Genomic DNA, 144,179 nt, shown 5'->3' on the forward strand with positions numbered 1-144,179 from the left:
CCTTCTGTCCGGAAACCTGTAACTTCAAGTTTCCCCTGATGCTGAAGAGTTTTGACTCCGCAGCATGCGTAGTTTTGCTTTGACAGGTTCCCCGCCCAGAATTCAGCCTGATTGAGAGGCTTGGCTTCCAGTCGGGTGGGGAGCACTCTGGAGCAGGCTGCAGTAGCAGGAAAGTCGCTTTAAGAGGCTGCCAGGCACATTAAAATATTTAAGTGGCCAGCCCGCTTCAGGGAGCAGGTTGGCTGCCCGCCCCGTCCCGCCTCCGTTAAACCCAGAGAAGTGGGGGGGCGAGGGGGTGTGGGGGGTGGGTTTGAAGTTTTAACATCTGACCCGACCTCCACCCACCAATTTTAGGGGTTAAGATTCAGCCCTATGATTCTATATTTTTGTACCTAAACTGAACATTTTCATCATGGGCAAATGTTGTTTCCCCTTCTTTAAGCTTGAACCTTTCTTGCTTGTGCAGCTGTAAAATGGAGCTGTGTTGCAGATTAAAAGAAGTAAACACTTTGCGAGTGAATTTCCTCCGGGCCTCTCCCACTTTGCCGCCGCAACTTCGGTGAAAGCCCCATTAATGCAGGTAGACTGGGTTTCTGCCAAAGTTACGGCAGCAAAGTGGGAGAAGACACCAGGGAACTCATCCGGAAATTATCCACTCAGGAAAATAGGAACAGAAGTAGGTCATTCAGCCTCTTGAGCTGGTTCCATTATTCAATTACAACCTGACTGATCTGCATCTTAACTCCATTTACCCACATTTTACTTCATATCCCTTGATACCCTTGCCTAATAAAAATCTGTCAATCTCAGCCTTGAAAATTTCAATTGTCTCAGCAGCCACAGCCTTTTGGGCCAAGTTCCAGATTTCCACTACCCTTTGTGTGAAAAACTGCTTCCTGATTTCGCTCCTGAATGATCAAGCTCTCATTTTATTATTGCACCCCCCTTGCTTTGGATTTCCCCTCAACAGGAAATAGCTCATCTGTGTTTACCCTATCGAATCCTTTTATCGTTTTAAACACCTCAATTAGATCACCCCTCAACCTTCTAAACTCAAGGGAATACCAGGCAAGTTTAAGCAACCTGTCCTCATAATTGATCCCTTTAAGCCTTAGGGGGAAAAATTCAGTATTGCCCCGTTTGGGGCGCCATTATCGGCCGTGCGCAAAGTTTAGCGCCTGGCGCTAATTATTGCCTCCGACGGCAAACTTGGCTTTTATCGCCCCTGGAGGTGATTGGAGCGCTAAATCAGGCGCTTCACAACTGTCTTAAGGCGCAAAGGCCGAGGAGCGAGGCGCTACCTCAGAGCGCTGGCGAAGCAAGGAAGGGCAAATCAAAATAAACCTGTAAAGTGCTGCTCAGTACCCAAAACTCCTTCACACAGTGTTGAATCTTTCCAGCAGTCTCTCTCTCTCTCTGAATGCGTGGTGCAAAAATGTCACCAACAAAAAAAGGCAGGAAGCGGTCCTCTTTAAATAGCGCTCCCCCAGTCCCTTCCCGACTGCAAAACCCTCCCCTCAACCTGTCGTTGCTAGCGGCAGGCAGTAAGGCAGGGGGCGCCACTCAATATCCGGTCCGGGGCGCTACCGGGGCATTGCGCACTCGACTGACGTCACGATCTGCCGGTGCAGGAGATCGTGGCGGTAGTGTTTAACGCCGCCACAAAATATCTAGTTAATTTCGCGAGCGGCACAGACATCGCCGTGCCCGGGCGCTAGTTGCTTTGCACCCCATTAGCACCCTCTTAAGGCGCTAACGGGAGGCGCAAACAACTGAATTTTTCCCCCTTAGTGTTCCCTGGCCTTAGTTGGAGAGGTTTGCAAATGTTTGGATGATCTCAACACCTGCCCCAGTAAATGAATCAAATTGCTGCAATGACAAGATTGATTCTAACGGGTAGATTTTCCAAGTTCTCACCTGTGGTGAAATACCTCACATGCAGTGAGGGCGCATTAGAGAATCTCGATTGGCGGGCCCGTGATTTTCCAATGTGCGCCCTTAGCGGGCGAGTACCTTGTCATTGGCAAGGGCTCCGAAAATGTACCCTTGACGGCCAAATTCTATGTGGACACAGATTTCTGTGCAACACTTGTTATTGCATTCGCTAAAATAGGTGAGAATTAGCTCGATGCGTACAATACGTGAAGACTTTTGTCGTGAGCTTTGTCGCTACTTTTCTTATATCATGCATCAAAAAAGAAAGCAAATAAGCTAACAATCCACTTTGTACAGTATGAAACGGTGACTGATGAAAGAAAGCTCCTGCGTAGCCTAGTGCAGTTGAGTGCAGACACTGACTCATTCCACAAGGCAAGGTGGCCCTGTCATTTTGTAAGCCCCTCACCCCATGCCTCCTTAGTAAAACTGGATGCTATCAAATGCAATGGCATTCCAGATTCCCAACAGATTATAGGGTAAAATGCAATCTTATGTATTTCCCCTCTGATGTATTTTTCATCATTAAACTTAGTAAATGTGCTGGATGACAATTTTTTGTCATTACCCTGTAATTTGCATTCACCCACCCAAATATGGGCAAGTCTCATTCAAAGTTTGCAGTTACAGCCAGTGGAAATCTCGGATGTGGCAGCAGGTGTTGGCCAGCCTGCGGAATTATTCTGTACCACACCTCCTACTCCAGTCTCCCCCCATGCCCCAAAAACAGATGTAAAGAGGGAAGAGAATCTCAATCCAAGTAATCATTAAGAGGACAGTTGAAACTGCGCATAGATTTCTGGTTCCACATTAGAAACCCCGTCATGAAATGATTGCATTTCTTTCTGTATTTTTTTAAGATTGTTCTGCATTTGTAACAAAGGGCAACACTTTAAAGTGTGACACGTGGAGTGTGGCATATGTGTCCTAGGCACAAGTGTCAGTAATTTTTGTGGGGGTTCCTCTAATCTCCCACCATAACTTCGACGAAAGATCAGTGGAAACAACAATTTAACCGTTTCTCCGGGGTTTACGCCCACCTTCTGCCGAAGCTATGGCAGGTGATCGGGAGGACCACTGCGGAAATCCTACCACATGACTTTTATACATGCAAGTCGTTCTCCCATGACTCTGCACATGTGGGCTGGAATTTTCTTTACCTGGGTGGGTCCGGTGCGGGAGGTCGCCGTGACAGGTCGCGACCCCGATGTTGCTTCCATCCTGCTGCAGAAATCGACTTTGCGCTAATGGGGCTATTAAGTCCACCCTGTGCGTTACCCAGCCCTATTAAATGGTGCGTTTTCAGCCGGGATATTTAAAGGGTCCATGGCCACATCCCATTTGAAGGTTCATTTAGGAGTGTGCAGTCACTGCACTGGAGGCTTTGATTGCTCCAAACACTTGAAGACATGACTGCACAGAGGCAGAAGGCTGCACCCAGGTTCTCCGATGACTCCCTCCATGTGCTTGTGGAGGGAGTCAGAGCATGCAGGGAGGTCCTCTTCCCTTCCGATGGGTGGAAGGGACCCCCAGGGGACAAAAAGAGCCTGGCTCCAAATTGCAGAGGAAGTCTGCTCCTATCTTCTATGTTTCTATAGCAGGGACAGGGTACTGAATTTGGATGATCAGCCATGATCTCATTAATTGGCAGGGCAGGCTCGAGGGGCCGAATGGCCTACTCCTGCTCCTATCTTCTATGTTTCTAAGTCAACAGCAGGGATGTGGTCAGGAGGACCTGGGTGCAGTGCCAGAAGCTTTTCAATTATCTCATTAGATCAGGAAAGGTGAGTACAAAGCCACACTCAACTTCATCCTGCTGTGCCTCTCATCACATCCCCATCACTCTGCCTTCCCAACCTTACTCCTGCACATCCTTACTCACCCCAACATACCTTGCATGTCCACCCACCTCTCTCTCTCTATCTACATACTCACATCCCCATCTTACTAGCCACCCCTCACACTCACACTCATCCTAATGCAATCATACCAACTACCGCCACACAAGGAGTTCACTTGGCATTGCTACCCTACCCCATCCTAGTCTCCCTCTAAAGACGTAACCCATCCATTCCTTACACTCATTCCATTAGTCTCACTCAACCTTCTCTTCTTTCCCTCCTTGCAGGAAAAAAGAGCCCACAATAAGAGGGAGAGGGAGAGAACTTGAGGTGGGCCTCCATCATTTGCCACCCTCACAAGAGCAACGGAGGTTGTCTTGAAAGTATCAGGAGTGGCCGAGCAGCTGGTGACAGAATTACATATCATACAGCTACATGGCATACATCAGTCACTCATATGTGCATAATGATATCTGTACCCATTCTTCATATGGCATATCTAACTCATCTCTTTACTCTTTCACAGGCCCATCAAGTGCAACCTCCCACTGTCCAGGCGGAAGAGGAAGATGACGCCTCAGAGGAGCCTCCAGCCTCTGAGGGTGCACTGTCACCAGACATGAGTGCACCCAGCACCAGCGTAGAGACACACACACCCCAGTGGGTCCCACATGAGATAGAGTAGTGTTGTCACCTGGTCTGCCACAAGTCACAAGTGAGCAAGAGCAGGTGGTGGAGATGTGAAGGAATAGCCATGATTCAGTGAAATACACAATACCATGAACAAATTTCTAATATTATTAATAAAAGACATATTGGGGGAGAAATTGGGTGAGTAGCGCCACCTGTTTGCGCCTAAAGAGGCAGTCAGTGGCTGTAGCGCCACTGGCTGCGTCTCCCGCGATATTCAGTAGGGGCGCTAATGGTGGCGTTAGGCTTTTGCGCTGCACCGCCACCGATGACGTCATCGGTGTGCGCAGCACCCCATTCGTGCCCCGTTCGCGACATTTGGTAGCGAACGGCGCAGTTGCGCCGCTCGCTACCCGCGCCCGGTTCACGGGGCCTTACTGTGCCGGCAGCAGTGCAAGTTAAGGTGGAGGTGCGGGGCGGCCGCTTTTTCGGCGGCCGCCTGCCAGCACCTCCGTCCCCGGCCTCCTAACCACCCCCCCCCACCCCCGCGGCATTGCCGGCTGTTTCCCGAGAGCCCGGCACTTCTCCTTGGTGCCGGGCTCATTTGCCGGCACTCGCGATCGGGGATCGCGCTGTTGCAGGCACCTCCCCCTTAACAGCGGGAGGAAGGCCTGCAGTACCGCAGCGTGCCGTGCCGCAGCATGTGGCGCTGCGGCACATTGCGCTGCGATAATCAGTTTCAGCGCCCTAAGAGGGACGCGGAGCACCTCGAGCCTCGCCCCGTGTCCCTCGAGCGGCACTGAAACTGAATTTTTGGCAATCGGAATTATTCCGATCGCTGCGCTAAATCCTGCGCTCAGGCGACTTTTGCGCCACTTTGGCGCCCCAACCCAATTTCTAGGCCATTGGGTTTAAAAGACACAAGTCTCAGCAGACAAGGCTGTGAACAGAATACAGGCTTCTGAGAAAAGATCAGTTGATAACAAAGTTGTAAACAAGCTTTGAAATGGGAGTTAGTTAAATATTCTAAAACAATGAAAGATTGAAGCAAATCCGAAAAGTCTATGGTTTGCAACGAACACAATGAGAGACCCAGTTTAAGGTGTTATAAGTTAACACGTAAAACAGAAATACAAACATTAAAGGAGGCATGTGCATTTGAAACATGACATCAAGTAAAGAAACCCGCTAGTCAAATAGTTTTATGTTAAACTTGGAAAACAGGAACCACAAGATTAAATATGCAACCAATTGAGATAGCTAGAAAACAAGTAACCACACAGTTAAAGTGGTTCTGATTTATATATTGTAAATATAATACCAACAAGAAGGCTTTGAAAATATGACTTCAATAGAGACACCAAGCATTGTGTTTGTATTAAACTTGGAGCAGAACGGGGTCACAATGCCTGCAAAAAAACAGTAAAGCCAATATTAAGAATTGAATGAAAAATCTTCGATAAGAATGACATCAATCATTGTTTTTATGAAGGTTTTTGAAACACCTAAAGGTAGAGAAATAATTATGCATGCAATAGTTGAATTGACAGTGTTAAGTCTGTGTGTTCTAGTTGTATTTAAAATTAATTACTGACACAGACTACAAGAATAACGTTTCAACAGGCCTTTACTAGTTGGAGGTCAGGGCTATACTAACAGCAATATCACTACACAGTATTTATATACCGCTGGTCACCACCGGTATTACGTATACAGCAGCCAGAGAAAGTAGTACATCTCTTAAGGTGGAACAGGCTTAAGTTCTCTTAAGGTGGAACAGGTTACATACACCACAATCCTCCCTTTTTAGTTTAACAGTCATATCCCCATTTAACATAACATAATAACATATATAACTTCAGGTATAAACAGTTCAAAGGTTCAGTCTCTCAGGAGGCCTTCTGATTCGGGTTGGATAACGCCTTTCAGTGGTCTCTGATTCTTGTTGCTGAGGTGACTCCTCTAGTTGGTTTCCTATGTATTGGACGTCATCATCAGGTACATTCCCTGCCGAGGTAGATGCTTCAGGTTCATTAACGTCTTCCACAGTTGTCTCTGTCGCAACCATGGGTTCAACCCCTGCTCTCGATTCTACCAGTTGATCCGCATGACGCCTTATCACATTGTTACCAATATCTACTGTGTACATCAGAGGTCCTTGTCTGGCCCGAATTGTTCCGGACTGCCATATTTCGTTTCCATAGTCCCTTGCCAACACTGGTTGTCCTACGTCGAAACTTCGAGTGGTCTTGTTATTAATATGCCGGAACTGTTTGTTTTCCACTTCCCTCCGCACATTTGGTTTTAACAAGTCCAACCTGGACCGCAACCTCCTGTTATAAAACATCATGGCAGGACTTTGGTTAGTTACTGCATGAGCGGCGTTTCGATATGCCATTAGGAAATTGTCCACCTTGTGTTGTAGCGGAATCTGATCATCGTTCATGGCCTTTATTGCCTTTTTGAATGTTTGGACAAATCTCTCGGCCAACCCGTTTGTCGCCGGATGATATGGGGCAGAGGTATAATGTTTCACCCCATTCTTCTTTAAGAATTTTTGGAATTCTTCCGACACGAACTGTGGTCCGTTGCCCGAACATATCTGTTCTGGCAATCCGTTCCTTGCGAATATTGTTCTTAACACCGCAATTGTCTTTTCTGAAGTAGTGGTATTCATCTTGATCACTTCTGGCCATTTGGAATGTGCGTCCACCGCAATTAGGAACATGGAGTCCATGAATGGACCAGCAAAGTCAATATGTACGCGTTGCCATGGGGCTGAAGGCCATTCCCATGGGTGTAGTGGTGCGATCGGAGGTGCATTTTGCACTTTTTGGCACCCAGCGGAGCTCTTCGTCAACTCCTCTATCTGTTGGTCAATACCCGGCCACCATACATAAGCCCTAGCAAGACTTTTCATCTTAACTCCCCCCAGATGACCTTCATGCAGTTCCTTTAGAACTCTTTCCCTTAACTTGGGAGGAATAATCACTCTTGTCCCGTACATCAAAGTACCATGGCAGACGGACAGCTGGTCTCGCCTTGCCGAGAATGCCGGTAACAGAGGATCACCATGTGTTGGCCATCCCTTCACTGTCACCTCGTAGACTCGGGACAGTGTCGGGTCGTTCCTGGTTTCTCTTTCAATACTTGCATTGGTGACTGGTAATCACTCGATGATGGTCGAATGAAATAACTCAACAGGGTCAACTTTCGTCGTCTCTTCTTCTTCAGGTAGTGGCAGGCGCGACAGCCCATCAGCATTGCCATGCTGCTTTGTACCTTTGAATTCTATTTGATATTGATGTGCCCCTAGGAAAAGGGACCATCTCTGGAGTCTCTGTGCTGTCATCACCGAAACACCCTTCTTAGGGTTAAAAATGGATACCAACGGCTGATGGTCTGTCAGAAGTGTGAATTTTTGGCCCTGCAGGTAATGATTAAACTTCTTCACTCCCCATACAAGGCTGAGAGCCTCCCTATCGATCTGCGCATAGTTGCGCTCAGCGGAGGTCAATGATCTGGATGCAAACGCGACTGGCCTTTCCGTGCCATTTGGCAACTTGTGTGAGAGTACTGCCCCAATACCATATGGAGAAGCATCACAAGCCAACCGAATAGGCAGTGTCGGGTGGAAGTGAGCCAACACTTCCTCTGAGGTGATCAATTCTTTGCTTTTGCGAAATGCTTTCTTACAGTTTTCGCTCCATTCCCATGGTACCCCCTTCTGTAAAAGAGCATTCAGCGGGTGCAGTACCGTGGATAGATTCGGTAGAAACTTATGGTAATAGTTAATCAATCCTAGAAACGACCTCAACTGAGAGACATTATCCGGAGCGGGAGCCTTTACAACTGCCTCTATCTTGTCAGGAGACTTATGAAGCCCCTCCCGGTCAATGACATGACCAGAGTACGAGATCCGCTTCTGAAAGAACTCACATTTCTGCCGATTAACTCGAAGTCCATACTCTTTCAGTCTGTTGAGCACCAGTTCCAAGTTTGCGAGGTGTTCTTCATCACCATCTCCTGTAATCAGAATATCGTCCAGGTAACATTGTGTGCCTGGAATTCCCTGTAATACCTGCTCCATGGCCCTCTGCCAAATTGCTGGAGCCGATGCCACTCCAAAAACCAGCCTATTATACGGGTACAAACCTCTATGCGTGTTGATCGTGAGGTACTGGCGTGACTCTTCTTCAACCTCCATCTGCAAGTACGCCTGCGCCAGGTCTATCTTGGTGAAATGTTTCCTGCCAGACAACGAAGCAAAAATATCCTCAATCCGCGGAAGCGAATACTGCACCATGTGAAGCACCGGATTAACGGTGATCTTGAAGTCTCCACAGATGCGAACCTTCCCTGGTTCTCCTGGCTTGTTGCTCGAAGGACGTTTCATAACGGGAACAATGGGCATAGCCCACTCACTCCAACCTACCTTAGACAGTACACCTGAACGTTCTAGCGCTTCCAGTTCCACTTCTACAGCAGGTCGTATTGCATAGGGCACCGGTCTGGCTTTGAAAAATTTTGGGTGTGCATGTTCATCAATCTTGATGTTTGCCGTAATTCCTCTCAGTGTTCCCAGTCCCTGCTGGAACACCTCTTTAGCATCATCCAATATTCTGGACAATCGTTTAGGTTTGACATCTGTTTCCCCGGAATCTACCATTAGTGCCTTTAAGGAGTGCCAGTCCATATTCATTTTCCTAATCCACTCCCATCCCAGTAGTGGTGGACCTCCTTCAGGTAGCACATATAAGTCCATTACTTGGCTTTCTTTGCCCTTGTGGACCACTTTTACCTCTATCTTTCCGATGGGGTACACTCTTTGCCCCGTGTATGTTTTCAATATAATCTCCGTATCCCGTAGGGGAATATGTTGGAATAACCTTTTGTAATCTTTCTTATTCATGACCGTCAATGCCGATCCAGTGTCCAATTCCATCTTTACTTGGACTCCTGCTATCTGAAGAGTGACCCAAATTGTCTGGAGATCTGCATCCTTACCAACGTTGTGTACTCTTAAGCTACCCAGTTCATTACTGCTGGCGTCTGAATCTGACTTCTGTTCGTTCGAACTGTTCTTTGTCACCTTGTGTACCTTTATGTATTTTCCTTGCGGTGACTTTTTGTTGCTGGTCTTCTTTCCTGACCGGCATACTTTAGCTATGTGGCCAAGCCTGCCACACGTTCTGCATTCTTGGTTTTTAAACCAACACTGGTTCTGATCGTGCGTTGTCTTTCCACAACGATAACATTTTACAGTACTCAGAACCAATTGATTTGTACTGAGTTCCGGTGACCGTAGCTGCATTACTGCCATGCCTCTCGCTGCGGCTTCATGTGATGCTGCCATAGTGACCGCTTTCTCAAGCGTCAGCTCATTCTCCTCGAGCAGTCGCTTTTGTGTATCTTCTTTTAATAATCCACAAACAAATTTATCTCTTAGCGCATCTGTTAGTCCCGTTCCAAACTGACAGTACTTTGCTAGCTTACGCAATTCCATTAAATATTCAGCATTGCTTTCATCTTTCAGCTGCTTTCTGCTGTAAAATTTAAATCATTCCGCTAGCATCAGCGGCGTGGGGTTTAGATGATTTCTCAGGACAGTAACAATCTCCTCGAACGTCTTCTCCGCCGGTTCATCTGGTGATAAAAGGTGTTTCAGTTGCCCGTATGTCTTCGCACCCATTAAGTTTAATAAAGTTAGTGCTTTCTCATCATCTGGGATTTTATTTGCTTTACAATAATTTTGTATGCGTTCTACATACGTGGCCCAATCTTTGATGTTGCTATCAAAGGTATTAATGTTCCCATGTTTAGGCATCGTTGCAATTTTTTTTTTTTAGTGATTTCCCTTTTTCCAAGATGGCGGCTTCCCGCTCTTGTCTTCGTCCTCCGCCTACAAAATGGCGGTTTCCCACGCTTGGCGGTCTTTCCCGCGCTCGCCTTCTTCACCCGCTGGCTGCAATGGCGTTTGGCGTGCCGCTGCTGCTCCCCTTTCCCAGCGGTTAGTAACTCCCCCGACGCTGTCTCCGCTTCACCGCGGCTCCCTCGGGCATTCGCGCTTCCCCGATGTCGCGCCTCGCAGCCCTTCTTGCAGCCCGGTTATTAGCACCGGCTGCGTTTGCCTTCACCGCAGCTCTCGCGCCTTCAGTCGCCCCAGATGCTGCGCCTTTTTGGCCCGAATGCGGCCCGGCCCTTATCACCAGCCGCGATCGATGTCCCTGCGCTGCGCCTTTCGGCCCGAATGCGGCCCGGCCCTTATCTCCGGTCGCGATCGATCTCACTGCCCTTATTCCTCCGTCTTCCCTCCCCGTCTGTACAGCCAACGCGGCCGACTTTCTGCTCGCGTCGCTGACCGGCTTACCCACCACCGAGGTAGAAGGAAGATAGCTGACTGCCGCTGATGGAGGCTTCGAGTTCAGGATATCTTCTGCACTCCGGGTTCTCGATGCCTGTCACGCGACGTGTCTTCCAGCAGGGTGATGAGGGTGGATGCCTCTCTTCGACGCCCGTTCTGTGGACGAAGCCGCAGTGGATATAAACTGCCGCAGGGTAAGAATCGGACTCGTCGCCACTGTTAAGTCTGTGTGTTCTAGTTGTATTTAAGATTAATTACTGACACAGACTACAAGAATAACGTTTCAACAGGTCTTTACTAGTTGGAGGTCAGGGCTATACTAACAGCAATATCACTACACAGTACTTATATACCAGTGGTCACCACCGGTATTACGTATACAGCAGCCAGAGAAAGTAGTACATCTCTTAAGGTGGAACAGGCTTAAGTTCTCTTAAGGTGGAACAGGTTACATACACCACAGATAGTATGACAGAAAGTATTCCAAAGAGGTATGAATAAAAACAATTAGCTGACATCAGCAGAGAACATCAAAGAAGAAACCACTGCCAAAAGGATATAAAAATAAGACCTTTTTAACAGAAATGTCAGAACTCGCGGAATGGGCAAAGCGTTTCTCAACTCTTCAGAGGCATCTCTGTAAGTCTTTAACTATGAGTTTCGGGAAGTCAAAGTGATTGATTTTGGTGGATGTTCTGGATTTAGAAATAAGTAAGAAATAAGAAATGTAACGAAGTAAAGATTTGAGAATAAGGATCTCTGAGAAATAAGAAATGTAAGCTAATTGTATTTTGAATTGTTAATGTTGCGACTGATTCAGCAGCTTTTAACTGAATGTCGGCTCTTAAATAAAACTATATATTTTTAGAATTGTCTCAAAGAGTAATTCTGTATAGACTCGCGAACCCACATTTCTGTACACTCTTTTGTAAGGAGTTGCAGAATTCTGGGGAGTATTTTGGACCCTCATAATATCTGGAAGGTTACAGTCGAGCTCAACTTATTAAAAGTACTATCTGGAGGATGGTAACATTTTCAGTCGTTCCGTTCCTTTAGGGAGAGATAGCCTGAACCTTTCGACCCATTTAAGCGTTGTAATGAAACCTGTTTGTCTTGCCTGTATTTGTTCTTGCCTGTATTCGTTTTACACTCATGTATATTACCCTCCCCCACACGGTGTATAGTTTCACTTCCTCTTTCCTGACTCATTCCTGCGAGCCAGTCAGTGTGTTGAGATGTTAGCTCTGATCTTAGTGATTAAAAGCCAACTTGTTAAAGTTTATAACTTCTAGTTTTGTGGTTATTGAAGGCACATCAATTTTAATCACGAAAGAATACTAGGATGGATCGACTCCTAAAACCAGAGCGTCTGGACTTGGATCCACATTCTGCTGAAGCATCAAATCAATTTGGACACTGACTCAAATGCTTCGAACTTTTCGCGAGGGCCTCATCCGCTAGCGAGGTAGATAAACTGAGTCTACTGACTACTCGCGTTAATCATCGGATTTATTCGTTCATCCGGGACGCCACCTCTTACACGGAGGCCATCACTATCCTGAAGGCCCAATGCCGGAGGCCAGTAAACGAAGTGTACGCCAGACATCTGCTGGCTACACGCAGGCAGTGACCTGAGGAATCAATGGACGATTTCTTACAGGGCCTAACGGACTTGGTCCGGGACTGTAACTGCAAGGCCGTGACGGCCAACGTGTACTCTGACGAATTGGTCCGCGATTCCTTCATCACGGGCCTCAAATCGAATTATATCCGGCAGAGACTGCTGGAGAAGGAGGTCCTGGACTTAAAAAAGGCAGTGGCCACTGCGCGATCGCTGGACGTGGCCCAGAAAAACTCTAACTCTTATTCTTCCGGCCATGCGGCCCTCACCGCCTCGTGCGTGCCGAGGGGGCCGCCATCTTGGAATCAGCCATCTTCCCCATCCAGGTCTCAGACCAGCTCTACACCGCCGGAGTCCCCACACAGAAGTTCACCCAGGAGTCCTACTACAGCGGCAATGTCTCGAGGCCCGAAATGCTACTTCTGCGGCCAAGCCAAGCACCCCAGACAACGATGCCCAGCGAAGGACGCTACATGCTTCAAATGTAAGAAAAAGGGGCATTTTAGCAAAGTCTGCAAGGGGAATCCGATTTCCAACTCCGTCACCGCCTCGTGCGTGCCGTGCGGGCCACCATCCTGGGATCCGCCATCTTTTCCCGACTCAACGGCCGCCCAGGGCCCAACAGTGGCTTCGATCACGGTGGATCAATCCAGGCCACACCCGTTGACAAAATCCATGATGGACATACAGGTAAACGGGAATTTAACGAAATGTTTAATTGACTGTGGGAGTACCGAGAGTTTTACCCACCCTAGCCTGGTACGGCAGCACTCATTAACGGTAACCCCTACACGGAGCAGAATTGCTATGGCTGCTAAGCCCCACACTTCGGACATTTTGGGCTACTGTGTGGTAACACTGACTGTAAAAGGCACGGACTACAAGGATTTTAAACTCCTCGTGATGCCAGAACTCTGTGTTAATGTAATCTTGGGCCTGGACTTCCAGTGCCACCACGAAAGTGTCACGCTAGCATATGGTGGGTCCCAGCCGCCACTCACAGTCTGTGGCCTATCAACCTTAAAAATCAGCCCGCCCTCTTTATTCACTAATCTCGCTCCGAACTGTAGGCCCATAGCGACCAAAAGTAAACGGTACAGTCTGGAAGACAGACACTTTATCAAGGCGGAAGTGGACAGACTCCTGCGGGAAGGCATTATTGAATGCAGTACCAGTCCGTGGCATGCCCAAGTAGTCATAGTTAAAAATAGCGAAAAGAAACGGATGGTAATTGACTACAGCCAGACTGTTAATATTTATACCCAGCTGGACGCCTACCCTTTACCCCGCATATCAGAAATGGTCAACCAGATCGCGCAATACCGAGTCTTCTCGACTATCGACTTCAAATCCGCGTATCACCAGCTCCCCATTAGAACGGAGGACCGCCCATACACCGCCTTTGAGGCGAACGGACGCCTCTACCATTTTCTCAGAGTGCCCTTCGGGGTAACAAATGGGGTCTCGGTCTTCCAATGTGAGATGGACTGCATGGCTGACGAGAATAAACTACAAGCTACCTACCCCTATCTGGACAATGTCACTATCTGCGGGCACAACCAGCAAGACCACGATCTAAATCTTGCGAGATTTTTAAAAACTGCCCTAAAGCTGAATCTAACCTACAACAAAGACAAATGTGTCTTCAACACAACCCGTCTCTGTATCGTCGGCTGTGTGGTGGAAGATGGGGTAATTGGACCGGACCCTGACCGATTACACCCACTAAAGGAACTGCCCCTGCCACACAATCCCAAAGCTTTAAAAAGGTGCCTGGGATTTTTTTCGTATTTTGCCCAATGGGTGCCCAATTACTCTGATAAGGCCCGACCCCTCATTAAATCGACGTCCTTCCCACTATCAGCTGAAGCTTGGGAGGCTTTCACCAGTATCAAACAGGACATTGAAAGGGCTGCACTGTGTGCAGTGGACGAAAGCATTCCCTTTCAAGTCGAAAGCGATGCGTCAGACTTTGCTTTAGCTGCGACCCTCAATCAGGCTGGGAGACCTGTGGCCTTCTTCTCCCGACCCCTTCAGGGGCCTGAAATCAGGCACTCTTCTGTCGAGAAGGAGGCACAGGCTATAGTGGAGGCAGTGCGGCACTGGAGACGCTACCTAGCCGGCAAACGTTTCACCCTGCTCACCGACCAGCGGTCGGTGGCTTTCATGTTTAATAACAAACAAAGGGGGAAAATCAAGAATGACAAAATATTCAGGTGGAGGATCGAACTATCCACGTTCGACTATGATATTATGTACAGGCCGGGAGCCCTTAATGAACCCCCAGACGCCCTATCGCGGGGAATGTGTGCCAGCATTCATACGGACAAATTACAGGGTCTCCACAACGACCTCTGTCACCCAGGGGTCACCCGACTATACCATTTTATAAAGTCCCGCAATCTGCCCCACTCCATCGAGGAGGTCAGGGCAATGACCAGAGCCTGCCGCATCTGTGCGGAATGCAAGCCTCGTTTCTACAGGCCTGACCGTGCACACCTTATCAAAGCCACACGGCCATTCGAGCGCCTAAGTCTGGACTTCAAGGGACCCCTTCCCTCTGCCGACTGTAACGTATACTTCCTCAATATCATCGATGAATATTCCCGCTTCCCCTTCGCCATTCCCTGCCCAGACATGACCAGTGCCACGGTCATCAAGTGTCTTGGTAATCTATTCTGCATGTTTGGCATGCCGAACTACATACACAGCGATAGGGGGACGTCATTTATGAGTGACGAACTGCGCCAGTTCTTGCTCTCAAAGGGGATAGCCACTAGCAGAACCACTAGCTACAACCCCTGGGGTAATGGGCAAGTGGAAAGGGAGAATGCTACTGTTTGGAAGGCTGTCACGTTAGCCTTAAAGTCAAAAGGCCTTCCGACCTCCCGCTGGCAGGAAGTCCTCCCAGACGTGCTCCACTCCATAAGGTCTCTGTTATGTACAGCCACTAACGCTACCCCTCATGAAAAGATGTTCGTTTTCCCCTGGAAATCGACCTCGGGCATATCTCTACCCGCGTGGCTGACGTCTCCGGGGACAGTACTATTGTGGAAGCACGTGAGAGGCCATAAAACGGACCCCCTTGTGGAAAAGGTACAGCTCCTCCATGCAAACCCTCAGTACGCCTATATCAAATACTCTGACAGGCGAGAGGACACTGTTTCCATAAAAGACCTCGCTCCCTCGGGGAGCGGAGAGAACGATGAGAGACTACCCGAGGAAGACCTACACCAAAAAGAGACAGGACGCCCAGAGGTATCAATACCCAACTTTAACCTGGAGGACACTGCAGATAACCTGGAAGACACTGCGGAGGCCCGGACAGCGGAGGAACCAGAATCCACTCCCCTAGAGGCACCCCAACCGGCTTTGCGCCGATCACTGAGAACCGCAAAACCTCCTGACAGACTCACTTATACCAACTTTTAAGAAACATCACCCCGATGGACTAAATCTAAAGAAGGGGTGAATGTAATGAAACCTGTTTGTCTTGCCTGTATTTGTTCTTGCCTGTATTCGTTTTGCACTCATGTATATTACCCTCCCCCACACGGTGTATAGTTTCACTTCCTCTTTCCTGACTCATTCCTGCGAGCCAGTCAGTGTGTTGAGATGTTAGCTCTGATCTTAGTGATTAAAAGCCAACTTGTTAAAGTTTATAACTTCTAGTTTTGTGGTTATTGAAGGCACATCAAACGTCTTATGGAATTCGGCTATCTCTAACTTAAGTTGAAGGTGAACGTCTGGGGAATACGCTTGATCTGGGATAGCCCAAAAGGGCTAGGACTGTAATTATCCCTTCAGAGACAGGGACAGCAGTGGAGACTCTTCGCTGGAGGGGGCAGGACACTCCCAGCTCTTTTCAGCTGCATGCAGATGCTAAGCCTCGGGGGCCATCCAGAAAGAGGGCGATCCTGGAGGTACAGCAAGAAGTGCAGGAGGCTCTGATAGGTTTTGCGACCATGATGTCTCCAAATGTGCAGAGAATAGAGGAGTCCATCTCCAATATGAGCACCACCGTATCGCAGGTGATGGTGACTGTAGGCTCTTCCATGGAAAGATGGTAGAGGCTCATAGACCTCCTGTCTAGGAGGGATGCCAGCATAGCCGTGGGTCCTCATGGCCTCACTGCAGTGCAGCAAGGTGCTTTCTAGCTTCTTGCTAGCAGGGAAGTGCAGGTGGCCCATGAGAGGGATGATGGTGAGAGACGAATTGTGGGCTTCTCTCAAAGCGTTTACACTTCTCCCCCATTGCCACCCCTTCAGTCAGAGCTCCAGATGCCTCCTCGGACAGTGATGGCCGAATCTGCCCCTGCACAGTCGCAGGAGGAGCAGACGTTGGCGGGGCCCTCAGAGGCTCCAAACTCTGGAGGACGTCCGCCTAGGGTGTCTAAGTAGTCGCAACAAGGAAGTGAGCAAGCTGCCTCTACCTCTGATGAAGCCACAGGGGTAGCACCTCATAGAAGCACACGTAAGAAATAGATGACACACAAGTAGATTCACAAGGGTAGCCATTTGGGTGTTTTATTCAATGTTAATGTCAAGTTTCCGTTAATGTGATGTCAAACATAAAAATCTTTATTTTCACCAGTTTCCAGTCTTGGTCAAATTTGTGTGCACCTTTGGAAGTGGCTAAGTGAGTTGCAGTGAATGGTGAGACATAATGTTACCTCCAGCAATGGGGGTCAGTGTGCAGGGAATGGCTTGGTCATTGTAGGGATACTTTATGGTGTTGCTATGGGGTGGTGCCAACCTGGTGCAGCATGTGCTAGCCATATGGGTGTAATTCGTAAAGTTAAGTAAATCTGGCCATGATGAGGCCATCCATGGCCTCTAGGGCACCAATGTGCTTGGGTGCTGGTGGGATCTGGGCTGCAGGTTCCTCCTGCTCCTCTTTGTCTTCCAGCTGATGGTCCTCCTGCTCCTCCTCCTTTGAAGAGGCTGTGCGCTCAGTGCCTTGCTCGTCATGCAGCACTAATCCTCGCTGCTACGCTATATTGTGCAGGACACAGCAAACCACAATGATTCTGGAGCTCCTGGCTGGTGCATACTGAAGGGCTCCTCCAGATCTGTCAAGGCATCTGAAGCTCATTTTGAGCATTGCTATTGTCTGCTCTATGACACATCTAGTAGAAATGTGGCTTTCATTATATCTCTCGTGGGCCTCAGTACTTGGCCTCCTCAAGGGTGCCATGAGCCACGTCTTCAGGGGATAGCCATTGTCTCCAAGCAGCCAGCCAGAAAGTCTGTTTGTAGGAGTGAAGAGCTGAGGGAGGGTGGACTGGCAAAGGATGAAAGAGTCATGGCAGCTCCCAGGAAACTTGGCAGACACATGCATGCTGATCTTCCTATGGTTGCAGACCAGCTGCACATTGAGGGAGTGGAAGCCCTTGCTGTGATGATGGCCACATGTGTGCTGACAATGACGCCCTGCACCCATGCGAAGCCAGCCAGAGCAGCAAAGCCAAGCGTCCGCTCAGTAACACTGGCTTCATCAGTGGCAAAGTTGATATAATTGGCTGACTTGTCAAAGTGGGCATCGGTGACTTGTGTGATGCATCTGCAGGCGGCCGACTGTGAGATGCCGCAAATATCTGCTGCAGATCACTGGAAGGAGCCTGAGGTGAAGAAGTTGAGTGTGCTGGTGACTTTGACAGCCACTGGTAAGACATGTCCACCCGCTCCTCTGGGTTGCAGGTCTTGCTCCAGCAATCTGCAAATGTCTGCGATGACCTGGCACTATAACCTGAGCCTCCTTTGGCACTGCTGCTCATGTTGAGGAAGCTCATCCTCTGCCTGTATACCCTGTGTTGGGGGTATCGCCTCCGGCGTGGTGCAGCCTTGCACTGATGCCCTCTATCCTGTGGAGCATCAGTTGGTTGAGGAGAATGTTGCTGGTGTTGTTGTTGGTGCTGCTGGTGTGCCTGGTGCTGCTGGTGTTGGGGCTCATTGTGGTCCGATTCTGAGGATCAAGGTGAGACAGTGTAAATGGCACCCATGCTGATAGAATAGATGACAGGTCAAGTAGAGGTGAGAGAATCTGTCACTGGTTGTGCCAATAAGGTGTGACTGGATGGCGACTTTTCTGCAAACACTTGCAGCCTGTAGAATGCTGGGAATGCATTCAGCAACAGCTTCTGCCTGAGGAAAGTGATCAGCTGTGAGGTGGAAGCTTTTATAGTACATTTCATGCTAATCAGCTGGAGCAATGGCCACTCAACCCCCGCCTCAGGCTAACAGACGTTGTTCCCAAGTTGCATGAATCCCGTGGGCAGCCAGGGAAATTTGAAAGGTAGGCTGAAAAAGGCTCTTAAGGGTCTGACAACACGGTGATAATGATTTGAATTAGGTTGCCCGCCTCTGCCGTTCGGATCGCTGCCGCACCAGCAAACGCGCCCGAGGGAAAGGCCCATGGGGGTGAGATGACAGCAAGTTCCTGACCCGCTCCAACTTATTTCAAATTTCCCAACTGACCCGCCTCCGATCGCGCCCGCACGGACCCCTGAAAATTCCGGCCGTGGAATCGAGAGCTGCACGGGCTAAAATTGCGGTGCTCTGCTCAAGCACGCAATGCGGCCAAACCCATGGTTGAATAAACAATGGAATCTTATCTCATTATTTAGATTACAGTGCTGCATCACATTCACAAAACTCACCGTCATCCCAAAGCAAGAATACTTGTACACATCGATCAGTAGGAGAACCAAAAGACTTCATTGAACCTGAAACCAAAAGGAAATGATAGTCAACCACTATGAAAAGACAGAAATAAAGCAACAAAAAGAAAAAGTGGAAAGTGCCCATAAAAATAAAATTGTGGGCAGCCACAAACGCAGATATCCCTGAGGGCTACAAATCTAAAATGTTGGAAGATTTAATACAGCTTCTCATGGTCCTAAAGAAAACTCAGTGAAAGTAAAACTAATATACAAATTTCAAATTGTGGGGAATTTGTCAGACACCCACGGGAGAGCAAGTGGGTATGTGCGATACAGCCACAAATAGAAAATCTTTCACATATCAGCAGAATTCTCTTTATCCATGCACGACCTGGTGAGCTAAAAAAAACTGTTGAAGGGAGGTATAAAAAAATTGTGGTGATGGATTCTCAACAAAAAAAAATGCACCAAAAATAAAAAATAATAATCAAATAGAGTAGTTACAAAATTGGATGCGAAAATGGACGGGGACCTGGTGGAATGGGTCCCCTTCCAATTTTTCACTTCCGCCTGCCCCAGTCCTGCCAGAAAACCAGCAGTAAAAATAGACGAACATCCTAACCAACATTTTCAGCTCTATATACGTCAGTCACTCAGAAAACAAAGACATTGGCTGAATGGATTAAAAAAAATACTTGGAGCAATTAGGTTGGCCCCACGTGTCCAGACTTTTATTGTTAATTGATGCTGACTGTTCACGCTTGATTAATTGCTTTTATACATCCTCAGTTGTACCTCGTTGATAGTTTTGCTGCTCATTTTGCTTGTGTTCGCTATCTCTGGTTCTGATTTGTTTCTGTTTCATGATTATGAAATTTGTTCCCAACATGTGGTTACCAAGGTGTGACGCCAAAGTGTGACACTGAAGTGTGACATGGCACACAGAAAATGAACATAATCATACAGTTTAAGTTTATTACTAGTGGACCTCCTGTGGTGTTGCTCGCCCCGCTACCCCTCTTTCTCATTGGTCTGTTTTCCTTTGAATCAGAGTAACAGAAGTAAAAAACAGCACTGTATAATAGTTTGATTCTGTAACTTTACCTCAAAAAAGATTAACTTTCCTGTTTGTTTTCAAATTATTTAGAGAGGCAGTTACATTAACAGTGCTACAGGCTGGGAAATTCCTCAAAGTAGCTCCCACTTCACTCCACCGCTGTAACTTTGCCGGAACTGCAGCGGCATCCCCACTTATGCCCGTAGAGAGTGCTTACATCGGACTTCCGGCGAAGTTATGGCCATGATGTGTGTGTGACTTTAAACTGGATAAGGACACAGCCCCTTGAGATTGGTCTTTTTTGCTTTCGTTTTTTGCTAGGAAATAGGGGGGCAACTAGATTCAATTTCTATCTTGATATCCCTCAAGTTGTGGCCAGTCACCCAGCAGCACATGCTACTGGCAAGTGACAAGAGAAGTAATCCCAAACACTCACAAAAAAACTCAAGGCCTTAGAGAGGGTGCAGAGGAGATTTATTGAATGGTACCAGGAATGGAGGACTTCAGTTACATGCAGAGACTGGAGAAACTGGGGCTGTTCTCCTCAGAGCAGAGAAGGTTAAAGGGAGATTTAATAGAGGCGTTCACAATCATGAAGGGTTTTGATAGAATAAATAAGGATAAACTGTTTCCACTGGCAGAATGGTCGGTAACCAGAGGACACAGATTTAAGGTAATTGGCAAAAGATGAGGAGAATTCTTTTTACTCTGTGAGCTGTCATCTGGAATGCACTGCCTGAAAGGGTGGTGGAAGCAGCAATAATAACTTTCAACATGGAATTGGATAAATACTTGAAGGGGAAAATTTTGCAGGGCTATAGGGAAAGAGAAGGGGAGTGGGACTAAAATAGACAGCTCTTTCAAAGAGCCGGCACAGGCACGCTGGGCCGAATGGCCACTTCCTGAGCTGTATTCTTTTAAGATTCTATGGCCGTGAAATTCCCTCTCTTAACGCCAGCATTTAAGGCTGGTTTCGGCAGAAAAATGACGGCCGCCTCACTTCTGGCAACTTCCAGCATGAGCCGCGACAGTTGCCATTTTGGGCAGGTTGGTAGCGCGGCCATTGCCTGTGTTGGACAGGAGAATGCTAAAGAGGCAGATCGCGACGTCAATCAGCGTGCAACTGCTATTTTGGATGTCACCGCTGTACTGCACGCCCTCTCTAAAGCATGCACAGCTGCACGAGGGATCCCCCCACCAGCGATATTTAAAGGGATCATCAACAACGTGCAAGTAACTTGCTTTTTGATTTCAACTGGCTCTGTAAGTTTATGGAGCTTTCTACAGTTATTTAAAGTTGGTGAGGTGACAGGGAGTGGTGCCTCAAGTGGAGAAGGCCTTGCTCCTGAATTCAAGGGTGCTGCTCAGAGCACTTGCTCCCCTTCATGGGGGCTCTACTTGCAGTCCCCCTCGCATTGCAGCATGACAGGGAGATGGAGCATAGGCATCAAAGAAGAGGACAAGCAGGGAGGAGGAGGAGGGGCAGGAGGGCTCTCAGAGAGAGGCTTTATCCATCTAGCGTCTTCCGAGAGCACTTTTTCTACCTGCACTTAAGCCAGGAGCAGTGTATTCGAGGCTCTGCTTCACCAAGGAGGTGGTTTCAGAACTCTACCACCTCTTGGAACCAGACCTGCGGCCTCAGAGCAGGGCGATGACAGCGCTGCCAGTGGCTCTCAAGGTGACTGTAGCCCTCAAACTTTTTGCCACCGGATCCTTCCAGTCTGGAACAGGTGACATAGCTAACATCTCCCAGTTCGCCCTCCATCGCTGCACTGGGAGGTCACAGAGGCTCTGTACTCTGTACTCTAGGAGAAGGGACTTCATTGTCCTCCCTCTGAACAGAGAGAAGCAGGAGGAGCACACATGTGGCTTTGCCAGGATACTGGGCTTCCCCATGGTGCAGGGCTCGTAAACTCAGCCACAATGGCAGCAGTCTGAGCTCCCACTGCAGGACTCACATGTTGGGTCACTTCTGCTTGTGCTGCAATGGAAGCTGCGATATTGTTCATCACACCCAACATCATGGTTGGGTCCACAAGTGCTCTAATAGAGTGCCCATCACTTCCACCCTGGTAATCATGGGCTCCAAGCTCCGCGCAAAGCCCTGTGCAATGTTGGAGATGGACTCCTCCATGCTCCTTGATACTAATGGGAAGCTCTCTGGCAGGCCTGCCATTGCACCAAGCTTTTCTGTATGCATGCCCAGCACCCTTCTTCTGAAGGCTGCTCCATTGAAGTCCTCATCTGAGTCCTGTGCAGCAGAACTCATGTGCAAACTCGTCCTCCAGGGAGCTGGCACCTGAGCTACCCTTTCCCCCTGACCTGACTGTAGCCCACTCGTGCCCGGTGACACACCATGTTCAGATCCCACCTCTATAATACCTTCTAAAGTTTGCGCAGTGCCATTTTCTGAGCTGGTGCCTGAGAGTGTCAGATCCAGTGACGTTGCCTCTTCTTCTCCGTCGCTCTCCTCCTCTAGTTGGTTGGAGACTGGCTGGGCTGCTGGCAGTTCTTGGGTATCTGAAAGCAGAAAGGCACAAGGATTGGGTTGTGGTGAGGGGTGAGGGAGAGCAAGATGTGCATGCTTACACCATCAGCGGCTCGTAAATGAGAAAAGATTGTGGGATGAGGGAGAAGTTGGACATGAGAAGAAGGATTAGGAATGAGTATACCATCATCGTCAATGCGTTCAACCTCGCAGCTCACCATGGCCTCAGTGATGGCCGCTCCAATTATCTGCAGCACAGTCTCCTCCAGTGCAGTAAGGCTCTACAGACAAGATTCACCCCTGCCTGTCTGCTACTGCTCATGGCGGTTGTGAGTCACCTTGGCCTGCAAGAGAAAGGGAAGTGCGTCAGTGAGTGTGGGGTGATTGGGTGATGTGCCTGTCATGGTTGAGTAGCTGACATTGTGTGCAAGGCGTGAGCTGTGGGTGTGAGACTTACAGCAGTGGTAACTGTGTGAGGATGAATTGAAACTCTGGCCGTGATTTTGCTCACCTCGGCGGGTCGGTGACGGGCGACGTAGGTGGCGGGTCCCGACTCTGCTGCTGGCTCCATCCCACTGACTGAAATGAATTTCCCTCAATTGGGCTTGTTAAGCCCGCCCAGCACGTATCCTGGCCAATTAGAGGAAGCGGGTCTGGTGATGTCATTTGATGACACGTCATCAGCCGCTTTCCTTAAAGGGACCATGTCCAAATTGATTTTGACATTTGTGCTGTCAGTGTTCTACAGCATTGAGGTGCTGCAAACACTGACAATGACTGCACAAAGGCACAGGGCTACACCCAGGCTCTCCCATAACTCCCTCCATATGCTTATGGAGGGAGTCACAGCACGCAGGGAGGTTCTCTTCCCTTCTCATGGGTGGAATAGACCTCCCCAGGAGATCAACACAGCCTGGTTGCACATTGCACAGGAGGGCACAAACAGGGATGTGGTCAGGAGGACCTGGGTGCAGTGCCCCAAACATTTCAATGATCTCAGTAGATCACAAAACGTTAGTACAAAGCCACATTCAACCTCATCCTGCTGTGCCTCTCATCACATCCCCATCACTCTGCCTTTCCTACCCTACTCCTGCACATCCTTACTCACACCAACTTACAGACTAGATGCAGGAAGGATGTTCCCGATGGCGGCGGAGTCCAGAACCAGGGGTCACAGTCTAGAGATAAGGGGTAAGCCATTTAGGACAGAGATGCGGAGGAATTTCTTCACCCAAAGAGTGGTGAACCTGTGGAATTCTCTACCACAAAAGGCAGTTGAGGCCAATTCATTAAATATATTCAAGAAGGAGATAGATATATTTCTTAAGGCTAAAGGGATCAAGGGATATGGGGAGAAGGCAGGGACAGGGTACTGAGTTTGGATGATCAGCCATGATCTCATTGAATGGTGGATCAGGCTCAAGGGGCTGAATGGCCTACTCCTGCTCCTATCTTTTTTGTTTCTATGTTTACCTTGCACCTCCACCCATCCCTCTCTATCTATATTATCACATCCCCATCTCACTAGCCACCCTTCATACTCACCCTCATCCTAGTGCAATCATACCAGCTAACAACATACAAGGTTAGGCAGGTGGGTGTTTTATGCAATGTCCATGTAAAGTTTCTGTTAATGTGGTGTTAAACATTGAAACCTTTATTTTTAACATTTTGCATTCTTGGACAGATTTGTGTGCACCTTTGGAAGTGGCTTAGTGAGTTGCAGTGAATGGTGAGACCTAACGGTAACCCCCGCAATGGTGATGAGTGTGAAAGGAATGGCTTGGGTATTGTAGGGATGCTTTATAGTGTTGGTATGTGGTGGTGCCAACCTGGCGCATCATGTGGCAGCCAGGGTGTACAGTATCAAGTGAAGTAAATCTGGTCATGGTGAGGCCATCCCTGGCCTTCCGAGCAGCAATGTGGTCAGGTGCTGATGCCCTCTGTTCTAGAGTCATGGAGTTATACAGCACGGATAGAGGCCCTTCGGCCCATCGTGTCCGCGCCGGCCATCAAGCCCTGTCTAATCTAATCCCATATTCCAGCATTTGGTCCGTAGCCTTGTATGCTGTGGCATTTCAAGTGCTCATCCAAATGCTTCTTAAATGTTGTGAGGGTTCCTGTCTCCACAACCCTTTCAGGTAGTGAGTTCCAGACTCCAACCACCATCTGGGTGAAAAAGTTCTTTCTCAAATCCCCTCTAAACCTCCCGCCCTTTACCTTGAATCTATGCCCCCTAGTTATTGACCCCTCTACTAAGGGAAAAAGCTCCTCAGCATCCATCCTATCTATGCCCCTCATAATTTTGTACACCTCAATCATGTCCCCCCTCAGCCTCCTCTGCTCCAAGGAAAACAAACCCAATCTGCCCAGTCTCTCTTCATAGCTGAAGCGCTCCAGCCCTGGTAACATCCTGGTGAACCTCCTCTGCACCCTCTCCAACGCGATCACATCCTTCCTGTAGTGTGGCGACCAGAACTGCACACAGTATTCCAGCTGTGGCCTAACCAGTGTTTTATACAGCTCCATCATAACCTCCTTGCTCTTATATTCAATGCCTCGGCTAATGAAGGCAAGTATCCCATATGCCTTTTTTACCGCCTTATCCACCTGTTCCGCCGCCTTCAGGGATCTGTGTACTTGCACACCCAGATCCCTCTGACCCTCCGTCTTGCCTAGGGTCTTACCCTTCATTGTGTATTCCCTTGCCTTGTTAGTCCCCCCAAAGTGCATCACCTCGCACTTTTCCGGGTTAAATTCCATTTGCCACTGTTCCGCCCATCTGACCAACCCATCTATATCGTCCTGCAGACTGAGGCTACCCTCCTCGCTATTTACCACCCTACCAATTTTTGTATCATCCGCGAACTTACTGATCATACCTTTTACATTCATATCCAAGTCATTAATATAGACCACAAACAGCAAGGGACCCAGCACCGATCCCTGTGGTACCCCACTGGCCACAGGCTTCCAGTCACAAAAACAACCTTCGACCATCACCCGCTGCCTTCTGCCACTAAGCCAGTTTTGTATCCAATGTGCCAAGGCACCCTGGATTCCATGGGCTCTTACCTTCTTGACCAGTCTCCTGTGCGGGACTTTATCGAAGGCCTTACTGAAATCCATGTATACCACATCCACTGCGTTACCCTCATCCACACACCTAGTCACCCCCTCAAAAAATTCAATCAAATTAGTCAGACATGATCTTCCCTTGACAAAGCCATGTTAACTATCCCTGATTAATCCTTGCCTCTCCAAGTGGAGACAAATTTTGTCCCTCAGAATTTTTTCCAATAATTTTCCTACCACTGATGTTAGGCTCACTGGCCTGTAGTTCCCCGGTTTTTCCCTACTTCCCTTCTTGAATAATGGTACTACATTAGCGGTTCTCCAGTCCTCTGGCACATCCCCTGTGGCCAGAGAGGTCCTGAATATATGTGATAGAGCCCCCGCAATCTCTTCCTTTGCCTCACACAGCAGCCTGGGATACATTTCATCCGGGCCTGGGGATTTATCCATTTTTAGGCCAGCTAAAACCGCCAATACCTCCTCCCTCTCGATGTTAATATATTCGAGCATATCACAGTCCCCCCGCCCTATTTCTATGTCTACATCGTCCTTCTCCATAGTGAAAACAGATGCAAAAAATTCATTTAGAACCCCTCCTACATCTTCCGGCTCCACACACAGATTGCCACTTTTGTCCCTAATGGGCCCTATTTTTTCCCTAGTTATCCTTTTACCCTTAATATACTTATAAAACATCTTAGGATTTTCCTTTATTTTGCTCACCAGTGTTATTTCATGGCCCCTCCTTGATCTCCTAATTTCTTTTTTAAGTATCCCCCTGCACTTTTTGTACTCCTCTAGGGCTTCCTCCGTCTTTAGCCTTTTGTATCTGCCAAAAGCCCTCCTTTTTTTCCTAATCCATTCTCGTATATCCCCTGACATCCAAGGTTCCCTGTGGTTTTTGGAACCACCCTTGACCTTTACGGGAACATGTTGCCATTGTATGATCTCAATCTCCCTTCTGAAAGCCTCCCATTGCTCCGATGCGGATTTTCCTACAAGTAGCTGATCCCAGTCCATTTTGGCCAGATCCTGCCTTATCCTATTAAAATCGGCCTTCCCCCAATTTAGAACCTTTATTTCCGGCCCATCCATGTCCTTTTCCATGACCACCTTAAATCTTACCATATTATGGTCACTGTCACCAAAGTGCTCACCTACTAGCACTTTTTCCACTTGGCCAGCCACATTCCCTAGAATTAGGTCCAGTACCGCCCCCTCTCTTGTAGGACTTTCTACATGCTGGCTCAAAAAGCTCTCCTGGATGCACTTTAAGAATTCTACACCCTCTGAGCCTTTCACACTCTGACTATCCCAGTTAATATTGGGGAAGTTGAAATCCCCCATTATTATTACCCTATTATTTGCACATTTCTCTGAGATTTGCCTGCATATCTGTTCCTCTATCTCCCCCTGACTGTTTGGAGGCCTATAGTACACTCCCAGCAAAGTGCTTGCCCCCTTTTTGTTTTTAAGCTCCACCCATATGGCCTCATTAGAGGAACCTGCTAATATATCATCCCTCCTTACTGCAGTAATTGACTCCTTAATTAATATTGCGACACCCCCTCCTCTTATACCTCCCCCTCTGTCTCGCCTGAAGATTCTGTACCCCGGAATATTGAGCTGCCAGTCTTGCCCCTCCCTCAACCATGTCTCCGTGATAGCAACAATATCATACTCCCATGTGTTTATCAACATCTTCAGTTCATCCACCTTATTTGCAAGACTCCTTGCATTCAAATAGATGCCATCCAGCCTTGCCCTTATATGTTTGCCCTGTCTACCAAGCTGACTTGTTTTTTTCTCTATAATTGGCAGCACATCACCCCCTATTTCAGCTCCCCTCTGTATCCCATCCCCCTGCCAAGTTAGTTTAAACCCCCCCCCAACAGTGCTAGCAAACCTCCCCGCAAGGATATTTGTCCCGCTCTGGTTCAGGTGCAACCTGTCCGACTTGTACAAGTCCCACCTTTCCCAGAAGCAGGTCCAGTGATCCAGGAAAGTAAAACCCTCCCCCCTACACCAACTCCTTAGCCACGCATTCATCTGCTCTATCCTCCCATTCCTATACTCACTAGCACGTGGCACTGGGAGTAATCCAGAGATTACAACCTTTGAGGTCCTGCTCTTTAATCTGTTACCTAGCTCCCTAAATTCTTGATGCAGGACCTCATCTCCCTTCCTTCCTATATCGTTGGTCCCAATGTGGACCACGACCTCTGCCTGCTCCCCCTCCCCCTTAAGAATGCTCTGCAGCCGCTCAGTGACATCCCTGACCCTGGCCCCAGGGAGGCAACAAACCATCCTGGAGTCACGTTTGCGGCCACAGAAACGCCTATCTGTTCCCCTTATGATAGAATCCCCTACCACTATTGCTCTCCCACTCTTTTTCCTCCCTTCCTGAGCAGCAGAAGCTTCCCTGGTGCCAGGAAGCTGGCTGCTGCTGCCTTCCCCTGGTAAGTCATCCCCCTCAACAGTATCTAACTTGGTATACTTGTTTGAAAGGGGGATGTCCGCAGGGGTTCCCTGCACTACCTGCCTGCCTTTGTTGCTCCGCCTGATGGTCACCCCCTGTGCAGCCCTACCCTGAGGCGTGAACAACTCACTAAACGTGCTATCCACGAGCCTCTCAGCATCGCACATGCTCCAAAATTCATCCACCCGCAGCTCGAGCGCCATAATGCGGTCTACAAGTAGCTGCAGCTGGATGCATTTCCCGCACACATGGTCGTCAGGGACACTGGCAGCGTCCCTGACTTCCCACATGGAGCAAGAGGAGCAGAACACGGGTCTGAACTCTCCTGTCATGACTTACTCCTTTAATTAATTAAAAAATTTATTCAATACCCCAGTTACAGGTATACTCTAGGGCGCTTTATTTACCAACTGTCCCCACTACACCAGAGACCCTAGAAATTTAACACCACAGAAGTCAAGCTTGTGTTGAAAAGAGAGAAATACTCACCAACCAATCACTTACCTGCTCCCTGGTGACGTCACACTCTGATTACTTTTTACCTCTCTCCCCGCTGCTGAGTTGGTGTGCCTCGCTGCTCTCCGGTTTTTATACCGGGCTCCGACTCACTGCTCCCGCTGGTCCCGACTGGTCTCGGGCCTCGCTGCTCTCCGGTTTTTATACCGGGCTCTGACTCACTGCTCCCGCTGGTCCCGACTGGTCTCGGGCCTCGCTGCTCTCCGGTTTTTATACCGGGCTCCGACTCACTGCTCCCGCTGGTCCCGACTGGTCTCGGGCCTCGCTGCTCTCCGGTTTTTATACCGGGCTCCGACTCACTGCTCCCGCTGGTCCCGACTGGTCTCGGGCCTCGCTGCTCCCCGGTTTTTATACCGGGCTCCGACTCACTGCTCCCGCTGGTCCCGACTGGTCTCGGGCCTCGCTGCTCTCCGGTTTTTATACCGGGCTCCGACTCACTGCTCCCGCTGGTCCCGACTGTTGATGGTGGTGTTGGTGGTGGTGTTTGTTAAGTCTGTGTGTTCTAGTTGTATTTAAGATTAATTACTGACACAGACTACAAGAATAACGTTTCAACAGGTCTTTACTAGTTGGAGGTCAGGGCTATACTAACAGCAATATCACTACACAGTACTTATATACCGGTGGTCACCACCGGTATTACGTATACAGCAGCCAGAGAAAGTAGTACATCTCTTAAGGTGGAACAGGCTTAAGTTCTCTTAAGGTGGAACAGGTTACATACACCACAATCCTCCCTTTTTAGCTTAACAGTCATATCCCCATTTAACATAACATAATAACATATATACATATATAACTTCAGGTATAAACAGTTCAAAGGTTCAGTCTCTCAGGAGGCCTTCTGATTCGGGTTGGATAACGCCTTTCAGTGGTCTCTGATTCTTGTTGCTGAGGTGACTCCTCTAGTTGGTTTCCTATGTATTGGACGTCATCATCAGGTACATTCCCTGCCGAGGTAGATGCTTCAGGTTCATTAACGTCTTCCACAGTTGTCTCTGTCGCAACCATGGGTTCGACCCTTGCTCTCGATTCTACCAGTTGATCCGCATGACACCTTATCACATTGTTACCAATATCTACTGTGTACATCAGAGGTCCTTGTCTGGCCCGAATTGTTCCGGACTGCCATATTTCGTTTCCATAGTCCCTTGCCAACACTGGTTGTCCTACGTCGAAACTTCGAGTGGTCTTGTTATTAATATGCCGGAACTGTTTGTTTTCCACTTCCCTCCGCACATTTAGTTTTAACAAGTCCAACCTGGACCGCAACCTCCTGTTATAAAACATCATGGCAGGACTTTGGTTAGTTACTGCATGAGCGGCGTTTCGATATGCCATTAGGAAATTGTCCACCTTGTGTTGTAGCGGAATCTGATCATCGTTCATGGCCTTTATTGCCTTTTTGAATGTTTGGACAAATCTCTCGGCCAACCCGTTTGTCGCCGGATGATATGGGGCAGAGGTATAATGTTTCACCCCATTCTTCTTTAAGAATTTTTGGAATTCTTCCGACACGAACTGTGGTCCGTTGTCCGAACATATCTGTTCTGGCAATCCGTTCCTTGCGAATATTGTTCTTAACACCGCAATTGTCTTTTCTGAAGTAGTGGTGTTCATCTTGATCACTTCTGGCCATTTGGAATGTGCGTCCACCGCAATTAGGAACATGGAGTCCATGAATGGACCAGCAAAGTCAATATGTACGCGTTGCCATGGGGCTGAAGGCCATTCCCATGGGTGTAGCGGTGCGGTCGGAGGTGCATTTTGCACTTTTTGGCACCCAGCGCAGCTTTTCGTCAACTCCTCTATCTGTTGGTCAATACCCGGCCACCATACATAAGCCCTAGCAAGACTTTTCATCTTAACTCCCCCCAGATGACCTTCATGCAGTTCCTTTAGAACTCTTTCCCTTAACTTGGGAGGAATAATCACTCTTGTCCCGTACATCAAAGTACCATGGCAGACGGACAGCTGGTCTCGCCTTGCCGAGAATGCCAGTAACAGAGGATCACCATGTGTTGGCCATCCCTTCACTGTCACCTCGTAGACTCGGGACAGTGTCGGGTCGTTCCTGGTTTCTCTTTCAATACTTGCATTGGTGACTGGTAAACACTCGATGATGGTCGAATGAAATAACTCAACAGGGTCAACTTTCGTCGTCTCTTCTTCTTCAGGTAGTGGCAGGCATGACAGCCCATCAGCATTGCCATGCTGCTTTGTACCTTTGAATTCTATTTGATATTGATGTGCCCCTAGGAAAAGGGACCATCTCTGGAGTCTCTGTGCTGTCATCACCAAAACACCCTTCTTAGGGTTAAAAATGGATACCAACGGCTGATGGTCTGTCAGAAGTGTGAATTTTTGGCCCTGCAGGTAATGATTAAACTTCTTCACTCCCCATACAAGGCTGAGAGCCTCCCTATCGATCTGCGCATAGTTGCGCTCGGCGGAGGTCAATGATCTGGATGCAAACGCGACTGGCCTTTCCGTGCCATTTGGCAACTTGTGTGAGAGTACTGCCCCAATACCATATGGAGAAGCATCACAAGCCAACCGAATAGGCAGTGTCGGGTTGAAGTGCCAACACTTCCTCTGAGGTGATCAATTCTTTGCTTTTGCGAAATGCCTTCTCACAGTTTTCGCTCCATTCCCATGGTACCCCCTTCTGTAAAAGAGCGTTCAGCGGGTGCAGTACCGTGGATAGATTCGGTAGAAACTTATGGTAAAGTTAATCAATCCTAGAAACGACCTCAACTGAGAGACATTATCCGGAGCGGGAGCCTTTACAACTGCCTCTATCTTGTCAGGAGACTTATGAAGCCCCTCCCGGTCAATGACATGACCAGAGTACGAGATCCGCTTCTGAAAGAACTCACATTTCTGCCGATTAACTCGAAGTCCATACTCTTTCAGTCTGTTGAGCACCAGTTCCAAGTTTGCGAGGTGTTCTTCATCACCATCTCCTGTAATCAGAATATCGTCCAGGTAACATTGTGTGCCTGGAATTCCCTGTAATACCTGCTCCATGGCCCTCTGCCAAATTGCTGGAGCCGATGCCACTCCAAAAACCAGCCTATTATACCGGTACAAACCTCTATGCGTGTTGATCGTGAGGTACTGGCGTGACTCTTCTTCAACCTCCATCTGCAAGTACGCCTGCGCCAGGTCTATCTTGGTGAAGTGTTTCCCGCCAGACAACGAAGCAAAAATATCCTCAATCCGCGGAAGTGGATACTGCACCGTGTGAAGCACCGGATTAACGGTGATCTTGAAGTCTCCACAGATGCGAACCTTCCCTGGTTCTCCTGGCTTGTTGCTCGAAGGACGTTTCATAACGGGAACAATGGGCGTAGCCCACTCACTCCAATCTACCTTAGACAGTACACCTGAACGTTCTAGCGCTTCCAGTTCCGCTTCTACAGCAGGTCGTATTGCATAGGGCACCGGTCTGGCTTTGAAAAATTTTGGGTGTGCATGTTCATCCATCTTGATGTTTGCCGTAATTCCTCTCAGTGTTCCCAGTCCCTGCTGGAACACCTCTTTAGCATCATCCAATATTCTGGACAATCGTTTAGGTTTGACATCTGTTTCCCCAGAATCTACCGTTAGTGCCTTTAAGGAGTGCCAGTCCATATTCATTTTCCTAATCCACTCCCGTCCCAGTAGTGGTGGACCTCCTTCAGGTAGCACATATAAGTCCATTACTTGGCTTTCTTTGCCCTTGTGGACCACTTTTACCTCTATCTTTCCGATGGGGTACACTCTTTGCCCCGTCTATGTTTTCAATATAATCTCCGTATCCCGTAGGGGAATATGTTGGACTAACCTTTTGTAATCTTTCTTATTCATGACCGTCAATGCCGATCCAGTGTCCAATTCCATCTTTACTTGCACTCCTGCTATCTGAAGAGTGACCCAAATTGTCTGGAGATCTGCATCCTTACCAACGTTGTGTACTCTTAAGCTACCCAGTTCATTACTGCTGGCGTCTGAATCTGACTTCTGTTCGTTCGAACTGTTCTTTGTCACCTTGTGTACCTTTATGTATTTTCCTTGCGGTGACTTTTTGTTGCTGGTCTTCTTTCCTGACCGGCATACTTTAGCTATGTGGCCAAGCCTGCCACACGTTCTGCATTCTTGGTTTTTAAACCAACACTGGTTCTGATTGTGCATTGTCTTTCCACAACGATAACATTTTACAGTACTCAAAACCAATTGATTTGTACTGAGTTCCGGTGACCGTAGCTGCATTACTGCCGTGCCTCTCGCTGCGGCTTCGTGTGATGCTGCCATAGTGACCGCTTTCTCAAGCGTCAGCTCATTCTCCTCGAGCAGTCACTTTTGTGTATCTTCTTTTAATAATCCACAAACAAATTTATCTCTTAGCGCATCTGTTAGTCCCGTTCCAAACTGACAGTACTTTGCTAGCTTACGCAATTCCATTAAATATTCAGCATTGCTTTCATCTTTCAGCTGCTTTCTGCTGTAAAATTTAAATCGTTCCGCTAGCATCAGCGGCGTGGGGTTTAGATGATTCCTCAGGACAGTAACAATCTCCTCGAACGTCTTCTCCGCCGGTTCATCTGGTGATAAAAGGTGTTTCAATTGCCCGTATGTCTTCGCATCCATTAAGTTTAATAAAGTTAGTGCTTTCTCATCATCTGGGATTTTATTTGCTTTACAATAATTTTGTATGCGTTCTACATACGTGGCCCAATCTTCGATGTCGCTATCAAAGGTATTAATGTTCCCATGTTTAGGGATCGTTGCAATTTTTTTTAGTGATTTCCCTTTTTCCAAGATGGTGGCTTCCCACTCTTGTCTTCGTCCTCCGCCTACAAAATGGCGGTTTCCCGCGCTTGGCGGTCTTTCCCGCGCTCGCCTTCTTCACCCGCTGGCTGCAATGGCGTTTGGCGTGCCGCTGCTGCTCCCCTTTCCCAGCGGTTAGTAACTCCCCCGACGCTGTCTCCGCTTCACCGCGGCTCCCTCGGGCATTCGCGCTTCCCCGATGTCGCGCCTCGCAGCCCTTCTTGCAGCTCGGTTATTAGCACCGGCTGCGTTCGCCTTCACCGCGGCTCTCGCGCCTTCAGTCGCCCCAGACGCTGCGCCTTTTTGGCTTGAATGCGGCCCGGCCCTTATCACCAGCTGCGATCGATGTCCCCGCGCTGCGCCTTTTTTGGCCCGAATGCGGCCCGGCCCTTATCTCCGGTCGCGATCGATCTCACCGCCCTTATTCCTCCGTCTTCCCTCCCCGTCTGTACAGCCAACGCGACCGACTTTCTGCTCGCGTCGCTGACCGGCTTACCCACCACCGAGGTAGAAGGAAGATAGCTGACTGCCGCTGATGGAGGCTTCGAGTTCAGGATATTTTCTGCACTCCGGGTTCTCGATGCCTGCCGCGCGACGTGTCTTCCAGCAGGGTGATGAGGATGGATGCCTCTCTTCGATGCCCGTTCTGTGGACGAAGCCGCCGTGGATATAAACTGCCACAGGGTAAGAATCGGACTCGTCGCCACTGTTAAGTCTGTGTGTTCTAGTTGTATTTAAGATTAATTACTGACACAGACTACAAGAATAACGTTTCAACAGGTCTTTACTAGTTGGAGGTCAGGGCTATACTAACAGCAATATCACTACACAGTACTTATATACCGGTGGTCACCACCGGTATTACGTATACAGCAGCCAGAGAAAGTAGTACATCTCTTAAGGTGGAACAGGCTTAAGTTCTCTTAAGGTGGAACAGGTTACATACACCACAGTGTTGTTGGTGCTGCTGGTGTGCCTGGTGCTGCTGGTTTTGGGGCTGATCGTGGTCCGATTCTTAGGAGAAAGGTGACAGAGTATAAAGGGCACCCATGCTGCTGGAATAGATGGCAGGCGAAGTAGGGATGACAGAAGTGATCTGTCAATGGTGAGAGAGGTAATGAGGTCAGACTGGATGGAGACTTGTGTAAAGACTTGCAGCATGGTGAATCTGTTGTGGAAATGCGGTGAGGAAAAGCTTGTGGCTGAGGGAAGACACCTCTGTAAGGTGGGAGCTTTTACTTGACATTTGAAGCTTTCAACTCAACCGCTGATTCAATGGCCACTGACCTCCTGCCTCAGCTTCACAGATGTGGTTCACGACCAGCGTGGACCTTGTGGGTGAACTGTCAAATTCAAAAGGTCAGTTTAAAACCATTGTTAAGTGGCTGTAAACACACTACTAATCATTTAAATTAGCTCCCCTGCCGCTGCCTGTCAGGTCTGCTCAGTGCTGGCAGACCCAACATCGGGAAAGGTAAGTGTGCGCAATTTGACAGTGGGTTCTCAACCCGCTGTCAATCAATTCACAATTAACCGCTGACCAGCCAACAATCCCGTCCGCTGAGCACCAGTAAAATTATGGCATATGATTGTGAGATATGAGTCGTGATTGTTAGAGATTGTTGGTAGGTGAGTGATGGGGGTGTGGTGCATTGAGCAGTGTGTGAGGCTAGTGGTGCAGTTGGTGGGATATGTTATTTGAAGATACATTTACTGACCTTGACCACTTGTGTGAGGCCATTAAACTTCTTGCGGCCCTGGATCCAGATCCTGGGGGCAACGCCAGTAGCACTGACGGCATGGGCTATCTTCTCCCACTGCCTTCTGACGGTGTGTCTCAAAGGCCTCCTGCGGGTAGAGAACCTGTCTTCTTCTGTGTACCCCAGGGCCACGGCCTCCAGTGCTGCCTCTGAGAAGTGCCGTGCCCTTTCTCTTCCCTGTTGCGACACAGCGACATCAACAGTGACAATGAGGTGCTTCTGCAACAAAGCACCTCCCCTGTAAGAAGTCCAGTGAGCTGAAGCATCATTTTATTGGCCAGTAGACTGCATCTGATATTGACCCCCCTCTTCAGTGCTGAGCCAACCAGCAGCACATTTAGCGCTGAGCTCAGCACTCCTTTCATTATAATGAGCAGGCAGCACCACTTTGAATGGGCGTGAGCAGATCGCGCTTTGCATTTCCTGCACCCATTTTCAGGCCTAATTGAATTTCACCCCCTGTGATTCTAACTGAACCAGGGCAGGCTATTCTTGAAACCCAGTGAGGACCGTCTGGATTTGCCATCGTTAGCAGTGGATTCACAAGCAGTGCCTCAAGGGGAACTCTCAGGAAGCCTCCACTCCTACGACTGGAATTTCCATGGGTGTTCTCTGGCAGGAAACGTGTGAGTTCCCGGAAAAATGGCGTAAATGACTAAAAAGTCCATATAAACATTCTAAGTATATTACGGCAGGAGATTGAGAGAACCCCACAGAAATTCAGGGCGCTAGTCTTTTCAATACCACAACACTTAGGTTTTAGACAGCAGTGTACCTTCAGTACCTTCAACATATTGTAGACAAGCTTTTTTATATATTAATAAAAGCAAAGGCTCAACAAAGTTTGCAGTGCTTAAAAAAGCGAGAACAGCCAGGCAACTTTAGCTTAAATGCACTTCTGTTTGCAGAAAGAACAGTTTGCAGGATTCATGCAAAAAGTTGTTGCTGAGTGCTAATCATATGTGTGTCACTTTGATGAGCTACAGTGAATTCATGTCCTCCCTTATCCTCGTCATGGGCCTGGCTTGTTGCAGCTCTTCTTCAGCAAGCATAACTCAGCAGCAAACCTCTTTGAATAACAATATTGTGCAGCATCCAAATAGCATATATGGCCCCCAATTAGCATAGGCAAAGGACATAACACCTGTTTCAGGCATGGGTCCTGGCCGCCTTTTTTTCTGCCTTTACCAATATGGTGGGCGACGCACTTCCAGCGTGTAAGGAACGCATGTGCCCCACGTGCCTTATTGGATGCTTAGGTGCTGTCTTGCTCCTGAAAAACAGGTGTGTGGCACCCTCAAATATCTAGGCCTTTTTGAAACATGGGGAATGTTCCGTTTAAGTAATGCACTTGAGGAATCTGCTGTTGCTCAGTTCTGTCACATACCCAGGCTTATTTCAATAATAATAGACATTTTCTCTCTGTAAATGTGCACATATTAAATGCATTATACAGATGGGTCCAGTCAATGGTAGTTCACAGACATGATTGTGGTTTTATATTCTTTGTGGTTGTCAGTCACGTCAGCAGATGCATCAAGGGGAGTTTCATCACTGAAAGTAATAATTACCACATTACTGCCTGAAACTCCATTGTGACATAATTATATACTGATTTAAGCACTATCCTTTTCCTTTTGATGAGGAAACAACAGCCATTCCACACAGATACCACTTAGCATTTTTACTTTCCTGCATAATTTCTAGAAAACCGTATGACAGCTGTAAGACTTATTATATTGTACTTTTTAGTTTAAAATCTAATAATTTGCAATGTTACAGATGGCACAACACCATAGCCACAGGGAGGACAATCAGGATGCTAAAGATCTTATCTTCCTATACCTACTACAGGAAACTTTCGTTTATCCGGAGGTTAACTGTCCGGAATGCTCGATCCACCGGCAAAATTCAGGAGTCGGTTCAATAAGTTTTTTTTCTTTTCGTTGCTTTTTTTTCACCAGTCAGGCTCTGCAAGGTCTAGCTAAAGCTGTTGCTTAGAGTCATAGAGTCATAGAGTAATACAGCACGGATAGAGGCCCTTCGGCCCATCGTGTCCGCGCCGGCCATCAAGCCCTGTCTAACCTAATCCCATATTCCAGCATTTGGCCCGTAGCCTTGTATGCTATGGCATTTCAAGTGCACATCCAAATGCTTCTTAAATGTTGTGAGGGTTTCTGCCTCCACAACCCTTTCAGGCAGTGAGTTCCAGACTCCAACCACCCTCTGGGTGAAAAAGTTCTTTCTCAAATCCCCTCTAAACCTCCCGCCCTTTACCTTGAATCTATGCCCCCTAGTTATTGACCCCTCTACTAAGGGAAAAAGCTCCTCAGCATCCATCCTATCTATGCCCCTCATAATTTTGTACACCTCAATCATGTCCCCCCTCAGCCTCCTCTGCTCCAAGGAAAACAAACCCAACCTGCCCAGTCTCTCTTCATAGCTGAAGCGCTCCAGCCCTGGTAACATCCTGGTGAACCTCCTCTGCACCCTTTCTAACGCGATCACATCCTTCCTGTAGTGTGGCGACCAGAACTGCACACAGTATTCCAGCTGTGGCCTAACCAGTGTTTTATACAGCTCCATCATAACCTCCTTGCTCTTATATTCAATGCCTCGGCTAATGAAGGCAAGTATCCCATATGCCTTTTTTACCACCTTATCCACCTGTTCCGCCGCCTTCAGGGATCTGTGTACTTGCACACCCAGATCCCTCTGACCCTCCGTCTTGCCTAGGGTCTTTCCATTCATTGTGTATTCCTTTGCCTTGTTAGTCCCCCCAAAGTGCATCACCTCGCACTTTTCCGGGTTAAATTCCATTTGCCACTGTTCCGCCCATCTGACCAACCCATCTATATCGTCCTGCAGACTGAGGCTACCCTCCTCGCTATTTACCACCCTACCAATTTTTGTATCATCCGCGAACTTACTGATCATACCCTTTACATTCATATCCAAGTCATTAATGTAGACCACAAACAGCAAGGGACCCAGCACCAATCCCTGTGGTACCCCACTGGCCACAGGCTTCCAGTCACAAAAACAACCTTCGACCATCGCCCTCTGCCTTCTGCCACTAAGCCAGTTTTGTATCCAATGTGCCAAGGCACCCTGGATTCCATGGGCTCTCACCTTCTTGACCAGTCTCCTGTGCGGGACTTTATCGAAGGCCTTACTGAAATCCATGTATACCACATCCACTGCGTTACCCTCATCCACACACCTAGTCACCCCCTCAAAAAATTCAATCAAATTAGTCAGACATGATCTTCCCTTGACAAAGCCATGTTGACTATCCCTGATTAATCCTTGCCTCTCCAAGTGGAGACAAATTTTGTCCCTCAGGATTTTTTCCAATAACTTTCCTACCACTGATGTTAGGCTCACTGGCCTGTAGTTCCCCGGTTTTTCCCTACTACCCTTCTTGAATAATGGTACTACATTAGCGGTTCTCCAGTCCTCTGGCACATCCCCTGTGGCCAGAGAGGTCCTGAATATATGTGTTAGAGCCCCCGCAATCTCCTCCTTTGCCTCACACAGCAGCCTGGGATACATTTCATCCGGGCCTGGGGATTTATCCATTTTTAGGCCAGCTAAAACCGCCAATACCTCCTCCCTCTCGATGTTAATATGTTCGAGCATATCACAGTCCCCCCGCCCTATTTCTATGTCTACATCGTCCTTCTCCATAGTGAAAACAGATGCAAAAAATTCATTTAGAACCCCTCCTACATCTTCCGGCTCCACACACAGATTGCCACTTTTGTCCCTAATGGGCCCTATTTTTTCCCTAGTTATCCTCTTACCCTTAATATACTTATAAAACATCTTCGGATTTTCCTTTATTTTGCTTGCCAGTGTTATTTCATGGCCCCTCCTTGATCTCCTAATTTCTTTTTTAAGTATCCCCCTGCACTTTTTGTACTCCTCTAGGGCTTCCTCCGTCTTTAGCCTTTTGTATCTACCAAAAGCCCTCCTTTTTTTCCTAATCCATTCTCGTATATCCCCTGACATCCAAGGTTCCCTGTGGTTTTTGGAACCACCCTTGACCTTTACGGGAACATGTTGCCATTGTATGATCTCAATCTCCCTTCTGAAAGCCTCCCATTGCTCCGATGCGGATTTTCCTACAAGTAGCTGATCCCAGTCCATTTTGGCCAGATCCTACCTTATCCTATTAAAATCGGCCTTCCCCCAATTTAGAACCTTTATTTCCGGTCCATCCCTGTCCTTTTCCATGACCACCTTAAATCTTACCATATTATGGTCACTATCACCAAAGTGCTCACCTACTAGCATTTTTTCCACTTGGCCGGCCACATTCCCTAGAATTAGGTCCACTACCGCCCCCTCTCTTGTAGGACTTTCTACATGCTGGCTCAAAAAGCTCTCCTGGATGCACTTTAAGAATTCTACACCCTCTGATCCTTTCACACTCTGACTATCCCAGTTAATATTGGGGAAGTTGAAATCCCCCATTATTATTACCCTATTATTTGAACATTTCTCTGAGATTTGCCTGCATATCTGTTCCTCTATCTCCCCCTGACTGTTTGGAGGCCTATAGTACACTCCCAGCAAAGTGCTTGCCCCCTTTTTGTTTTTAAGCTCCACCCATATGGCCTCATTAGAGGACCCTGCTAATATATCATCCCTCCTTACTGCAGTAATTGACTCCTTAATTAATATTGCGACACCCCCTCCTCTTATACCTCCCCCTCTGTCTCGCCTGAAGATTCTGTACCCCGGAATATTGAGCTGCCAGTCTTGCCCTTCCCTCAACCATGTCTCCGTGATAGCAACAATATCATACTCCCATGTGTTTATCAACACCTTCAGTTCATCCACCTTATTTGCAAGACTCCTTGCATTAAAATAGATGCCATCCAGCCTTGCCCTTATATATTTGCCCTGTCTACCAAGCTGACTTGTTTTTTTCTCTATAATTGGCAGCACATCCCCCCCTATTTCAGCTCCCCTCTGTATCCCATCCCCCTGCCAAGTTAGTTTAAACCCCCCCCAACAGTGCTAGCAAACCTCCCCGCAAGGATATTTGTCCCGCTCTGGTTCAGGTGCAACCTGTCCGACTTGTACAAGTCCCACCTTTCCCAGAAGCAGGCCCAGTGATCCAGGAAAGTAAAACCCTCCCCCCTACACCAACTCTTTAGCCACGCATTCATCTGCTCTATCCTCCCATTCCTATACTTACTAGCACGTGGCACTGGGAGTAATCCAGAGATTACAACCTTTGAGGTCCTGCTCTTTAATCTGTTACCTAGCTCCCTAAATTCTTGATGCAGGACCTCATCCCTCTTTTTACCTATGTCGTTGGTACCAATGTGGACCACGACCATTGGCTGTTCACCCTCCCCCTCCAGAATGCCCTGCAGCCGCTCAGAGACGCTTGCAAGCTACGGCCAACTGTTTAGAAGCTGTCAACAGGGTTTGTTGCTAGATACGGCGCTCAAGCTCCGTATGTTTTAACATTAGCGCTGGTTTGTCCGGCAGTTTTGATGGGATGGCAACAGCTCGGTCCCGTCGGTGCCGGATATCACAAAGTTTCCTGTATTTATATTTCTGTGACTTTGAGTGAAGCCTTGTGAGAGCTCTCCCCAGTAACTGCTCTCTCCCTCTCTCTTTTGAATCCATAATTTTTCTAAGTTACATATACCATTTCCCAGCTGAAAGGGCACATAGGTAGACCACCTGCTCCCAGCCCTCTGCCAATACTGTCTTGTAACTGGCTGTCAGCAGCCCAGGAAGACCTACCTGCCAATAGGGTGCAGTGAAGTAGGGTGAGAGGAGGCTCGTGTGGAGCATAAACACTGGCATGAACTAGTTGGGCCGAGTGGCCTGTTTCTGAGCTGTAATTTCTATGTAGGTCTAGACAATTCCCTGCCTAAACCTGTCCGTCTCTCTACCTCTCTTTCCTCCATTAAGATGCTCCTTAAAACCTACCTCTTTGACCAAGCTTTTGGTCAGCTGCCCTGATATCTCCTCCTGTGGCTCGGTGTCACATTTTTGATTGATAACAGTCTTGTGATGCACCTTGGGACATTTGCTATGTTAAAGGTGCTCTATAAATGCAAGTTATTGTTGTTGTTGAAAAGACACGGACAAATCCCATGTTACTCTCCTGCCAGAAACAACCCTTTTAATCCATAATAAATGGCCTGTGTTTTTCTCCCTGCTCATTTGAATATGCCCTCTCTCCCCCAACCTTTCAATTTATTTGATAATAAGGAAAAGTAAGGTATTGGTCAATAAAGCAGGATTAAGATGGCCTGTCACTAGCACAAACCTGCTTGAACAAATTACATTTCAGACAGGTTTGACCTCTATTTCCTCTCTTGCTCTCTCCTCTCTTTGAACAAACATGTGGTGGTCTGTGAAGGAAATTAAATTCAATAAGAATTTTAAAATTATATTAAAAAAATCAGTAAATCAACAGGCAAAGGTAAATAGTCCAAAATAACTTTTCAAGAACCAGCAAACACTTTCCATCAGCAGTGAAGCAAGCGTCAGAAATCAGGCATTGATGCCACCGCCTCCCTGCCACACTGCTATGTTGTCCTGTCTGGTGTTTCAGTTGGGAGAAAGTGACAACTCTAACATTGTGTCCCTCCAAAATAAACCTTGACAGAACATTTCCTGGAAACCCAATTATACACTTAGGCCATCTGAATTTTGTGTCATTCTCTTCATTACAAGTACTAGTCTTCTAAAAGAGGACTAAGACAAGCTTATTCATCCCCGCCCCCGCCCCACCCCATCCTATTTGTTGTCTTCACCAGTAATGTGCTGCACGGCATCAAAAGGGAGAGTACTGGAGTATCTATTCATGGTACGTCTGGAAGAGTAGATTGAGAAAGTTGTTCAACATCACTTCAGTGGCAGTCAAGTGGAACACCTGTCAAGTTATAATGCTGAGTATGCAGGATGAATATATTCCCCAAACCAACAAGCTTTGGAATAAATAAATGTGATCCTACATAGATTAGCAAACTAATTAAAAGTGAAATGAAGACAAAAAAGTAACCCGTATAAATCCTACAGGGAGAAAGGAGATGGGTGCACTGGGATGAATAGAAGAAAATTCAGAAACACATTAAAAAGGTGATCAGAGGATCAAAGGGTGGCCGAGAAAAAAGCATAGTAACTGAAGCTAATAGTGTATATTTGTACATATCTTGGAATTCCTCCTTTGTGTCAGCCAATGGCTCAGTGGGTAGCGCTCTCACCTCTGAGTTAGAAGGTTGTGGGTTCAAAGTCCCACTCCAGAGACTTGAGCACAAAAATCTAGGCTGACACTCCAGTGCAGTACTGAGGGAGTGTTGCATTGTCGGAGGTGCCGTCTTTTGGCTGAGACGTTAAATTGAGGCCCCGTCTACTCTCTCAGGTGACCGTAAAAGATCCCATGGCAATATTTGAAAGAAGAGCAGCGGAGTTATCCCCGGTGTCCTGGATCACTAAAACAGATTATCACATTGTTGCTTGCTGTGTGCAATTTGGCTGCCGTGTTTCCTACATTACAACAGTGACTATACTTACAAAAAAGTTCTTTGTTGGCTGTGAAGCGTTTTGGGATGGCCGGCAGGCATGATCGATGCTGCATCAATGCAAGTCTTTCTTTCTTTCTTTAGTTCTTATTATAGTAAATAATTCTTACAGTACCACAACAGGGCAATCAGAGAAAAGGTGAAAACTATAAAAGATGCAAATGGTCACAAAACTGTGGAAAATATTAAGTAGCACAAAATAGTAATTATTCTGAATGACTACTTCTTCTAAGTATTCACACAGGAAGACTTGAGTAACATGACCCCACCCCATCCCACCATGAAAGTTAATCCAAGTAAAATCAATGACAGTTATTAATGAGATGGAAATACTAGAAAGGCTAAAAGGGCTCAAAACAAGTAAGTCCCTAAGGATAATTCAATTATTTTAATTTCTTTTTGGGATATGGGAATCACTGACAAGGCTGGCATTTATTGTCCATTCCCAGTTGCCTCGACTGAGTGACTTGCTCAGCCACTTCAGAGGGAAGTTAAAAGTCAACCATGTTGGTGTGGGATTGGAGTCACATATAGACCAGAGTGGGTAAAGTCAGCAAGTTTCCTTCCCTAAGGGACATTAATTAGTGAACCAGTTGAGTATTTCCAACAGCTTCATGATCACTTTTACTAATACCAGCTGATTTTCTTATTGCTATGGTGGGATTTGAACACAATTCGCTGCAATATTACTCTAGGCCTGAGGTTTACTAGCCCAGTAGTATAACCACTAAACTACCGCACCCCAAGATGACATTGAGCCCAGAGTATAGAGAGGACATTTGTGATGCACTGACAATCATTAGGGGGGAGACGATAGACACGTAGATTGGAAACACAGGGCTGGATTTTGCCAATGGGGAGCTTTTGGAGATGGGACTCCCACTTGTCGGGTTCTGGTCCCGCCTCCATCAACTTGTGGCCAACCCACGTAATTTTCCCTTGATTGACCTTGTTAAGCCCGCCCAGTGGGCTTAGCAGGCCAATTAAGGGGAAGCTGGTTACAGAGAACGTTAGCATATGACATTTCATCTGTCAACAATGATGAATTGCCATCATTTGACAGCTCTGTGAAGCTGTCAAACACTGACATTCTATGTTGTTTGATGAGTTCTTTGATTCAAGACTCATCAAACCCTTTTTGTGAGCAGAAATTAGATGGTTGTTGCATCGGAGAATGCAGCAGCCATCTGTCATCTCTGCCGATGAGGTGCGAGACTCTCCGCATCACCAACGTTGGAAGCCTGCAGTAAAAAACAAAGGTAAGTAAATATTTTCTATCACTTTCCACTCACCTCACATACTTACCTCTCCACATTTGCACCCATCACTTACCTTCACAGCGCACTTTTGCACCCCTTCGACACCCGCAGACCCACTGCTCGCCTCGCTGACCCTGGTGGGGTTCTCAGCCTTCGGGAAGCCCGCACTTGTGTGGGCAAAATGGGGATAATCCTCTTACCTGCCTGTTAACTACCTGTTAACAGGCAGTTAAGTGGCTGTAATCCCCTTCCCGCCTCCAAGGAGACGGGACCCAGCGCGGGTCGGCTACCCGCCTCTTGGCAAGATGGCACGGAGGAAGGTTGGAGGCGGGATGGGCACCCGCCCCCAGATTCTGCCATTTTTCCGGCAGTCCCGCCTCCATACCCGCCTCCTCAGGGCTGGCAAGATTGCACCCATGGGGCTGGATTTTGCCAGTGTGGGCGGACTGGGGCGTGTCAGGTGGAAAACGTGTCAAGACCCCGACTCCTAAGTGAAGTGTTGAAAAAGTGCGATTTTCTCCAAATTGGCCATTTGATTTCCTGCATGTGGGAACCACTGGCCCAATTAGTCTTTTCATACAGAAAGTTGCCTCTGACGACGTCATCAATGCTGTTGGATTTTAAGGCCTGCAAGCAGCCTTGATTCTTCTGGAGACTGCAAAGGCTCTGCATTTTACATGAAGGAGTTGAATTGTGGAAAATGTCAAAGATCAAGCAAAAGTGTGCTCCTCGGTTTGATGAGCCCTCCCTCCAAGCTCTGGTGTATGGAGCCAGCTGTAATAAGGAGGTGCTGTTCCCTTCTTCAGGGAGAAAAAAGCCACCCCAGCAGACAAAAGCTGTGTGGCTACAAGTGGCCCAGGTTGCCAACTCCATTTCAATGAGCCACAGAACCTGGCTGCAATGCAGAAAGAGGTTTCATTACCTTCTCCGCACCGGAAAAGTGAGTATGATTTTCCCATCACCCTCAATCTGATCTCCATCGCCTCACCTCACCAGCACTCTGCTTTGCCAACCTCTTCCTCCACATCCCACTTGACACTTACATCCCTGCACTCTTACCCATTCCCTCTCTCCCTATGGTCACATTCACTTAGCTATTTGACCATGCAGCCCTCACACTTCCTATCACTGTGATGCCATGACAATAACTGCTTACAACACACAGGGTGGGTCCTTTGTATCCTTCTGAGCATCTATGCTATGCATTCACTACACTCACTCCTTCCATGGTCCATGGAGGAGCTTAGTCGCAAGGGTATTGAAAACATGGTCATTGTTCAGAATAGAATGACACCTCTTGAGGAGTGATGGTCAGCTATTGGGCAAACAAAGCAGACCTTCATGCAAGTCCTCTGGAGTAGGACTTCCAGTGCAGAAATGGGTCCTCATGGCCCCGCTGCAGTGCAGCAAGGTGCTGTCAAGCCACTTGCTACCTCTGAAGTGGGGCTGACCCATGAGAGGGATGTTGGTGGCAGACAAAAAGGAAGTGGGGGCTCCTCTCCAAGCGCTCACATGACCATGCCACAGCAAAGCCCTCAGTCAGCGCCCCACCAGAGTCCTCACCCAAATGAGATGGGCGTCTCAGCCCCTGCACAGCCGTAGGAGCAGCAGACTGTTGGCGAGCCCGCACAGTTTCGCCAACCCAGAGGATGCCCACCAAAGGCATCGAGACAGGAGCAGCAAGAGAGCGAGCAAGGGGCCTCCACATCTGCTGAAGCCACAGGGGAAGCACCACATAGGAGCACGCGTAAGAGGAAGATAAAGCACAAATAGTCACAAGGGTAGTCACTTGGGTGCTGTGTTGTTTTGTTTTTGGACCAGCCATCATTGTGATTGTATTATAAAGTGTTTTGCTAGCAAACTGTTGAAGTTGTGGCCTGCGTCATTTTGAAAATGGGACTTTCACATTGCGGGCTTAGGGCGCCTTGCGATTATCGGAATGGTGGTCAGTGATAGGATTCTGTAGGTTCTTCTCCATTGTCGATGATCTGGTAAGAAGGAGCGAGACTAAAGTGTTTGATTGTGCAGGCTAAGCAAATCTGGCCAGGCTGAGTGCGTCCCTTGCATCCCGGGCAGCAATATAGTAGCGCTCTTGTTGTATCCGTGTGTTAATAGAGACACTGAAGGCAGGAGTTGGTTTCACAGGTGTTTATTGAACAAAGTCTGGAGGTGAACTAACTGATACAACACAGTATACAGGCTTATATAGCCCGAGTGGCCATTACCGGCATTACAGTACACAGGGGGCTCTTAAAGGCACATACACTACAAATCCTCCCCTTTTAGCCAACCAGTACATAATATTTCAAGTAATCATTAATTACATGTTACAAGAACAATAATCTACACATTGCTGCAGTTAATCAATTATAAGTCAGTCTCTCTGGAGGCTTCCTGACTCGGTCCGGATAATGCCTCGGTGGTGTAGTAGTTTCTGGTGGTGTAGTAGGTTCTTTTGGCAAGGCTGATTCGGCTTGAATGCCAGTGTCGGGTTCATCTGGTTCCAGTATCACCGGATCGGAGGTAGATACTATGGGTATCTCTACTTCATCATTAGGCGTATAGAGTTGTGGTGTAGGTTGTCCCTTTTCGGATGACTCTATGATCTGGTCAGCATGGCGCCTTATTATGCTTTCTCCAATGTCCACGGTATACATCAGCGGTCCTAGTCGTGTGAAAATAGTTTCAGGCTGCCATTTCTCGGTACAGCAGTCCCAGGCCAAAACTTGTTGACCTATCTGGAAGGTTCTAGTTGGCCTTTCATTCATGCCTTGAAATTGCTGGTTCTCCACGTCCCTTCTGCTGTTTGGCTTGATCAAATCCAGCCGGCATCTTAGGCTTCTATTGAAGAACATCATGGCGGGAGTTTGGTTTGTAACCATATGTGTTGCATTCCTGTATGCAAACAAGAAGTTATCTACCTTATGCTGAAGTTTTATGTCTTCATTACCCATGGCCTTTATGGCCTTCTTGAAGGTCTGGACAAACCTTTCAGACAATCCATTGGTGGCGGGATGGTATGGGGCGGACGTGTAATGCTTAACCCCATTGTTTTTTAAGAACTTCCTGAATTCTTCGGACACAAATTGCGGTCCATTATCAGAACAGATCTGTTCAGGCAGCCCATTCCTGGCAATTATGGTCCTTAATACTGTGATGGTTTTTTCCGTGGTGGTGGAGGACATCTTTATTACCTCCGGCCACTTGGAGTGTGCATCAACCGCGATTAAGAACATTGAGTCCATAAATGGACCAGCAAAGTCGATGTGTACCCTTTGCCATGGAGATGAGGGCCACTCCCATGGATGTAGAGGGGCTTGTGGTGGAGCGTTTTGGACCTTCTGGCATCCTAGGCAGCTCTTGGTCATTTCTTCGATGTCTCCATCGATACCTGGCCACCATACAAACGCCCTGGCTTGGTTCTTCATTTTCACTCCACCCAGATGCCCCTCGTGAAGCTCCTTTAGCACTTTATCCTGGAGTTTGGGTGGAATCACCACTCTGGATCCACACATCAAGGTTCCTCGGCACACTGACAGCTGTTGTCTTCTTAGCGAGAATGCTGGCAACAGTGGTTCGCCATGTGCTGGCCATCCCTTCACTGTTAAATCGTAGACTCGTGAGAGAGTCGGGTCATTTCTCGTTTCCCTTTCAATGGCAGAATTTGTTACTGGTAGACATTCCACTATGGTAGAGTGGAACATCTCCACTGGGTCTACTGTAGGTGCCTCTTCTACCGTTGGCAACGATAGGCGCGATAATCCGTCAGCATTCCCATGCTGTTTTGATCCTTTGTATTCTATGTCATATTGATGTGCCCCTAGAAAAAGGGACCACCTCTGTAGCCTTTGCGCTGTCATAATGGGAACACCCTTTTTAGGGTTGAATTTGGAGATGAGGGGTTGATGGTCAGTCAACAAGGTAAATTTTTGTCCGTGTAGGTAATGGTTGAATTTTTCACTCCCCATACCAGGCTGAGTGCTTCCCTGTCGATTTGGGCATAGTTATGCTCAGCTGAGTTCAATGAGCGTGACGCAAAAGCTATCGGCCGCTCCGAGCCATCAGGGAATCTATGCGATAATACCGCTCCTACGCCGTAAGGGGATGCATCGCACGCCAGTCTGATTGGCAGTGATGGGTTGTAATGAGCCAAAACTTCCTTGGACGTGATTAAGTCTTTGCATTTATGGAAGGCACGTTTACAGTCTTCGCTCCATTTCCAAATTACTCCTGTTTGTAGCAGTTCATTAAGAGGGTGCAGAAGAGTTGATAAGTTCGGTAAAAATTTATGATAGTAATTTATCAATCCCAGGAACGACCTTAATTGTGAAACATTTTCAGGTGCTGGGGCTTCTATGACCACTTCAATTTTGTCAGGTGACTTACGCAACCCTTCCTTATTAATTATGTGGCCACAATATGATATTTGTTTCTGGAAAAATTCGCACTTGGGGCGATTTGCTCGTAGGTCCCGTTCTCTCAGCCTAGTGAGCACCTGCTCCAAATTGGCAAGGTGCTCGTTGTCGTTTTCTCCTGTTACAAGGATGTCGTCTAGGTAGCATTGAGTCCCCGGAATCCCTTGCAGGACTTGCTCCATAGCTCTTTGCCAGATAGCTGGAGCTGATGCTACTCCGAAAACCAGTCGATTGTACTGGTACAGGCCTTTGTGTGTATTTATCGTGAGATACTTTTTAGAGGCCTCTTCAACCTCCATCTGTAGATATGCCTGTGCCAAGTCAATTTTGGTGAAACGTTTCCCTCCAGATAGTGAGGCGAAAATATCTTCTATCCTCGGAAGAGGACACTGTGCCATGTGAAGGACCGGGTTTACAGTCACCTTGAAGTCTCCACAGATGCGAATTTTTTTCTGTTCTTCAGATTTATCATTATTCAACGTTTTCTTCATGACCGGGACGATGGGTGTTGCCCACTCGCTCCAATCTATCTTGGATAATACGCCTGCCTTTTCCAAATTCTCCAGCTCTGCCTCGACTGCTGGACGAATTGCGTATGGCACCGGCCTTGCCTTAAAAAACTTGGGAATTGCCGCATCTTCCACTTTTATTGAGGCGGTGATGCCTTTCAAGGTTCCTAGTTTCTCTTGAAACACTTCCTTGGCATTGGCCAAGATGTCTTTTAATCGTTCAGGTATGACGTCATCATCATTTTTTTTCTTACTGGTCACCGTCAGTGCCTGAATGGAGTGCCAGTCTAAAAGTATCTTCCTGATCCATTCACGTCCCAACAGCGGTGGACCACCATCTTGTAGAACGTATAAATACAACTTCTGTATTTCCTTGCCGTTGTATACAACAGGCACCCTTATTTTTCCTTTGGGGTATACTTTCTGCCCCGTATATCTTTTCAAGATAATGGGCCAGAAATTCCAGGCCAGAAGCGTGAGTACGGTCGGCTTACTCATGCTTCTGGCCGTTGGAAATGCCGGCGTTCAGCATGAACAGCGCATGCGGGGAACGCCGGCATTTCCAGACCTCGAGCGCGTGCGACTGCACAGGCAGCGCTTGCGCAGTGAACTTCGTGGATTTCATTCATGAAATCCGTGAGGGTAAGTCCTTACAAGTTACACGTGAAAAAAGCAAGTGTAAAGTTGTTCATTGGCTGCGGAGGAAGATATATTTTATCGTGGAGCTTTTGAAATGCAATATTTTTGTTTGGGAAAGGGAGGGAAGTTATTTTAAGAAATTTTAAGTAAGTTTTAAAGTTAAAAATTTTTTTTTAAAAGGGTTTTCAGAACGGTAGGTAGAAGGAGCAATTGTGGCTGTGTGAATGGAATGTGAGAATGAGTTATGTATGTATGTCCACATATATTCCTTTACGTATATGTATGTATGTTTTATATTCCTTTACTAATGTGTATGAATGTATGTTTTTAATTATGATTTTCCAATAAGTTACTTTCTCTGAAAGTCATAATTAAATAATACATTCATACACATAAATAAAGGAATATATACATAACACGCAAAGGAATATATACAGACATACATACTTTCAGAAGCTCCACGATAAGAAATATCTTCCTCCGCAGCCTGTGGAGCAACTGTACCCATGCTTTTTTCATGTGTAAGTTGTAATGACTGGGCCTCACTGAAAGCATTAATGAAAGCGGCGAATTATACTGCGCACGCGCTGCCTGTGCAGTCGCACGCGTTCTGCCTCTGAACCCCTTCGTTCAGAGGACAGGAAATGCCGGTTTTCCCCACATGCACTGTGAATGCTGAAAACCGGCATTTCATCCGGCCAGATGCGTAAGTACCCCGACCGTACTAGCGCATTTGGAAGGGAATTACTGGGCCAACATTTTACATGTCAATAAAATAAAAAATTTAACAATTGCACGACTTGCCCCCTCGCACCTGCGACTGAGGGCCCAAGGAGGTGCATTGCGCAAGAGGTCATCATCGTACGTATCCTCACACTGTTCCCTTTGGGGAACTGTATGAAGTGGTGGAAGGATTTATGGCCGTGATTAACGCTCATTCCGTGACCGTAACCATCTTTGAACCAGCCATTAGGGTGGTTAGTCCTATGGCGGGAGGGTTTTACAGGCTCCCACAACCCATCTGAGGGGGTGGGGGCCACCAACACTCACGGATGCAAGTATCCCGCTGGATGTCCACCCAGAATTTAAAGTTGGAGCTCCGACTCCACTTGCCGGGACTGTCTGGAGTGGGGTTCAAAATCCTACGCCTTCTGGCCCAGCGGCGGGGATGCTTACTGCTACGCAAAAGGCCCACTCCGCACAAAAGGTGACACCCATACGTTTCCTGCGCCTTTTCCCTCCCCGTGACTGGAGCCCTATGCTGCCATTTCACGTTGCTAATTGGATTGGGCCTTTGTCATAGCGGTAGGATCCCCGCCGCTGGGCCAGATCAGGGTAGGGTTTCGAACCCCGCTCCAGACAGTCCCGGCAAGTGGAGTCGGAGCTCCGGCTCTAAATTCTGGGTTGACATCCAGTGGGATATTTGCGTCCGTGGGTGTGGGTGGCCCCCCTCTTTGTATAGCTTGTGGGAGCCCGTAAAACCCTCCCGCCATAGGACTAACCGCCCTAATGGCTGGTTCAAAGATGGTTACGGTCACGGAATGAGCGTTAATCATGGCCATAAATCCTTCCACCACTTCATACAGTTCCCCAAAGGGAACAGTGTGAAGACACGTATGACGACGACATTGCTAAATAAATAAATGGAATTAAAAAAATTCTTTTAGGGCTTTTAAAAGTCTTTAAATTGCTTTAATTCTCTTTAAAACTACTTCAGATTACTCAAAATAATGTAAACATTTTAAAAAGTTTATAAAGGTTACCAAAATCTTCAAAAAACTTCCAAAAACCTATTTAAACTGCTGCTTTGCATGTAAAAATCCTTAGCAGCTTGACAGAAACATTGGGGGCGTGTCCAGTGAAACTGAGACCTCAAGGGGCGTGTCTCACTTACACTGCACGCTCCTGGCTTCGCGCTGGCTGCACTCCTGGGCGGTGTGACGTCATACGCTGCCCGGGAATGTGCTTTCTATTTCTGCAAGTTCAGGCGTCCCAGAAGCTGATCGGCACGAGCGCGGGGTAAGTGCAAATACGGGGCTTGCACGCGCTGCAAGCCCCGTTCTGGAATTTCTGGGCCAATGGATGTGTCTTTTAAAGGTATATGCGGAAATAGCCGCTCGTAATCCCGTCGATTTATGACGGTCAGAGCTGATCCTATATCTAGCTCCATTTTAACTGGGGACCGTGCTATCGTGAGGGTAACCCAAATGGTCTGGTAATCTTCTTTGGCAATTACATTATGTAATTTGAGACAGCTTAGTCTCTTGTTTCCGGAGTCGCTATCGCTCTTCTGGTCTTCGGAGCTACTGTCCGTCATCATTTGTACCTTTCTGTACTTTTCTTTATTGATTTTTTTTTTCCTGTCCGTGGATTTTTTTTGTCCAGATTGGCATACCCGTGCAATGTGTCCAATCTTTCCGCATTGCCTGCATGCTTTGTCCTTGAACCAGCAGTCCCTCTGGTCATGGGTGGATCTGCCGCAGCGATAACATCTCTCGAAACCCTGTGTCATTTCATGGGTGCCGAAGTCCTGTGTCTTTTGCTGTATCTCTGCAGCTCCTCTTGCGGCTGCTTCGTATGATACAGCCATACTGAAAGCCTTGTCCAGTGTCAAATCTTTCTCAGAAAGCAGCCTTTTCTGTGTTCCTTCATTTAGGAGACCGCAGACGAATCTGCCAGTCCTGCCCCGAATTGGCAGTGCTTTGATAGCTTTCTTAATTCGGTGAGGTAATCAGCATTACTTTCATTCTTGTGCTGATTCCTCTTGAAGAATTTGAATCGTTCCGCTATCAGCAGTGGTGTTGGGTTTAAGTGCTCCTGTAGGGTATCAACAATTTCCTTAAAATTCTTGTCCTTTGGTTTGGCTGGAGTGATTAAGTTTCGTAACAGCCCGTATGTCTTTGCGCCCATTAGATTTAGAAGTATTGACGCCTTTTTATCATTTTCTATTCCATTTGCTGTGCAATATACCTCCACTCTTTCCACATATGTGGTCCAATCCTCTATATCGTTATCAAAAGCATCAATATTGCCAGCCTTAGGAATCCTGGAAAAAAATGGCGCTTCCCGCGCTTTCCTTTCTTTCCTGCAGAAAAAATATGGCGCTTCCCGCGCTTTCCCGCCGCTGCTGCTGCTGACAACGCTGTTTTCCGTGGTTTTTTTTTTAATTTACAGGTGGAGACTCGTTCCCGCCGGACTCTCTGGGACTTTTCCCCCCCTCTGCTAGGTCCGAACGCCGACCTGCTTTGCAGCGCCGGCTGTCTCCCGAGTGCTCCCCCCGTCTGTTTCTGTTTGCCTCCGCCTTCGCTGCTTGGCCTCGCTGCAGAGCCAGCCGATGGAGCCCCAGCCCGCTGCCCATGAAGGGTTATTGCAGTACCTGCCACCAGCTTGGCTAGCTGGTGAAACCACAGGTTTTTTTTTTTTCTTGCTTTTCTTCGACTTTGGACGTCTGAGGAATCGATGTCCTTGAGGCGCTGCCGAATTGCAGGTAAGTCCGTTTCCAATTCGTCGCCACTGTTGTATCCGTGTGTTAATAGAGACACTGAAGGCAGGAGTTGGTTTCACAGGTGTTTACTGAACAAAGTCTGGAGGGGAACTAACTGATACAACACAATATACTGGCTTATATAGCCCGAGTGGCCATTACCGGCATTACAGTACACAGGGGGCTCTTAAAGGCACATACACTACAGCTCTGGCGCCTTCTGGCTTGTGCATCTTCAGGTGGGTGACTAGCAGTTTGACGCTCCTGTTGATGTTCCTGCTGTTGGTGCTGCTGTTGCTCATGGTTCTGCTGCTGCCGCGGCTGGTCTTCATCCGAATCTGATGTCCAGGAGGAAAGGAATTAAATGGTCGCCATGTTTCTGGTATATGCCTCAGTTGATGAAGCGCTTAGTCAAGGTGGGGAGAGGGGTTTCCAAGGAGGTCACACTGGAGATGTGTGTCAGGCTCCAAACTTCCACAACACTGAGTATGCCTGCTAAAAGTTCCCCCAGACCTGAAACAACAAAGTTCTGCCACCTGCAAATGATCATCGGTGAAAACTCCTTTGTAATGTTGGAGCTGCAGCTGTTCATAAGCAATCCACTAGTGAGGCCACCAGGATTACCTGGCATGTTCCAGAGGAGGCGTGTAGGATGGAGGAAATGTGTTAAAATCGGAAAGGCCTCTCAAAATGGGATTAAAGAGGCAATTAAGTGGTTGTTAAGGGCCTTAAGGACCTATCCCGCCTCTTGGAGGCGGGATGGAAAGCGGGTCAGAAAACACGCACTTGGGAAAATTGCTTGGAGGTGGGAACAGGCCCGCCTGCCAGTTTTGGCGATTTTAACAACTCGCACGCCTCCAAACCCGCCTCCAAACCCGCCTCCTCGGGGCTGGGAAAATCGAGCCTATGGTGTCTCTTATGTTCATTAATAAATAGACATTCTTATTATGAACACAGCTAGCTTTTGCTAGTTACTTTATTGAGCACATGTGGACTAGGTACTGTATCTGTAGAGGCTTCCATCTTGACTGCTGCCTTGTGGGTAGCCTAGTGCCTCATGGGTAATGTAGTCTTAATATATATACAGCTGGGTAGTGTAGTCTTATATACAGCTCTACACAGCTCTACGGCTCCACCTAGTGTCCACTATAGAATGACATGTTATTGATCATTACATCCCCCTTTCTTTGAGGTTTAACAAAATCAATATCAATCAACTTTCAAGAAAACAATAAAGATAATATCAGTAACACTTTTGTTAGTGCTCTATAAACATAAACATTTTCAAAACAGTCAACACATTTTCAAAGCTTTACATTGTACTCAAAGATTAAGTCTATCAGGCTCTTTTACTTCACGTGTGGATCTTCTCAACACGGGTAAGTCTGATGTGTCTTCATGAGATTGTTCTGGCGGTGAATGACAAGATGCAGTTGCGGCATTGTCATCAATCTGATCTTGAATAGTCTCTTGTGTTTTTAAGAGGGAACGGTGGTTTCTCCTGCGAATCTGTCCTTCCTCAGTTCTAACAGTGTATGACCTTGGTCCTACTTCCTCAAGAACTGTAGCTTTCCTGTTCCATGCATCTGGATCCTCAATCCTGACAACATCATCCCTTGTCAATGGTTTTAGAGTTTTGGATGGCTTGTCATAGTATGATTTCTGTTTCAGCTTTAACAGTTGAAGTCTCTGTCTCAGTTCCTCACTTTGCTGTTCTTTTGCACAGCAGGGTAGCGTGGTGCGCAACTTGCGACCCATTAGTAGTTCAGCAGGTGAAGAACCACAGTCTAAAGGTGAGGCTCGGTTGCTCAGCAGGGCGAGATAAGGATCAGACTTGCTTTCTGTCACTTTCTTCAGTAGCTGCTTGAGAACTTGAACACCTTTCTCTGCCTTACCATTTGACTGAGCATACAAAGGACTGGATGTGATGTGCTGAAAGTCATAATGTGCTGCAAACTGTTGCCACTCCTTACAGTTGAAGCACGGACCATTGTCGCTAACAGCAATCCTGGGAATTCCATGTCTGGTGAAGATGGATTTCACATGCATTATGACACTGCTTGCTGTGGTGCTTGAGAGCAGTGCCATCTCAGGATAGTTAGAATAGTAGTCAATCACTATTAGATAGTCTTTACCATTTAAATGAAAAAGGTCCATACCAACCTTTTGCCATGCTGCTGTTGGTATGTCAGCTACTATCATTGGTTCCTTTGCTTGTTTGTTTTGGTGTTTCTGACATGTCTCACATTTGCCTATCATGTTCTCAATGTCCTTATTTATGCCAGGCCAATAAACAGTGTCTCTTGCTCTCCTTTTGAATTTTTCAATTCCGAGTTGTCCCTCGTGAATCCTTTTGAGCATGTCTTGACGTAGAGCCTGTGGAATGACTATTCTGTTCTGTTTTAGTAATAGTCCACTTGCGACACTCAATTCTGACCTTATGTGAAAATATTTTGGACAGGAACCTTTTGGCCAACCATGATGAATGTTCTCTATTACTGTTTGTAATACTGTATCTTTTACTGTTTCTTCTGCTATTTGCTTTGATTTTGTGTCTGACACGGGCAGCGCAGCAGTGACCATACTCACATGAACATCCACGTTTTCTTCAGTAGAGCTCACATGACTCATTGTGGGTGCTCAGGATAGTGCATCTGCTAACACTATGTATTTGCCTGGTGTGTAGATCAGTTCAAAGTCATATCTTTGCAGCTTCATCATGAGTTGTTGAATCCTTGGAGACATCTCATTCAGGTTTTTATTCATGATGGCAACCAGAGGGCTGTGGTCTGTCTCAACTGTGAAGGTGGGACGTCCATATATGTAGCCATGAAACTTTTCTAGTCCAACTACCAAGCCTAGACATTCCTTTTCAATCTGGGCGTATCGACACTCAGTATCAGTCATAGACCTGGAGGCATAGGCAACAGGCTTCCAATCTTCACCCTCTGCTTGTAGCAAGACCGCACCTAGGCCATCTTTTGATGCATCCGTTGACACTTTGATTCTTTTTGTTGGGTCAAAGAAGGTGAGTACAGGTGTGGTTGTCAGCACTGTTTTGAGGTTTATCCACTCTTGTTCATGTCTTTCTGTCCATGCGAACTCATTTGTTTTATGTAGCAGGTCTCGCAAACAGGCTGTCTTGGCTGACAAGTTAGGAATGAACTTTCCAATGAAGTTTATCATCCCCATGATGCGTAGCACTCCTTTTTTGTCAGTGGGTTGGGGCATTTTGAGTATGGTATTTACTTTTTCCATATCTGGCTCTATTCCTTTACCAGATAGATTATCTCCTAGGAAAGTGACTTCCTGGACGCCAAACTGACACTTGGCTTTTTTGAGCTTCAGTCCATTCTGGTGTATGCTCTGTAGCACTTTAGTCAGTCTCTCATTGTGTTCTTTCAGTGTGGAGCCCCAGATGATGATGTCATCAACATAGACCCGAACTCCTTCCAGACCTTCAATTATGTGTTCCATCGCTCTATGAAAGATTTCAGATGCAGATATTATCCCGAAAGGCATTCTGAGGAAACAATACCTGCCAAATGGTGTGTTGAAGGTACAGTATTTGGTGCTCTCTTCATCCAGTTTTAGTTGCCAAAATCCTTGTGAGGCATCGAGCTTTGTAAAGTATCTGGCACCTGACATTTCACTGGTGATTTTGTCTCGCTTGGGAATCTGGTAGTGTTCACGTTTTATGTTTGCATTTAAGTCCTTTGGATACATGCATATTCTTAGATCATTGTTCTTTTTCTTTACACATACCATGGAGTTAACCCAGTCTGTTGGCTCTTCGACTTTCTTGATGACTCCTAGTGTGGTCATTCTGTCCAGTTCATTCTTGAGCCGGTCACACAGGGGTGCTGGAACTCTTCGTGAAGCATGTACCACTGGCTGAGCATCCTGCTTTAGCTGGATCTTGTAAGTGAATGGTAGAACTCCAAATCCTTTGAACACATCCTGGAAATTATTCACTGCAGAATCCACCGAGTCATCTGGTCTGCTTATGGCACAGTTTATACGGTAGACTCTTTTGACCAGTTCTAAGTCCTCACAAGCTTTGTCGCCCAGTAGTGAATCAAGCCTTTCAGCCACAACAGAAAACATGAGATGATGCACTTTGTCTTTGACTGTCACTTTAAGTCTGCATACTCCTAAGCTATCTATTTTCTGTCCATTATAGTCCTTCAGTAGCACTGAGTTTTTCTGTATTTTGGGCTTTTCTTTCATATTGTTAATGTCACTCATACTGATTAAGTTTGCTTTTGCCCCAGTGTCTAGTTTCAAGGTAACTAATGCTCCATTTACCTGCAGTGGGATCATCCATTTGTCCTCTTTTACTGCATTAACTTTATGTTCAGCATTGTCCATTTCTGAGGGCTGCACATTTTCTGTATCCTTTTTGATATTGTCACATGACACCATTCCTACAAAAGATGTCTCACTTGAATCAGTGTCCTCAATTACATTAACTCGTTGCCCTTTCTTAGTTTGTACTTTTGAAAAGCATTGTTTGGCAAAGTGATTCTTTCCATTACACTTTGCGCACATTTTTCCAAACGCTGGGCATTGTCTTTACGGGTGTTTGTAACCATAGCGTTTACAATTAAAAATGTCATCCTCCGATTGCTTTTCATTTCTGTTCTGCCCATGTTTCTTCCCCTTATAGGACACAGCACTGACAGCAGCATTATCACTCATTACAATCGCATCATTATTGATTTCACTGAAAGCCTTTGCGTGCTTTCGAGCTAGCTCGCTGGCTTGGCATATTTTCACCGCATTTTCCAAATTTAGTTCGGTTTCTCTCAACAGACGTTCCCTGACTTTTTTATCATGAATACCAAACACAATCTGGTCACGAATCATGGATGCTTTGAGCTCAGAGAAATTACATGTCTGTGCTTTCAGTTTCAGATCAGTTATAAAGCTATCAAAAGTCTCATTTTGCTGCTGTGTCCGAGAACAGAAGATGTATCTTTCATAGGTCTCATTCTTTTTGGGAGAGCAATGTGCATCAAATTTTTTTAGCACATCTTCTAATTTTTCTCTGTTCTCCACTGGATTAAATACAAATGTATTAAATACCTCTATCGCCTGTGGGCCTGCAACCGTAAGCAGCAACGCTATCTTCCTTGCATCTGGCTTTGTACCGAATCCGATGGCTGCAATGTAGAGTTCGAATTGCTGTTTAAAAGTCTGCCAATTGTAGTCGATTTTTTCTGTGAGTTTCAAACGCTCTGGTGGCTTCAAATTCTCCATGTCGCTTTTCACAATTTTCAGCAGATCTTCACCACCCTGGTACCATCTTATGTTCATTAATAAATAGACATTCTTATTTTGAACACAGCTAGCTTTTGCTAGTTACTTTATTGAGCACATGTGGACTAGGTACAGTATCTGTAGAGGCTTCCACCTTGACTGCTGCCTTGTGGGCAGCCTAGTGCCTCATGGGTAATGTAGTCTTAATATATATACAGCTGGGTAGTGTAGTCTTATATACAGCTCTACACAGCTCTACGGCTCCACCTAGTGTCCACTATAGAATGACATGTTATTGATCATTACAGTGTCCATATTCAAAAAGTGTGACTAAACAGACACAGGCAACTGCCAAAGCTTACTTCTATTACATTTAAAATAATAATGGAGCTGATTATAAGAAATAAACTTAAGGAAAATCTGGATAATAACAATCTAGGAAACAGCAGTCAGCATGAATTCAGATGGGGAAGATATTGACACCCGAGAGGACTACAGAAAACCCTATGACATGGTCTACCTCAACTTTCAAAAGGCTTTTGATAAAGCTCCATGTGAAAGGCTATTAATTAAATTCAAAAGCTGTGGGAATTTAGGGTAAATCCTGGGATAGAATGAGTAGTCATTCGAGGATTTCTGTCAGAGTGGGAGGAAGCACTGAGTGGGGTTCCTAAAGCCTCAGGTTTGGCATCTCTAGGTTTCTAATTTACATAAATGACCTGGATCCAGAAACTCAATAAAAACTGATCAAATTTGCAATTACACCAAATTAAGAGTGGCAGTGGATTTGGAAGAAATTACAGATTGAGTTGAACATATTACTGGACAAGTGAGCAGATTAATGGCAGATGATATTGAATGTAACAGTCTACAAAGCTAATAGGATGTCAAACTACATAGCCAAAACAGTACAACATAAGTCACATGAGGTAGTGATCAAAATTTCTAGTACTCTGTTAGACAGCAGCTTGAATATTGTGCCCAAGTCTAGTTGCCAAGAAAGGAGAGATATTTATGCACTGGAGGCAGTGAAGATAAGAGCACTGAGGGTAATCTCTAGTGAGGAGGATAGGGAGGAGTTGCTCCCCTCTAGAATTGACTACCTTAGCTTTGCAATGCCTTTGAGGCCTTGGAAAGGCCCAGTACAGAACCAACAGAACCTGATCCTGATCAGGCTGCACTTAAGAGTCGTGTGCACAATTTTGGTTTCAATACTATAAAAAGGGCATAGAAGCACTTGAGAAAGTGCAAAAAAAGATTTATAAGGATGGTACCAGAAATGAGAGATTATAGCTATCAGGAAAGATTGAAAAGGTTGGGGCTTTCTTCTTTAGAAAAGACAAGACTTAGAGGTGACCTGATAGAGGCCTTTAAAATTATAAATGGGTTGGACAGGGTAGATGTGGAAAGAATGTTTCCACTTGTGGAAGAATCCAAAACTAGGGGCCATAAATACAAGATAGTTACTAATAAATTCAATAGGAAAATGAGGAGAAATTTCTTTACTCAGAGAGTGGATAGAACATGGAACCTGTTACCACAGAAAGTGGTTGAGGCAAATAGTTTAGATGCTTTTAAAAGGAAACTAGACGAGTACATGAGAGAAAAGGGAATAGAAAGATATGATGAAAGGCTGAGATGAGACAGATGAAATGGGAGGAGACTCATGTGACGTATAAACACCAGCACAGACTACAACAACACTACACAAAAGCAAAATACTGCAGATGCTGGAAATCTGAAATAAAAACAGAAAATGTTGGAAATACTCAGCAGGTCAGGCAGCATCTGTGGAGAGAGAAACAGAGTTAACATTTCAGGTCGATGACCCTTCGCCAGAACTGGTTTTCTGTTTTTATACCAGCACAGACTATGGGCTCGATTTTCCAAGCCCCGAGGAGGCGGGTTTGGAGGTGGGAGTGGTGGGAAAATTGCAGAATCGGGGGGCAGAAACCCATCCTGCCCCCAACCTGCCTCTGTGCCAATGTGCTGGGAGCTGCCTCCCCGAGGCGGGAAGGGGATTAGTGCCAATTAACTGCCTGTTAACAGATAGTTAACAAGCAATTTTTTGCTTAATCCCTATTTTTTGCCCTGAAGTGTGGGTTGTCCGACGGCGCCGAACTATGCCAAGTTAGCGATGCGGACCGTCAGTCTGCAGGGGTTGGAGGGGTCGAGATGTCCGTTGTGCAGGTGAGTAATGGGTGCATGTGTGCAGAGGTAAGTGTGTGAGGTAAGTGTAAAGTGTTTTAATAAGTTTTACTTACCTTTACTTTCTCCTGCAGGCTTCCTCCCTTCAGTTCTCGGGAGTCCCTCAGCTCACCGACACAGAAGCAGAATGGCCGCTGAACTGTCAAAAGCTGTAGCCTCTGCTTTCTGGTCTGGAGAGATCTCTAACTGAGTCTGAGTAGAAGGACTCAAGTTAGAAGACAGATTGTCAGTGTTCGACAGCTTCACAGAGCTGTCAAACGCTGATTTTTCATCTGTCCAAAGCTCTTGATAGATGAAATGTCAATCACTGACGTCATCAGTAACCAGGTGTCCCTTAATTGGCCTGCTGAGCCCTGTAGGGTTCGAAAATCCACAACCACATTTTACCAAAAATTGGATTGCCCTATACAGTTTAAAACCAACATTTTCGGCCAAGGCAGAGGTCCCGACAAGCAGGCTGGGATATGCCTGGGACATCCGAATACAGGGGACTGTGGCTCAGAGGCGAATCATAGATGTCGGCCAATCGAAGTAGAGTGCATTCTCAAAGGCCAATCAGGGGACCGAGTCAGACCTGAAGCGTGGAAACTCCCGGCCAATGGGGACCACCCAGTCCGGGTTTGAATATGTGACTCACCCCTAATCGGGCTATGAATACAAGCCATCATCACCTTAATCAACTCGGACTAGGGACAATAGTCTTGGGATCACTACTGTTAAGAGGTGGCCCAAACTAATCAAGTCCCAGGACTGACACAATGGGGCAGCAGACTTGGAGGAGCCGATGTGCACTCAAAACAATACCCCTGTCCTCACACCTACCTGTATAAATATGGAACACAAGAAGGACCAATGCTGGGAGAGAACTATTACCAGAAGAATGAACAGGAGAGCGAGTTAAGACGCTGAGGGAAAAGACGAGCCCGGGAGGGATGAGCTGGAGCAAACTAACATCTAAAGAACTCCAACCGCGCTGAGGAGAAGATCCACCATCAGGCCCCAGGCTCAATCGGTATACTGAAGGTTTACTCCGCTACCAGATGGTGCAACATCGCCGCAAGAAGCCGTACCGTATACCGACTCCAGTTCCGGGGACCTCGACAAGAAGACACCAACGACCAAAATGGCTGTGGAAGACGGCATTCACTCCAGTCATTTCGGGAACCTTTTCCATCAAGCACAAACCAACCAACAACAACTGACCGAAAGCGCAATCAACAAAACGAAACTTCGAGAAAACCCGACCAGACGCAGCAAGGTCCTCTCCGAGGTTCGGGGTACGGCGAACCCCGAGGCACAGGTTGAATTACGACGACGACAGCAACAACAACCCAACAACCGCACTCAAAATTCCATCTGTCAAGGGAGGAGGCTGTGAGTATAATCCAAGGGCCTGCAACTGTCAGTCTAGTTTAGGTAGGAAAGTGGGTTGGTGGGATTGGACTTGGTAAAGATAAAACTGTGTAAACATTCTCGTTGTGTCCGTTCTCTCTCATATTTTATTTATAGTTATAAATGTGTGTGTGTGTTCATTACGTTTGTGGTAGAACTTACCTTGGCAAATAAAATTGGTTGTCACCTGTTCTTTTTCCAAGGACTACTTGTCTCCGAGTGTCTATTTAAAGTGCATCGTTCTCCACCCAAATTCTGGAGTTAGAACCAGATAGGGGCATTAGGGCGCTTCGAATCCGCCAAACAAGGGAACAGCAGACTAGGGAAAAGAGAGAGGACTCCAGGAGCACTTGGGCTCAGGAGTACCCCACAGATTAGATATAAACTGTGCGGGTCGCCACCGTATTTTAGTCCTCCTCTATAAGCTGTTGTTCTCTATCTCCTTAGAGGGTGTTTAGTGACACCCAACCTGCAGGCTAACATAAGCTGCAAGGGTATAAAGGAGACCGAGGCCCAATACATCAACAGGCACTAAAGACCCCTGCAATTGGGCAGAGCAGAGCCCCATCCCCCTACAGCCCGCTGGGTGGGCTTAACAAGGTCAATCAAGGGAAAATAGCGTGGGTTGGCCACAAGTCGATGGAGGCGGGACTACAACCCAAAAAGTGGGAGTCCCGCCTCCAAAAGCTCCCCATTGACAAAATCGAGCCCTAAGTATTCAATGTAATTCCACACCACCTCTCAGCATATGAGGGAACCACTGAGCCTAAGAGTGGTGACCCAGGGTAGCCTGGGCACACCCCCAGATATGCCCCAAACCGCTGCCAAGACAAGGAAAGGGATGGAAGATTCATTCACATCCAATTGAAATATCTGCCAGAGGGCAAATGGACAGGAAAGTTGCAGGATTTAGGTTCTGTGTTATCCTTTGTTAACTATGCTACAGACAAGAAATGGTCAGAAAGTGTGAACTTTTATAACTTAACACCAAAGTGTAATATAGTCAAAGACCAACATACATATTTGCCCAGAACTTGGTGTCGGGGGCTTGCCGCGCGTGCAAGCCCCCGATGTGCACTTACCCGGCGCGCCGACATCTGAAACCTGGCCCGCAGTGGATTTCCTGTCAGTGGCCCGGTTCTGATGTCGGCGCGCTGTGCTAACCTGACCCAGCGGCGTAGTTAGTGCGATGTGCCGGCTGGGATCAGGTGAGCACTGTTCAGCCAATCAGGGGAGGGGAAACTTCATTCATAAGTTTGAGAGTAAGAACTGTCAAACTCATGAGAAGTACTGCACCCCAAAACACTACTTAAACTTTAAATAAAATTTTAAAAAACATCCCAATCATTAAATTAAGTATAAATAAGTTAAAAAAAATAATTTAAACAATAATTTTTTTTTTTGAAAAAAATAAATTTTTAATAAAAAGGGTCTAAAACTAAAGTTACCTTATTGTAGATTCTTTAAAATAATAAACCTGTGGGAAAAAAAATTCTAAATTGCACTAAAACACCACTTACCTGTAAAAATAAATACAGGTAGACTACCTTTTATCCGAACTTCCGAAAACCGAAACCCTCTAAAAACCGAAGGTTTTTTTCGTTCAGCGTAAGTCATGCGCACGACATGACCAGAGTGGCGCACGACCCCCCGCGGACCCCCCCGCGGACCCCCGCCGACCCCCCCGCCGACCCCGACCCCCGCCGACCCCCCGCGGACCCCTCCGCGGACCCCCGCCAACCCCGACCCCCGCCGACCCCGACCCCCGCCGACTTACGCTGAGCAGAGGGTCAGCGTAAGCCGTGCGCATGATCCCCCGCCGACCCCCCCGCGGAACCAGCTGACTCTCTTCCAAAGGCTCGAAAGCAACGAGAGCTCTGAGCCCGCGGTGGTGCCGGCCCCTGTTCCGACCTAGCACGACGACCTGTTGGTGGAAATGCGGAACTTCATTGCATTCCAGGCTAGCAGCGACGGACAAGCCACGACTGCGGACCCCCCCGCGGACCCCCGCCGACCCCGACCCCCGCCGATCCCCCCGCGGACCCCCCCGCGGACCCCCGCCGACGCCGACGCCGACCCCCCCGACGACCCCGACCCCCGCCGACCCCCCCGCGGACCCCCGCCGACCCCGACCCCCGCCGACCCCCCCGCGGACCCCCGCGGACCCACCTTCCGAAATCCGAAATTTTCCGAAAACCGAAACACGGCTGGTCCCGAGGTTTTCGGATAAAGGATAGTCTACCTGTACTTACGTGTGCTTTTTACAAGCGTAAAGACCGGAGGCCTTTACACATGCGCAAATCCCCCAAAACAGAGGAAATCCAAGACGCACGCGCTGCCCCCTACAGCGCACGCACTAGCCTCTTCACCTCTTGGGTTAGAGGAGAGGAAATGCCGGTTTTCAGCGCATGCACCCCTTCCGTACTCACGCGTTTGGGGAGGAATTACTGCCCCATTCTGCTATGATGATGTTACATCCAAATGGATCATTTTAACAGTAAAAGAGTTGTTCATTTAACTTCTCTAGTTAACCATATGTTCTTAAAAATTCAGATGGCCAGTGCGGATTAGTGTTATACTTATGACTCAGCTGCTGTGCTCCTGAAGGCCAGATTTCAAGTATTCAACATGCCATTCGGGAAATTGACTATGGAAACATTAGGGACTGGAGTCGCCCATTCAGCTCCTCGAACCTGCTGTGCCATTCCATTAGATCGTGGTTGATCTGTACCTCAACTCCGTTCTCCTGCCCTTGCTCCATATCCCTTGATATGCTTACCGGACAAAAATTCTATCTATCTCAGTCTTGAAAGCTCCAATTGACCCAGCACCCACAGCCTTTTGGGGGAGAAAGTTCCACATTTCTACTACCCATTGTGTGACAACATGCTATTGCTCCTGGATGGCCTAGCTCTAATTTTCAGATTATGTCCGTCTGAGCTTGATTATCCTACCAGAGGAAATTGTTTCTCCGTATCTGTAGTGTATGTGCTTTAAGTCAGAACTACTTTTTACAGCTCCTGTATACTGTAGTACCGGCAGTAACCACACCGGTATATAAGCTGTGTGCATGCCTCTGTACCCCAGTCTAGAGATTACCCTTCTCCAGTAAAGACCTGTTATTTGTTTATGTACAGCATCCGTGTAATTATTTATCCACTGAACCACGGATCCAACAGTGGCGACGAGTGTCAATGCGAATGTACCTGCAACATAAAACAAAAAAAAAACAACAAAAAAATAGTCGAATCCAGGAACACGGGCGTCGACTGCGAGCAACCGTCCAGCAGTCAGGCAGAGATCCAACTTCGCTGGTGAGGCTGTGGAGAGCCGGGTTTGGTTCCCCAGCCACAACGAGCAGTAAGAGACCGACGACAGGTCGAGAGCAGACCCTTCCCGAGCAGCGGCGGCTGGAGCCGACCGACAGCAGAGAGAGAGCCGAGCAGCGTCGACGGGGTAAGAAGAGGGTGAAGAGAGCAGGGCGCAGCCGGGGGTTGATCACCGAGTGGCGTCAAGGAAAAATACTGCAAACCGGAGAGAGAGAGGGTAAGAAACAGCCGGGTTCTAGACTGAGCGGCGTCGACAAATATCAAGGGAAGAACGCACAGAGCACAGCCAGGGATCACGGGCTGATCAGGGTCCACGGGGCGAAGCAAGGGGAGACGCCATTGAGCCGCGGAGAAGCAGGGACAGCGCGGGAGGCGCCATTGAGCCGCGGAGAAGAAGGAAGAGCGCGGGAGACGCCATTTTGCGAAGCCGCAGCGGAGAAGACGGGCAAGCACGGGAAGGAAGGAAAGCATGGGAGACAGCATTTTGTGCCAGCGGTGAAGAAGGGGAAGCGCGGGAGGCGTCATTGGTGATAGTTAACGCACAACCAAGGATGCCGAAGAGTCGCAGTATCTCTACGTTCGACAATGAAGTCGAAGATTGGGCGACATATGTGGAATGTATTGAGGTGTACTGCAGGGCGAATGAAGTGCCAGATGCTAATAAAGCACTGGTTCTGTTAAATTCCATGGGTGCAAAAACTTATGGGTTACTGCGAAATCTAATAACCCCAGAGAAGCCGGTAAACAAGAATTTTGAGAGCATAGTAGAAATCCTACAGGACCACTTAAACCCCACACCGCTGCTGATAGCAGAACGATTTAAGTTCCATAAAAGGAACCAACACAAAGAAGAAAGCAATGCTGAGTACCTAACGGAACTGCGCAAGCTATCGAAATACTGCCAGTTTGGAGCGGGACTAGCAGACACGTTAAGGGACAAGTTTGTGTGTGGGCTACAAAGTGAGGGAACCCAGAAATGGCTTCTATCAGAAAAGGACCTTACGCTGGACAAAGCTTTCAGTATGGCAGTATCACATGAAGCAGCCGCAAGCGGCGCGGCAGAGATACAACGGAGACCGCAAGAATATGGCACCAACGAAATGACCTATGGAACAGGGAAGTGCTATCGCTGCGGCAGAACAACACATGACCAGAAAGATTGTTGGTTCAAGGACCAAGTGTGCAGACAGTGTGGGAAAGCAGGACACATAGCAAGAGTCTGCAGGTCTGGGAAGAAAACCAACAGTAAGAAATCTCCACAGGAGAAGTACAAAAAGGTACACCAGGTGATGGACAGTGGTTCAGACGAACAGAAAAGTGACACAGACTCCGGAAGCAAGGAGCTGGGTTGTCTGAAACTACATAATGTAACCGAAATGGAGGATCACCAGACTATCTGGGTTACACTCAAGATAGACGGAGTCCAAGTAGAAATGGAATTGGACACAGGATCAGCTCTAACAGTCATAAATCAAAGAGACTACAAGCGGCTATTTTCACACATACCCTTGAAAGCTAGAGATTGTCTTGAAGACGTATAAGGGGCAAAAAGTCTACCCCAAAGGAAAAATAAGGGTGAAAGTGACATATAAAGGCCAGGAAATACCTAAAATTGATATATATGTATTGCCAAATGGAGGACCACCACTGCTAGGACGTGAATGGATCCGGAAGATACATTTAGATTGGCATTCCATACAGGCACTGAAGGTGGAGGCCAAAAAGGATGACGGCGTCACACCTGGACGACTGACAAAAATGCTAACTGACACAAAAGAAGTGTTCCAGGAGGGGCTAGGAACACTAAAAGGAATAACAGCAACAATTAAAATAGAGGATAATGCAAGCCCAAAGTTTCTGAAGGCCAGACCAGTGCCTTATGCGATCAGACCAGCGGTTGAAGCAGAGCTGGAAGGGTTGGAACGTTCAGGACTACTGTCCAAAGTGGACTGGAGAGAGTGGGCTACACCCATCATTCCTGTAATGAAGAGGTCGTTGAGTAATACGCCTGGGGAACCAAAGAAGGTCCGCATCTGTGGGGATTTTAAGGTGACAGTGAACCCAATCCTTCACACGGTGCAATATCCGCTTCCACGAATTGAGGATATTTTCGCCTCGCTATCTGCTGGTAAACGCTTCACCAAAATTGATCTAGCCCAGGCGTACTTGCAAATGGATGTAGAAGAAGCTTCGAAACATGACCTTACGATCAACACCCATAAAGGTCTCTATCAATACAACCGGCTGGTGTTTGGAGTAGCCTCGGCTCCGGCTATCTGGCAAAGGGCGATGGATCAGGTCCTGCAAGGGATTCCAGGGACCCAGTGTTATTTGAACGACATCTTGGTCATGGGCGAAAATGACGGTGAACACCTCGCTAACTTGGAGAAGGTGCTCGCCAGACTAAAGGAATATGGGCTACGAGCTAATCGCCACAAGTGCGAGTTTTTCCAGAAACAGATCTCTTATTGTTGCCATGTCATCGATGAAGAGGGGTTACATAAGTCCCCTGACAAGATTGAGGCAGTAGTCAAGGCTCCAGCACCGGAAAATGTGTCACAACTGAGGTCGTTCCTCGGGCTGGTAAACTATTACCACAAGTTCTTACCAAATTTGTCTACGGTATTGCACCCGCTGAACACCCTACTGCAAACAGGGGTACCATGGAAGTGGGATGACGAACGTAGACGAGCTTTCCAGAAGTGTAAAGAATTGATCACATCAAAAGAGGTGTTGGCCCATTTCAACCCAGCACTACCAATTCGTTTGGCATGTGATGCATCACCCTACGGCATTGGAGCGGTGCTGTCGCACAAATTCCCAGACAGGTTGGAGAGGCCAGTAGCCTTTGCATCTCGGTCACTAACCTCAGCCGAGCGCAACTACGCCTAGATTGACAGGGAGGCCCTCAGCCTAGTATGGGGAGTAAAAAAATTCAACCACTATCTGCATGGACAGAAGTTCACCTTGCTGACTGACCACCAACCACTTGTTTCCATTTTTAATCCTAAGAAGGGCGTGCCAGTAATGACTGCACAGCGGTTACAAAGATGGTCCCCGTTTCTAGGGGCGAATCAATATGAAATAGAATATAAAGGCATGAGACAGCATGGGAACGCTGATGGGCTATCGCACCTGCCACTGCCTACTGTGGAGGAAGCACCAGCAGTGGACCCTATCGAGATATTTTATTCGTCGATAATTGAACGATTGCCAGTAACAAACGCGGATATAGAGAAGGAGACCCGCAATGATCCGACGCTGTCACGGGTATATGAATTGACGGTGAGGGGATGGCCAACACATGCCGACTCACTGTTGCCAGCATTCTCATCCAGAAGAGAACAGCTGTCAGTATGCCAGGGGACAGTGATGTGTGGATCCAGAGTGGTGATTCCACCCAAGTTAAGGGAGAGAGTGCTAAATGAGCTACATGAAGGTCATCTGGGGGGAGTGAAAATGAAAAGCCTAGCTAGGGCTTATGTGTGGTGGCCGGGAATCGATCAACAAATCGAAGACCTAACTAAGAGCTGCTTAGGATGCCAGAAGGTCCAAAATGCACCACCACATGCCCCTCTACACCCATGGGAGTGGCCCTCCTCTCCATGGCAACGGGTGCACATTGATTTCGCTGGTCCATTCATGGACTCAATGTTCTTAATAGCAGTGGATGCTCATTCAAAGTGGCCTGAGGTGTTAAAGATGTCTTCAACTGTAAGGGGTCGTTTTAACGAGCTTATGGTGTGCTAGATCGGTTTTGATTTCGCACTGCTCGTGAGCGGTTCCAAAGCGCTCCCCCCTCACCGGTTCTAGACACTGGGCTTATTGCCAGACAACCTTGATGTGTGGCCCAACTTGTGACTCGGAAGACAAATGGATCAGGTGAGACAAAGTGAGTTTTAAATCAGAAATATCTTTATTTTCAAGGAGAATAAACACAGAGAATGCAAGAATCAATTTAGACAAAAATCATTAGCACGTCTCCCAATGGGAACTAAAATTTAACACACAAAGAATAACTTTGACTATCTTAAATCATACAACAATTCTTAATCAGCGGTATACTAAAACGGGGGTGGGAAAAGCGCACGGACACATCGAGGGATAAATCACGCTCCTGAATTACAAAACCCTTAATGTTACAAACCCTCCCGTTGCTAAAATATACCTCAACTATGTCAGTTAGGTAGAGTTGGGCCTTTATGCTCACCAGAATTTTAAAACCCTCCTGGACCTTGGTACTCCTTGTTACGTCCGGGATCTCCAATCTTCCTTATGGGACCGGCTCCTGGACCCGCTCTCCTGCACAAACTTGGAAGTCCTCCGAACTCCTCGAGCCGTCTCCTCTTCCGCACGGTCTTCGAACTCCTGATGGTACCTGGACTTGGACTTCACTGCTTCTGGTGAATCTTGTGGATCTGTCTGAGTCTGGCTGAATCTCTCTCCTGCACAATCTTGAAAGTCCTCCGAACTCCTCGAACCGTCTCCTCTCCACTCGGCCTTCGAACTCCTGATGGTCTTGGATCTGGACTGAACTTCTGAATCTGCTCTCCTGCACAATCTTGTGGGTCCTCCTCGCTCTGTCCTTGACCTCGTGTCTGTGTGAATCTGTGATAGATCTGTCTGAATCTCACTGAATGACTGTTTGTCTTGCTGTTGATTTTCCCTCAACCAGTTATACTGTTTCCTTGTCCTTATCTCGGCGCCAAATCAGGGGTTTTCTTTTGTCAAGGTAATGGGCAGGCTGCTTTGACAAAAGCAAGTACTTTATTTTAATGTCTTGTAAATGAAACTGATGGGATCTGTCCTCTGTCCCTCTGAGTTTGGTACAGATAATGTTTTTTTTTCTGTGCTCAGCGATTTCAGAGATGGGTTTGCGTTTTGCTAGCAATTAGCGCACCTCCAGGTGCAAAATACTTTTGTTTATGAGTTCGTTACTGCTGTAGCCATATTATTGTGGTGTATGTAACCTGTTCCACCTTAAGAGAACTACTTTAAGAGATGTACTACTTTCTCTTGGCTGCTGTATACTGTAATACCGGTGGTGACCACATCGGTATATAAGTGTTGTGTAAGGATTTGCTGGGCAGTTCAGCCCTGACCTCCGAATAGTAAAGACCTGTTAAAAGTTATTCTTGTTGTCTGTGTCAGTGATTGATCCTAAACATAACTGGGACACACAGACTCAACAATTATCATATCAATAGCAGTAAGTTCTGGAATCTTCTAATCGGTGATGACTCAGGCTGCTGTAAGATACTATTGGTGTGTCCTTTTGAACTGAGCCATGAGAACTGCCAACTCCATCTTGTGTTCTCACAATGTGGCCATTTCAGGGGTTTTACCAATCTAGACTGTATTTTCTGGATTTTGCGAATCCTACACAACCACTACAGAGAAAACGATTGCAGTCCTACGGACCATATTTGCCAGAAACGGTTTGCCAGAGCAGATCTGCTCTGATAATGGACCACAGTTTGTGTCCGACGAGTTCCAAAAATTCATGAAAAGGAATGGGGTAAGGCATTACACATCCGCCCCGTATCATCCAGCCACCAATGGATTGGCTGAGAGGGTCGTACAAACCTTTAAGAAGGCGATAAAGGCCATGTGCGACGAGGAAATTCCACTACAGCATAAGAGGGACAATTTCTTATTAGCCTACCGAAACGTGACACATGCAGTTACCAACCAGACCCCGGCCATGATGTTCTTTAACCGAAGGTTGAGATCTCGTCTGGACTTGCTCAGACCAAATGTGTGAAGAAATGTTGAGGACAAACAATTCCAGCACATCAACGAGAAGCCGACAAGGAGCTTCAATGTAGGGCAACCAGTCTTGGCCCGGGACTATAGAACAGAGAAGTGGCAACGCAGAACGATATGTACAAGGCAGGGGCCATTAATGTACACAGTGGATGTCGGGGAGAACATTGTGAGACGCCACGTCGATCAGATCTTAGCATCACTGGAATGCGTCAACCCCATGTCTCGAGTACCTGGGGATGAACCCGACATACCGATAGCATCTACTTCAGACCCAGTAGCAGTGGAACCCGATGAACTACCCGATGAAAGGGGGTCAGAATCGCCTCTGCACCAAGAACAAGAACCTCCGGAAAGGCGCTATCCCGAAAGGGTCAGGAAGCCGCCCCAAAGACTGAATCTATAAATGGACTTTTGTTATTGAATGTACATGTAAAAATGTAATTGTTATTTGAATATTAAGGGGGTATTATTAATCTAAAAAGGGAGGAATTGTAGTGTATGTGCTTTAAGTCAGAACTACTTTTTACAGCTCCTGTATACTGTAGTACCAGCAGTAACCACACCGCTATATAAGCTGTGCGCATGCCTCTGTACCCCAGTCTAGAGATCACCCTCCTCCAGTAAAGACCTGTTATTTGTTTATGTACAGCATCCGTGTAATTATTTATCCACTGAACCACGGATCCAACAGTATCAAATCCTTTTAACGTTTTAAATACCTCAATCAGATCCCCCTCAGTCTATGATACTCAAGAGAATACAAGTTTATGCAACCTGTCCTCATAATTTAACCCTCTAAGTCCCGGTTTCATTCTGGTTTATCTGTGCTGCATCCCCTTCCAAGGTCAATATATCCTTCCTGAAGTCCAATTTTCCTTGGAATTTTTACTTTTACGGAGCGCCAAAACTATTTACATATAATTTTTGTGGGCTCTCACTACCCAGATGTTACACAGGAGCAGGGCACCCAAAGGATCACATTGATTTCCCATTCCTAGCATTTAAATAGCTTGGGGGAACCCAGGTGGAGCCAGGAAAATCAAAGCAGCTGTAGGCCTCTCAGACCAATGCTTCTGAGAGTGGTCACAGTGATTGAGTCATTCTGGCTGCTGATCTCAATCGGCAGTCAGAAGGTCTCATTTCAATCTCAAGGTCCTGGGAAGGCCTAAAAATTAAATGTGAGGCCCACCTGTAATTATTCAACCTACCCCCCAGGACCCCGCTGCGCGCTCTGGTCAGTAGGGGCTTAGAGGTAGGGCCTAGTGCCATCTGCTTTGGGGTTTCCTGTATTGATGTGCCCAGCAAGTTGCATGCCAGGGAAATGAGATGGGAGGCCAGGAATAACCACTCCTACCTCAGTTACACTGCTTGTCTGACTTGTGCCTGCAGAAGACGCAGGCCAGGCTTAACCCCACCTCCCCGCCATCCCAACTCCCAGAATAGTCTCAGATATTCACAGAATCACAATCACAGAAACCCCACAGTGCAGATAGAGGCCATTTCGGCCCATCGAGCCTGCACCGACACATATCCCACCCGATCCCCGTAACCCCTACACCAACACATATCCCACCCTATCCCCGTAACCCCACGTATTTATTCCCCCTAACACTAAGGGTCAATTTATCATAGCCAATCAACCTAACTCGCATATTCTGGGACAATATTAAAGGGGAGAAGACTTGCTGATTCAGGTCTCTGTCCTTTTTTACCTTATCTTTGCACCCATGGAACTGAGCATTTCCTGGGGGCAAGGGGCAGGAAAATTGGCCCTATAATCTTGCAACCATTTGAAAAGTAAACCCTTGAGCTCTATAATGTCTGTGCAATGTTATTTTTTATCTTCATTCATGAGGCTGACCACTCACTCAACTAACGATCAAACCAATGGGGCTGATAATTCAATTTGCAGGCATTAAGACCTTGGTAGTAACTGGCCATAACTACTGCTCGTGTGTGTGAAGGCTGCAATTTCCACAAATGAGCATCTTAATTTGCTGCCAGTGGTAATTTAAACTCAAACAGAGGTTAGATGGCATTATTCAAACCTACTATCTCAGCATTCCCTCAAATTATAATATATTCTAATGAATGCAAATGAATATGCCGCTGGTGGTAAAAGAGCCAAATGAAGCTCAGAAAGGAGACAGTGGCAGCCATGCTGGTGCCAGGCTGAATTATTTACTCATATAAACAGTCGAATAAATAGCAAGTTGTTTTTTTTTAGAACCTCCAGCAACACTACCAATACCTGAAAGGTTATTGTAGTGTATGTACCCGTCTACCTTTAAGGGAACTATTGAATGTAACCGTTCACCTTTAAGAGAACTACTTTAGGTGTGGCACTATTTGTTTGGCTTCTGTATACTGTAATACCGATAGTGACCACACCAGTATATAAGTGTTGTGGCAGGATTGCTGGGGCAGATTCGCCCTGACCTTCGAATAGTAAAGACCTGTTTGTTTGTTACTTCTGAAGTCTGTGTATTTATTAACTGCACAACCCACAGACTTTACAGTGGCGACGAGTCCGATCGTACCCTGCGGCAAGACTACCAAAGCAACGAAGAGCGTCGAAGAGAGGCAACCGCCCTCGTCGTGCTGCTGAAAGAAAACACGAGGCTGCAGCAGGAGGAAGGAGGAAGACTTTAGCAATAAAAGCTTCCATTAGCAACAAGCACTGACTACCCTTCTACCACGGTGCGGAGTGAGCCGATCAGCTGGAAACAAGGCGGCCGCGGAGACTGTGAGTAGGGGAAGGTGTAGAGAATATCCGGAGGATAAGGGCTGTGCACTCGACCACGGTCGAGGGGGAACGGAGCCGGTCAGAAAGTCGGGTCCAACGGCGTCGTGAGACAGTCGGACCTCGATCGGCGGGAAAAGCCAGGCAGCGACCGCAGCCACGAAGCGCTGAGACTGGGAGTAGGCGCGGGAAGAGAAACCCAGCTGCAGCCGGGGAGGGAAACACCGGTCTGCGAGAGGGCTGGGAGGCGAACAGGAACCGTGCGGGTGGGAGAGAGGGACAGAGCCGAGCAAGGGGAGAGAGACTGCGCGAGAGCCAGTCCAGCGGCTGAACTGTTCTCCACCAACGGGGTACCCAGGGCCGGTAGAACCGAACGTGCGGGAGAGAGAGCGACAGAGCCGGGTACGGAGAGAGAGACTGCGCGAGAGCCAGTCCAGCGGCTGAACTGTCCTCCGTTAACGGGGTGTACCCAGCGCCGGTAGAGCCGTGCGGGCGGGAGGAAAAGACAGAGCCGAGTAAGGGGAGCTGTGCGAGAGCCAGACCAGCGGCTGAACCTGTCCGCTGTGGGGAAAGCGTACCCCTTCCACCAGGAAGAAGCGCGGGAAGCCGCCATTAGGCAGAGGAGACGACAGAAGCGGGAAACCGCCATTGAAGTGGGCGGGGAGAGAAAGGAAGAGCGGGAAACTGCCATTTTCGCGGGAAAACCGCCATCTTAACTGACATACCGCCATTGAAGTGGGCGGGGAGAGAAGGAAAGAGCGGGAAACCGCCGATTTCGCGGGAAAACCGCCATCTTAGAAATAAACAAATAAATAAGAGTACTTAAAGAAATACTGGTGCTGCTCCCAAGGGAAGAAAGATGCCTAAGCGAGGGAATATTAACGACTTTAATTCTGAAATAGCAGACTGGGCCACGTACGTGGAACGCATAGAGATCTATTGCGAAGCCAACAAAATAGAGGAAGACGACAAGGCGATAACATTGCTAAACTCGATGGGGGCAAAAACATACGGGCTCTTGAAGCATCTAATAGCACCAGATAAACCAGCGGATCAGACCTTCGAAGAGATTGTGGCTGTGCTGAAGGACCACTTGAACCCCACACCGTTGATGCTGGCTGAACGATTCAAATTCTACGCAAGAACGCAGAGGAAAGACGAAAGCAATTCGGAATACTTGGTCGAACTGCGTAGGCTAGCGAAATACTGCCAGTTCGGAGGGAATCTGACAGAAGCACTGCGGGACAAGTTCGTATGCGGATTGTCCAAAGAAGGGACGCAGAAGCGACTACTGGAAGAGAACGACCTCACACTGGACAGGGCTGTCCTTATAGCTGCATCGCACGAAGCCGCAGCGAAAGGAACGGCGGAAATGCAACTAAAGGCGGCGGCACTCGGGGTGGACCAAATTACTTCAAGCACAACAAAATGCTACCGTTGTGGGAAGACAACGCATGACCAGAATCAATGCTGGTTTAAGAACCAAGAGTGTAGGAAATGTGGCAAACTGGGTCACATCGCGAAGGTATGCCGGTCAGGGAAGAAGACCAACAATCAAAGGAAGCCACCACAAGAAAAGTACGACAAGGTACACAAGGTGGCTGAGAAGAGTTCAGACGAACAGAATTCAGACTCAGACCCAAACAACCAGGAGCTGGGTAGTCTGAGAATCCACAATGTGGGTAAAGAAACGGATCTACAAACCATCTGGGTCATACTAAAAATAGCTGGAGTCCAAGTAAGGATGGAGCTGGACACTGGATCAGCTCTATCAGTCATCAACCGAAGGGACTACCACCGGCTATTCTCTCACATACCTTTAAGAAATACCAAGTTCGTATTACAGACATACACGGGGCATAACGTATACCCCATGGGGAAAATAAGAGTCAAGGTGAGAGATAGGGGTAAAGAACACCCAAGAATGAACTTGTACATATTACCTGAAGGAGGACCACCACTTCTAGGATGGGAGTGGATTAAGAAAATAGATGTGGAATGGCACTACCTAAAAGCCATAATGAGGGAGGACTCGGTGCAAGCTATCAGCTCAGATTCTGAAATGGATGACGATAAGACCAATTCAAATATGGAAGACAAGGCTAAAAGGGACTTGCTGACGATGGGGAAGGAAATGAAGACATGCAGAAGGACTTATGTTACCAAGAAGAATAAAGCTGCAGAGCAGAACCCCAGGTTGACAGAGAATTCTGAGCCTGTTCAAGCAAAAGATTCATCCACGACGGAAGAACACCGAGTTCGGACTCAAACTTATGTCAAAGTACGACAACAATTAGAACAGTTGAGTGACTGTCTTGTGCAAGAGATGAAAAATATGGAAAAGTTCTGGGACACCGAATGGGAGAACCTGGAAAGACAACAGAGACAGCTAGCTCAAGCAGAGAGCGACCATAGAGCCATCGTGGCCAAATACCAATCACATTCCCCTGATGCTGTTCAGGAACTAGAATATTTACAGAACGAACCAAAGGAAGAGGAATCTTCAGGAAGCCAGGATTTTATCCCAGTTCATCTCTACGACTCGTTGCAAGCAGAGTGTAACAAGTTGAAAGAACAATATGAACAGGCCCAGACTATAATCCTGGAAGGGGTTAACTCGGCAACCTCCGAAAAGCTAGTTTTAGTGAAAGCATCTGAACAGCTAAAGGTTGAACATGAGCGAGAATTACAAAGGCTGCAGGAAATGTTTGATGAGCTCCAGGCCAAGACAGACTCATCGGTAGAGATTCCATCCATCGATGAAAAATTAGAGGTGGAAGACATAGCAGAACATGAAATTCAAGATGTCCAAGAACTCATTAAATTATTGAAGGCAACCCGGGACAAATATGAGGCGGCAATGGCCGAGGTTCAACAACTTGAAGAACATATTCAACTAGGAATCCGGGCAGTGGAAGGAAAGGCAACTGGAAGGATCACAGAGACTGTAGGAATGGCCCCTGAACAGGAGTTAGAGAACATCAAGGCGCAACTTCTTCGAGCGCTTAAAACCAAAGTACCAGAGGAAAGGAAGGTGAAAACATTGGAGGGAAAGGTGGAGGAAGTGGAGAAGACTCTAATCCACAGTGTCCCCGTAGAAGAGTTAACGGCCAGCCAACTCTTACACACGCTGAGGGACAAGACTCCAAAATGGGAACACGAGTTTCAGGGTTCAAAGGGAAAGAATTCGGAGCTTCCAAAAGTCACGGAGATAGCTGAGGGGGCAACACAGCTTTTACAAGGATGCCAAAAGTACGCTGAATTGTGTCAAGGGGAACAGAAGGGGGTGGAAACAGATACTCCAGTAGAAGGATTAAATAGCCTGACAACGAAATCCCCGATGGAAGGGAAGGTATTGAACTCACAAATGAGGCCAGTAGTGAAGGAATGGCAGACATCCCCGGAAGAGCGGAATGAATATGAATCACAGATCACAGATCACAGAAATCACAGAAACCCCACAATGCAGATAGAGGCCATTTCGGCCCATCGAGCCTGCACCGACACATATCCCACCCGATCCCCGTAACCCCTACACCAACACACATCCCACCCTATCCCCGCAACCCCACGTAGTTAATCCCCCTAACACTAAGGGTCAATTTATCATAGCCAATCAACCTAACCCGCACATCTTTGGACTGTGGGAGGAAACCGGAGCACCCGGAGGAAACCCACGCAAACACGGGGAGAATGTGCAAACTCCACACAGACAGTCACCCGAGGCCGGATTCGAACCCGGGCCCCTGGCGCTGTTTGAAGAAGTCTTTTCAAGAAAGATGGTTAGGGAAGGAACCACCGTCGGCTAATGTCCAGATGGATAAGAAGGAAGTAGAAGGGCCTCTCACTGACCTAACTCAGGACGACCCCGAATATTACCATGACCTGTTGAGTGACACTGAATATTACGAGGATCTGGTCTGCTCAGTTTGTGATGAAAACTCCCAAAGTGCTGAAATCCGGATGAAGCACTTAAGGTCTAAGGAACATAGAGAGTTGGTGGCGCTACAGCTGGCAGCCGAGAAAGGAGCTCCGAGAGTGTCAAAAAGGCAGAAAAGAAAAAGAAGAAGCAGAATATAATAACTGTCTAAAATATTAGCACTTCTACCATCTCAGGCGGGACACTACGAAAGGAACTAAATTAGTTGAAAAACTGGAAAATATCAAGACAGCCAGTTGGTTGTAAAAGTCTGCACTGCTGGTTCAACAGGACGAAAGTTCAAGCTGTTACGTCAAGAAAAAGGCTATGGAGGAGTCACGCTAGCCATGTGAACCGGCTACACCAAAGAGATGTTAACCGGCTGAAAATTCAGTAGCCTTAGCGCCTCATTTGAGGCGCTAGAGGGCCTTGCGCCGGAGTTATGGCCAGTAGTGAAATTCCCTGGGGCCCTAAATCGGCGTTGCTCCGGTAGCGCTGCGCCGGCACCGATGACGTCATCGGTGTGCGCAGCGTCCCGGTTGCCGTGGTAACCCGCCCGAACTCCGAAATTGAGTTGCGGCCGCCTCGCCCGTGGCAGCTGCAACCAGCGTTTTGTCAGAGGTGCCTTACTGCAGTTAGCGCCGGCGCATTAAAGGCCCCGCGGCGGCCGGCCGCTTTCCCGCCGGCCGCCTGCCCGCAGCTCCCTCCCCGGACTTCTCTCCCCCCCCCCTGGAACAGATGCAAGCCCGGCACTTGTCCGAGGTGCCGGGCTCATTTTTAAGCAGGTTTGCGCGGGCCGCGGCCGGGTGCAGGCAGCTCCTCCTTAACGGAAGGAGGAGGCCTGCACTTCCCCAGCCTGCCGCACCGCATCGGGTGCCGCAGCGCCGGAATTGCGGCGCGAAACGGCAGTTAGCGCCCTTTTCCAGGCGCTAAGACCCTTCAGTAGCGCCGGCAGCCGTTTGGGCGCGGCGCCACTGAATTTTTGGCGCGCGCAGGGGACTTAGCGCCGGCACTAATTTCCGGCGCTAAAGCCCTGGCTAAGCCAAAACCCAATTTCTAGGCCGTTGTTTGGAACGAGTCAAGATCAGAGACTGAATATATGAACTGTTTCCGCAGAGACTGAACCTGTGAACTGTTCCCACCAAGATTATATCTGTAAATTGTTTTATATGACATTGACTCCACCGAGATTATATCTGTAATTTGTTTTATAGGAAGTTGAAGATATGTATGTTTAACGGGGACTCTGTGGCCTCGAAATTGGGTTCTGGTCTTGCCAGGGCTGTAGCGCCAGAAAGTTTGCGCCAGCGGTAATGCGGCAGCGCCCGACGAAAATTCGGGTGCGCCGGGCCCAGATGGCGGCGGGCGCTAAAACCCTCCTTTAGCGCCTCAAAACGGGCGTGAACTTGGCTTTCCCGGCGCTAATCCCCCGCTGCGGCACCCGATGCAGTGCGGCAGGCGGGGGAACTGCAGGCCTCCTCCTCCTGTTAAGGAGGAGCTGCCTGCAGCCGACAACTGTCCGGCGGATTGACCCGACATCTGAGCCCGGCACCTCGGGGAAGTGCCGGGCTCGCATGAGACACTGATCAGGGCCGCGGGGGGGGAATGCAGCAGTCCGGGAAGGGAGGTGCGGGCAGGCGGCCGCCGGGAACGCGGCCGGCCGCCGCTCCACCTTTATGCACCGGCGCACACTGGGGGAAGACTCTGTTGCCAGAGTCTTAGTTGCGCCTGCCACGGGCGAGGCGGGCGCAACTGAATTTCGGCTTGGGGCCGGGTTACCACGGCAACCGGGACGCTGCGCACACCGATGACGTCATCGGTGCCGGCGCAGCACTACCGGTCTACCGCCGCGGAAGGGCCCCAGGCAATTTAGGAACCGGCGCCAATTGCAGCGCTAGGCCCTCTAGCACCACAAAATCGGTGCTAAGGGCACTGAATTTCTAGGCCTGTAAGTAATAAGCTAAAAAGGGAGGATTGTAGTGTATGTACCCGTCTACCTTTAAGGGAACTATTGAATGTAACCGTTCACCTTTAAGAGAACTACTTTAGGTGTGGCACTATTTGTTTGGCTTCTGTATACTGTAATACCGATAGTGACCACACCAGTATATAAGTGTTGTGGCAGGATTGCTGGGGCAGATTCGCCCTGACCTTCGAATAGTAAAGACCTGTTTGTTTGTTACTTCTGAAGTCTGTGTATTTATTAACTGCACAACCCACAGACTTTACAGTTATTCTTATGGAACGTGACAGATTTGGAAAATAATAACATTTTCAAATTTTATCAAACACCACAGGACCATTAAAAAAGAATCAGTCACTGAAAAAGGGTTGCAGAATAATTGGATTTCAATATGCAACGGTTGAAAGGACATCATTACGGTGGACTGCAACCAAAGAAAAGTCCAACTTGGCCAGAGGACAATATAGCAAAGATTCTCATATTCAGTCCAGAGGGGAAGTATCTAGCCTGATGTGCCAGATGCCTGTTCAGTTTAAATTACAGCCTTTCCTTCCATGCAGTCTCCTAGCACAGTAAAAGTAATTGGAAAAGCATTGTGCATAAATGTAATTTAATCAACATGCCAAGAGGATTCTTGAAACAGTCGTTGAGAGATGCACTTCATCTGCTTTTGTAAGTTACTTCCATTATAATGTCTGCCTCCTCAGATAAACTGTTGTCTTTTTCAAATCCGCTCAATCTGCTGCAGAGCCTAGTGCAATTTCTTCTGGCACCGAGGAGCAAAGAATCCACTGCTGAGGGAGAGTCATTGTCTGCAGCTACTGAACAATATTGAAGCAGGAGTTCACTATCCGCTCTACCATCCGCTCTACCATCCGCTCCACCATCAGCTCCACCATCAGCTCCACTATCAGCTCCACCATCAGCCCCACCATCAGCTCCACCATCAGCCCCACCATCCGCTCCACCATCCGCTCCACCATCCGCTCCACCATCATCTCCACCATCAGCTCCACCATCATCTCCACCATCAGCCCCAACATCCGCTCCACCATCCGCTCCATCCGCTCCACCATCCGCTCCATCCGCTCCACCATCCGCTCCACCATCAGCCCCACCATCAGCTCCATCAGCTCCACCATCAGCCCCCATGCAGCCAGGAATTCCATTAAGTCAGAAAGAGCTTGTATTCATAAAGCGCCTTGCAAGACCTCAGGACATCACAAATCACTTTACACTGTTGAAATGTAGTCACTGTTGTAATACCTGTCACCAAGGCCTCTACAGGCCCATCCAGAGATGGTTTAAATGTTCAGAAGATTTGATCTGGCTGATGAAAGGATACATCAGCAACAACTTGTATTTATATAGCACCTTTAACGTCCCCAGGCGCTTCACAGGCGTGATTATCAGACACCAAATTTAACACTGAGCCACTTAACGAGATATTAGGACAGGTGACAAAAAACTTGGTGTAAGAGGTAGGTCTTAAGGAGCATCTGAACAAAAAAGAGAGAGGTCGAGAGGCAGAGAGTCTTAGGGAGGGAATTCCAGAGCTTAGGGCCCGGCAGCTGAAGGCACGGCCGCCAATGGTGGAGCAATTAAAATTGGAGATGCGCAAGAGGCCAAAATTGGAAGAACGTGAAGATCTTGGAGGGTTGCAGGGCTGGCATCAGCCGCAAGAAGCAAATGCCAGCCTTGTTACATCACCAAATCCTCCTGAGGTGGAGGATAAGCATCTACTCAAGCAGGCTATGGATAATGTGTGGACAATTGGTGTGTGATCTGAGAACACCCAGAGGCACACTAATGTGGTGAGACTGCATAATATTATGCAGTTGTTCTAGGTACCCTTAGCTGATCAGATAGGTTCTTTACAAAATCTGTTGAATATAACTGATACAAAACCATCACCCGCCCTTTACATTGCTTAGGGATGTAGCTTTTCAGAGCTATTTAGAAGCACCTGAAATCCTTTTCATGGAGGGTGTGGTTTGAACATTCACTTCAATTGTGACTGAAGTGTTCTCCTCCTCTAGAATATCACTATGTAGAACATCCATCAATGGACTGCATCGTCAATCAAACTGCATGGAAGGAAAGGCTGTAATTTAAAAATGGGTTATTTTGAAGCCCAGCACCCTGAAGTGAAAGGCTTTATACAAATGTACTCTCATATTTGGGTACTGCACTGTAATGGTCATGGTACAAACTGTCAATCAAGAGATCAGGGCCCTAAATTTCTGTGGAGGTTGTCCCAACCTTCGTCCATAACTTCAAAGGGTGATCGGCGGAACCCACGGAGAAACAGTATAAATTTCAGTTTTCGACCATTTACGCGATTTCTCTGAGCTTTCCACTGATTTCCTGTCATTGTTACAGCAGATCAGGACAAATCCTACTGAAATTCAGGGGCTATGAGTTCATCATGGCAAATTATGAAATTGAATTTAATAAATCTGTGAACTTTCACCAGAAAAGAAGCCTGTGTAAACTGCCAGATCGTTGTAAAAACCAAGGCCGCGGTTTTACGAACCTCGGCGGGTCCGTAGTGGGCGACCTCTATGGCGGGTCCCGACCCCGCTGCTGTCTCCATCCCAGCCTCTGAAAAGAATTTTCCCTGATTGGGCTTGTTAAGCCCCGTCAAGCGCGTTTCCCGGCCAATTAGAGGAAGCGAGTCTGGTGGTGTAATGTGATGACACGTCATCAGACGGTTTCCTTAAAGGGACCACGGCCAACTTTCTTTTGACATTTGTGTTGTCAGTGTTCTACAGCATTGAGGTGCTACAAACACTGACAATGACTGCACAGAGGTGCACGACTGCACCCAGGTTCTCCCATGGCTCCCTCCATATGCTTATGGAGGGAGTCACAGCATGCAGGGAGGTCCTCTTCCCTTCCCATGTCTGGAAGAGACCGCCCCAAGAGATCAACACAGCCTGGTTGCACATTGCAGAGGATGGCACAAGCAGGGATGTGGTCAGGAGGACCTGGGTGCAGTGTCGTAAACGTTTCAATGATCTCAGTAGATCATGAAACGTTAGTACAAAGCCACACTCGACCTCATCCTGCTGTGCCTCTCATCACATCCCCATCACCCAGCCTACCCTACCCAACCCCTGCACATCCTTACTCAAACCAACTTACCTTGCACCTCCACCCATTCCTCTCTATCTACATTATCACATCCCCATTTCACTAGCCACCCTTCACACGCACCCTCATCCTAGTGCAATCATACCAACTAACAACATAAAAGGATAGGCACTTGGGTGTTTTATGCAATGTTCATGTAAAGTTTCTGGTAATGTGGTGTCAAACATTGAAATCTTTATTTTCAACACTTCGCATTCTTGAACAGGTTTGTGTGCACCTTTGGAAGTAGTTCAGTGAGTTGCAGTGAATGGTGAGACCTAACGGTACCCCCCGCAATGGTGATGAGTGTGAAAGGAATGGCTTGGGCATTGTAGGGATGCTTTATGGTGTTGGTGTGGGGTGGTGCCAACCTGGCGCATCTTGTGGCAGCCAGGGTGTACAGCATCAAGTGAAGTAAATCTGGCCATGATGAGGCCATCCCTGGCCTCCCGGGCAGCAATTTAGTCGGGTGCTTATTCCCTCTGTCCTGTGCAGCATCAGGTGATTGCGGAGAAGGTTGGTGTTGTTGTTGGTGCTGCTGGTGTGCCTGGTGCTGCTGGTGTTGAGGCTGATCGTGGTGGGATTCTGAGGATCAAGGTGACAGAGTATAAAGGGCACCCATGCTGATGGAATAGATGGCAGGAGAAGTAGAGATGACAGAAGCGATCTGTCAATGGTGAGAGAGGTAATGAGGTCAGACTGGATAGAGACTTGTGTAAAGCCTTGCAGCATGGTGAATCTGTTGTGGAAATGCAGTGAGGAAGAGTTTGTGGCTGAGGGAAGATATCTCTGTAAGGTGGGAGCTTTTACTCTACATTTGAAGCTGTCAATTCAACAGCCGATTCAATGGAAACTGAACTAGAAACTTAGAAACATAGAAAAATAGGAGCAGGAGTAGGCCATTAGGCCCTTCGATCCTGCTCCGCCATTCAATATGATCATGGCTGATCCTCTATCTCAATACCATATTTCTGCCCTCTCCCTAAACCCCTTGGTGCCTTTTGTGTCTAGAAATCTATCTATCACCTTCTTAAATATATTCATTGACTTGGCCTGAACAGCCTTCTGTGGTAGGGAATTCCACAGGTTCACCACCCTCTGAGTGAAGAAATTTCTCCTCATCTCAGTCCTAAATACACTACCCCATATCCTGAGACTGTGACCCCTCGTTCTAGACCCCCCCAGCCAGGGGAAACATCCTCCCTGCATCCAGTCTGTCTAGCCCTGTCAGAATTTTATACGTTTCAATGAGATCCCCTCTCATTCTTCTAAACTCTAGTGAATACAGGCCTAGTCGACCCCATCTCTCCTCATACGACAGTCCTGCCATCCCAGGAATCAGTCTGGTGAACCTTCGCTGCACTTCCTCCATGGCAAGTATATCCCTTTTTAGTTAAGGAGACCAAAACTGCACACAGTACTCCAGGTGTGGTCTCACCAAGGCCTTGTGTAACTGTAGTAAGACATCCTTGCTCCTGTACTCAAATCCTCTTGCAATGAAGGCCAACATACCATTTGCCTTCCTAACTGCTTGCTGCACCTGCATGTTTGCTTTCAGTGACTGGTGTACAAGCACACCCAGGTCCCTCTGTACATCAACATTTCCCAATCTATCACTATTTAAATAATACTCTGCCTTTCTGTTTTTCCTACCGAAGTGGATAACTTTACATTTATCCATGTTATACTGCATCTGCCATGTATTTGTCCACTCACTCAACTTGTCTAAATCACCTTGAAGCCTCTTTGCATCCTCCTCACAACTCAAAATCCCACCTAGTTTCGTGTCGTCAGCAGACTTGGAAATATTACATTTGGTTCCCTCATCCAAATCATTGATATATATTGTGAATACCTGGGGCTCAAGCACTGATCCCTGTGGTACCCTGCTAGTCACCACCTGCCATCCCGAAAAAGACCCATTTATTCCTACTCTCTGTTTCCTGTCTGTTAACCAATTTTTAATCCATGCCAGTATATTATCCCCAATCCCATGTGCTTTCATCTTGCACACTAACCTCTTATGTGGGACTTTATCAAAGGCCTTCTGAAAATCTAAATACACCACATCCACTGGTTCTCCCTTATTTATTCTATCAGTTACATCCTCAAAAAACTCCAGTAGGTTTGTCAAACACGATTTCCCTTTCATAAATCCATGTTGACTTTGTCTAATCTCGTTGATGTTTTCTAAGTGTTCTGTTATCACATCCTTTATAATAGACTTTAGCATTTTCCCTACTACAGGAAACTCTTTTTAATCCAGCATTGACGGGACCGGCGTGGTGCCGGTTGATCAAAAAGTCCAGATTACAGAGAGGTATGAGGTATACATAGTAAGGTACGAGAGCCCCATACACGACCACAGGTGCAGGAGCCCCGGTTACACGTCACTTGTGCAGGAGTCCCGGTTAGATGGCCACAGATCCAGGGACCCCGGTTACACGGCCACTAATATAAAGTAAAACTTACCTGAACCTACTGCTGAATTTTGCCAGTTAAGAGAGATTTCCGGTTATTTAGGTGTCGGTTACAAGAGAATTTCCTGTACTGATGTTAGGCTAACCGGTCTGTAGTTCCCTGTTTTCTCTCTCCCTCTTCAGCTTGACAGACGTGGTCCACAACCACCGTGGACCCCGTGGACGAGCTGTCAAATGCAGAAGGTGAGCTGAAATTCATTCTTAAGTGGCTCTAAACAAGCCACGAATTACCTGAATTGGGTCCCCCGCTGTGAACCTGCCGCTGCGTATCGGGCCCACTCAGTGTTGACAGACCTGATGTTGGGAAAAGCTGCGTGACAGCAGGTTCACAGTGGCGTCCTGACCCGCTGGGAAAAAAAACCACTTTCCTACCTGACCTGCTACCGAGCGTGCCCGCTGACCCCCCGCAAAATCCAGCCACAACTGTTTCATTGATGCCCTTCAAAGACGGAACCTGCTATTCCTATGCAGTGTAGTCTACACGTGAGCCCAGTCCACACTACCTGGTTGGTTCTTAATGCTTTCTGAAATTGTCTAACAAGCCACTATGTTGTACAAACAATTGGTATAAAGCACAGATGTCCCAGCACTTTCTCAGGGCAGCTAGAGATGGGCAATAAATGTGGCCTTGCCAGCATCATCATCCTGAGAACAATTTAAAGAAAAAAATCCTTAAGTCTAAAAAGTACAACAGAAGATTGATATGTTAATTTTTCAAAACAAATATACATATCCATACAATCACTACCTGAAAGCGGGGTAGAAGCAGAAACCCTCATCGCATTTAAAAAGTACTTGGATATGCACTTGAAGTATTGTAACCTACAAGGCTATGGACCAAGAGCTAGAAAGTGGGATTAGGCTGGGAAGTTTCTTTTTGGTCAGCACAGACACGATGGGCCAGGTGGCCTCCTTTTGTGTCGTAAGTTTCTATGATTCTATGATGAGAATTTTAAATTTGAGGCATTGGGGTACCGGGAGCAGTCAGCAAGGAGAGGGGTAATGGGTGAGCGGGACTTGAGGCAGGATAGGTTACAGGCAGCAGAGTTTTGGATGAGCAATTTAACATTCTCAGCATGAGGATGACCCTTTAAAAGAATTCTATATTAACACACCTCAATATGGCTGCTAAGGTGTCCCTGTGTCTATGCATGAATGATATGGTCCAGAGAGTGAGTTCAGGTTCGTCCCACACCATAACCAACATAACATAAATAAGAACTTTCATAGTGCTTAATTGCAATACTCAGTAACGAACCTATACTTTACAAAGATGTCAAGTGAAAGCTCCTATATAATTGGCTCTAAAGATTTTTTTTAGGTATCTGTTCTAAAGCTGGGAGTTGTCTGCGGTCACTTTAGACCATTGCGGCAAGGCTATTTCGAACTGTTGGCAACAAGGGAAAGTTCAAAAAGTTCTTCAGATTTTGAACCATTGGTTCTGTGAAAACTTGAAATGTTGAGCAGTTAAAATAAAAAGAAAAAAATCCTTCAAATGATGGAAAAGAAAGACAGAAATGCTGGAAATACACAGCAGGCTCTACCTTTTTAGACAATAAACAACAGTAAAATTCTGCAGATGCTGGAAATCTGAAATAAAAACAGAAAATGCTGGAAATACTCAGCAGGTCAGGCAGCATCTGTGGAGAGAGAAACCGAATTAACGTTTCAGGTCGACGACCTTTCATCAGAACTGAAAGATGCTAGAGATGAACAGTTTTTAAGCAAAAACAGAGTCAGGGGAAAAGGGTGTGTGTGGGGGAGGGGAGAACAAAAGGGAAAAGTCTATGATAGAGTAGGAGTGATCAAATGACAAAAGGGTTCATGGTGTAAGGGAAAAGAAGGTGATTATGGAACAAACATGGAAACAAAACATAGAAACATAGAAACATAGAGATAGGAACAGGAGTAGGCCATTCGGCCCTTCGAGCCTGCTCCGCCATTCAATGAGATCATGGCTGATCTTCGTCTGAGATCATAGCTGATCTTACCAGTTCAGTACCCCGTCCCCGCCTTTTCTCCGTAACCCTTAATCCCCTTAGCCTTCAGAAATATATCCAATTCTCTCTTGAAAATATTTATTGAATTAGCCTTCGCAGCCCTCTGTGGCAGGGAATTCCATAGGCTCACCACTCTTTGAGTGAAGAAATTCTTCCTCATCTCTGTTTTAAATGATTTGCCCGCTATTTTTAGACTGTGGCCCCTGGTTCTGTGCTCCCCGGCCATTGGAAACATTCTCTCTGAATTCAGCCTGTCCAGGCCTGCCATAATTTTATATGTTTCGATGAGATCCCCTCTCAATCTTCTAAACTCCAGTGAGTACAAGCCCAAACTATTTAATCTCTCTTCGTAGGTCATTCCCGCCATTCCAGGTATCAGCCTGGTGAATCGCCGTTGCACTCTTTCCATGGCAAGAACATCCTTCCGCAGATGGGGCGACCAAAACTGTACACAATACTCCAGATGCGGTCTCACCAGCACCTTGTACAGCTGTAGTAAGGTATCCCTATTCCTATACTCGAACCCCCTTGATATGAAGGCCAACATACCATTTGCCTTCTTAATCGCCTGTTGCACCTGCATGCTCTCCTTCAGTGACTGGTGCACAAGAACACCCAGGTCCCTCTGCACTTCCCCATCTCCCAACCTATTGCCATTTAGATAATAATCTACCCTCCTGTTTTTACCCCCAAAGTGGATAACCTCGCATTTATCCACATTATAGTGCATCTGCCACGTATCCGCCCATTCCCCCAACCTGTCCAAATCGCACTGTAGCCTCCTGACATCCTCATCAGAGCCCACCCCTCCTCCTAGTTTAGTGTCGTCAGCGAATTTGGAAATATTGCATCCAATTCCCTGATCCAGATCATTTATATATATTGTGAACAGCTGGGGTCCCAGGACAGATCCTTGCGGCACCCCGCTGGTCACTGCCTGCCACTCCGAAAACGAGCCGTTTATTCCAACTCTCTGTTTTCTATCCGCCAGCCAGTTCTCTATCTACGTTAATACTTTGCCCCCAATCCCATGAGCCTTAATTTTGCATGATAATCTTTTGTGTGGAACCTTATCGAAGGCTTTCTGGAAGTCAAGGTACACCACATCCACTGGCTCTCCCCCATCTATTTTACCAGTTACTTCCTCAAAAAATTCCAGCAGATTAGTCAAACACGATTTACCCTTTGTAAATCCATGTTGACTCTGTCCGATCCTTTCCCCATTTGTCAAGTGCTCCGCTATTTTATCCTTAATAATGGACTCTAGCATTTTGCCCACAACCGATGTAAGGCTTACTGGTCTATAATTCCCTGCTTTCTCTCTACCCCCCTTTTTAAATATTGGGGTAACATTAGCTACCCTCCAATCCACGGGTACTGTTCCCGAGTCAATGGAGTTCCGGAAGATGATCCTTAGAGCATCTGCTATCTCCAGGGCCACCTCCTTAAGTACCCTAGGATGTAGTTTATCAGGCCCCGGGGATTTGTCGGCCTTCAGTCCCCTCAACTTACCCAACACCATATCCCTAGAGATACTAATTTCTGTCAGCTCCTCCCTCTCATTAGTCCCTATGTTTGCCGATATTCCTGGGAGGTTATTTGTGTCCTCCTTTGTGAATACAGAACCAAAGTATGAGTTTAATTGGTCTGCCATTTCCTTATTCTCCATTATATATTCTCCCGAATCGGACTGCAAGGGACCGACTTGGGATTTTACCAGTCTTTTCCTCCTGATATACCGATAAAAGCTTTTGCAGTCTGTCTTTATGTTTGCTGCAAGTTTACTTTCGTATTCTATTTTCCCCTTCCTGATTAATCCCTTTGTCCTCTTTTGCTGTATCCTGTACTGCCCCCAATCTTCCGGTCTGGTGCTTTTTTTTGCCAGTTGATATGCCCTTTTTTTTGATTTTATGCTGTCCCTAATTTTCCTCGTTATCCACGGTTGAGTCACCTTTTTCGGTTTATTTTTATGCCAAACCGGTATAAACATGTTCTGGAATTCTTCCATTCTATCTTTGAATGCTTGCCATTGTCTATCCACTGTCAATCCCCCCAGAAACACCACCCAATCAATCTTACCCAATTCCCGTCTCATACCCTCGTAATTCCCTTTATTTAAGTTCTGGACCTTAGTCTCTGATTCAATTTCCTCACTCTCCATCTCGACTGAGAGCTCGATCATATTATGATCGCTCTGACCCAAGGGGCCTCGTACAAGAAGATTGCTGATAAGTCCCTTCTCATTGCACAATACCCAGTCTAAAATGGCCTGATCTCGAGTCGGCTCCTCGACATATTGGTCCAGATAACCGTCCCGAAAACATTCCAGGAATTCCTCCTCCTCAGAATTTTTACTAATTTGGGTAGTCCAATCAATATGTAAATTAAAGTCACCCATGATGACAGCTGTGCTCTTATCGCACGCTTCTCTAATTTCCCTTTTTATGCCTTCCCTCACCTCCATATTACTATTTGGAGGCCTATATATCACACCCACTAACGTTTTCCTCCCCTTGCTATTTCTCATTTCTACCCATACAGATTCCGTTTCATCCGAGTTAATATCCTTCCTTTCCATTGCATTAATCCCCTCCTTTACCAGCAATGCTACCCCACCTCCCCTACCTTTTTGCCGATCCTTCCTAAATATTGTATATCCCTGGATGTTAAGTTCCCAGCCTTGCCCACCCTGCAGCCACGTTTCTGTAATCCCAATCAAATCATACTTGTTTACCTCTATTTCCACAACTAATTCATCCACCTTGTTCCTAATGCTTCTAGCATTAAGATACAAAGCCTTCAGGCTTGCTTTTTTCACACTCTCATTATGAATTAGTTTGGCCCTTTGTGTTTCTCTCCTTTGCTTATTGCTTCTCACCTTTCTACCATCTATTTCTGACTTCATATGACTTCCCTCTTTTCCACTACCTAGGTTCCCATCCCCCTGCCAAATTAGTTTAAATCCTCCCGAACCGCCCTAGAAAATATTACCCCGAGGACATCGGCTCCCTCACAGTTCAGGTGTAGACCGTCCCCTTGGTACAGGCCACTCCTCCCCAAGAACTGGTTCCAATGCCTCAAGAATTTAAATCCCTCTCCCTTGCACCACTGCTCAAGCCACGTATTTAGCTTATCTATCTTACTCTCTCTAAACTTATTAGCTCGTGGCACTGGTAGCAATCCAGAGATTACTACCTTTGAGGTCCTACTTTTCAATTTAGCTCCTAACTCCCTAAATTCAGCTTGTAGGACCTCCTCCCTCTTTTTACCTACATCGTTGGTACCTACATGTACCACGACAACTGGCTGATCCCCCTCCCCCTTCAGAATGCTCTGCACCCGCTCCGAGGCATCCTTGACCCTTGCACCAGGGAGGCAACATACCATCTTGGAGTCTCGGTCTCGGCCACAGAAACTCCTATCTATCCCCCTTACAATTGAATCCCCTATCACTATAGCCCTATCCCTCTTTTTCCCGCCCTTCTGTGCAGCAGAGCCAGTCATGGTGCCCTGAACCTGGCTGCTGGTGCCTTCCCCTGATAAGTCATCTCCCCCAACAGTACCCAAAACGGTAAACCTGTTTTGGAGGGAGATGACCGCAGGTGACTCCTGCACTACCTTCCTGCCTTTACCCTGCCTTTTGGTCACCCATTTACTGTCTGAGCTAGCCTTTACCTGCGGTGTGATCAACTCACTGAATGTGCTATCCACAACATCCTCAGCATCGCGTATGCTCCAGAGTGAGTCCATTCGCAGCTCCAGCGCCGCCATGCGGTCCGCTAGGAGCTGCAGCTGGACACACTTCCTGCACACATAGTTGTCAGGGACAGTGTCCCTGATTTCCCACATGGCACAGGAGGAGCATGACACGGGTCCGAGCTGCCCTTCCATGGCTTAACCCTTACAATACCATTTTATTTACTACGATTTAGCTTAATTATTGAATTCTACTTAGAATAAGTTTGTGAAAGTACTCACCAACCAGTCACCTACCTGTTTTCTGGTGTTGTATTTTCACTGCCGCCTCCTGTCCTGGAACCTTTTCCACCTAGGTTAGGCTCCTGAAATAAAATAAATTGAACCTACCTTTTCAACTTCCCCTAACCCCTAAAAGGTTAGAGGAGGTGGAAGGGTGGGAGACACTACACTGTAGTGTTTCGGGTTTAGCAACAGCTCCACCTATATAAGAGTTACTGGCCTCCTGCTCTCCCGACTGCACCAGCTGTGAAAGAAAAAGCCCGCGAAAGGTGAGCTTTTAAACTCACCAGTTACTGGCCTCCTGCTCTCCCGACTGCACCAGCTGTGAAAGAAAAAGCCCGCGAAAGGTGAGCTTTTAAACTCACCAGTTGCTGTCCTCCTGCTCTCCCGAAAGATGGGTCCAGAGGAGATGTAAATGGTTACAGAATGTCCAAGAGAAAATCAGAGCGATGGTAAAGATCTAAGGCTGTTAAGCTCAATATTAAGGCCAGAAGGCTGTAAAATGTCCCGTCGAAAGATGAGGTGCTGTTCCTGAAGCTTGCATTGAGCTTCATTAGAACAGTGTAGGAGGCCGAGGACAGAGAGATCACAGTGGGAGTGAGATAGAGAAGTAAAGTGGCAAGCGATCAGAAGCTCAGGGTCACGCTTGTGGACTGAACGGAGGTATTAGCAAAGCGATCACCCAATCTGTGTGCGGTGGCTATGAGCTAAAGTTGTTAAAAATAATGTTAAGGCTGATAGGTTGTAAAGTGTCTAATAGAAAGACCAAACGCAAATATGGTAATCGCTTTACTGAATACCACCGTAACACACCTTTTTCCTTTTTCTGAGTGGATTGAAGTCGTTGCTTTAAGCACCGATGGTTAGGCAGCCCAACGCCAAGTATTATTCTTCACCTATTGGCACTTCAAAATTGCATTGGATTTTTATTGCCATCACAGGACCCCGATTTGCATGGGCGAATGAGGCTCCTGCCTGTTTCTGGTGGGCCATTTCTAAGGTCCAACCAAAATGGCTGAATCCCAGACATTGGCGGGAACAGGGCGATAAGTGCTGTGATGCTAATTTAATCATGCTACCAACCTGTAACCACACGGCAGAGTGGATGAAAACTGGTCCTAATGTGAGGTGCCATGGTATCTTGCAATATGAGTTTGTCCTTGTAATTCCCCATACAATCCCCAGTAGATGTCACCTGCATTATTACGGAGAAACATAATTGGAGGAAGTGAGTGAAAACTCAGCCCTTGATTTTCACAGTGTCAGCTGTGACTCAGTTGGTAGCACACTCACCTCTGCATCAGAACGTTGTGGGTTCAAGTCCCACTCCAGGGACTTGAGCACATAAAGCTAGGCTGACACTCCAGTGCAGTGCTGAGGGAGTGCTGCACTGTCAGAGGTGCTGTCTTTCGGATGAGATGTTAAACCGAGGCTCTCTCTGCTTTCTCAGGTGGACATAAAAGATCCTATGGCACTATTTTGAAGAAGAGCAGGGGAGTTATCCCCAGTGTCCTGGCCAATATTTATCCCTCAATCCACATAATAAAAACAAATTTTTTATTTTTTATTCATTGATGGGATGTGGGCGTCGCTGGCTAGGCCTGCATTTAGTGCCCATCCCCAATTGCCCTTGAGAAGATGGTGGTGAGCCGCCTTCTTGAACCGCTGCAGTCCATATGGTGTAGGTACACCCACAATGCTGTTAGGAAGGGAGTTCCAGGATTTTGGCACAGCGACAGTGAAGGAACGGCGATACAGGTCCAAGTCAGGATGGTGTGTGGTTTGGAGGGGAACTTGTAGGTGGTGATGTTCCCATGCGTCTGGTGCCCTTGTCCTTCTAAGTGGTAGAGGTCGCGGGTTTGGAAGGTGCTGTTGAAGGAGCTTTGGCGAGTTGCTGCAGTGCATCTTGTAGATGGTACACACTGCAGCCACAGTGCGCCGGTGGTGGAGGGAGTGAATGTTGAAGGTGGTGGATGGAGTGCCAATCAAGCGGGCTGCTTTATGCTGGATGGTGTCGAGCTTCTTGAGTGTTGTTGGAGCTGCACTCATCCAGGCAAGTGGAGAGTATTCCATCACACTCCTGACTTGTGCCTTGTAGATGGTGGAAAGGCTTTGGGGAGTCAGGAGGTGAGACACTCACCGCAGAATTCCCAGCCTCTGGCCTGCTCTTGTAGCCACAGTATTTATATGGCTGGTCCAGTTCAGTTTCTGGTCAATGGTAACCCCCAGGATGTTGATAGTGGGGGATTCAGTGATGGTAATGCCATTGAATGTCAAGGGGAGATGGTTAGAGTCTCACTTGTTGGAGATGGTCATTGCCTGGCACTTGTGTGGTGCGAATGTTACTTGCCACTTGTCAGCCCAAGTCTGAATGTTGTCCAGGTCTTGCTGCATATGGACACGGACTGCGTCAGTATCTGACGAGTCTCGAATGGTGCTGAACAGTGTGCAATCATCAGCGAACATCCCCACTTCTGACCTTATGATGGAGGGAAGGTCATTGATGAAACAGCTGAAGATGGTTGGGCCTAGGACACTGCCCTGAGGAACTCCTGCAGTGATGTCATGTGATTGAGATGAATGACCTCCAACAACCACAGCCAACTTCCTTTGTGCTAGGTATGATTCCAACCAATGGAGAGTTTTCCCCTTGATTCCCATTGACTTCAGTTTTGCTAGGGCTCCTTGATGCCACACTCGATCAAATGCTGCCTTGATGTCAAGGGCAGTCACTCTCACCTCACCTCTTGAGTTCAGCTCTTTTGTCCATGTTTGGACCAAGGCTGTAATGAGGTCAGGAGCTGAGTGGCCCTGGCGGAACCCAAACTGGGCGTCAGTTAGTAGGTTATTGCTGAATAAGTGCCGCTTGATAGCACTGTCGACGACACCTTCCATCACTTTGCTGATGATTGAGAGTAGACTGATGGGACGGTAATTGGCTGGGTCGGATTTGTCCTGCTTTTTGTAGACAGGGCATACTTGGGCAATTTTCCACATTGCCGGGTAGATGCCAGTGTTGTAGCTGTACTGGAACAGCTTGGCTAGGGGCGCAGCTAGTTCTGGTCATTATCACATTGCTGTTTGTGTGAGCTTGCTGTGTGCAAATTGGCTGCCACATTTCCCACATTACAACAGTGACTTCACTTCAAAAATACTTCATTGGCTGTAAAAGCACTTTGAGATGTCCAGTGGTTGTGAAAGGCGCTATATAAATGCAAGTTCTTCTTTCTTCCCTTTCCCCTGAGCAGTAGTTTCCCCTGAGTCCCATAGAGGAAGAAAAGTGTTGAGGGGATGAGAATAGTTATTGGGCTGTTCTCACACATCTCCTTGTAGCTGTTTGGAGCAACATTGGCACAGGACTAAGGGCAGATCACTTGAGCACCCTGAATAGGCTGCAGTTGGCACAACGCCTGGGGAAATGAGACCAAAGTAAAGAAATTAATTCAAAAAAGAGGGACTTATATCCTGAAATAATGGAAAAGAAAAACACAACTAATATTGCATGAAAAATGATACAAATCAAGAATACGTGAGAAGTAGCCTGTAACATATGAAAAGTCATCTTTGACTTTTTACTTGCTTACTTCACTTGCCATGAATTTTGTAGGTCAGGGCCACACCTTGAAAGTATTGACAAATACTGATACCACAAGGCATTTCATTTTACATTAAAAAAACCCTCTTTGTTTCTTTTTTCCTTATAAAAGTGCTAATGCAGAGCTGGAGAGATGCCCTTGTGTGGTCTGGGTTCTATTCTGGCTAGGAGCGAGGAGGTTAGCAGATTACTTTCCTAATATTTTCCAGCAGATCGGAATGTTTAAATATTTGCCCGGCACTGTTCTGGTGCTATGGCTGGCATTTTTCACAGACAACCTCATCCAGTGTGGAAACCCATGTAGGAGTGAACTCAGGCTCAGTGGTAATGCTTTGTTCCGCCTTCCTTCTAACTACAGCTTGAGCATACACCTGGAGCTCTAGTACGATTTTTTCAGTCCTGACGAAGGTTTTCGACCTGAGACGTTGACTCTATTTCTCTCTCCACGGATGTTGCCTGGCCTGCTGAGTTTTTCCAGCATTTTCTGTTGTTATTACACCTGGAGCTCTAGCCTAGTGACAATAGATCCAGCTGGATCGGCAAGGTGGGGCCAAATTCGAAAAGCAACACAGCCACAATAAAATCAAACTCTTGCTGGCTTTATACTTGCTGGAGCTTTATTTCAAATGACAGACTCATTGTGTGGGCCCATTGCCTTATTACTCTTTCATTCCTTCGGTGGGGAAAAGGAACTACATTGAGGGTAGAAGGTACATCTTATTGAAAGTTATTAAACACATGGCAAGGGTAGACACACAAGCATTCCTTAAACTGGGTTTTCTGTGGCAGCAACAAATGTGATGGAATGTCTCTCTGAAGTGAACAGCTGCGTAATGTGTTTCTATATCTTAAAACTTGCTTCACTTAATGAAAATATGAAATGATAAATGTTTGTGGCATTTTGGGCCAAATGTCTGTTTGGTTCAGTGAAAAGTGCCGACATGTTTTTTTAACGAGTGATGTTGATGCGAGGAAACAATGGGTACAATCCAGGCCAAGCCTAACCACTCAAAGTACTGCTTCAGCTCCTAGGAAAAGTGCTCATTTGTTTCATTCCAAATCTTCATTTTGCCACTGAAGAAAATACATATCAGAGGCTGAGCTTGGCAAAGCTCTGTGTTGGGTCACTTCTCCTGAATCGCAAGGAGTTTTAATAGGTTCCAATTTTGGCCTGGGCTCATTGGTGAATTGTTAACAATTGTGCATACATTTACCTTTCTACGTCAAACATTTTCTGCACTTTATGTCACATGTTTAGAACCATTTAGAAAGAAATCTGTGTGAAAGGTAGCACACTTCTTTTTTGTTAACATTATATTTTGCAATTTTTGTACTAATAAGGGGACATTAGATAAGTCCATGAGGCAGAAAGGATATGCTGATAGGGTGAGGTGAAGCAAATAGAGTGGGAGGAGGCTTGTGTGGTGCAGGAGCTGAATGGTTTGTTTCTGTGCTGTAAATTCTATGTAATTCTGTGTAATAAAGTGTGGGATCTTAGCACTAAAGAACGGAAAATTTACCAGTGACAGTATCAGGCAAGTCAAGTCCAGCACAGGCTACTCGCAGAGTAAGGCCACCTCTACTCTTCCCCAACAATGTGCCTGTTTGAGTGAGATTGCAGTTTAGTTCCAATTAACTGAACAAGGGACAGCATTATGCTATGGGCCCAACTACTTTAACAATCATGTTAAAAATTGAAAATGCTAGAAATAAATAGCAGTTATGTGGCGAGATTAGAGAAGCTGGGATTGGTGGCATAGTGGTTATGTTACTGGACTAGTAATCCAGAGGCCTGGACTAATGATCCCATCCCACCACGGCAGGTGGGGAATTTAAATTCAGTTAATTAAACAAATCTGGAATAAAAAGCTAGTATCATGAAACTATCAGACTGTTGTAAAAACCCTTTCGGGAAGGAAACCTGCCATTTGTGACTCCAGACCCAAAGCAATGTGGTTGACCCTTAACTGCCTTGTGAAATGGCCTAGCAAACCACACAGTTGTAAAAAACTGCTATGAAAAACAATAAGAATAAAACCGGACGGACAACCCGGCACCGGCTACGGACATGACAATGGCCTGCAAAGTAGTCCTCCTCACCAACATATGGGGACTTCTGCCAAAATTGGGAGAGCTGTCCCACAGACTAGTCAAGCAACTGCCTGACATAGTCATACTCACAGAATCATACATTTCAGCCAATGTCCCAAACTCCTCCATCACCATCCCTGCCTGGGTATGTCCTATCCCACCGACCAGGGATGATGGCACAGTGGTATACAGTCAGGAAGGAGTGGCCCTGAGACTCCTCAACATTGACTCCGGACCCCATGAAATCTCATGGCTTCAGGTTAAGCATGGGCAAGGAAACCTCCTGCTGATTACCACCTACCGCCCTCCCTCAGCTGATGAATCAGTACTCCTCCATGTTGAACACCACTTGGAAGAAGCACTGATGACAGTAGCAAGGGCAGAGAATGTACTTTGGGTGGGGGGCTTCAATGTCCATCACCAAGAGTGGCTCGGTAGCACCACTACTGGCTGAGTCCTGAAGGACATAGCTGCCAGTCTGGGCCTGTGACAGGTGGTGAGAGAACCAACACAAGGGGAAAAACATACTTGACCTCGTCCTCACCAATCTACCTCTCGCAGATGCATCTGTCCATTGCAGCATTGGTAGCAGTGACCACTGCACAGTCATTGTGGAGACAAAGTCTCGTCTTCACGCTGAGGACACCCTCCATCGTGTTGTGTGGCACTACCACTGTGCTAAATGGGATAGATTCAAAACAGATCTAGCAGCTCAAAACTGGGCATCTATGAGGCGTTGTGGGCCATCAGCAGCAGCAGAATTGTATTCATTCATTCAATTGTATGCCATCAAACCAGGGGACCAACCCTGTTACAATAAGGAGTGTAGAAGAGCATGCCAGGAGCAGCACCAGGCGTATCTAAAACTGCGGTGCCAACCTGGGGAAGCTGCAACACAGGACTAAAAAGCAGAAGCAGCATGCTATAGACAGAGCTAAGTGATCCTACAATTAACAGATCAAAGCTCTGCAGTCCTGCCACTTCCAGTCGTGAATGGTGGTGGACCATTAAACAACTAACGGGAGGAGGAGGCTCCATGAATAGCCCTATCCTCAATGATGGTGGAGCCCAGCACGTGAGTGCAAAAGGCAAAGCTGAAGCGTTTGCAACCATCCTCAGCAAGACGTGTCGAGTGGATGATCCATATCGGCCTACTCCTAAGGTCCCCACCAGCACAGAAGCCAGTCTTCAGCCAATTCGATTCACTCCGCGTGATATCAAGAAATGGCTGAGCACACTGGATACAGCAAAGGCTGTGGATCCCGACTGTCATGCTGAAGACTTGTGCTCCAGGACTAGCTGCGCCTCTAGCCAAGCTGTTCCAGTACAGCTATAACACTGGCATCTATCCAACAATGTGGAAAACTGCCCAGATATGTCCTGTCCACAAAAAGCAGGACAAATCTAATCTGGTCAATTACCGCCCCACCAGTCTACTCTCAATCATCAGCAATTTGATGGAAGGTGTCATCGACAGTGCTATCAAGTGGCACTTACTCACCAATAACCTGCTCACTGATACCCAGTTTGGGTTCCGCCAGGACCACTCGGCTCCAGACTTCATTACAGCCTTGGTCCAAACATGGACAAAGGAGCTGAATTCCAGAGGTGAGGTGAGAGTGACTGCTCTTGACATCAAGGCAGCATTTGACCAAGTCTGGCATCAAGGAGCCCGAGTAAAACTGAAGTCAATGGGAATCATACTGAGCACAAAGGAAGATGGTAGTGGTGGTTGAAGGTCAATCATCACAGCACCAGGACATCACTGCAAGAGTTCCTTAGGGCAGTGTCCTAGGCCCAACCATCTTCAGCTGCTTCATCAATGACCTTCCCACCATCATAAGGTCAGAAATGGGGATGTTTGCTGCTGACTGCACAGTGTTCAGCGCCATTCACAACTCCTCAGATAATGAAGCAGTCCATGCCCGCATGCAGCACGACCTGGACGACATTCAGGCTTGGGCTGATAAGTGGCAGGTAACATTTGCACCACACAAGTGCCAGGCAATGACTATCTCCAAAAAGCAAATGTCTAACCACCGCCCCTTGACATTCAATGGCATTACCATCGCAGATTCTCCCACCATCAATATCCTGGGGGTCAGCATTGACCAGAAACTTAACTGGATCAGCTACATAAATACTGTGGCAACAAGAGCAGCTCAGAGGCTGGGTATTCTGCGGCGAGTGTATCACTTCCTGACTCTCCAAAATCTTTCCACCATCTACAAGGCACAAGTCAGGAGTATAATGGGATACTCTCCACTTGCCTGGATGAGTGCAGCTCCAACAACACTCAAAAAGCTCGACTCCATCCAGGACAAAGCAGCCCCCTTGATTGGCACCCCATCCACCACCTTAAACATTCACTCCCTCCACCACCGGTGTACCGTGGCTGCGGCGTGTACCATTTACAAGATGCACTGCAGCAACTTGCCAAGGCTTCTTCGGCAGCACCTCCCAAACCTGTGACCTCTACCACTTAGGAGATCAAGGGCAGCAGGCACATGGGAACACCATCACCTCCAAGTTCCCCTCCAAGTCACACACCATCTTGACTAAGAAGTATATCGCCAATCCTTCATCGTTGTTGGGTCAAAATCCTGGAACTCCCTCCCTAACAGCACTGTGGGAGTATCTTCACCACACGGACTGCAGCGGTTCAAGAAGGCGGCTCACCACCACCTTCTCAAGGGCAATTAGAGATGGGCAATAAATGCTGGCCTTGCCAGCGACGCCCACATCCCATGAACAAATATTTAAAAAAATTGTTCTTTGTAGATCAGAAAAGGTCAAGGGGAAATTAATGCCTTGTAATTTGTGGATAGCGGCGATGCAACGGGGCTTGCTGCTGACCTCGAAGAAAGCTGCCCAGAGAGATCTCGTGATCTCTGCAGCGAGAACATTAGCTTCCTTGACGTGCAATCGATTGCAGCGCTGTCAATAGGGATTCCTAGGGTAGAGCAGCAGTGACGTCATCAAGCTGTCTAAGTAGCCAATGACATTGAAGAATTCTCACAGACAGCAACCCAGGAAATGAAGAGCACTGATCATCTGCACTTTGTAAAAATGTTGAAGAGAGCGAAATAAAGATTGGAACATACACATGGGGTTAAGGTAGAAGCTGAAATATCATGAACAAACTTTAAAAAATATATATTTTTAAAAAATCTAGCAATTTTTATCATATTGGAGAAATTTGACATTCCACAAATATAAAATTAGTTTTGCAGGGCCAGAGCAATTGCTTAGCAGTCAATACATTGTTAAAACCCCAGTTACACCTATTCCAACAAGGCTTATCATTTAATGGGGTGTTTAACAGTGATATTAGTGAGGAAAAGCTTAAGTTTTCATCAATTCCACTGATTTCACTGATTGCCAGCTATAGGGGGTGGCGGGGATCCACAGCGCAGCCAGTGGCGGAGCAGTGAATGACTGACCGCAACTTCAGGCTTTCCACGTTTAGCTGCGCATGCGCTAAATTCTGAAGTTACGATCAGTTTCAACGGGGTAATGACGGTGAACGCTGACAGTTTCGCCATCATTACCCACTGCAAAATCCAGGCCAATCTTTCCTACACTAAACTTCAAAAGTACTTCATTGGCTGTAAAGTGCATTGGGACGTTCTGAAGTCATGAAATGTGCGATATTAATGCAAGTCTTTTTTCTTTTTAATAGAGGTGTTCAAAATTTTGAGAAATTCTGATAGAATACATAGAGAGAACCTGTTTCCACTGGCAGGAGGATCGGTAACCAGAGGACACAGATTTATGGTAACTGGCAAAAGAATAAGAGGCAAGATGAGGAGAATTTTTTTTACACTGCGAGTTGTTCTGATCTGGATTGCACTGCCTGAAAGGGTGGTGGAAGTAGATTTATTAGTAACTTTCAAAAGGGAATTGAATAAATACTTGAAGGGATGCAGGAATTGCAGGAATAGGGTAAGAGCAGGGCACTGGGACTAATTGGAAAGCTCTTTCAAAGAGTCGGCATAGGCATGATGGGCCTAATGGCCTCCTTTTGTGCTCTATGATTCTATGGCCTAGAAATTCAGTGGCCTGCGCCACCAGTTTGCGCCCAAAGAGGGCTTTTGCGCCTCTGGCCACAACCACTGCGATATTTAGCGGGGCGCTAATGGCGGCGTTAGCCTGTAGCGCTGCGCCGCCACCGATGACGTCATCGGTGTGCGCAGCGCCCCGCAATCGCCCCGCTGGCCATATTTGGTCGCTGCCGCCTCCTCTGCGCCGGCCGCAAACAGCGACCGGTACACAGGGGCCTACCTATGGTGGTAGTGGGGCGATTTAAGGTGGAGGTGCGGCCGGCCGCTTTTTCGGCAGCCGCCTGCCCGCACCTCCGTCCCTGGCCTCCTACACCCCCCCCCCCGCGGCATTGCCGGCTGTTTCCCGAGAGCCCGGCACTTCTCCTTGGTGCCGGGCTCATTTGCCGGCACTCGTGAGCGGGGATCGCGCTGTTGCAGGCACCTCCCCCTTAAGAGTGGGAGGAAGGCCTGCAGTACCGCAGGCTGCCGTGCTGCAGCGGGTGGCGCTGCGGCACTTTGCGCGCCGATATTCAGCTTCAGCGCCCCAAGTGGGACGCCAAAACCCTTGTTTAGCGGCCGGCTTCCACTTGGGGCGCTGAAACTGAATATCCCGCTGGCGCAAGTGGCTCCGCGCGCAGCGGTAATTCCGGCGCCCAGGCGAGCTGGGCGCCCCAAACTGAATTTCTAGGCCTATGACACCAACTGAACCCTATGGAATTATAGGGCCAGAGTCCTTGTAGCCGTTAACAGCAAACATGTCAATGACGTTTTAGGTGTACTTGCATCATTGTATCCTGTTTACCTGTTAGTTTAGTAACCTGCAGGTTTTACTTAAATACACAACTAGAGAGAGCAGGGCCAAAGCAGCTGTGAGTGCTACGTAGGAAATAAAATATTTAACCTCCCTAACTTGCAGCCTCTGTGATATCATTAGTATAGCTCCATAAAAGACACACACAGATATAGATACACACAGACACGCACCTATTACAACAGCAGGAAAGAGAAAACTTTCAAGCCACCTGCCTGGCTTGGATTCAAACTCAGGTTTGAGAAATGAATTGACAATAATGCTGAAAACCTGCAATCATTCTGCCATCACTTCACTGGAAGTTTGCCAGAATGGCTGGAAACTGGCTGGGACTATGCAGTTATGCCAGGTCCTGACCTTGCAAACAAGTTTCCAGGGTGGCCTTGTGGGGGTGGAGCTGCCTCCTCCGAGGTCATTGACATAAGGGAGGGCAGGGCTGGGGATGGGGGCTCTGAACATTGGAGTTTCAACACCCCAGGCCTAACTGTGGACCCAAGCGTTGGTATGCCCGGTACCAGCAACCAACTGGCAGCTGTAGGCCGCACCTGGAGTTCAGGCCGGGATTGTGGCCTGGACTCCCAATAATCAATTATCTTTAGGTGGATTTTCAGGCAGACCACTGGGGCAGCAAAATGTTTCCATTGGAAGATGCCCAACACCCTCATCTCCGGCCTGGCCTCCTACACTACAATTTATGGCCTCCAGCTTAAGGCCCTATATATATATACTAGCTGGAGTGCCCGGCGGTGCCGAGGGAACTCAAGAGCCCTGAGCCATGTTTATAAAACTGTTTATAAAACTGTTGGGATTGAAGAACTCTTCTTAAGCACCCAGGAGTGATATTACATTATTCACAAAGTTTCAGTGTATGAGTTGAATAGGGAAATGAAAGATACTATCTCAGGCATTTAGAGGTCAGTTTAGAAATCAACAGTGAACATTTATTCCAATAATGTAAAACAATAGAACATTTTACAATATGCTGGAGTTACAACCAAAGACTGAGTGAATACTCCTTCTGGTAAAGGTTGCAAACCCAATAGGTTTGGTATTGTACAGAGTGATTTTACAATAAATAAATGTATTCAACAGTACACTGTTATATGTGTTATCTTGTAGTAGGTATGCAGCCTCGCAGATCTTGAAGAGTGCTGTTGAGTGCTTCAAGTGCCCTCTTGTGGGCCTTTGTACACTCATCCCACACAATGAGTTTAGACTTTTGAAGCAGCTCAGCAGCAGCAGTTCCTTTGGTAATGGGACACACTGGGTGTTGTTGTCTTGTTAGATCCAGAGGGAGAGCAAAGGTTGAGTGGGCAGTGCAACCTCCTTGGAGAAGAATTGCAGCGATTCCTGATGAGGCAACAGCCAGTGCAATGAATCCCTTAGAGCGAAGGATGGGCAGAAAGAGATTTCATATCCTTTTGGGGGAGTAAGACAGAGCAGCTTCTGTCAGCGTTGCATTCCAATGAATATCATCCTGAATGAGTCCTCTTCTGCGGCAAGCTTTTATAAAGGAGGCACAGAGATGGCCAGTGAGAGTTTTGAGGTCATTAAATGATGTTGGGCCAGCAACCTCATGGAGCAGTAGACGAAGGTGAAAGCACTCTGCATTATTGGAGAGCCCGTTGATAGACAACATTTTCTGTTTTTCCTGAGGGTGTTAAAATAAACAGATTCCTTGATGCACCAACTCTGGAACATGCCACGTACAACTGGCCATGTGAAAAACAGGGTGTGAGTAAGTTGATGCCAGCAACCTTCAAAGTCTGCCCCTGTGCCTTGTTGATTGACATTGCAAAAGAAATTGTCACAGGAAACTGATGCCTTCTGTATTGAAATGGCAAGTCAGTTGGTATCATTGGAATTCGAGGAATGAGAACATCCTCCCCTCTGGCGCAGCCTGAGATGATGGCAGCCTCAATGAGATTTGGCATGAGCTTTTTGACTGCCAGTCTGGTTCCATTGCACAACTTTGGTGGATATATGTTTCTTAGGAGCATGATGGGGGTGCCTTCCCTCAGCACCAGTTTGTGAGGAGGCGTTCCCGAAGGCTGCAATGAGTTGAGGAACTCAGTGGGGTAATGTATCCCATCAGCACTGTCACAAACAGTGTCAACACTTTTATAAATTTGCTCTTGGCCAGGGAGTTTTTGAAGAAGTAGCATGTTGATGTTGTTGACAGTATCATTCCTGGGTGCAAGTATTGGCCATTCACACAGCCACTTGGGATCTTTGAAGTGATTGAGGAGGTCTGGATACACCTTAGAGATCAACTCATCAACTGTTGTGACTTGACTGCCAAAGCCTGGAGGAATTGTGATTTGACCACTGCTGTCAATTGGCAACTTTCCTTCTCCCAATTGTAGCAAAAGTTGCGCAAAGGATTCTGTCATCTCGTCACCATGCAAAAGAACACGCATGTTTGTGGTCAAATGGACTGTTTGCACATCTGGCCACAGATGGGATGCCTTGAGACATGCATTGAGTTCATCTGCTGGAGTTCCTCTGGGGACAACTGGCAGGATTTGGCGGAAATCACCTGCCAGCAACATGGTGATGCCACCCATCAGCCTATTGTTACCTCTCGGATCTTGAAGAGTTCTGTTGAGTGCTTCAAGTGCCCTCTTGTGGGCCATTGTACACTCATCCCACACAATGAGTCTAGACTTTTGAAGCAATTCAGCAGCACCAGTTCCTTTGCTAATGTTACACACTGGGTGTTCTTGTGTTGTCAGATCCAGAGGGAGAGCAAAGGTTGAGTGGGCAGTGCGACCTCCTTGGAGAAGAGTTGCAGCGATTCCTGATGAGGCAACAGCCAGTGCAATGCATCCCTTAGAGCGAACCATGGCCAGTAAAAGATTGATCATGAATGTCTTCCCTGTTCCACCAGGTGCATCGAGGAAGATAATTCCACCTGCATTGTTTTCCACCATATCCACAACCAACCTGTATGTCTCTTTCTGGTCTGGAACCAATTTAGGTTCAGTGACGGTGACAAAGGAGGTCAGTTGCTCAACATTGTAGGTGGTTTCCCTGAGGACCTCTCTGCTGAGACCTGGAGAATCAATCCTATTTGGAGATGGAAGGTTCAACTGAGTCACAGACTTGCCAGCCAATGCCAAAGTCTTGTCCTCCAAAAGGATCAATACTTGATTGTACATTGTATCAGTGAAGTTCAGCTCCATGGTGGGGTTGGCTGTCCTGAGTTGGTGTAAGATGTCTTCTGTGAGGCTGCCTTTGTGATCTTCCCACAACTGCATCGGGTTGGAAGGGCTGCAGAGGGCAATTGTAATGGCAAAGAGATTTCATAGCCTACTGGGGGAGTAAGACAGAGCAGCTTCTGTCATCGTTGCATGCCAATGAATGTCATCCTCAATGAGTCCTCTCCTGCGGCAAGCTTCTTGAAAGGAGTCACAGAGATGGCCAGTGACAGTCTTGAGGTCATTAAATGATGTTGGGCCAGCAAAGTCATGGAGGAGTAGACGAAGTTGAAAGCACTCGGTGTTGTTTGGATGGACCGTGTAGATTCTGCCAAGTGCATCTGATGAGTACACCCCTGGATGACCAGGAACTTCTTTCTGACCTGCTCCAGGGCGCCGAGCCCACCATGTCTTGTTTGGCTGCCAGGTGTAGTACTTGGGCACCTGATGATACAAAAGTGTCTTTGCAAAGTCATTCGTTTGGCACAACTGAAAGAATGCTGTAAGTTTTGTCTTTGGAGATTCCTCGGCACGTTGGCTGGCATTACCTGGTTAGAAAAAAAACCTTTGTCCATTTTGCAAGTGAACATCCAATTTAGTGACAGTGGGGTAACGCCTGTGGATGTCCAATATCTTATTCGGGTGGTATTCTTCATATGTGAGCCTAGACACATCTGACCTGAAACATTCACTATATTTCTCTCTCCACAGATGCTGCCTGACCTGCTGAGTATTTCCAGCATGTTCTGTTTTTATTTCAGATTTCCAGTTTACAACTTAATGTAAGCCTGCTGCTAGAGAAAATATCTGTAACTTACCAATTTTGACTTCACCATAACACAGCCATGCACAATCCAGAACACTAGGGGGTCAGGTTAGTGGGGTGAGTTTGAATTCTGAGCGACCTAGTCAAACTTATTTTTATATCTGCAATATGATTAAAGAAAAGATACTCTTTCACTGCACCTCTGGTATCTCTATGTAGTGACCTTTACATAGCCAGTATAAAAAGGAAGAAAACATCAAGGCTGAAAACCATTGCCATATATCTCTTAGCTTTCCCCGGGCTTCTATATTCTGTTGTTTTTAAATATTCTCTGATACTTCCTACTGTTTAGTATAACCCAGAAATAAATCTGCTGTTACTAAATTAGGATTAGTTTGCATGCATTTACCAAGTTCCAGTAATCAGGACCACAGGATTTTAAAACTACTTTTATAATCCCCTCATCAATTTAACTCCTTAACCACTGGCGGTTTTCCCTTTCCGAGCCCAACACACTACCCACACTGATCTCTGGATTCCAGAGCAGTTCAGACACTCTGTGCTAAGTTTGGAGCAAAATCAAATTCCTCAGAGGAAAGCATGTCACCCACATGGAAAACAAGAGGAAAATATCATTGAATTTTTTTTTTATCCCCAACCTTAGCAAAAACAATATTAAGCAAAACAACATGAAAACTGTTGGCAGTTCTTCACAAACAAGCTCCAGCAGCTTGTAGCTTTTAAAGGGCCCCGTTTGGACTCAAACTTTTCTTCATCTCTTTATTTGAAATCTGCAGTCCACTCACTGTGCTCACACTATTAAACCCGCATTGTAGAGCTCCCCTCGTGGCTCATGTGGTGAACGTACTGCCCGGCATGGTACTGAAGTACATAGCCTGGGGTTCAAGGTTCCTGATTCAATACCTGGTCCGTGCTGGAGTTAGCTGTTCTCAGTTTAGGTAACATTTGCGGCATTACCACTGGCCTCAGTGGCCCTGGCAAAACCCGGGTTCCCGGTCCTTATCATTAAGCAGCAGTATGCGTGTGGATGCCTGGTGAGGACAGGACTAGGCTCGGATGTGTTGCCCCCATGATTGAATAGCTTGTCAACTCTGCCCACCTAGGCTCGCACATGAAGAATGGCCAACCCTGCGATAGGTGCTGGAAAGTGACTGGAGCTGTAACCCAGCTTGAGGAGAAAGTTGGGAAAATAACACTGCAATCCAGAGCAGACAACAGTTTTAATAAGGCTTTGGCACATCCAAATGCAAGGGATGTACAAAATTCAGCACAATACACAGCAGAGCTTTGCTTTCAGTGCACATGTGAAGAAATACAGGAAACTTTCGACTTACCGGCACCTAAATAACCGGAAATCTCGGTTAACCGGCAAAATGCAGGAGTAGGTTTTACTTCATATTGTACTTGCATTCCTCCATCTGTTGCTGTGCAAGGGTGTGGCTGCAGCTGTTGCTAAGCTACAGAGACGCTTGGAACTTGTGGCCATTGTTCTGTACTTGTTGCTAAGCAACAGGGTTTGTTGCTTTATACGGAGCTCTCAGCTCTCCTTATCTTTTACTATAGCTTTCGGTTATCCAGAATTTTTGATGAACTGGCACCACGTCAGTCCCGTCCGTGCCGGATAAAAAAAAGTTTCCTGTACTGGTTTGTTACTATGTTATTATTAGTGGAGCTTTGTAGCATTGCTCCTGGGTAGTTGGGGCCTGCAATGCAACTTCTGACTTTTACTCTGGTCCATTGCAGTGTAAGCATAGCAGCAATTTGCCAATCACCGATACAGTAAATTTACAAGGGAGTATATGTCTGACATAGGGTGAAATGATTGCACATTTTACTGATTCAAAAAGCTAACCTCGCCCCACACTGCCTGAGTGCAGGTCAGGTGGAGCGTACCCAAGGTATGCACCACCTGAAGGTACCTAAAGAAAGAGAAAGAAAGAAAGAACTTGCATTTATACAGTGCCTTTCATCACCTGTAGGAAATGCGGCAGCCAATTTGCAAGGTCCCACAAACAGCAATTAGATGATGGCCAGATAATTTGTTTTTGTGATGTTGGTTGGGGGATAATTGTTGGCCAGGACAGCGGGGAAAACTCCCCTGTATCTGCAGGTTCAGGTCATTCCCGTGGCAGGAACGTCCATTTGGGAGGGACTTGCGTCCAAGCGTGGTAATGGCTGCCAGCTGTGGGAGAGCAACCAATAGGCTTCCAGCCCGCTCATGCCCTTTGCTCTCTTTAGAGAGAAAAGAAAGAAACCTACTGGTTTGGCAGAGGGAGGAGTTTTCCCGCCGCCCTTTCTCAGATCCTCCAAACCGTGGTTGATGAGGGAAACCTTGATGGCCCACTTGCAATGGTCGCGCTAGCTCCTGGGAGTCTGCCAGACAGAAACACAGGAAAATGAAGCAGGCGCCATGTTGACTTCAGTCCCACCTCTTTACCATGGCAAGTAAATGCACATGAAGCATGAAGGGAACAGAGACCCAGTAATGTGCAGTGTCAGGAAATTGGCTTACCAGGGTTGCAAAGCAGAGGAAAATAAGCCCCACATTCCTTTTAATAATATTTACCTACTAATAACCTCCCAGGAATATCGGCAAACATAGGGACTAATGAGAGGGAGGAGCTGACAGAAATTAGTATCTCTAGGGATATGGTGTTGGGTAAGTTGAGGGGACTGAAGGCCAACAAATCCCCGGGGCCTGATAAACTACATCCTAGGGTACTTAAGGAGGTGGCCCTGGAGATAGCAGATGCTCTAAGGATCATCTTCCGGAACTCCATTGACTCGGGAACAGTACCCGTGGATTGGAGGGTAGCTAATGTTACCCCAATATTTAAAAAGGGGGGTAGAGAGAAAGCAGGGAATTATAGACCAGTAAGCCTTACATCGGTTGTGGGCAAAATGCTAGAGTCCATTATTAAGGATAAAATAGCGGAGCACTTGACAAATGGGGAAAGGATCGGACAGAGTCAACATGGATTTACAAAGGGTAAATCGTGTTTGACTAATCTGCTGGAATTTTTTGAGGAAGTAACTGGTAAAATAGATGGGGGAGAGCCAGTGGATGTGGTGTACCTTGACTTCCAGAAAGCCTTCGATAAGGTTCCACACAAAAGATTATCATGCAAAATTAAGGCTCATGGAATTGGGGGCAAAGTATTAACGTGGATAGAGAACTGGCTGGCGGATAGAAAACAGAGAGTTGGAATAAACGGCTCGTTTTCGGAGTGGCAGGCAGTGACCAGCGGGGTGCCGCAAGGATCTGTCCTGGGACCCCAGCTGTTCACAATATATATAAATGATCTGGATCAGGGAATTGGATGCAATATTTCCAAATTCGCTGACGACACTAAACTAGGAGGAGGGGTGGGCTCTGATGAGGATGTCAGGAGGCTACAGTGCGATTTGGACAGGTTGGGGGAATGGGCGGATACGTGGCAGATGCACTATAATGTGGATAAATGCGAGGTTATCCACTTTGGGGGTAAAAACAGGAGGGTAGATTATTATCTAAATGGCAATAGATTGGGAGATGGGGAAGTGCAGAGGGACCTGGGTGTTCTTGTGCACCAGTCACTGAAGGAGAGCATGCAGGTGCAACAGGCGATTAAGAAGGCAAATGGTATGTTGGCCTTCATATCAAGGGGGTTCGAGTATAGGAATAGGGATACCTTACTACAGCTGTACAAGGTGCTGGTGAGACCGCATCTGGAGTATTGTGTACAGTTTTGGTCGTCCCATCTGCGGAAGGATGTTCTTGCCATGGAAAGAGTGCAACGGCGATTCACCAGGCTGATACCTGGAATGGCGGGAATGACCTACGAAGAGAGATTAAATAGTTTGGGCTTGTACTCACTGGAGTTTAGAAGATTGAGAGGGGATCTCATCGAAACATATAAAATTATGGCAGGCCTGGACAGGCTGAATTCAGAGAGAATGTTTCCAATGGCCGGGGAGCATAGAACCAGGGGCCACAGTCTAAAAATAGCGGGCAAATCATTTAAAACAGAGATGAGGAAGAATTTCTTCACTCAAAGAGTGGTGAGCCTGTGGAATTCCCTGCCACAGAGGGCTGTGAAGGCTAATTCAATAAATATTTTCAAGAGAGAATTGGATATATTTCTGAAGGCTAAGGGGATTAAGGGTTACGGAGAAAAGGCGGGGACGGGGTACTGAACTGGTAAGATCAGCTATGATCTCAGACGAAGATCAGCCATGATCTCATTGAATGGCGGAGCAGGCTCGAAGGGCCGAATGGCCTACTCCTGTTCCTATCTCTATGTTTCTATGTTTCTATGCCTGAGTCTGGTCAGGAGTCTCTGAGGCTCTGGCTTGGGTATGTCTCGCCTGGTCAACAGTGTGATGTGACTGAGTCTGGTCAGGAGTCTCTGAGGCTCTGGCTTGGGTATGTCTTGCCTGGTCAGCAGCTTGACGTGCCTGAGTCTGGTCAGGAGTCTCTGAGGCTCTGGCTTGGGTATGTCTCGCCTGGTCAACAGCGTGACGTGACTGAGTCTGGTCAGGAATCTCTGAGGCTCTGGCTTGGGTATGTCTCGCCTGGTTAACCGCATGACGTGACTGAGTCTGGTCAGGAGTCTCTGAGACCCTGGCTTGGGTATGTCTCGCCTGGTCAACCGCGTGACGTGACTGAGTCTGGTCAGGAGTCTCTGAGGCTCTGGCTTGGGTATGTCTCGCCTGGTCAACAGCGTGACGTGACTGAGTCTGGTCAGGAGTCTCTGAGGCTCTGGCTTGGGTATGTCTCACCTGTTCAGCAGCTTGACGTGCCTGAGTTTGGTCAGTAGTCACTGAGGCTCTGGCTTGGGCATGTCTCGCCTGGTCAGCAGCTTGACGTGCCTGAGTCTGGTCAGGAGTCTCTGAGGCTCTCCGTGCCTTTTTTTGGTATGCATCAGAAGTGCTGCGTCCAAGTCTGGTACGTTTTCTTGAGGGCATGCTGTTATGAAAAAAGAAAAAAGAATTTTTATATATATAAATGAGTTTGTCTGTCTGTGTGGGAAGGAGAGAGAGAGAGGGGGAAGGAGAGATAGAGAGGGGGAAGGAGAGAGAGAGAGGGGGAAGGAGAGAGAGGGAAGGAGAGAGAGAGAGAGGGAAGCAGAGAGAGAGAGAGAGAGGGAAGGAGAGAGAGACAGAGAGAGAAGGAGAGAGAGAGAGAGGGAAGGAGAGAGAGTGACAGAGAGGGAAGGAGAGAGAGAGAGAGGGGGAAGGAGAGAGAGAGAGGGAAGGAGAGAGAGAGACAGAGAGGGAAGGAGAGAGAGACAAAGAGGGAAGGAGAGAGAGAGAGAGGGAAGGAGAGAGAGACAGAGAGAGAGAGGGAAGGAGAGAGAGAGAGAGAGGGAAGGAGAGAGAGACAGAGAGAGGGAAGGAGAGAGAGACAGAGAGAGAGAGGGAAGGAGAGAGAGAGACAGAGGGAAGAAGAGAGAGAGAGAGGGGGAAGGAGAGAGAGAGAGGGGGGGAAGGAGAGAGAGACAGAGAGAGAGAGGGAAGGAGAGAGAGAGACAGAGGGAAGGAGAGAGACAGAGAGAGGGAAGGAGAGAGAGAAAGAGAGAGCGAGGGAAGGAGAGAGAGAGACAGAGGGAAGGAGAGAGAGAGAGAGGGGGAAGGAGAGAGAGACAGAGAGAGAGAGGGAAGGAGAGAGAGACAGAGAGAGGGAAGGAGAGAGAGAGAGACAGAGAGGGAAGGAGAGAGAGACAGAGGGAGAGAGTGAAGGAGAGAGAGAGACAGAGGGAAGGAGAGAGAGGGAGAGGGGGAAGGAGAGAGAGACAGAGAGAGAGAGGGAAGGAGAGAGAGACAGAGAGAGGGAAGGAGAGAGAGAGAGACAGAGAGGGAAGGAGAGAGAGACAGAGGGAGAGAGGGAAGGAGAGAGAGAGACAGAAGGAAGGAGAGAGAGAGAGGGGGGGAAGGAGAGAGAGACAGAGAGAGAGAGGGAAGGAGAGAGAGACAGAGAGAGAGAGGGAAGGAGAGAGAGACAGATAGAGGGAAGGAGAGGGAGACAGAGAGAGAGAGGGAAGGAGAGAGAGACAGAGAGGGAAGGAGAGAGAGAGAGGGAAGGAGAGAGAGACAGAGAGAGAGAGAGGGAAGGAGAGAGAGAGAGACAGAGAGAGAGAGGGAAGGAGAGAGAGACAGAGAGACAGAGGGAAGGAGAGAGAGAGAGAGAGGGAAGGAGAGAGAGAGAGAGAGAGAGAGGGAAGGAGAGAGAGAGAGAGAGTGAGGGAAGGAGAGAGAGAGAGAGAGTGAGGGAAGGAGAGAGAGAGAGAGAGTGAGGGAAGGAGAGAGAAAGAGAGAGTGAGGGAAGGAGAGAGAGAGAGAGGGAAGGAGAGAGAGAGAGAGGGAAGGAGAGAGAGAGAGAGAGAGAGAGAGGGAAGGAGAGAGAGAGAGAGAGGGAAGGAGAGAGAGACAGCAAAAACACCCGTCGCAAAACCCCCCTGATGAGCTCCCGCTCCGGTGAAGCGGAGCCAGGTCCGGCGCGACTCACCCGAGCTCAGCTGCCACTGCGGCCCGCCGCCGCTCACTGGAGCTCAGCTGCCGCTGCGGCCCGCCGCCGCTCACCGGAGCTCAGCTGCCACTGCATCCCGCTCCCGCTGCGGCCCGCTGCCACTCACCCGAGCTCAGCTCCCGCTGCGGCCCGCCGCCGCTGCTCCCCCGCTCACTGTCTCTCCGGCCGCGTGGTTGTCTGTTTTCCCGTGCAGCCGGCCAGAGAAAAGAAAAATAAAAGAGATGAAGAGTCTAATTTAAAGCAGCCTCTCCCCCGCTAAAAGGTGAGAGCCGAAGGGAGATTTTGCGGGTGAAGAGGGGCGGCCGCCATTTTGTTAGGCACTAACGGCAGTTTGAAAGATTAGGCCCCGCCCACACACACCATGAAACACCCCCATGACGCAGCACGCTCCCCCCGTAGAATTGGTCAACCTTCACGTCACTCAATGCTAATGAGTGGATTCCCCCGTATGATTGGCTAACCGCTAATGAGCGGATTTTTGAACGTTTTTTGTATACTGTCCGAACAATTTTTGTCTGACCAAAAAGTAAAGATGCCTATGAGACTCCCCTAATCATAAGCTTTCTTTTCATATAACATATGTGTAGTTACGCTCTATAACTTTTGATTGATGCCCCGGACAGACAGACAGACAGACAGACAGACAGACATCACGATCCTTTTATATATATAGATATATATATATACACCATGGTGGTGTGGGCACCAGCCAGGGGACGCAACTTAGAACTTAGGTGACCTTTCCTTAACCCCACATTCTCCTACTGGCATAAGGGCCATGAATGCAGGCTCACTGTGCAACCCAGTTCCCCCATATGTTTACTTCATGGTCTGAATTTTATTGCTTATTTGTTCATTAGGAGCTCCGAACTATCCATTTATTTGGCTTTGTGGACTGTTATTGCATACTGCTAAACCACGAGGTTCAGACCTTATTGCGGTTATATAGTGCCTCAAGTTTCCAATTATCTCTGATGTTTTAATGACTAGTTTATTCACTATGTGGCTAATAATGCAATTGGAGGCACCTGTATTATTGGGTGTGGTGGCCTGAGGCCTACTTTGCACCATATGGGCACGGCCCGCATTTCCTCTGTGGGCACCTGCAAGTGCTGGCATTGGAGCCTTCTGGATGCTGATTGCTGTGGCGAGAGGAATTATTAAAATATACTGTAGATAGCTTGCCCCTGTTTGGACACCCCCGTGGGCACCTGAAAAGGAAAGTGAGGCTGGAGAGCGGAAAATGTCCCCCCTATTTCATCTGCATGCTTGTGGTGGGTCTGTACTTACTTCAAGCGCGGGTCCAGTTACATCAGTTTGTAGATGCCCCAGTGAACTAATGCAGCAGGTCATACATGCCAACTGCGAGCATTTCATGCTGACAGTCAGTGTCTTGGGGATCCAGTCAGATTATCAGCATTTGCTGACAGAAATCAGCACCACTGGGCCCCTGTCCAGCACCCCTCCTTCCCGTCCTGCTATTCCTGAATCCAGAGGCTAAAGCACGAGATTCTGCTTCGCCTGCTTCCAGCGCTAAAGGCGAGAATCAGCCCCTAATGTGTACTGGAGGCACAAACTCTCCTGACTCCAATATTTAGCGAGCAGCAGGCAAAGCAGGCCGGCCTTGGGCCAACGTGATTACAACCCCCCAGCCCCCCTCCCACTGCTCTGCCCTCCCACTTCCCACCCCGGATTTTGAAGTGTGGCCATCCGTTCTTCCACGAGAAACGGGCACCCGGAAATTGAACCTCACCCCCAGTGTTACAACGCAATGAAATACATTCAGCGCAAGGATCAGCATTTCTGAGCACTTTAAAATGTGAGCAGGGATAGACGGTGAACACTGGACAAGAAAAAACACCAAATTACAAACAGGAAAATTCCAACTCCTATCTTTACTTAAGAAACTTAGAATTGAGTTCAGACTCACAGATACAATTGTGCTGAGGTTTCCTATAACATATTGTCCCCTTGACCAGTTCAGCTGCCAGCACTCAGTAACTACATCACAGTTTATCTACTGACGGCTGTAATAAATGCTTTAGTGTGGTTTGTGCTGGAATAGGAGACCTTGAGCTGATAAGTGGCCCTCTGTCCCACTAGAGCAATATAAAACATGCCTGAATATTTATTATAATAACCACATTAGCACACTTGCAGTTTTAAATAAGCTCATCTTCCTGAAGTCAGGAAAACTGAGAGTACAGAAGTAATCTAAAAGCAAGACAAGTGGGACCACAGGTAATGGAAAACCAGGGCCCAGTAGCCTCAATTTCTTTATAAATACCCCCTCCCCATTTTAGGGGTAAAGGGGGGTGGGGTGGGAAACAGGCGAGGATCGCTAATGCCGGACTCTCACTCATTTAGCAGCTACCCAGTCACTTCCAGTGGATGGCAGAAGCAGCCACCCATTTATGGGTTAAGCATATAGAAATGAGCTGGTAATGATGTGCTGAGGTCATCTGTGCCCTTTTCCATCAGCACCACCTCAGCCGCACCCAGTGGTAATCATGTCTGTTAAAAACAGGTGTCCGTAACTGCTAGACGCTGCGGAAAGGGGGAAGTACATGGCTGATTCTGCAGTCGGCCACTCCCAGTGAGGAGTGGCACACATAGCCAGCGCAGGTCAAGAAATCACTGACCCACATTCCACGATCAGGTCACAGGTCAGAATCTCACTGACCCACATTCCACGATCAGGTCACAGGTCAGGATCTCACTGACCCATATTCCACGATCAGATCACAGGTCAGGATCTCACTGACCAACATTCCACGATCAGGTCACAGGTCAGGATCTCACTGACCAACATTCCTCGATCAGGTCACAGGCCAGGAAATCACTAATCCAACATTCCACGATCAGGTCACAGGTCAGGATCTCACTGACCAACATTCCACGATCAGGTTACAGGTCAGGATCTCACTGACCCAAAATTCCTCAATCAGGTTACAGGTCAGGATCTCACTGACCCAACATTCCACGATCAGGTCACAGGTCAGGATCTCACTGACCCAACATTCCACGATCAGGTCACAGGTCAGGATCTCACTGACCCAACATTCCACGATCAGGTCACAGGTCAGGATCTCACTGACCCAACATTCCTCGATCAGGTCACAGGTCAGGATCTCACTGACCCAACATTCCACGATCAGGTCACAGGTCAGGATCTCGCTGACCAACATTTTACGATCAGGTCACAGGTCAGGATCTCACTGACCAACATTCCACGATCAGGTCACAGGTCAGGATCTCACTGACCAACATTCTACGATCAGGTCACAGGTCAGGATCTCACTGACCAACATTCCATGATCAGGTCACAGGTCAGGATTTCACTGACCAACATTCCACGATCAGGTCACAGGTCAGGATCTCACTGACCAACATTCCATGATCAGGTCACAGGTCAGGAAATCACTGACCCAACATTCCACGATCAGATCACAGGTCACGAAATCACTGATCCAATATTCCACGATCAGGTCACAGGTTTGGATCTCACTGACCCACATTCCCATGAGTTTTATTTTTCCACCAGTTTTGACATTTTTTGTGGTATTGTTTGTGCCGGTCACTTTTTTAGCATCTGCTTTTCTGTCATTTGCTGTGGGCTGCCATCTGCCATCTGCCATCTGCCATTTGCCATTATCCCCCTTCCCTTTTCAGACAGGGCACAATGGGTTTCCTATTTCTGATTGCCTTCTACCTTTGCTTCCTAGAGGAAAAGAATGAGGAATGGGTTGAGTGCCTGCACCTACAACAGATGGGAAAAAACAGAAGCATGTAAATGGGATTCTAGGGAGCATTCCGGGCCCTCCCGCCTCACTTTCCGGGAAGGCTGCCTCTAGGGTGCCCATGTGCATAGGTGTCCAAAGAAGCTGCCCCTAGCCCATGTGCCTGGCACCCCCTCAAATTAGAGAGCCTGAGAGGGGCAGGTAGCAAGGTGAAGAAGGCCCAAAAAGATCTTCACAGCCAACCACCTGTCAGATCCTTGGGGCTGGAGGCCCCAATATCTCTTCCTCTAATGATGAAGCCAAAAACTCCCAGTACGATGGGTCGCACTCGACCGACATTTCACATTCAATCCAATGGATTGATCCTGGTGTTTCTCTTTTTCTTGTTTTGTAGGTCATCACAGTGCGAGTTTTTACTGTGTCCGTCAACTGAGATTTTATTCAGTGGTCCAAAACGCCATTTAAATCGGCCCCATTAATATGAATGAAAGCCATATTAAACCTAGGAAGAACTACAATTCAATCTCAGGTGAGGCAGCAGTAGTGGCATTACAAGTAGCCTCAGTGAGGTTAAAAATCAACCATGATTCCGCTTCTGATCTCTACCCAGTGACTCTGGCTTGAAAGCACATGTGTGTATAAAATGTTATTGCTACCATTGCACCTTGCTTTTCTTTTTACCTTGCGCTGTCCCCACAACAACATCAGCAAGGCACTTGAGTCCTGTGCCATTGGTAAAGTAGGGAGGAGAGTGAGCACTTGGCTTGCACCACATATAATAATATACTGTATGATTGGCAATTTTAAGAGATGTGCAAAGTTCATGCCTGATGTATTTTTAACACAATTGCTCTAAATCCTCTGGGGCGGGAAGGGAGAGGAGACGTTTAACCTCAATTTTGTGTTGTAAAAGATTGAAACAATTGTCATAGCTGAGGTCACTCCTGTCACAAATCTGTTTTTCTTACAGCTCGTTGCTGGGATCAAAGAGACAACAATCAAAGAAAGCAGAAAAATCGAGGCAGTCAAGGAAACAGGACCGATTGAAAGAGACACCAAAATACAATAAAAAGAGAAAGATTTGCTGAGCTGCATAAAACCAGAGAAGGGTCAGCATCATGAGAAATCCCAGCTTCTCTCATTGTAGGAGCAGTTTCTGGAAATTTCGAGATATTTAGCAACTATGTAGCAAACTGAAAAAGACCATCTCCCCTGGCGCTAATTGATTCGCTTCAGTATTGGGAAGACATTACATTCCATCAAGACACTGAAGTGGAAGTCCAGAAGTAGACGTAGGAAGACAGGGATAGAAAAGGGATTCCTTATGGAGAAACTAGCGGGAGTGGGAAACTGCGCTGAGAGGAAACTGGTGAGAGGTTTAGGAAATCTCTAAAGGATGGTCAAAATCAAAACTAAGCTTTATGGGAGGAAGTAGATCCCTATGATGCATTGTGGGACAGTTTCACATGCAAAATGTTCATGAAACAGACTGTACATACAGAACCACATCACCCATGTTTTTTGACCAAGAATCAAACATTTTCCATAGATTTGGGGCCAATTCAAGATCATGCCACCAGTAACCTTCAAACTAAAGGTCCTATCTCCATCTCAGGGAAACACCTCATTGAAAAAGATGATGGTGGGAGATGATGATGAGATAGAGGATTACGTCTGACCAGGGGCTGTTGGTATGAAGACAGACGACTGAGGAGGGAACGTATTCAGGGGGCAAACCCTGTAACCACCCCTGTGCTCACTGACCTACATTGGCTCCCTGTTAAGCACTGCCTCGATTTTAAAATTCTCATCCTTGTGTTCAAATCCCTCCATGGCCTCGCCCCTCCCTATCTCTGTAATCTCCTCCAGCCCTACAACCCTCCGATCTCTGTGCTCCTCCAATTCTGGCCTCTTGAGCATCCCTGATTTTAATCGCTCCACCATTGGTGGCTGTGCCTTCAGGCCCTAAGCTCTGGAATTCCCTCCCCAAACCTCTCCGCCTCTCTACCTTTCTTTCCTCCTTTAAGACGTTCCTTAAAACCGACCTCTTCATCTACCCAAATATCTTCTTATGTGGCTCGGTGTTAAATTTTGTTCGATAACGCTCCTGTGAAGCGCCTTGGGACGTTTTACTATGTTAAAGGCACTATATAAATGCAAGTTGTTGTTATTGTTGTTTAAAGGGGTTCATTATCAAAGCTCTCTGCATATCCTATGTCATTCAGAAATTTAAAAAAATACAGAACCTGAAAATGTGAGGCCCTTTAAAATAAACCCAATCTGTCAATGAAATAAATCCCTAGCTTTCAGCAGAAGAAATACTGAATCATAAAAGGCAGGAGACAATACCTTAACACACACTCATTAGAACGCGTTGTTGGGTGGCTCCCAAACACCATTCATAATATAGGCAAATGCTTGGAGTGAGATTTATGAGCAGCAACGGTGGCCCACATAGCAAACCTCTTCAAACATACGTCAAACTAAGTGACACATGTATCAAATTAGATTACATTTTTAAACCAAAATGAGAGGTTGTCACTCCTAATGACGGGTAACTCCAGGCAACTCTGAGAGCATACTGTATAAGGAGGAATTTAGTTTGACAGAGCAAAGAGCAGAGAAACCAGCACAGCACGGAGGTCACAGGAAAATCGGCAGTGCCATGAATTGGGAATGTTGACTTCCGCAACTGATTCTCTCATTGAGTGAGGATTCCATGCTGGAAGCACAGTCTTGCATAATTTATCCTCAAGTATAAGCTTCAGTTTTTAAAGTTGCTGCACTCTAAGGGGGAAAAATAGAGTTGGTTAGCGCCTCCGACTTACTGCCCGAGCGCGGTGAATTTAGTGCCACTCGCGAAATTGACCTGGCGCTTTGTAGTGGCGCTAAACACTACCACGATGATCTCCTGTGCCCGGAGATCGTGATGTCACCGAAGCGCGCAACGCCCTGGTAACGCCCCGGACCGGAAATTGATTCTCACTCCCTGCCTTTGCGCCTGCCATTAGGAACGACAGGTAGAGGGGGACATTTTGCCGTCAGCAAGGAGCTGGGGGAGCGCTATTTAAAGGTGTACGCTTCCTGCTTTTTCCTGTCAGCAAAATATTCCGCATACGCAGGTTGAGAGAGGGAGAGAGGCGTCTGGAGACATTTAATGCTGTCATACAAGGAGTTTTGTTCCTCAGCAAGACTTTTCAGATTCCCATTTCTCTGAGTTTTATATTGACTATGTTTAGAAGATTAAATGGGGGTTGTACTATCACGGGGTATGGTCCTCCAACTTCATCTTCGGAGGCAGCAGAGGTGGAGAGAGAGAGTGGCAAATGTGGCTAGAGGGAGGAGGGCCAACAGGCCCCTGCACAGGAGAACTTACCCTCGTATTCTGGGAGAAAATCTCTTACATTCATTTGTCTGAGGAGCAGTTTTTTAGAAGGCTCCACTTCAGCAAGGAGGTGGTCACTGAGCTCTGCCACCTCCTGCAACCAGAGCTCCAGCCTCAGCTCAGGACAAGGACGTCTCTGTTGGTGGCAGTGAAGGTGACGGTGGCTCTCAATTTCTACGCCAGCGGCTCCTTCCAGGTTTCAACTGGGGACATAGTGAATATCTCCCAGTTCACTGTCCATTGCTGCATCCGGGAGGTCACAAATGCTTTCTACAAAAGGAGAAGGGAGTACATCTCATTCCCCATGACCCGAGAGAAACAGCGTGAATGCACAAGTGGCTTCGCTAGGATAGCGGGCTTCCCCATGGTTCAGGGCGCCATTGACTGCATGCATGTGGCATTGCGGGCACCTCATGAAAATGCAGAGGTTTTCCGCAACCGCAAAGGCTTCCACTCTCTCAACGTCCAGTTGGTTTGTGACCACAGATAGCGCATCCTCGCCGTCAATGCCCGATATCCTGGCAGCAGTCACGATGTATTCATCCTGCGCCAGACTGGTGTCCCAGACCTGTTCCAACCACCGCATCAACCTCGTGGCTGGCTCCTCGTTGACAAGGGTTATCCACTCTGCACCTGGCTGATGACACTGCTCCATAACCCCAACGCTCCTGCTGAGCTCGCTTACAATGAGAGCCATAGCACCACCAGGAAACTCATTGAGCAGACGATTGGCGTGTTGAAGCGACGGTTCCGGTGTCTTGACCACTCTGGAGGAGCCCTGCAGTACTCCCCCAATTGAGTATTGGTTTTTATTGTTGTGTGCTGCATGCTTCACAACCTCGCAATTCTGAGGACCCGGCCATTGCCACCAGGGATTGGAGCTCCACCTCAGGAGGAGGAAGAGGGAGAGGAGGAGGCGGAGGCGGAGGAGGAGGATGAAGAGGTAGATGAGCAGCAACAATGTGGGAGGGAGGTGCTCAATGTTGCCTCTGCAAGGACCGTCCGTGAATGCCTGATAAGACACCGCTTCTGATGAATGACAGAGAAAATGGCTTTTGGGATGAAGAAACACATGGTTACAAGTATCCTGCAGCCCCTATTGCCAGGCAAAGCTCCAATGAGTCAAATGAGCAAAGTTGTGAAGTTCCAATAAAAATTTTTATTTATCTGACAAACTGTGTCTTATTTATTCAGCACAACCAATAACAAACAAACAAACACAACAATTAACTAACAAAACTGGTTCTAACCACATCGAGATAAGCGTTAACAGAGTGAACAATATATTAACATATAAACATCCAACTTTGGGACAAACATTCCCCCCATTTGTTGGAGAATTTTCAGTTATTCGCCCTTCGAGAATGATCTCCCTCCACTGCGCACTTACCCCCTTCCCACCCTAATGCTCCTCCGTAATGTGACCCCAGTGGCTGCAGCAAGGCTGGCAGAAGGCTGCTGAATGTTGGATCCAGAGACTGCAGGTGGCCTTGACGGAGTCCCTTGAACAGCTCTGGGGCTGGAGGGCCCGGCTGCAGACTGCATCAATTCTGCATGGGTGGCAGCAGTCTGGGATGGCTGGGTTACAGGCTGTGGCAAGTGCAATAGCAGAGTGGCAGTGGTGGGAGCAGGAATGCTATCATCCTGAGAGAGGACAGCACCTTCCTGCTCGACCAACACACTGCCACTCCCCCGGGACAGAACCTCAGCATCCGGAGCAATCTGCTCGAGCACAGATTGCTGGCCTGCTGCGGCACCATCAGATTCTCGGTGGACAGTAGTTGACCCAGCGACGATGGCAGCAGTCAGCACTTGCATGACATCAATCTGAGACTCCATGAGAGCAGTCTGACATTGGATGGCACCAACCAATGACTCGATTCCAGCACTAAGCCATTGCGTTGCCTCGGCTTGTGCTGCAATAGATGCTGCCACCTCACCCATTGCACACGGCATGGGGTCTGGGATCCTCTGCAACGAGGCAAGGGTGGGTTCAAGGGTTTGCGCAGAGATGACAGCTGTGCTGGCGGCGGACTCCTCCACGCTCCTAGCCAGTGCATCCATGCAGTCAGGCACCCTTGCCATTGCACCCATGAGCTCCGTATGCATGCTCATTGCCTGAGTATTCATCGCCGCTATATCGAGGTCCTCATCCGTGTCCTGTGCAGTAGAACTCGTGCGCGCACTCACCCTCCGGTGAGATGGCCCCCAAGCTTCCCTTCCCCTATGGTGTTGCTGCAGCCCGTGGGTCCCAGAGCTTCACTCACATCAGATCCAAATGCCCTGCTCCCCTCCAGTGAACGCGAGGCCCCAGTGTCAGATGTCTTGCCCTCAGGAGACGCAGGCAGTGAGGCGCGGGCTTTGTGTTCCTCCTCCTCTCTCTCATCGCTGCCACTGGGAGTCTGAGGGACAGGCTGGTCAGCTGGTGGTTCACCATCTGAAAGCAGGAAGGTACAAGAGTGGCTTTAATGTGAGGGCAGGGGGACAGGAAGGAGCAAGGAATGGAGACAGTATAGTTAGATGGAAAGTGTGAAAGGTTGGTGTTGTGAGGGGGAAGTGGTATGAGAGAGGAGATAAAACTGGTGAACATACCATTGCTATCCCCAAGGGTTCGACCTCTTCACCCACAGCACCCACAACATGACTGGCGATGAGTTTGTGAACTCGCTCCTCCAGCTGTGTGAGGGGGTACAGATCCGCCTGTCCTCCTCCCGTGCGTTGTTGTTCCCTCCGGTTATGTGGAATCTTGGCCTGCAAGAAAAAGGACAGGGTGTGAGTGAGTATGCAGCCATGTGTTTGGCAGATGTGCCTACCATAGTTGAATAGCCATTAATGTCTGCAAGGTGTGGGATGTGGATGTGACTTTTATGAGATGGACATGGTTGTTGGGTTAGTGTTGGGGATTTGGGACTTTACACCATCTGTGCACAGAATGAGGTTGAGATGGTCGGATGCAGATTTTTCTCAAGCAGGTACTCAAGCTGACCACCAGAGTGAGGTCAATGAACTTCTTGCGGCACTGGGTGTGAGTCTTTTGGACCAGGCTCCTGGATGCAACATACTGGGCAAACTCCCTCCACACCCTTGTAAACTCCCGGGGCAATGGCCTCCTGCCAGTTTCTGGAAACAGCACTGCCCGTCGGCGTTCCACAGCGCCAACCAGAGCCACCAATGCCTGATCACTAAACCGGCGAGTTCTCTCCCTGGGCCTCTGAGTATCCATTATAAATCTTTGATGAAGATTTTTAACTGCTTGCAGGCTGATGTCAAATGCTGAAATGATCAGGGTGTGGCTGTGCAGCATGATGGGCCTTACCCTTTAAGAACTGGAAGGCACCAGTCTCTCTGAGTACAAGGTGATTGACATCACCTGAGCTTGAGTAGCGTTCTGAGGTAGCGCCCGTTCCCCGATGTTAGCACCTTAAGAGAGGTGTGTAGTGCTTGATTTAACGCTCCAATCACCTCCAGGGGCGCTGGAGACAAATTTTGCGGTCGGTGGCGATAATTAGCACCGGGCGCTAAAATTTGCGCCTGGCTGACATTAGCGCCCCAAAATGGGCGATACTCAATTTTTCCCCCTAAGTGTCTGCCACAGGTACTACGGACAAATGAACATGTTGTAGGGGGTTTGCACAGGCATGTTTGGTCAGTTAGCTTTGCCTCTGACTACCTTCTTTGAGCGGTTCGAATCGCTTGCCCCCTGGGTTCTGGACACCGGACTTAGATACAGGCAGCGATACAGAAAATCGAGTAGACAAGTGGTTTGGTGTAAAAGAACCAAGATTTTATTGAACTGAAAAATGATAATGATCTTACACAAGAAAATTACTGGTACAGCATACTACAGACATAAAATGCTTATACTTAAAGGGAATGGGGAACACATGGCACAATCGAGGGAAAACAACTATATTAGCAATCCCCTTAATTCCCACCCCCTATACCTAACTAGATTAGACTATGAGGGGCCATGCTCACCAATCCAAGAACTTGTTACGTTTAAAAAAACAGTTGAAGGTTTTGGGTTCACTCCTTGTGCACTCTGTGGCCTGCCGATGCCACGTGGTTCCAGCGCGCTGCAAGGCTGCCGTCCAGGTAAAATACCCCAGTATTAAAGTCTCTGCCTGGGTATTTTACCTCGCAAGATGGGCTCTTCTTCAGTTGATGTTCTTCCTTGGCTGATCCTGTTGGGTTGAATGAGCTGGACTGAGGGCCCGTTTATTCGAAGCCCCACGCAGTCTTCTTCAGAGGCAGGAGGCAGGAGGGAAGAAGCAAGAGAGAGAGTGGCTTCCTGATGGACCCATAGTTATACCCCCATCGGGAGCCCTTATCTGCGTGCCAAATCAGTTTAGTCCTTTGTCCGATTTGGGTGAGCTCGTTTAAATGTTTAAAAACGTTTATAAAAATGACCTGAAGAGTGATAGTCGTTATGTCTAAAGTAGCCTCGAAACCCTGGCCATTGTTAAAGACAAGTTCTGAATTGCTCCCATTCAGGCTGAATATCTCTGGTGAGCTGTTCCCAATTTAAAATGCAGACAGCCTAATGGCTTGATGGAGCCCATTCCAATTTAATGGCCCAGTAATTCCGTTCCAAACGCGTGAGTATGGTCGGGGTGCTCACGCGTCTGGCCGGAGGAAATGCCGGTTTTCAGCATGCACAGCGCATGCGGAGAAAACCGGCATTTCCTGTCCTCTGAACGAAGGGGTTCAGAGGCATAGCGCGTGCGACTGCACAGGCAGCGCGTGCGCAGTGAACTTCGTTGATTTCATTCATGGATTCAGTGAGGTTAAGTCCTTACAACTTACACATGAAAAAAGCATGTGTAAAGTTGCTCCAGAGGCTGCGGAGTAAGATATATTTTATCATGGAGCTTCTGAAAGGCAATATTTTTGCTTGGGAAAGGGAGGAAGGTTATTTTAAGAAATGATGAGGTAAGTTTTAAAGTTTAATTTTTTTTTTTTTAAACAGGTTTTCAGTACTGTAGGTAGAAGGAGCAATTGTGGCTGTGTGAATTGAATTTGCTGTGTTTATTAAATGTGAAAATGACTGTTCTAAAATGAGTAATGTAACATTTCCAACATTTTTAAGAAAGAAACTGTTCATCAGTAATATATTCTTTTAAGTAATTATGTATGTATGTCCGTATATATTCCTTTACGTATATGCATATATTCCTTTACTTATGTGTATGAATGTATGTATTTAATTATGATTTTCCAATAAGTTACTTTCTCTGAAAGTCATAATTAAATACATACATTCATACACATAAGTAAAGGAATATATACAGACATACATACATAATTACTTAAAAGAATATATTACTGATGAAAAGTTTCTTTCTTAAAAATGTTGGAGTCATTTTCACATTTAATAAACACAGCAAATTCAATTCACATAGCCACAATTGCTCCTTCTACCTACAGTACTGAAAACCCGTTTTAAAAAACAAAAATAAACTTTAAAACTTACCTCAGCATTTCTTAAAATAACTTTCCTCCCTTTCCCAAACAAAAATATTGCCTTTCAGAAGCTCCACGATAAAATATATCTTCCTTCGCAGCCTCTGGAGCAACTGTACTCATGCTTTTTTCATGTGTAAGTTGTAAGGACTTAACCTCACTGAAAGCATGAATGAAACCGGCAAATTTTACTGCGCACGCGCTGCCTGTGCAGTCGCACGCATTCTGCCTCTGAACCCCTTCGTTCAGAGGAAAGGAAATGCCGGTTTTCCCCGCATGCGCTGTGCATGCTGAAAACCAGCATTTCCTCCGGCCAGACGCGTGAGTACCCCGACCGTACTCACACGTTTGGAACGGAATTACTGGGCCAACATTTACATGTCAATAAAATGAAAAATTTAACAATTGCACGATTTGCCCCCTCGCATCTGCGACTGAGGGTCCAAGGAGGTGCATTGCGCAAGAGGTCATCGTCGTACGTATCCTCACACTGTTCCCTTTCGGGAACTGTATGAAGTGGTGGAAGGATTTCTGGCCACGTTAACGCTCCTTCCGTGACCATAACCATCTTCATACCAGCCATTAGGGTGGTTAGTCCTATGGCGTGAGGGTTTTACGGGCTCCCACAACCCATCTGAGGGGGGGGCCACCCACACCCGCGGACGGAAGTATCCCGCTGGATGTCTACCCAGAATTTATAGTTGGAGCACCGACTCCACTTGCCGGGATTGTCTGGAGCGGGGCTCGAAACCCTACTCCTTCTGGCCCAGCGGCGGGGATGCTTACCGCTACGCAAAAGGCCCACTCCGCGCAAAAGGTGACACCCATACGTTTCCTGCACCTTTTCCCTCCCCGTGACTGGAGCCCTATGCTGCCACTTGAAAGACCAAGCTATCATCTGTCCTTTTTGCGGCACCTTGGACTTCTCATTACCAATGATGAGCAGGCGCTGCGCCTCCACCTTGTTGAGGAGATTGCTGAGGTCATCATCAGTTCAATTGTGAGTTCTTTTATTGCCGTGAATTGTGCTCATTCCAGCCATTTCACGTTGCTAATCTGAGTGGGCCTTTAGCGTAGCGGTAGCATCCCCGCCGCTGGGCCACACGGCGTAGGGTTTCTAACCCCGCTCCAGACAATCCCGGCAAGTGGAGTCGGAGCTCCGGCTCTAAATTCTGGGTAGACATCCAGTGGGATATTTGCGTCCGTGGGTGTGGGTGGCCCCCCCCTCGTATAGGTTGTGGGAGCCTGTAAAACCCTCCCGCCATAGGACTAACCACCCTAATGGTTGGCACAAAGATGGTTACGGTCATGGAAGGAGCGTGAATCACGGCCAGAAATCCTTCCACCACTTCATACAGTTCCCCAAAGGGAACAGTGTGAAGACACGTATGACGACGACATTGCTAATTAAATAAATGGAATGAAAGAAATGCTTTCAGGGCTTTTAAAAGTCTTTAAATCGCTTTAATTCTGTTTAAAACTACTTCAGATTCTTCAAAATAATGTAAACGTTTTTAAAAGTTTATAAATGTTACCAAAAGCTTCTTAAAAATACCAAAAACCTATTTAAAATGCTGCTCTACATGTAAAAATGCTTTGCAGCTTGTGAGAAACATTGGGGGCGTGTCCTTTTAAAATGAGACCTCAAGGGTCGTGTCTCACTTGCACTGCGCGCTCCAGGCTTCGCGCTGGCTGCACTCCTGGGCGGTGTGATGTCAGATGCTGCCCGGGAGTCAACATTTTAAAACAGGAATTCCAGGCGTCCCTGAAACTCAATGGCCGGCGCGTCGGGTAAGTGCAGATTGGGGGCTTGCACGCGCGGCAAGCCCCCAACCCGAATTTCTGCCCCAATGACTGGAATGTACAGTCTTTTGTTCATTTTATCAGTCCTTACAAAGTCTTTGATTAGTTTAAAACTTGAACTCCTGGACCTGCTTGTTTTGCAGAACCTTTGTTTTAAAATCCCATTTGGCCTGGTCACCAGGTTTACCGCAGCCATTTTTGGGTACCCTGGTTTTAAAATCAAGTCCATCCAGGGTCCCTTTTGATTAATAACTTTGGGGAATGTTGGAATTTTGAGAACCTTACAGTCCCCCCTGTGATACTAAAACTTGCTTGAAGCATCATACTTTCTAGGTGAGCAAAATTTCTGACCCTCCATAATCAACCTTCCCCTGTATTTACCTATCTACGATCCCACGACACATGCATTTCCCATTCTAGAAAAAAATGTAGTGTACATTAAGCATCCATAGATAGAATACAGTCAGCTACACACATCCAAGTGTGGAGGGGTGCAACACCCCTGCACCACTTGGTACACACATATCTTTATTTAAAACAGCATACTTCAAACATCTTTATTAAAATTAATAAAAGGAACATGCAAAAACATGCAAAAACAACCTTTAAGCATTACAACATGGCAAAACAACAATGATGCTTTAATGATACAAAACAGAACTTAAACGGGTGTATCTCCTTCCACCCGAACGTAATGTTCCTTCCAAGTCTTTTGGTTTCTAAACTCCCGTATGTGACCCTTTCTCTTACACTTGATACATACTAGGTACAGCACTATCCCTAATTGACAAACCACAAGAATGTGGGAGGCCAGTCTGATCCATGGCAGGACATCTATATTATTGAATTAAATTAAACACCCTAAACTTAACACTATATAAACTTAAAACTTAAACTACCTAAACTATATACACCCGCCGCCCGTCTCCGGGCGGCCAGCCTAATCCCTGTTTGGGTTGCTGCACGCCACTTCCTGCGGCGTGGTCGCACTGACCTGCACTTCCGGTCCCTCGCAGCCTGTGGCTGCTGGCTGGGGACCTCTATCCTTTGACCTATCCCTAACTTGGGAGGCTGCCCTTTTAAACTGGGGAGCTGGTGAACATGGTTTCCTAGGCTGGGGTGTCCGAGGGGACCTTCTAGGAGGTACTATGGGTGGGGTTTTCTTGGCGGGTGGACCTTTGGCTCAGACCACAGCCTTTGCTAGCGCAGTCCATGGGTTTTCCACGACCGCTGGCTGGGGGTCCTCTCCCTCAAATTTCACCTCTCCCAAACTTGGGTCGATGGCAGGTTGAGAGTCTCCGCCCCCAGGTTCCAAACCTGGGTCGGGGGCGAGATTCTCATGCTCCTCCCCATCTGAATCCCAAAAAATTGGGGGAGTGTCCTGAACGGTGGGCGGAATGGCTCCTCCCCTAACATAAGCCACAGCGCCTGCCTGTGCAGCCTGTGAGCTTGTTCCCGCTACAGGCTGAGGATCTCTATCCTCAGGCCTTGTCCCAACTGGCTGCTCTTTCTTTTTGGATTTAAACGACTTACATTGTTTAATATAACTAGCAGCCTGCAAGTAACCCTGTTCTAAATTCTTTCTCCTTACCGGGGCGGCCTTAAAGGCGGGATTTTGGGCTTGGACCTGCTTGTGCCTCCCTTGTCCCGGATTGCGGCTACCGGGCCTGCTCTACAGGGATCCCAGAACTCTCTTTCCCTGCCCCCCTGCTTGGCCACTTCATCGGTCTTTTGGTTACCCTCCCACATGGTATGGAGGGATCCTAAACCTATGGCCAAAGGTTTTGACCTTTCCCCAGCCTGCTCGTTCCCTGTGGGTCCCATTAAGCTAAATGGGACCTTGTTAGACCGGGGTGAATTGGTCAGGTCTGCTGAATGGACCACCGTGCTGGAAGCTCCAGTGTCCACCGAATATCTCCCCTGCACCGTCTTCACCCCCATCTTAACATAGGGCCTGCTCCCCTCAGCATTTTCGCGGGGACACAGGTCGACAGGCTGTGCTGGCTCTAGCCATTGCTGGGATGGGGTGGGGCAGATGGGGTCAAAGCACTGGTGGTGGCTGCTACTCTCCCCTGGCCAGTCAGAAGAGACCGCATTGCCTCCAATAGTGACTCGACCGAGGCGGGAGGAATTCCTGTCTCTATCTTTTGGACTGGGGCTTTGGGATTCTTTCCCTTGTTGTCTTTCCAGGGATTCTAACAGTCTTTTCTCCAGTGACCGTCTTTCCCGCACCCATAGCAATTGAGCTTGGCATTGGAAGGGTGATTCCCTTCCTGATGACATTCCTTTCTACTCTGCACTCCGGGTTTTACCTCATGCACCTTCCCTTTAAGTGGGTGTGCATCGGTTCCCCTGCCGTTTTTGTAAGCTAGGGTTAGATGCCTGATCACCGTAAGTTCGGTGGTCTGGGGATTTCTGGGGTCGAACCAGACCTCTGCCTTGGCCCGGACCTGTGGTAGGCTGTTCGCCACCAGGCAACGGAGCCAGTGGGTCAATTGATCCTGGGTCAGGAGTGTCCGATCAGGCGTTCCCGGACAGGCGCTCCTGTAAACCGGCCACAACCTGTCCGGGAAAGCCTGCGGGGCCTCCCCTGCGAGCTGCACGGTCCTCTCCACGCGGGAGAAAGGACTGCCCTCGTTCATCCCCATGGCCTCCAGAACTTCGTCTCTGAGCTCCTCATACCCACTCTGCCCCCTCTTACACTCATCAGAGAGGGATTGGCGGAGTCTACTGTCCAGGGAAAATAGCAACATTTTGGCCTGCTCGGCATCATCGCACTCGTTTTCTATTTCCCTGAAGTGGACCGAGGGTTCCCCTGTCTCGGTGGGCTTTGGAATATGGCTCACCATGGCCCTAAGCTGTTGGGCGCTATGTGGTAACACAAACTGGTTTTGGAGGGGTCCATCATCGTCGCCATCAACGGGCGGGCCGAACCTCTGATGCCGGGCGGGGCACATTGGTCCCGGCTCCGACATTTCTAACGGGGGTTGCTCTGCCTCCGCTTCTACTTCTGTTTCCACCCCCTTTGCTGCTCGGCGCTATGGGTGGTGGCCGTGAAACCTCCGTTTCCCCAACTGGTTCTTGTGGAACCGTTCTCCCCTGGTTCCCCATGAAATCTGCCTGACCTGCCTTTGGGTTTATGAGGCACACCATGCCTTTTGCCCTTACTAGGGCCATACTTAGACTTTCAATTTCCTCTCTGCAGGGGCCATGATCCGCTTCCTCAAAACCCCAATCAAATGCTAGCTTGTAAGCTGCTTTAACTTCCCTAACTTTCTCCTCCTGCTCTCTCACTTGCTGTGCGAGGCGGGCATTTCTCTCCCGCAACCTCACTTCGTTACTTTTGGCCTCGGTGACTCGGCACTCCAGGTACTCTAACTTGGCCTGGTGCTTCCCCATTAATTGTACCCTTTCCTGATTTAAAGCCTGGAGCGCTACCAATAATTTCTCCCCTGCTAGGGCCTTATCCTGAATCTCCAGGGCTGACTGTTTGATCTTGACTGCCTGTGCTGCAACAACTTCGTCCAAAAGCTGGACCTGCTTTTTGTAGCACATCAGCCAAACTGCCTTTTCTATAGACTTCTTATGCTCTTTACCCTCTGTCCACTTGGCTGTGGCATCTACCGGATGCCCAGTCCTTAACAGAGTGGTGATCCACCTTTTGGTGATATTCACCTTCTTAAAAACATAATCTGAAATCCTTTCCTCCATCACGGTTCACTCATCCAAACCATTGTCTACTGTATCGCAACCCTGTTGCCAGTGTCCTGCTGCGGTCACCATTTCTGTAGGGGGTTTGCACAGGCATGTTTGGTCTGTCAGCTTTGCCCCTGACTACCTTCTTTGAGTGGTTCGAATCGCTTGCCCCCTGGGTTCTGGACACCGGACTTAGATATAGGCAGCGATACAGAAAATCGAGTAGACAAGTGGTTTGGTGTAAAAGAACCAAGATTTTATTGAACTGAAAAATTATAACGATCTTACACGAGAAAATTACTGGTACAGCACACTACAGACATAAAATGCTTATACTTAAAGGGAATGGGGAACACACGGCACAATCGAGGGAAAACAACTATATTAGCAATCCCCTTAATACCCACCCCCTATACCTAACTAGATTAGACTATGAGGGGCCAGAACTTCATGCTCACCAATCCAAGAACTTGTTACATTTAAAAAAACAGTTGAAGGTTTTGGGTTCACTCCTTGTGCACTCTGTGGCCTGCCGACGTCACGTGGTTCCAGCGCGCTGCAAGGGTGCCGTCCAGGTAAAATACCCCAATATTAAAGTCTCTGCCTGGGTATTTTACCTCGCAGGACGGGCTCTTCTTCAGTTGATGTTCTTCCTTGGTTGATCCTGTTGGGTTGAATGAGCTGGACTGAGGGCCTGTTTATTCGAAGCCCCACGCAGTCTTCTTCATACAACCCGTCCTGGTTGTAATCTGGCAGCGAGTTGAGAGGCAGGAGGCAGGAGGGAAGAGGCAAGCGAGAGAGTGGCTTCCTGATGGACCCATAATTATAAGCCCATCAGGAGCCCTTATCTGCGCGCCAAATCAGTTCAGTCCTTTGTCCGATTTGGGTGAGCTCGTTTAAATGTTTAAAAACGTTTATAAAAATGACCTGTAGAATGATAGTCGTTATGTCTAAAGTAGCCTCGAAACCCTGGCCGTTGTTAAAGACAAGTTGTGAATTGCTCCCATTCAGGCTTAATGTCTCTGGTGAGCGGTTCCCGATTTAAAACCCAGAAAGCCTAATGGCTTGATGAAGCCCATTCCAACTTAATGACTGGAATGTACAGTCTTTTGTTCATTTTATCAGTCCTTACAAAGTCTTTGAGTAGTTTAAAACTTGAACTCCTGGACCTGCTTGTTTTGCAGAACTTTTGTTTTAAAATCCCATTTGGCCTGGTCACCAGGTTTACCGCAGCCATTTTTGGGTACCCTGGTTTTAAAATCAAGTCCATCCAGGGTCCCTTTTGATTAATAACTTTGGGGAATGTTGGAATTTTGAGAACCTTACAATGTACAGGAAAAGGCAATGAAGCCCAACACATCTAGAAACGGTGTAATTCCATACACCATTTACTTGCCCCTTAACAATGCTGAGGAGGCAAGAAATTTTGGAAAATTCCGCAAGGAATCAAGAAAAGCTGTTTGAATCTGCCCACTGCTTAACAAGAGAGTCAAGACTGAGATCAATGGGGGAAAAACATCGCCTGGGCACTAAATTAGCGCCTGACAAAAATTAGCGCTGGCGATCGCTAACTTCAGTTTTAGTGCCCTAAGAGGGAGGTGGGGGTGCTAATTCAGGCCCTCCACTTCCATCTTAGAGCGCTAACCCCGAATATTGGGGCGGTGCATTCTGCAGCGCTACGCACTGGGCCACATAGCGCTGCCGCATGGAAGGGCTCCTCTCCTCATTAAATGGGAGGGCCGCAGCCCACAATCTGCGGGGCCCCACTGGAGCAACCCGGAGCGTGGTGCCGTGCCAGCAGCCTGGCATGCAAGAGGAGTGACAAGTAAGTCAGCCGATTTTTTTCCCCTGCCCGCCACCTCCCCTTTAGTTAGCGCCCCGCGAGCCTCCTGCCGCTCCGTTCCCGCCCCCTGAATCGGTCGCTGTCATCGCCCGCTGCAAATTCAGGGGGCATGGGCTAATTTTGCAGGCAGGTCAAAAAAGGGGGCGCTGCGCACGGTAATGACAGAGCGGGGAACTACTGGTTACCGCCGCCATTAAACTCCCGCTGAATTTAGCGGGAGTCGTTAGCGGCGCCGCGCCCAGGCGTAAAGTTGTTTGTGCCCCATTAGTGTCCCCCGGGGGCACTAACAAGAGGCACAAGTGCACCAAAATTCTAGCCCAATAGATTTTAGTTAGGTAAGGATATCAAGGGAGATGGAACAAAGGTGGGTAAATGGAGTTGAGGTACAGATTAGACATAATCTAACTGAAAGGCGGAGCAGATCCATGCGGCTGAATGGCCTACTCCTGTTTCTATGTGTCTATGTCCTATGCTTCTATGATGCAGAGCTGGTAGATCTACATTACCCTGACAGGGAAAATGGACTTCTGTCCTTAGGTACATGTACACACATGTAGACTTCGTCTCACCATCATCCAAATCCCAGTTAAATCCTAAACATTAACTAAGAACTGCTGGGGCTGTAAGCTTTCTGTAAACATTTAAACGATTAGAAATAAATATTCCGAAGTTGTCAGGCAGTCCAGTGAACTTTTGGGAACTCTTTAATCTTTGTTTTGTAATCTTTGTTCTGAGTCATTGAACATATTCAAGGCTGAGCTAGGCAGATGTTTGAACTACAGGAGAGTCAAGGGTTATGGGGAGTGGGTGGGAAAGTAGAGTTGAGGCCAAGATCAAATCAGCCATGATCTTATTGAATGGCGGAGCAGGCTCGAGGGGTCAAATGGCCGACTCCTGCTCATATTTCTTATGTTCTTACGTAACAATTGAAGTGATACTGCAGTTAGTACAAAGCTGAAGCAGTGTAATCCAAATGATCTGATAATTCAACTTTTTTGTACTCACTTCTTATTTTGCTGTGCTATGTAAATTGCTTAATTCAAATTATTGATTCATTTAAATATTTTTAGTGCAACAAACAATTTCCAGCAATCTAGAGTAGACTGTAATCCCATACTACAGAAGCACTATGACAGACTATGTGACCTCAGCAAGCCCAGAACTATAAACACATATTGAGAGCTGTCTTTTTTCAATTAGGCACATGTTGTAAATTGGTCCAGGTTGCTTTCTTTAAAGCCGCTCTCTTCTCCCGTCAGTCACCACATTATTGCCTTTATTCCCCCCTGCTGAATTTGCTGCTCAGTTACAGAGTGGTCTACACAGGGGGCAAGGTACTATTTGTTTTTAATGTGTTTGCACCATGTGGTAACAGTGTGAGCTTTACTGTGTCACTCTAATTGAAGTGAGATTTTATTCAGTGGCACTAAGTGCCATTTAATTCTGTTACATAAACATGAACAGGATCAATGCAATTAATTTACAGTCCGCTTCTGTGTTGGTGTGCGTACACGGAGAGGTAATTATATCACCAAACGCAGATTGGGTGATTGCTTTGCGGAACACCTCCATTCAGTCCATAAGGGTGAGCCCGAGCTTCCGGTCACCTGTCAATTTAATTCTCCCCTCCACTCCCACTCTGACCTCTCTGTCCTCAGCCTCTTACACTGTTCCAATGAAGCTCAATGTAAGCTCGAGGAACAGCACCTCATCTTTTGATGGGGCACTTTACAGCCTTCCGGACTCAACATCGAATTCAACAATTTCAGATCGTAATCTCTGCCCCTATCTTTTTTTTTCTCTCTCTCACATGGCGGCTATCTTTCACTCTGCCAGTGCCATTTACACTTCATCTAGACCATTCTTTTGTTTCTTAACTTGTCCCATTACCATCTCCTTTTGCCTTGCACCATCATTCCTTTTGTCTCTTAATCTCTCCTGCCTTCCATCCTATCACAGACCGTCCCTTTTGTTCTTTCCTCCCCTCCCCCCTCTCCCTGCCCCTACACGTGCTTAAAAACCTGTTACATCTCCAACTTTTTCCAGTTCTGACGAAGGGTCATCGACCTGAAACGTTAACTCTGTTTCTCATAGAGTCATAGAGTTATACAGCACGGATAGAGGCCCTTCGGCCCATCGTGTCCGCGCCGGCCATCACGCCCTGTCTAATCTAATCCCATATTCCAGCATTTGGTCCGTAGCCTTGTATGCTATGGCATTTCAAGTGCTCATCCAAATGCTTCTTGAATGTTGTGAGGGTTCCAGCCTCCACAACCCTTTCGGGCAGTGAGTTCCAGACTCCAACCACCCTCTGGGTGAAAAAGTTCTTTCTCAAATCCCCTCTAAACCTCCCGCCCTTTACCTTGAATCTCTCTCTACAGATGCTGCCTGACCTGCTGAGTGTTTCCAGCATTTTCTGTTTTTATTTCAGATTTCCAGCACCCGCAGTATTTTGCTTTTGAATTATATCACCCAGTTCAGTAAGAACCCAGAGGTTTGATGGAGCAGCATAAAGGAAAATGGAGGTGGTGGCGGTGGTGGCGGTGGGGGGGGGGGGGGGCGCGGGGTGAGCGGGGGGGGCAGGGGATAGAAATGGCACTGTGAGGACCCCTGACATTTAGCTGAGCCATTGGGTGCACGTGAAGTTGAAATCACAGGCGGGACTTTAAAAGTGTGCATTCACAGTAAAAGAACTGCTTATTATGGAACTGAGTTATAGAAACCATAATGTGCCATTGTCTATGTTGAGTTAGTTAATAGTTAATCTCAGCCAGAGCAGTGTCGATACTATTAGCCTTGGTGCCTCTGTACCAGGGAGGGTTATAAAAAGCAGCTCCAGTTCAAGCTCCTGGGATGTTGCTATGTATGGATAACAAGAGATGACATGATCAGATGTGGCTTTGATGCACTCACAGTAAAATAGCCTGCAGACAATCACTGTTTTGCCTCACACATCAGCAGTGCTTCCTTGAATGGGTTACTGGAGGATGACTGGGTCCTGTGGAACATCAGCCCAGCATGAGTCACCACTGCAGGAATGGACGGGAAAGAATCCATGGGGGGAAGGAAGGGAGAAACGGACTCTGCACATCAGAGTGAAACTTACAAAACGGGACGGGTTGGTGGGGGGTGGTTGCAAAGTTGAAAGTAAGGTAGATTCTGACCCTTATCATATTAACCTTACATAACGATATGAAGAAAAGTGGATCTAATTCTGCTCTAGATCATTTCACTCATCATGCACAAGGGCAGAAAACTGTACAGTTCTGCCGATTCACTGCTAGGCCACAAAAGTCAGCATAGGGTCAGTGGCAGGTGACTCCCCAACTGCACGAAAGATAGAAACAATCCAGAGAAGGGCTCACAAGATGCATAAATCATATCCAGCCATCTGGAGCTTCCTCTGGAGTTCTGGCCTCATGGAGACTGTGAGCAGGACTACCCACTGGGAAGGCTGGACATTCTCAGGATATATCTCATTTATTGATCTATTCTTCAACTCAGTGCTGAAATCAAAGAAAGCCCGAATTTGGCATCCAAAACTCCCATGAATTTGTGTGACATTTTGGGGCAATTTAGTATTCTGAGAAGACATGTGTGTCCTCTGGAAATAGAGTAATTACTGTCATTGCTGGGCTAAAGAAAACCATTTAAATTGAAATTTAAATTTTAAAGTAAGAAGCATTCAGGTTGAAGGGAAGACCCATAAGTCTTATTTCTAAATTTAAAAAAATGTACAAATGACATTTGAATCTAACGGTCTAACGAGAAGTCAAGTAGCAAGCATCGACCTGAAACATTGGGCAGGATTTTCATTGGGCCCTGGAGGCGGGATTGGAGGCGTGCGGGTGGTTAAAATTGCAAAAACTGGCGGGCGGGCTCGACCCCGCCTCCATCCCACCTCCACGCAATTTTCAAAAATTCGTGTCTGATGGTCCCGTCTCTGTCCCGCCTCCAAAAGGCGGGATAGGCCATTAAGGCCCTTAACAAGCACTAAATTGCCTCTATAATGCCATTTTGAATGGCCATTGCGATTTTAACCCTTTTCCCACGTGAATCACGCCTGTTCTGAAACACGATGGTGAAACCTGGCGGGAGCACAATTGGATTGCTGACTATCAGCTGCAGGTCAACCATTAAAGAGGAGATCCAACGCGTGTGGTTGGATTAGCTCATCTGGCAGGCTTTCCAAGGGTGCAGGGCGTCGTTGACTGCACACATGTGGCCCTTAAGGCACCCCATCGCAATCCAGGTATTTTTGTCAGTCGCAAGGACTTCCACTCCCTTAACGTTCAGCTGGTGTGCGACCACAAGTAGGAAATTTTGCATGTTTGTGCCAAGTACCCTGGCAGTTGCCATGACTCCTTCATACTGCGCCACTCTAGTGTGCCTCCGCTATTCAGTCCGCCAGAAGAACTTAACGGATGGCTACTTGGAGACAAGGGCTATCCCCTGAGGACATGGCTAATGACGCTGTTGAGGAGACCATCCAACGAAGCTGAGGAGAGCTACAACTCCAGCCCCATGTCCACCAGACCCATTATCGAGCAAACCATCGGTTTGCTGAAGATGCGCTTCAGATGCCTGGATAGATCAGATGGAGCCCTGCAGTACTCAGCAGCCAGGGTCTCCAGAATTGTCGTGGTTTGCTGTGCACTTCACAGCATGGCACAGCGTTGTGGCTTGCAGATTCCTGAGGACCAAGTGGCTCCTCACTTATCCTCCTCAGATGAGGAAGAGGAGGAGGAGGAGGAGAGCGAAAACGAACATCCTGCAGAGGCCCATCAACCAGCGGCAGCAGTACGCGAGAACATTGCTGCCCAGGATGCAAGGAACACACTTATCTTGGCCAGATTTGCTTAGCCTAGCCAATTAAGTACTTTTGCCTCGCATCTTCTTACCTGAACATCGACAATGGCCAAGAACCAGCAGATTCCTAGCAATTTGACCACCATACTGACAATTGCAAGTAATCCTAAGCCCTCAATGTGGAAGTCCCATTCGCGAAATGAAACACGCCACAACTACAGCAGTAGCCATCAGATTTTTTATGTACATGATTCATATGATGGCTTTTACACATAAAACATAAAATTTCACCCAAGTGACTGCCCTTGTGACTATTTGTGCAGCATCTTTCTCTTACGTGTGCTCCTACGTGGTGCTTCCCCTGTGGCTTCAGCAGCTGTGGAGGCCCCTTGCTCAGTTTCTTGCTGCTCCTGTCTCGACACCTTTGGTGGGCGTCCTCTGGGGTGGTGAACCTGTGAGGGCTCGTCAACAGTCTGCTGCTCCTGTGGCTGTGCAGGGGTTGAGACACCAATCTCAGTTGGGTGTGGACTCTGGTGGGGCTCTGACTGAGGGCTCTGCAGTGGCATGGAAGTGTGAGCGCTTGGAGAGGAGCCCCCACTTCCTTGATGTCTGCCACCAACTTCCCTCTCATGGGTCAGGTCCCCCTCAGCGCTTGCAAGTGGCTTGAGAGCACCTTGCTGCACATCAGGGGGGCCATGGGGACCCGTATCTGCACTGGCAGTCCTACTCAGAGGGACTGCCATGAAGGTCTGGTTTCTTTGTTCAATAGCTGACCATCGCTCCTCCAGAGATGTCAGTCTATTCTGAACACTCACCATGTTTTCAACACTCTAGCTCCTCCATGGCCGTAGCCATCCTCTCGTCTACTGTAGCCATCCTTTCCACGGAGGTTGCCATCCTTTCCGTGGTGATGCGTTCATGCACCAATGACTCCACAAAGGCTCGGCTCATGTTAGCGAGGGACTCCTCCATTCGCTCCACACTCGCAGCGACCCTGGAGACAAAACCTGCCAGAGACTCCTGCATCTTTTCCTGGAGTGCCATCACCGCTGATACTGTGGATGGACTCAGAGGCAGAGGGTCGACATGCAGCTGAGCCGAGCTGGCAGAGTCCTGCGCCCTCTGACTAGGACTCTCCATTGCTGTCCCTGTCTCCACAATCTGCTGATGCTCACTTGTGAGCTGTGATACACCAGGTGACAACACTACTCTATGTCCTGAAAGTCCCACCGAGGTGTGAGTGTCTGCGCTGGTGCTGGGTGTGCTGAATTCTGCTGACGCTGCACCCTCAGAGGTTGCAGCTTCCTCTGAGGAGTCTGGAGGCTCAGCCTGTTCCTCCTGGCTATTGGGGACGGGTGCTTGCGATGGTCCTGTGGGGGAGTAAAGGAAAAAGTCAGAGATATGATGCCAAGGTTACATGCACATTGCATATTGCAGATGATCATTAGTCCATCTGTTAGAGCTTCCGAAACATTATTAGTGACTCATGCAATGTCAATGAGAGAGATGGAAAACTATACTGTCACCAGCTTGGTGTGATGCACCCGTCTGTCCATCCCCCACATGCGCGTCGTCCTCCACTCCTACGATCTCCAGGACCGCCTCCTCCCAGGGGGTGAGGTGGGCTACTGATGGTGGCCCTCCTCCTGTCCTCGCTCGTTCTCTTTTATTGTGAGCTTTCTTTTCCAGCAATGAGGGAGACAAGTGGAGGTTGAGTGAGAATGAAGGACTGAGTGTGGAGAATCCATAGCATAGATGCTTAGAAGGAGACAAAGATGGAGTGAGGTGGCAAGACCAAGGGCCCTCCCTGTGTGTTGTCAGTTGTTTTCATAGCATCAGAGTGATAGGGAGTGTGAGGGCTGCATAGTTGAATAGTTAGGTGAATGTGACCATAGAGAGAGAGGGAATGGGTAAGTTTGCATGGATGTCAGTGTCAAGTGGGATGTGGAGGAAGAGATTGCTAAAGCTGAGTGCTGGTGAGAAAAGGCAATGGGGATCAGATTGAGAGTGATGGGAAATTCATACTCACTTTTCCAGTGCGCTGAAGGTCATGAAATCTCTTCCTGCACTGTATCCATGTTCTGCGGGTAGCTGATAAGGAGTTGACCTCCTCTGCCACTTGCCGCCATGCTGCCTTTGTCTGCTGGGGAGGCTTCTTCCTCCCTGATGAAGGGAGGAGCACCACCCTTGTGAGCTCTTGCTCCCTCCACTAAAGCCTGCAGGGCAACGTCGTCGAAACGGGGTGCAGACCTCGGTATTTCTCTGGCCATTTTGCCTCCAGCTCAGTGTATCAGCAAATGCCAAAAGGTTGGCAGTCTGCAGAAGAAGCAAGGCTTCTCGCAGACCTTAAAAGCAGCAGCAATGATGACGTCATTGGAGGCAACTTTCAGACTGGAGAAACTCATTTGCCATGGGTTCCCACATGCTGGAACTCAATTGGGCAATTTGGTTAAAATAGCATCAATCTCCCACATCAAATTAGATTCGTGTGGATAACACGAAATGCGGATTACACGACACCAACCCGCACCTGAATGAAAATCCAGCCCATTAACTCTGTTTCTCTCTCCACAGATGCTGCCTGACCTGCTGAGTATTTCCAGCATTTCTGTTTTTATTATAGCAAGTATCCTTTATTTTTTCCAGTTTTACAAGTGTTGGTGGGTAGATTACTCTGGAGAAAGGGGGTCTGCGTCTCGTTCCTGGAGGTGTCTTGGGGTCTTTAAGTATGGAGTCCACACCTGAACTGTTAACTCCTCTGGTCTCTCCACCAATGCTATCTGACCCGCCAAGTGCTTCCGGCATTGACTGTTCTTGTTTTGGCATAGTATCAGAATCTTAACCTAGCAGATCCAAATTCAGATGACAGCCTTGATTCATGCATTTTACCACAAAATGGTCTCTGATACCCGAAGTATGCCGATATGCTCGTGCAAAGATAATGTTGCACATGTATGTCCAATGGAGTTCTGAGTTCTGGAGGAAGCTGGAGCGTGGTGTGTAGAGATTGCTTTACTTGTTTACTTCAGGAATTGTCTCTCAATAGCATGGCTGAGTTTAGTAAATCTGCCATTTTATTTGTTCCCAGGATGTGGGCAATACCATGCCTAGTTGGCCTCAACAAGTTTCGTGCGAGGTCACTTCAGAAGACATTGGCCCAGATTTGGCATGAAGAACAACGGTGAGGCTGTCTGTCAGTGCTCACCGTTATTACAGAGAAAATCGGACAGCAACTTCCAGCATCCGCACATGTGGAGGCGAAATCCAGAATTTGCTGTCAGAGCTACCCTGTTCCTCCACAAGGGGAGTAACAGTCCTCGCCGATAGACTCGGCAATGCAATGACGGGAAGTCGAGGTACTTGCACAAGAGTTCCCCACTAATGACACCATAAAAAGCTAGAGCTGGTGCATTCAGGAGTAAGTGAATTTTTAACAGTGTGATAAGTGATCATTACTGCCAAACAACCTCTCTGGCCCTGAAAATTTAATCTTACAAGTGTGGAGTCTCATTCCTTCAGAAGTTAATTAGTGTTGGAGAATTTTTAAAAATAAAATTTAAATAATTTTTTTCTATACTTTTTCTATCTGTCTCTTAGCTCTCTCTCTCTCTCTCTCTCTCTCTTTTAAACCCATCTGTCTTTCCCAATCTTTATTTCGCTTTCTGTACATGATGTAACTCTAATTTATACTTCCTGCTTTATAATACCTGGTTTAGACTCTGCGACCGCGATTTTGCCTACCTGGGCGGCTTTATGGCGGGAGACTTTGGTGGCAGGCCACAAGCCCATTGCTGTCTTCACCCCGCTGAAAAAAAAAATATTGTCATAATGGGCCTTGTTAATCATGCCCTGCGTGTTCCCCGGCCCAATTAAAAGGTACGGGTCTGGTGACGTCAGCGCTGACGCTCTTGGTGCTGGTATATTTAGAGGGACCATGGCCCCATTTCATCTCACTTCTGATCTTAACAGGCTGCAGTGCTGACTTAGTTTGCTGAAGGGGAACATGACTTCCCAGAGGCAGAGGGCTGCTTCTCGCTTCAGCGATGACTCCCTCCATGTTCTGTGGAGGGAGTCAGAGCACGCAGGGAGATTCTCTTCCCTGCCAGTGGGTGGAAGAGACCTCCCCATAGACCAAGGCAGTCTGGCTGCAGATAGCAGAGGCAGTCACAAGCAGGTGTGTGGTGGTGCGGACCTGGGTGTAGTGCCGCAAGCGCTTTAATTATCTTCTAAGATCAGGCAAAGTGAGTGCAAAGCCACACTTGCCACCATGCTGCTGTGCCTGTTATCACATCCCCATCACTCTGCATTCCTAACCCTACTCCTGCACATCGCTACTTAATGCAACATCCCTTGCACCTTCACCCATCTTCTTCTTAGGCAGTCCCTCGGAACCGAGGATGACTTGCTTCCACATTAAAAATGAGTTCTCAGGTGACTGATGAGTCCAATGCGGGACCTACAGTCTCTGTCACAGGTGGGGCAGACGGTGGCTGAAGGGGCGGGTGGGTGGGGTGCTTGGGCTGATGTGCGCTGCTTGCGCTTGGCTTCCGCTTGCTCCCGGCGAAGAGACTCGAGGTGTTCGGTGCCTTCTCGGATGCTTCTCCTCCACATTTGTGCGGTCTTGGGCCAGGGATTCCCAAGTGTCAGTGGGGATGTTGCACTTTTTCAAGGAGGCTTTGAGGGTGTCCTTGAAGCGTTTCCTCTGCCCACCTGGGGCTCTCTTGCCGTGCCGGAGCTCTGAGTAGAGCGGTTGTTTTGGGAGTCTCGTATCGGGCATGCGGACAATGTGACCCGTCCATTGGAGCTGATTGAGTGTGGTCAGAGCTTCGATGCTGGGGGTGTTGGCCTGAGCGAGTACACTGACATTGGTGCACCTATCCTGCCAATGAATTTGCAGAATCTTGCGGAGGCAGCGTTGGTGGTAACTCTCCAGTGATTTGAGGTGCCTGCTGTACATGGTCCATGTCTCCGAGGCATACAGCAGGGCGGGTATCACTGCTGCTCTGTAGACCATGAGTTTATTGCCGGGTTTGAGGTCCTGGTCTTCAAACACTCTCTTCCTCAGGCGACCGAAGGCTGCACTGGCACACTGAAGGCGGTGTTGGACTTTGTCATCGACGTCTGCCCTTGTTGACAGTAGGCTCCCGAGGTATGGAAAGTGGTCCACGTTGTCCAAGGCCTTGTCATGGATTTTGATAATCGGGGGGCAGTACTGTGTGGCGGGGGCAGGTTGGTAGGGGACCTTTGTCTTACGGATGTTTAGTGTAAGGCCCGTGCTCTCTTTTTTGAGGATGTAACTGGTAAAATAGATAAGGGAGAACCAGTGGATGTGGTGTATTTGGACTTTCAGAAGACTTTCGATAAGGTCCCGCATAAGAGATTAGCGTGTAAAGTTAAGGCACATGGGATTGGGGGCAAGGTATTGATTGGATAGAGAACTGGTTGGCAAACAGAAAGCAAAGATTTGGAATAAACGGGTCTTTTTCCGAGTGGCAGGCAGTGACTAGTGGGGTAACACAGGGATCGGTCCTTGGGCCCCAGCTATTCACAATATATATTAATGATCTAGACAAGGGAACTAGATGTAATATCTCCAAATTTGCATACGACACAAAGCTGGGTGGGCGTGTGTGCTGTGAGGAGGATGCCAAGAAACTCCAGGATGATTTGGACAGGTTGGGTGATTGGGCAAAAGCATGGCAGATGCAATATAACGTGGATAAATGCGAGGTTATCCACTTTGGTGGCAAAAACAGAAAGGCAGATTATTATCTGAATGGCAATAGATTGGGAGAAGGGGAAGTGCAACGAGACCTGGGTGTCCTTGTGCACCAGTCGCTGAAGGTAAGCATGCAGGTGCAGCAGGTGGTTAAGAAGGCAAATGGAATGTTGGCCTTCGTAGCGAGAGGGTTTGAGTACAGGAACAAGGATGTCTTGCTGCAGTTATACAGGGCCTTGGTGAGACCACATCTTGAGTATTGTGTGCAGTTTTGGTCGCCTTATCTGAGGAAGGATGTTCTTGCCATGGAAGGAATTCAGCGAAGATTCACCAGGCTGATACCTGGGATGGCAGGAATGACGTATGAGGAGAGATTGGGTCGATTGGGCTTGTACTCGCTGGAGTTTAGAAGAATGAGAGGGGATCTTATTGAAACTTATAAAATTCTGACAGGACTGGACAGACTAGATGCTGGAAGGATGTTCCCGATGGTCGGGGAGTCCAGAACCAGTCTAAGGATAAGGGGTAGGCCATTTAGGACAGAAATGAGGAGGAATTTCTTCACCCAGAGAGTGGTGAACCTGTGGTATTCTCTACCACAGAAGGCAGTAGAGGCCAATGCATTAAATATATTCAAGAAGGAGTTGGATATATTTCTGAAGGCTAAAGGGATCAAGGGGTATGGGGAGAAAGCAGGGACCGGGATGATCAGCCATGATCGCATTGAATGGCGGAGCAGGCTCGAGGGGCTGAATGGCCTACTCCTGCTCCTATCTTCTATGTTTATGTTTCTATGTTTCATACGCTTCGGTGAAGTTGTTGACGATGGTTTGTCACTCTTTATCTATCTACAGTATCACATCCGCATCTTACTATTCACCCCTCACACTCACCCTCATCCTAATGCAATGACACCAACTAACAACACTAAAGGAGGTAACTTGTTATTGTCACCCCACTCCATCATAGTTTCCCTCTAAAGATCTAACTCATCCATTGTTTACACTCATTCCATCACCCTCACTCAACCTTCTCTTCTTTCCCGCCTTGCAGGAAAAGCAAGCCCACAATAAGAGGGAGAGGGAGAGAACAGGAAGTGGCTCTCAATTCATCACGATTCTCACAAGAGAGGCAGCCCTGGAAATAAGTGGAGTGGTGGACCAGCTGGAATTGGGGGATGGAGAGAGGGGCTCATCAGAACAACAGAATAATTTCCCATACACCTACATGGCATTCATCAGTCACTCATATGGGGGCTGATGTCAAGAGAAATTGAATGCTCATCATGTGCATAATGGTATCTGTATGCAATCAAGAGCCCTGTCCAGGAGGAAGAGCAACAGGACTCCTCAGAGGAGCCTCTGAGGCCACAACATCACCTCAGACAAGGCAAGCCAGCAC

This window comes from Somniosus microcephalus, chromosome 9 (assembly GCF_052327205.1).
Source record: "Somniosus microcephalus isolate GS21.2 chromosome 9, FLI_Smic_1.0, whole genome shotgun sequence".
In the NCBI taxonomy this organism is placed as follows: domain Eukaryota; kingdom Metazoa; phylum Chordata; class Chondrichthyes; order Squaliformes; family Somniosidae; genus Somniosus; species Somniosus microcephalus.